Raw genomic sequence first — 121896 nt, 5'->3', positions numbered from 1 at the left:
CGCAATACCCTGCAGGTCTGGCGTGCTGCATAAATTGGCGTCACGAACAGGATACGATCATTCCTGCACCATTGCGGACTATAAACTGTGTGCCGTTATATACCTATAAAGTGACTAAGCCCTACTTGTTTATTGAAAAATTGCTGGGCCAAAGAACTGTAATAATTAGCGGTGTGAAAACTGTATATTGCATGGACTGTTTGCTGCTTATTTAGCCACCGCTTGCTGTCAGTGAATAGACAGCATTTTCTGCTCAAAGATGGCCGCTTAAACTGACTGGATTAATAGTGTGCCTCGTTGTGCCCGTTTGGCGTGAAAAAGACAAGGAGAAGGTACCGCCCAGCCTGCAAGGAGGAAAAACGCCACCCTGTCTGGAGAGAGGATACCGCCTACCTGGAATCCCGGAGTTCGGAGAGGCCGCGCCTACCTTCTGACGCTGTGTGTGGGACTCCCATCTGACATAGTCACGCATCTCGCGAGAGTTGGAGCAAGCACTGCCGGAGTGAGTACAAACTTTACCATTTACCCGCCCCTTCCTATTACTGTACCGGGGAGGCCCTGACCCGTGCCAGAAGACTGGAGAAGGTCCCCCACTAACAGTAAGAGACTTGACCTGAAAAAAAAAAAAAGTCTGTCATCTTAGCTCCAGTCCGCTCCGCAGTTCCTTAAAGGGACACACCCATTTAGCAACGCTATGTCCGCACCTGAGAAAGCAGGGCGGGCAGGTGGCCCCTGATGTGCCTACCGAAGCGCCCGAAGCTGATAATAGGGCGCCTGCTGCCGCGGCAGCATCAAGCCTGATGCCACTGACCATGCCGTATTATTTTGGGGCCCCCTGATTCCCACGATATTCCGGGGAAGCCCATAAATTAAAGGACTTTAGAGACCAGATCCTGTCCTTATTCCGGCTCTACCCAATTTCTGCTGAACAACAAATGGAGATCCTCCTAGCTCAGTTAGAAGGGGCCGCCCGCAGGGAAGTCATGTGATGGCCCCGTTCTGAAAAGAGTAGCCTGGAGCAGATTTTTGATCGCCTCGGCACCACATTTGAGGCCAGAACGGTGTCCGAAGTTAAAATGCGATTTTTCAGCAGGAAGCAACAGCCTGGGGAGTCGCTCCGCGATTTTGCTCTGTCCTTGCAAGAGACCCTGCGACTGTGGTCCAGGTGGACCCCAAGGAAGCCGAGGACCAGGACAGGACTCTTAGAGAGCAGTTAATTGCGGGTATAAGTACTGAACATTTAAAGGGCCAGCTGAGGATGCTCAACACCCCAATTGTGCATTTTTGGACTTTAAAGAGCTGGCCATCAGTATCCTAGGCCAGGACCCGGCCGCAGGGCCAGCAGCCTCCCCTGAACCGCCGGCTTGGCCGCCAAAGACTGTCAATGTGGGGCCGGCTGGAGTCAGTCAAGCCACTCAGTCTCCAGTAACAGATGTAGTGGCAGCACTGATGGAGCAAGTAAACTATCTCACTCTGAGCTTAGAGAAAGTATGCAAGAAAATAGAGGAGTGGGAGAGACCGGTGTTACTGGAAGATGAAGGCCCTTTTCCTCCAAGGCTCCCGCCTGCCTATAGAAATGTATACCCAAAGGAACCTGATGGACGACCAATTTACCGGTCTAGAAATCATAAGCAGCCTTTCTGTCACTATTGTAAAAAAAAAGGACATACTGAATCAATGTGCTGGCAGTTAAACGGGCAACCCCTGAGGCAGAGGACCGCCCCTCGGGAGGTAGAACAGTAGGTCCAAAGGATCCAAGCTGGATGCCTAAATACGTAGGATCTCATCCAAAAATGAACATATGTATCAACGGGATACCTTTTGAAGCCCTGCTGGATACTGGGTCTCAGGTCACCACCATCCAAGACCTGCCTTTGACAAATTCTGGGATTCAAGTCTCCTCACTCAGCCACCAGAGTCCTGGCTAGATATCATTGCCAGCAACGGTAAGCCAGTGAAAGTCCATGGGTACTGGGAACCTACTCTTCAGGTGGGAGAAGCCACCTTACCACAGCAAGGTGTGATTGTGGTACAAGCAGGAGATAAAGGAGGACACCCTGTGATCCTATGGACTAATGTCTTTAAAAATTGCTACTCCGAAGTGCTTGAAGCTTAGAACCAAACTATATCTTCGGCCTCGCCTGCTTCCAGAAGAGTCATTCAAAAGACTATCAGTGTGCTGTGTGCTCAGCAAAGGATCTCCAACGGAAAATGAGAAATCTGTACTGTCCGGATCGGGGATAACCGGCCGGTAATTCTGCCTCCAAATTCCCAGATCATCCTGTGGTGCCGTGCGGTGTTAGGGATCCAGGGCCAGGACTATCAAGCTCTAGTGGAACCTATCCAAATTGAGAATCATCCCTTCGTACGAACAGCCAAGAGTCTGGTGACCGTGTCTCAAGGTAAAGTGCCTGTCCGCTTGATTAATTTTGGTGATCACCCCGTTACTCTTTTTAAGCACTGCCCCGTTGCTCACCTTTTCCAGGTGTCTTTTCAGGATGTGATTCGTCTGCCTGCCACGGAGACGTTCCATACCGCACAGAGCACTGCCAGCGCCCCTACAACATCCTGGTGGGAAGAACTTCATGTGGGGAACGAATCCACCCCGAAGGAGCAAATAGAGGGAGTTCTGAATCTGGTGAAAGAACACCACAAGGCCTTCAGTAAGCACTCCACGGACTACGGAGAGGTCAGTGTAATCAAACACACCATACCCACGGGCTCTCATCCTCCTATCAAGGAGAGACACAGACCCATACCACCTACTACCTATCAGTCTGTGAAAGAGATGATACAAGAGATGAAAGACTCTAATATAATCCGGGACAGTCATAGTCCCTGGGCTGCGCCCCTAGTTCTTGTCCGAAAAAAAGATTGCAGCATAAGGTTCTGCGTAGATTACAGAAAAATCAATCAAATCACCCACAAAGACGCTTATCTGTTACCACGCATTGAGGAGTCATTGACTGCCTTGGGGTCATCAGCCTACTGCTCCACTCTGGACTTAACTAGCGGGTACTGGCAGGTACCTATGGCCCCAGAAGATTGTGAGAAGACCGCTTTCACTACACCTATGGGCCTGTTTGAATTTAATTACATGCCGTTCGGGCTGTGTAACGCTCCAGGGATGTTCCAGAGGCTGATGGAACGTTGTCTAGGCCATAGAAATTTTGAGACTGTACTACTATACCTGGATGACGTCATGATATATTCCAAGACGTATGAGGACCATTTAAAACACCTAGCTGAAGTATTTTAAGTCCTTACTTAATATGGCCTAAAAATCAAGCCGTCCAAGTGCCACCTGCTGAAACCAGCAGTAAAGTACCTAGGGCACGTTGTCAGTGCCGAAGGAGTCCAGCCTGATCCTGATAAACTTGCCGCTGTTCGTAATTGGCCTACTCCCACCACCGTGAAAGAGGTGAGAAATTTCCTCAGCTTTCCAGGATATTATAGACGCTTCATCCCGCATTTTGCACAAATTGCGGATCCAATCCAGGAACTCCTAAGGGGGCATGTTGAATAGGATGAAGAACGGGAGATTGCTTTCCAGCTCTTAAAGAAGAAGCTGACAGAACCCCCTGTCCTGGGTTACCCGGATTATCAGAAGCCGTTTCACCTCTACACGGATGCCAGTAAAAGAGGCCTGGGAGCTGTGTTGGCCCAAGTGCAAGACAACAAAGAGAGGGTGATTACCTATGCCCGCAGATCCCTGAGGGGAGCTGAGAAGAACGATCAGAACTATAGTCCCTTCAAGCTGGAGTTCCTTGCCTTAGTGTGGGCTGTGACTGAAAAATTTAAAGACTATCTCGCTGCCACACCGTTTGTTGCCTTCACCGACAATAACACCCTGGCGCATCTGAATACCGCCAAGTTAGGGGCCCTGGAGCAAAGATGGGCCTCCCGCCTTGCCAACTATGACTTCACTGTGAAATACCAGTCAGGCCGCTCCAATGACAATGCTGATGCCCTGTCTCGGCTCCCCACTACAGAAGCCCCAGATGAACCAAAGGATGCCTGGGAAGAAGTGGAAATGCCGGCGTTTTACAATAAATTCGCTCAACAGGATAATATCCGCACTGAAAACCACTCCGCTGCTGATCCTTCCTCATCAGATATTCCTGAGTCCAGGGGCGACCAAGAGAGGTGGATTAAGCTCCAGTCCGAAAGTAGAGTCCTCGGTGAACTGCTCGACTTCCTTAACAGTGGGAGAACTCCTGAGAGAGTCCGCAGGAAGAGTGCAGACCCAGAACTAATGAGACTGTGGAGACATCGCCACCAACTCTTCCTTCAAAAAGCCCTGTTGCTTAGAAGGAGCCTGGATCCAGTGTCCTGTGATAGGATATATCAGATCCTCATACCACGTTGAGATGCCAGCCTGGTGTTAAAGATGTACCACAACCAGTCCGGACACTTCGGCGTACAGAAGACTGAGGCCACCATTCGCAGGAGATTCTATTGGTGTTGCAATTTGGTTCTCGGGGGTTCATGCATTCTGTGTATGGTACGGGAGCCGTTGCAACATCGACTGACTATGTACTTTTTATAGCACTATTCTTAGTGCTTCTTATGAAATTTGTTATATAATTATTTATTCACTTATGTATTTGTCTATTAAATCCCAATTGGGACATTCAACTATTGTTGTATATATATTATGTCACTATGTTACCATGGGTACTGGCGGTTAGGACTCTATTGGATACACCGCGGTACTTTATGTCTTTTTGTTTGTGGATGTCTGGGTGTATGTAGGGGATTGTGGGCCTAATATGGATGTTTCCTTAGACATACAACCTATTCTTCCCTGTTTTGGAGACTATTCATATATATTATATGATTCGTAGTCCTCCCTCTATACAAGATCCACCCCACGCGATTTGCGGTCCACCTGTGTTCCATTGGGTCGCGGATCACGCATGCGCTGCACGGCGTCATCTCAATGTGCTCCGTTACGTCTGCATGTGCCGCGCATGCGCGGTATGCGGACGGGGACGCGCTGAGAGATGGCTCCGTGGATCATGGTGTTTTCGCGCCCGCTCCACCGGATCACAGGTGTTCGCAATCCAGGTAATTAACTTGGACTCTTATTTAGACTATATATACCCTGTTACTCTGTTACTTAGTACCTCCTGACGAAGCCGCTGAGGTGAAACGCGCGTCGAGGTCTTGTGCTTTGGGCTTACCTATTGCGTTCATCATGTCCTCAGGTACGTTCCACGTATAGTACCACGGTATATCTATACATGGTCCCATATCACATCCATATTAGGCCCAGGATACCATCCGTGGGGCATTATTATATCTTGATATCCAGTGACCGATTCTATTTGTGACATTTTATTATATATGTCTTAGTCTTGGATGTCTATGTATATATATATTTCGATGTGAGGTCCATGGACAATCAGTGATTTATTGATTCTGCTTTATAGCATATACCCCTTTCTGGGTTAATTTCACTATCTGCTATGCAGTATTGGTTGTCCATGCACCATAATTATTTTGACCTGTAGGCTATCCATGCTTATTCTTGTGTGGACACACATGGTCTCGCAATTGTGTATACTGCCCTATGTTTCTCTGTATACTGTTTACCATCCTGTCTTTTCCCCTATTTATTATATTTGAGAATAAAATGATATTTTGATATATTATCTCCACTTGCTTTTTTGTTTATAGAACTGTGAGTAACCCTCGCTTGCCCATAAACCGTGACCTCACAATCGCAATACCCTGCAGGTCTTGCGTGCTGCACTTGCACCCTGCCAACTATGCACCATCAAGGGCACCCCAGCTACAACCAGGCAGGAGCGGCAAAACCAGGGTGTGCTCCAAGGGAAAAAAGGGTGCTCCCTCCATTCACTTCCTGGTCCCAGGAAGCGTTGGAGTGAGGACAACCACTGTGAACCACTACACTACAGCACTCCCGCTCCAGGTCACTGCAATTTTATGGAATTTTCTGATCCAGGCAAATTTAGATTGGCCCGACCCGAAAATGGGCATAAGTGGGAATTCCTAGACGGGTTTGGGGTATGCTCCGAATTTACAAACAAAAATTTCTAACTATGTAACTGCAGTGGTGACGTGACTGTCTATTGCATGTGACTGCTGCAACCAATCGCTGACCTTAGTGGTCGTGTGCTGTATATCACTGGGGCCAGTAGATGCGACATACAGGATCATGAAATCATGGCTGCAGCATCCAGAAGGATCAGAATGGCGATGCTAGAGTGGAGGGGGTTTGGTTTATTATGTATAACTTTTTTTTTTTCCATTTCTTTTATCATTTTATTTTACGCGGGCAACTCCTGTAACTCTAAGTTTGCCTATGTACCATCTGATGAAGACGTGTGACTATGATGTACCAAATTGAAAACAACGACTACTATTGACTAGGTTTCTGAATCTAGAGAATTCTCTTGAAGCCTACATGCCATAAATTGGGGATTTGACAATAGGTAACCTAGAATAAATAACCCCTAATTAACTCCTACAGAAGGGGACAATTTTTGGACATTTTATTTCAGCCCTTATTCAGCCATGGGGCACAACTGCAATACCATAAACAGTTTTGAGACAAGAGTGGTGCTGTTTCTGGAATAAAAAAAATTGTTACTTCTTTCTAATCTTGGACAAGCCCTTTAAAGGAAACACAGAAGAGCAGATCTTATGTAATAACGTTTGGTGGGAAGAATTTATTGTAATGGAAAACACATGAAATTCAAATGTTCAGCTTCTCTTTAATCCAAACATTGCCAGTTTTTTTTATTATTAAAGGCAGAACTTTTACATTTTTCTCCTTGCTTCCTCCAGCAGACTAAACATTTCTCCTGTGTTTAAATCTCATGTGAATATGTGTGCACATCACAGCCAAGTAATCAATCATAGAGAAGTGAATGCTCAGGTCGGGAAGATCAGGGTGCACACCACTCTGGTTACAAGGCCAAGGATGGGTGCATATGTAGGTTTGACATTGACCTAATTTCCTGCTGGTGGAGGTGGTGGATCTAGGAGCATGGTGATGGGGCACAGCACACCTTGAAGTTGTAGACGTGGAAAGAAAGTCTCACATATTTCCATGTAGACAATTTTACTTGACTCCTTACATGACCTTTGTGATGTCCATTAGCCCTGATAAGATTTCACAAGAATCCACATGAGGAGCACTGTGATCAGGACAATCATGAAGTTGAGGAACAGCTCCTGAGTTGAACGCTCCATTCTCAAAACGTCTTGAGGCTTGGACTGTGGATTTTGGCAATTTTACCTTTCAGATGACCACACCTGTTGTCAACTCAGCTTGTCCTACAAATGTAAGAAGAGATATTTAACATTAAGTCCATACTAAGAAATAGTTACAAGCTAAATCATTATTACAACGTAATGAGAAGTAACATTAGATATTTGGCCACCATGCCAACTGTACTGATACTATAAGATAACTAATAAAGCTGAGTTTACACAAACTATTCATTTTATAAGTATGAGGTTGAAAGGAGAATGAATGTGGTGAACGTACGGTGTTCTACAAACATCTATGTCCCAACGCAAAATGTGCAACAACAACTCCAACTTTACACAAAATTCATATGATCCCAATGTAGCAGAGCAATGGTTGGGTGGGTCACATCCGGCATCTAATTCCAGATGCAACTGCAACCTCCACCATATACAGGTCCTTCTAAAAAAATTAGCATATTGTGATAAAGTTCATTATTTTCTGTAATGTACTGATGAACATTAGACTTTCATATATTTTAGATTCATTACACACCAACTGAAGTAGTTCAAGCCTTTTATTGTTTTAATATTGATGATTTTGGCATACAGCTCATGAAAACCCCAAATTCCTATCTCAGAAAATTAGCATATCATGAAAAGGTTCTCTAAACGAGCTATTAACCTAATCATCTGAATCAACTAATTAACTCTAAACACCTGCAAAAGATTCCTGAGGCTTTTAAAAACTCCCAGCCTGGTTCATTACTCAAAACCGCAATCACGGGACTGCCGACCTGACTGCTGTCCAGAAGGCCATCATTGACACCCTCAAGCAAGAGGGTAAGACACAGAAAGAAATTTCTGAACGAATAGGCTGTTCCCAGAGTGCTGTATCAAGGCACCTCAGTGGGAAGTCTGTTGGAAGGAAAAAGTGTGGCAGAAAACGCTGCACAACGAGAAGAGGTGACCGGACCCTGAGGAAGATTGTGGAGAAGGACCGATTCCAGACCTTGGGGGACCTGCGGAAGCAGTGGACTGAGTCTGGAGTAGAAACATCCAGAGCCCCCGTGTACAGGCGTGTGCAGGAAATGGGCTACAGGTGCCGCATTCCCCAGGTCAAGCCACTTTTGAACCAGAAACAGCGGCAGAAGCGCCTGACCTGGGCTACAGAGAAGCAGCACTGGACTGTTGCTCAGTGGTCCAAAGTACTTTTTTCGGATGAAAGCAAATTTTGGAGGAAGACTGGGGAGAGGGAAATGCCAAAATGCCTGAAGTCCAGTGTCAAGTACCCACAGTCAGTGATGGTCTGGGGTGCCATGTCAGCTGCTGGTGTTGGTCCACTGTGTTTTATCAAGGGCAGGATCAATGCAGCTAGCTATCAGGAGATTTTGGAGCACTTCATGCTTCCATCTGCTGAAAAGCTTTATTGAGATGAAGATTTCATTTTTCAGCACGACCTGGCACCTGCTCACAGTGCCAACACCACTGGTAAATGGTTTACTGACCATGGTATTACTGTGCTCAATTGGCCTGCCAACTCTCCTGACCTGAACCCCATAGAGAATCTGTGGGATATTGGGAAGAGAAAGTTGAGAGACGCAAGACCCAACACTCTGGATGAGCTTAAGGCCGCTATCGAAGCATCCTGGGCCTCCATAACACCTCAGCAGTGCCACAGGCTGATTGCCTCCATGCCACGCCGCATTGAAGCAATCATTTCTGCAAAAGGATTCCCGACCAAGTATTGAGTGCATAACTGAACATAATTATTTGAAGGTTGACTTTTTTTGTATTAAAAACACTTTTCTTTTATTGGTCGGATGAAATATGCTAATTTTTTTAGATAGGAAATTTGGGTTTTCATGAGCTGCAAGCCAAAATCATCAATATTAAAACAATAAAAGGCTTGAACTACTTCAGTTGTGTGTAATGAATCTAAAATATATGAAAGTCTAATGTTTATGAGTACATTACAGAAAATAATGAACTTTATCACAATATGCTAATTTTTTGAGAAGGACCTGTATACATTCACCTCTGCATGCACATCGTGATGTCACTGCACAGGAACAATTCTTACAGTGATGTCACACAATCTGGTTTAGGCCTCATGCACACGACCGTTGTGTGCATCCGTGGCCGTTGTGCCGTTTTCAGTTTTTTTTCGCGGACCCATTGACTTTCAATGGGTCTGTGGAAAAATCGGAAAATGCACCGTTTTGCAGCCAAGGCCGTGATGCGTGTATCCTGTCCGTCAAAAAAATATGACCTGTCCTATTTTTTTGACGGACAACGGTTCACGGACCCATTCAAGTCAACGGGTCCGTGAAAGAACACGGATGCACACAAGATTGGCATCCGTGTCCGTGATCCGTGGCCGTAGGTTACTTTCATACAGACGGATCCGAAGATCCGTCTGCATAAAAGCTTTTTCAGATCTAAGTTTTCACTTCGTGAAAACTCATATCCGACAGTATATTCTAACACAGAAGCGTTCCCATGGTGATGGGGACGCTTCTAGTTAGAATACACTACAAACTGTGTACAAGACTGCCCCCTGCTGCCTGGCAGCACCCGATCTCTTACAGGGGGCCGTGATCAGCACAATTAACCCCTTCAGGTGCGGCACCTGAAGGGGTTAATTGTACTATCATATCCCCCTGTAAGAGCTCAGGGCTGCCAGGCAGCAGGGGGCAGACCCCCCCTCCCCAGTTTGAATATCATTGGTGGCCAGTGCGGCCCCCCCCTCCCTCCCTCTATTGTAATAATAGCTTGGTGGCCAGTGTGCGCCCCCCATCGGGCCCCCCCTTCCTCCCTCTATTGTAATAAATCGTCGGTGGCCAGTGTGCGCCCCCCATCGGCCCCCCTCCCTCCCTCTATTGTAATAAATCGTTGGTGGCACAGTGTGCGCCCCCCTTCGGCCCCCCCTCCCTCCCTCTATTGTAATAAATAGTTGGTGGCACAGTGTGCGCCCCCCATCGGCCCCCCCTCCCTCTATAGCAGTAACAACATTGGTGGCCAGTGTGCGGCCTCCCATCTCCCCCCCCCCTCCCCCGATCATTGGTAGCAGCGGAGTTCCGATCGGAGTCCCAGTTTAATCGCTAGGGCTCCGATCGGTAACCATGGCAACCAGGACGCTACTGCAGTCCTGGTTGCCATGGTTACTCAGCAATAGTACAATAGTAGAAGATTCATAGTTACCTGCTTGCTGCTGCGATGTTCGTGTCCGGCCGGGAGCTCCACCTACTGGTAAGTGACAGGTCTGTGCGGCGCATTGCTAAAGAACTGTCACTTACCAGTAGGAGGAGCTCCCGGCCGGTCACAGACATCGCAGCAGCAAGCAGGTAAGTATGATTCTTCTACTATTGTACTATTGCTAAGTAACCATGGCAACCAGGGCTGCAGTAGCTTCCTGGTTGCCATGGTTACCAATAGAGGGAGGGCGGGGGGGGCGATGGGGGGCGCACACTGTGCCACCAACGATTTATTACAATAGAGGGAGGGAGGGGGGGCGATGGGGGGCGCAGACTGTGCCACCAACGATTTATTACAATAGAGGGAGGGGGGGGGGGGGCCGCACTGGCCACCAATGATATTCAAACTGCGGAGGGGGGGGGGTCTGCCCCCTGCTGCCTGGCAGCCCTGATCTCTTACAGGGGGATATGATAGTACAATTAACCCCTTCAGGTGCGGCACCTGAGGAGTTAATTGTGCTGATCACGGCCCCCTGTAAGAGATCGGGTGCTGCCAGGCAGCAGGGGGCAGTCATGTACACAGTTTTTCAGTATATTCTAACCTGAAGCGTCCCCATCACCATGGGAACGCCTCTGTGTTAGAATATACTGTCGGATCTGAGTTTCACGATGTAGCTCATATCCGACAGTATATTCTAACATAGAGGCGTTCCCATGGTGATGGGGACGCTTCAAGTTAAAATATACCATCGGATTGGAGAAAACTCCAATCCGATGGTATAAAAGAACTCCAGACTTTCCATTGAAAGTCATTGGGGACGGATCCGTTTGAAATGGCACCATATTGTGTCAACGTCAAACGGATCCGTCCCCATTGACTTGCATTGTAATTCAGGACGGATCTATTTGGCTCCGCACGGCCAGGCGGACACCAAAACGACTTTTTTTTCATGTCCGTGGATCCTCCAAAAATCAAGACCCACGGACGAAAAAACGGTCACGGATCACGGACCTACGGACCCCGTTTTTGCGGACCGTGAAAATAAACTGTCGTGTGCATGAGGCCTAATGCACACTGATATCACACCACCCAGATAATAAGCACAGGAAAATCAAAGTGCAGGTATAATAAAAACTGTCACAAAATATCATATATAATGTCACGGTCCAGGGATAAAAAACAGATTGATGTCAGTGGAGGGATAGTAAAAATTGTGATGTCACAGTCCTACACAGCCCTGCAAAGCAATGTGTGACAGTATCCTGCCTGCTGCTGGAGAGCACAGGATGAGCTGTGATGATCATTGGAGGAACTAGGTGGGTATTTACCGTTTTTCTTTGACTTCCTGTAAAGTGGCAAATGTGGGCATAGCTACTGTGAACGGGGCACATATCTGGGCATAACTACTGTGAACGGGGCACATGTAGGCATAACTTCTGTGAAGTGCGCACATGTGGGCTTAACTACTGTGAAGGGCACACTGTGGGCATTGTTACTGTGAGGGGCACAATGTGGGAACTACTACTGTAACAGGGCACAATGTGGTCACTACTACTGTGATGGAGCACAATGTGGGCATAACTACTGTGTGGTGGCATAAAGGGGGAATAATTACTTTGTGGGGGCATTAAGAGGACTGTTTGGGATTTGGCGTGTATAGTTATGTTTTGGGCGGAGTAGGAGGCGTAAGTATTCTGTCTAGTATACTGGTTAGTGTCCTGAACTATACTGAACTGTAAGGGCTCTTTCACACGAACGGATCCCGTGCGTGTCATCCGCAGCATGAAAGAGAGCCAAGACCCGCTCCGGACAGCAGAGACATGGAGCATTACATGATTGATAATGCTCTGTGCCTCTCTGTGACCTTTTTACTACAAAACCACAGTAAGATAAAGGTCACAGAGAGGCACGGAGCGTTATCAATCATGTTACTGCTCCGTGTCTCTGCTGTCCGGAGCGGGGCTTGGCACTCTTCCGCATCCGCTCGTGTGAAAGAGCCCTAGTACTCACTTTGGGCAGCAGAGGATATGCTAAGGTTGCTTTGTATTTGGGCTCATGCACACGACCGTATGTATTTTGCGGTCTGCAAATAATACGGGTGTCATCCGTGTGCATTACGTATTTTGCGGAACATAACACCAGTCAACCTAGGGGTTGAGAATTTTGGTAAAGTGGTATTACTGGGTTGTCTTGGACTCTGAAATGACTGATAGTCTGCTGGTAGTGCAGTTTTGACACTGCACAGTGCAGAAGACTAATTGCATCACTGCCCTGTGTGGGCAGAGGAAGTTCTGAGGGAGTAGCAGGAAGTGTCGGCTGAGAGTGGTGTGCAGGGGATCTCGGAGGATGGACTGGCCTTCGGTTGTGACTAGCTGCAGAGTGTGTGGGAGACTGGCAACGACTACCTCAGGAGCAGTGTGTCCTGTGGGTTCTGTTCTGGAGGAGACCGGGTACAAGAACAAGTGGCAAGGACTTGTATGTGGCGGCTGTGCCACGTTATATTGCACTACATGGCTGTAGGGGCACTCGGACAGTTCAGGCCTGAAGCATCATTATATTGCAGCGGTTAGACTACAGGCTGAAGGGACTCTCACACGGACACCTTTAGCAGAGAACCCTGCTAACTACTGGGAATTAGATAAACCTGTGGACTACAGGGTGCACCCTAGAGAGAATATCTTCAGACAGGACCGACCAAGCGCAGCTACAGTAGGCTGTTTATCGGACATTTGGTTAAGGGGCAAACTATCCCTCGTATGGTGATGGTTTGTGAAATATCCTGTTTGGTAATTCTGATGCGCCAAGGGAACTGACGGACTTCCAGCTATATTTCTTTTTGTTACCCTGGTGCATTGTTACCTTCAGATCAGCTGTATTTATCAGAGTTGTGTTAAGGTTGGTCCGTCAGACTCACCGACGCCAGGCTGCCACGAACATTTCCTTGCGCGGTGTTTCGCGATTTATTATTTCTCTGCTTCCATTATGTTTGTTATTGCTTATTTATTTTCACCGTATCTTTCAGTAAACTTGGTAACTGGGAAAGGATTGTTGGGTGTGTCTGCATGGCATTGTGCACCCTCCAAACTTGTGGGCCCCTGCCCGCTCATCTATCACTACTATGAAAAGATTTGTCGTGCTGCACATATTGTGCTTCTTTATGCTCTTCATTGTTGGGAGGTATGCACTACAAGGATAATAACCTCAGTGATGTCACAGTACACAGTTAATAAACACAGTGATGTCACAGTACAGGGATAATAAACACAGTGATGTCACAGTACACAGTTAATAAACACAGTGATGTCATAGTACAGGGATAATACACACAGTGATGTCACAGTACAGAGATAATAAATACAGTGATGTCATAGTACAGGTATAATACACACAGTGATGTCACAGTACAGAGATAATAAATACAGTGATGTCACAGTACAGAGATAATTAACACAGCGATGTCACAGTACAGGGATAATAAACACAGTGATGTCACAGTACTGGGATAAAAAACACAGTGATGTCACAGTACAGAGATAATAAACACAGTGATGTCACAGTACAGAGATAATTAACACAGTGATGTCACAGTACAGGGATAATAAACACAGTGATGTCACAGTACAGGGATAATAACCTCAGTGATGTCACAGTACACAGTTAATAAACACAGTGATGTCACAGTACAGGGATAATAAACACAGTGATGTCACAGTACACAGTTAATAAACACAGTAATGTCATAGTACAGGGATAATACACACAGTGATGTCACAGTACAGAGATAATAAATACAGTGATGTCATAGTACAGGTATAATACACACAGTGATGTCACAGTACAGAGATAATAAATACAGTGATGTCACAGTACAGAGATAATTAACACAGCGATGTCACAGTACAGGGATAATAAACACAGTGATGTCACAGTACTGGGATAAAAAACACAGTGATGTCACAGTACAGAGATAATAAACACAGTGATGTCACAGTACAGAGATAATTAACACAGTGATGTCACAGTACAGGGATAATAAACACAGTGATGTCACAGTACAGAGTTAATAAACACAGTGATGTCACAGTACAGAGATAATAAACACAGTGATGTCACAGTACTGGGATAATTACAATTCACACTATAGAACAGGGATAATACATTAAACACTGTAAAATAATTGTAGGTTTTATAGGGATAATAAAGAGCTATGCCCTTATCTACTAGATGAGAGGAAGAAATTAAATGTGTATGGACACTGTTCAACCTCGCACAAGCACAACCCTTCCATATTAAGGAGTACAGATGACATTGAGAGGACCCCCTTCTCTGACCCAGAGAAGAGAGCTGCTAACAAACAGCTTTTCAATGGCCACATATAAAACTACATTTCCCTTGCAATATCTGCTGATGGCAATTTCCGATGACATCATCAGCTTTTTGCTGGTAATGTGAGATTCTGTACCCGTCTTAGGACATCTTTAAATGTAATGTAGAACTAGAGAGCTCCTGCAAACACAGGAAGGTGGTGAAGGTATGTTCCCTGGGCCAAGTAGAGGAAATTACTTTGATGGAAGAACAGGTTTAATGCAGGGGTGGACTCGGAACAGAAAGTGGCCCTGGAAAAAAAAACTAAAACTGGCCCCATGTTGTAGGTGGGTCCAAACTCACAGAAGGTGGGACAACAGAAGTAGGAGGGGCCAGCAATATCACAGTGCAGCAGAAAATACTGCCGCCCGCTCAAACTGTATCATGTTCCTGATCATGGCAATACAGTTGAATTCAGGAGGGCACCCGCGGCCACTGGCATGATGCCCCTACATTTATTAATGCTGAGAGCCTCACATCTTTGTGCACCTAGCTGGCGGCTAAGAGGAAGGCTTGGGCAACTCTATGGGCAAAGGCCCACCGGGAAATTTTCCTGTAGGGTCTATGGCCAGTCCACCCCTGATCCAATGTATACTCTAGTCACAAATGATTGGCTCCTCCAAATGGGGTTGTCTTCTGCTGGACCCTTGGGTCCCATTATAGTATCAGAGAATGAAGTCACCAGGGGTTCTCCTCTAGAATCGTGGTGGGCGTTTCTGATCCTAACTCACAATAACTAATTACAGACCATTGATGTGAGGCTTAAACATAAGCGGGACTTGACATGTCTAATCAATAAAAAGTTGAATTGTGTTGACTACTTGTCTTATGTACCCGGATCATGAAAGCTTGATTAAAACATTCATAAAGATGGAAAGTGATGGGACGTTACAGCCCTTTACTCAGCACCAAGACAGAATTTCCTTTCTGACACGTTGTGGACAGTGTATCTTCTGATATGTAGCAGCTGCTCAACACATCATCATGACGACCATGAAAAAATTCCATAAGATCTGGTTACTTAGTATCAAGTCTACTCAGGAAAACCAGTATTAATGCTTAGGAGCTAAGGACTTTAGCTTTACATAACCTTTGGCAACTATGTAAAGATTGTTGTACGACCAAAGTATGGGGGTCTGTGGACATTAGCACAGATCAATTACTTAGAAAATCGTGGCTGTTCAAGGAAGCTGAGGAAGACATTACTAATGGTGCAAGATGTCTTAAAGATTGGAGATTAGCAGCAGGAAAAGTTGTTAAGCTGGCAATAAAATAACTGTCAGTCAGAAGCTGCCTTACTGACCACCCCAGCAGTATGGACATGTCATTTCTATCTATGGAGGGGGATAATTGGCTGCCAGATCCCACTGACTCGCCTGAGTGGTCATGCTAATTGTATGGGGGTTGAAAAGGGCTGCTAGACCCTGACCAGGCGATAAAAGCAATATTATGCCGTTTAATGGCTTACTTTAAGGGGTACTCTCATATCAGCCATTTAAAGCTGATATCGGTGTATCCGTATTATGGGGTGGCAAGGGTGGGTGAAGTTAAGGAAACCGCCGAGGCTGTACTATGTTGTTTACATGACTCCTATAGAAGTGAATGGGAGCTACAGAAGCAGCATAGCACAGTCCACTCTCCTGTTTCCATAACTTGCACCACCCTGGCCACTAAGATGGATATTCCCAACTCAGCCATTAAAGGGGTTGTCTCATGTGAGACATTGATGGCATATTGCTAGGATATGCCACCAATATCAGATAGGTGAAGGTCCCACCTCTGGAATCCGCATTTATCTCAAGAACGGGCCTCTGAAAGTGAAGGAGATCGCACAGTGCATGTGCGGTATGCTCTCCAATTATTTTTTATGGGAGTTCTGAAAATAGCTGAGCAAGTGAGCTTTCCATAGAAATGAATGGAGAGACCACCACGCAAGCGTGGCCACTGATCCATTCACTTCTATGAGACTGCCGGAGATTGCAGAGCCAGCGCTCACCTATTTTCAGCAACAATAGAGTGCAGCCACTCATGTGCGCTGACGTCGGGGGACCTGTTCAGGAGATAGGTGTGGGTCTCAGAGGTGGGACCCGCATCTATCTGACATTGGTGGCATATCCTAACGATGTGCCACCAATGTCTCAGATGAGACAACCCCTTTAGTGGCTATGTTGGGAATACCACTTTAATCTGGTAAAATAGAAACTTACGTACTGTAGGAACTCAGCAAACCATCCAAGCCATTCCTTACCATACTTGAGTGGCTTTGGGGGCAGAGAGCTGGGGGTCCCCCATTCTAGTGATTGGTGGGGGTCACTAATTTACCATTTATTACCTATATACAGTTGCAAGAAAAAGTATGTGAACCCTTTGGAATGATATGGATTTCTGCACAAATTGGTCATAAAATGTGATCTGATCTTCATCTAAGTCACAACAATAGACAATCACAGTCTGCTTAAACTAATAACACACAAAGAATTAAATGTTACCATGTTTTTATTGAACACACCATGTAAACATTCACAGTGCAGGTGGAAAAAGTATGTGAACCCTTGGATTTAATAACTGGTTGAACCTCCTTTGGCAGCAATAACTTCAACCAAACGTTTCCTGTAGTTGCAGGTCAGACGTGCACAACGGTCAGGAGTAATTCTTGACCATTCCTCTTTACAGAACTGTTTTGGTTCAGCAATATTCTTGGGATGTCTGGTGTAAATCGCTTTCTTGAGGTCATGCCACAGAATCTCAATCGGGTTGAGGTCAGGACTCAGACTGGGCCACCCCAGAAGATGTATTTTCTTCTGTTTAAGCCATTCTGTTGTTGATTTACTTCTATGCTTTGGGTCGTTGTCCTGTTGCAACACCCATCTTCTGTTAAGCTTCAGCTGGTGGACAGATGGCCTTAAGTTCTCCTGCAAAATGTCTTGATAAACTTGGGAATTCATTTTTCCTTTGATGACAGCAATCTGTCCAGGCCCTGACGCAGCAAAGCAGCCCCAAATCATGATGCCCCCACCACCATACTTCACAGTTGGGATGAGGTTTTGATGTTGGTGTTCTGTGCCTCTTTTTCTCCACACATAGTGTTGGTGCTCTTGTTCAAACTGTAAACGTGCAGTAATGTTTTTTTGGACAGCAGTGGCTTCCTCTGTGGTATCCTCCCATGAAATCCATTCTTGTTTAGTGTTTTACGTATTGTAGATTCGCTAACAGGGATGTTAGCATATGCCAGAGACTTTTGTAAGTCTTTAGCTGACACTCTAGGATTCTTCTTCACCTCATTGAGCAGTCTGCACTGTGCTCTTGCAGTCATCTTTACAGGACGGCCACTCCTAGGGAGAGTAGCAGCAGTGCCGAACTTTCTCCATTTATAGACAATTTGTCTTACCGTGGACTGATGAACAGCAAGGCTTTTAGAGATACTTTTATAACCCTTTCCAGCTTTATGCAAGTCAACAATTCTTAATCGTAGGTCTTCTGAGAGCTCTTTTGTGTGAGGCATCATTCACATCAGGCAATGCTTCTTGTGAAAAGCAAACCCAGAACTGGTGTGTTTTTAGGGCAGGGCAGCTGTAACCAACACCTCCAATCTCATCTCATTGATTGGACTCCAGTTGACTGACACCTCACTCCAATTTAGCTCTTGGAGATGTCATTAGTCTAGGAGTTCACATACTTTTTCCACCTGCACTGTGAATGTTTACATGGTGTGTTCAATAAAACATGGTAACATTTCATTATTTTTGTGTAATTAGTTTAAGCAGACTGTGATTGTCAATTGTTGTGACTTAGATGAAGATCAGATCACATTTTATGACCAATTTGTGCAGAAATCCATATCATTCCAAAGGGTTCACATACTTTTTCTTGCAACTATATATTACATTTATTTATTACCTACATATACTGTACTTCCATTGACCCTTCTTTGTTACCCCTCTCCCCAGACTTGTACCTTGCTAAGCTCTTGGACTGGATCTGTGTGCAGATGTATAAGTACATTGATTTGCGTTCTAGATGCACCCAACATCTTAGGACCAGGGCCGGCTCTATCATAAGGCAGCCCAAGCGGCTGCTTGAGGGAGCAGAGAATGGGGGGCCGCAAACAATTAACTTGCTAACTTACACTTGCCCCGCTGAGCCTGTGTGCCACGCCGCCCCCCGGCCCTCACTGTCTCAGTCACAGAGCGAGCGGCACGCAGCTGACAGGCTGAGGCAGCAGCCGCAGCAACACAAAACACACACACTGTGAGCTACGAGACCCTGGTGTATTTAAATATCATTTAGCATGTCTTTCAGAAAAGTTTCTCCTGGAACTCGTGACCTTTCACATCAGAGGCAAGGCACTTACCCACACATCTATAAGAGCTGTATAGCCAGTTACTTAAAAAAAAAATATATAAGACTTCTACTGTAGATAACTTTGATACCTAGTGTACATCCATACACATGACTGCTGCTCCTGCACACTGTGTATGGATGTAGCAGAGCTGGGTGTGTTGGGGCAGCTGTCATGTGTATGGATGTACACTAGGTATTAAAGTTATCTACAGTAGAAGTCTTATATGCAAGTCAACAATTCTTAATCGTAGGTCTTTTTTTTTATGTAACTGGCTCTAGTATACAGCTCTCATAGCTGTGTGGGTAAGTGCCTTGCCTCTGATACAGAAGGTCATGGGTTCGAAACCCAGCATAAACTTTTCTGAAAGACAGGCTAAATAAGAACACGAGCACCAAATCTTCAATACTACAGGCTGGTGGGAATACAGGCCGGAAGAGGCCTACATCGCATCGCTGACATGGAGGTAAGTATAAAAGTATTTAGTTTTTTTTTTAAATACTAGACTATTACTTTACTGCCACAGGGGAGGGGGGGGGGGGGCTATTGGTACCATGATACTGGCACATGGAGGGGGGGGGGGAGAGAGGCACTTGATACTGGCACATTAGGGGGCAGGGGGAGAGAATGTCAATATGATATTGGCACATGGGGGGGGCAAGAAATGGACATGAATCATGAGGGGCAGAAATGTGAAATGATGGGGGGAGGCAAGAAATGGACAAGAATCATGAGGGGCAGAAATGTGAAATGATGGGGGAGGCAAGAAATGGACATGAATCATGAGGGGCAGAAATGTGAAATGAGGGGGGGGGGGCGCCCAATTTGCTTGTGTTGACAAAAATCCTTGCACCGGCCCTGCTTAGGACTATTACTTCTTGTCAATGCCCTGTTCCAATTGCAGCTGGCTAGTCTTCTGTATACATGGGGTGGTCACACATGCACAAGGTTTCTGCCTTGGTATGATTTAAAAGGGATTTCCTGGACCAACATGCTGATAAGGCTCCATTCACACTTCCGCAATTGTGGTCCGCATCCATTCTGCAATTGTGTGGAACGGGTGCGGACCCATTCATTCTATATGGGGACGAAATGGATGCGGAGAGCACACTATGTGCTCTCCGCATCCGCATTTCCATTAAACGCCACCAATCTTCCGGTCCGCGGCTCCGGAAAAAAATAGAGCATGTCCTATTCTTGTCCACAATTGCGGACAAGAATAGGCATTTCTATGGGGGTGACGGACGGGTGTATTGCGGATCCGCAATGCACTATGGACGTGTAAATGGACCCTTAGAGATCTTGGGAACTGGACACTCAGCATCCCCCTCCCTGCAGCCACAGGTTGAGGAAGCAGACATTGTACAGTGTGATGATTGTAGTGGATGGCACTCCTTATATGTAGCTGTCGGTGCTCAGTGGAAAAGGTCAGTCAGAACATATATATAGAAACCACGGCACTCGATATTAGATATTCAAAGTTAATTCATTTATTTATTGTCCATCCCAAGTAGCATCTAATATCGAGTGCCGTGGTTTCTATATATGCGGACATTGTACAGAGCCGGAGCACCACAGCGCCCTACGCTTTCTAGTGGCCATTCTTAGGTACTGCAGCTCATACTATTATTTAATGCAAGAATTCCCAAACTGCGGCCCTCCAGCTGTTGCCAAACTACAACTCCCAGCATGCAAAGACAGCTTACAGCTTTTAGGGCATGCTGGGAGTTGTAGTTTTGCAACAGCTGGAGGGCCACAGGTTGAGCATCCCTGATTTAATGGAATGGGAGCTGAGCTGCAGTACTTCAGAACGTCCACTACACAGTATAAGGCATTGCCCTGTTCTGGCCCTGAACATGTTTTCCTTTTGGAAGCTGTAGTTGCTACTAACAGCTGATCGGTGGGGGTGCCAGGAGCCAGACCCCGCTCTTCTCATATTGATGACCTATCTTATGCATAGCAATGTAGAAAGGACCGGCAGTCGCTTGATTTATTTGTCACATACCAGTAGTGACGCATTTCAGCACAGGACGTGCCTTTATCAGACCATGTACATCTACATACAAATCACACATTTAAATAAACCACCAAAATACAAAGGAACTGATGTCAGTATGAAAACACCGCCCCCAGGTGAAAAAATACATGAAAAAAATTCACATAAAAAAAAGGCAAACCGACAACACATGTCGTAAAGATAAAGTCCATATGATGTATGTTAGAATTCACAATTGTACCATGTTTCAATTTCGCTAGTGTTAGAGACTTAGTTCATAGGAAACCATACACATTGTAATCGCGGTTGAGGCCTCTTGGCCGTGCACCACTACGCTATCACACCGCAGTGCCGACCGGTGATTATCATAGATTCTATCTTATGCATAGGTCATCAATTTGTTACTCCAAGGAAAACCCCTTTAAAGGGAACCTGTCACCGGGATTTTGTGTATAGAGCTGAGGACATGGGTTGCTAGATGGCCGCTAGCACATCCGCAATATCCAGTCCCTATAGCTCTGTGTGCACCAGACAACTCTGATCTCCTTTGAGAACAAAAGGATCAATCTGCAGCAATTTACAGTGGTAGCAATGTGCTGCAGAAAATGACCGCAAGGAATCTGCCTCTAACCCGACCTACGGTGGAACTTTTACATCTGCAGCATGTCGATTTATGATGCGCAGTTCACCCTTTGCAATGCAGAGGGCGAAATCTGCATCATATCTGCAGTCAAGAGACAGAAGAAGTATGGGAATCAGAGGAGGAAGATGAATGAACGGGAAACATCACAGCACTGCATGCATGTCAGCTACCGGAGGATAGAGAGACTGCGGGTGCGCAGTGTCAGCGTGCTGTATACAACAGTATACAAGTGCAGACGGAGCTCTAAATGTTTACATGCGAAGCATAACTGTTAATTGTCATTTAGTCTGCAGCCACAAGCTGTATATACTGATCCTCTGATTTATCTATCAAGCACACTGCTACCATATACTCTACCCCTGGGCTCGCACACAGTTCTCCAGCGGCAAAAATAAAACATTGCTTACAAAATGTAAACTAATTTAACAACCTAAATATACTTTATACTCTTGAGCCTGGTGCCTCCTCTTCTATGTTCGTTCTGACATTGCCTGTGTCAGTGACAAAAGGCTGATGCAGAGACGGAGAAGGGGGCTGGCATAGCTATTGACCAGGAGAAGGTCTGAAATAGGAGGAACAATAAAACATATTATTCCTTTTTTTTTTTGTACATTTTATAAGCAATAAGACATTTTTTGTGCCATTGGACAACCCCTTTAACCACTTCAGCCCCGCTAGGTGAAACCCCCTTCATGACCAGGCCACTTTTTACACTTCGGCACTACACTCCTTTCACCGTTTATCGCTCGGTCATGCAACTTACCACCCAAATGAATTTTACCTCCTTTTCTTCTCACTAATGGAGCTTTCATTTGGTGGTATTTTATTGCTGCTGACATTTTTACTTTTTTTGTTATTAATCAAAATATAACGATTTTTTTGCAAAAAAATGACATTTTTCACTTTCAGCTGTGAAATTTTGCAAAAAAAACGACATCCATATATAAATTTTTCGCAAAATTTATAGTTCTACATGTCTTTGATAAAAAAAAAATGTTTGGGCAAAAAAAAAATGGTTTGGGTAAAAGTTATAGCATTTACAAACTATGGTACAAAAATGTGAATTTCCGCTTTTTGAAACGGCTCTGATTTTCTGAGCACCTGTCATGTTTCCTGAGGTTCTACAACGCCCAGACAGTAGAAAACCCCCACAAATGACCCCATTTCGGAAAGTAGACACCCTAAGGTATTCGCTGATGGGCATAGTGAGTTCATAGAACTTTTTATTTTTTGTCACAAGTTAGCGGAAAATGATGATGATTTTTTATTTTTTATTTTTTCTTACAAAGTCTCATATTCCACTAACTTGCGACAAAAAATAAAAAATTCTAGGAACTCGCCATGCCCCTCACAGAATACCTTGGGGTGTCTTCTTTCCAAAATGGGGTCACTTGTGGCGTAGTTATACTGCCCTGGCAATTTAGGGGCCCAAATGTGTGAGAAGTTCTTTGCAATCAAAATCTGTAAAAAATGACCGGTGAAATACGAAAGGTGCACTTTGGAATATGCGCCCCTTTGCCCACCTTGGCATCAAAAAAGTGTCACACATCTGGTATCGCCGTACTCAGGAGAAGTTGGGGAATGTGTTTTGGGGTGTCATTTTACATATACCCATGCTGGGTGAGAGAAATATCTTGGCAAACGACAACTTTTCCCATTTATTTATACAAAGTTGGCATTTGACCAAGATATTTTTCTCACCCAGCATGGGTATATGTAAAATGACACCCCAAAACACATTCCCCAACTTCTCCTGAGTACGGCGATACCAGATGTGTCACACTTTTTTGCTGCCAAGGTGGGCAAAGGGGCACATATTCCAAAGTGCACCTTTCGTATTTTGCAGGCCATTTTTTACACATTTTGATTGCAAGGTACTTCTCACACATTTGGGCCCCTAAATTGCCAGGGCAGTATAACTACGCCACAAGTGACCCCATTTTGGAAAGAAGACACCCCAAGGTATTCCGTGAAGGGCACGGCGAGTTCCTAGAATTTTTTATTTTTTGTCACAAGTTAGCGGAAAATGATGATTTTTTTTTTTTTTCTCTTTTTTCCTTACAAAGTCTCATATTCCACTAACTTGCGACAAAAAATAAAAAATTCTAGGAACTCGCCATGCCCCTCACGGAATACCTTGGGGTGTCTTCTTTCCAAAATGGGGTCACTTGTGGCGTAGTTATACTGCCCTGGCAATTTAGGGGCCCAAATGTGTGAGAAGTTCTTTGCAATCAAAATCTGTAAAAAATGACCGGTGAAATACGAAAGGTGCACTTTGGAATATGCGCCCCTTTGCCCACCTTGGCATCAAAAAAGTGTCACACATCTGGTATCGCCGTACTCAGGAGAAGTTGGGGAATGTGTTTTGGGGTGTCATTTTACATATACCCATGCTGGGTGAGAGAAATATCTTGGCAAACGACAACTTCTCCCATTTATTTATACAAAGTTGGCATTTGACCAAGATATTTTTCTCACCCAGCATGGGTATATGTAAAATGACACCCCAAAACACATTCCCCAACTTCTCCTGAGTACGGCGATACCAGATGTGTCACACTTTTTTGCTGCCAAGGTGGGCAAAGGGGCACATATTCCAAAGTGCACCTTTCGTATTTTGCAGGCCATTTTTTACACATTTTGATTGCAAGGTACTTCTCACACATTTGGGCCCCTAAATTGCCAGGGCAGTATAACTACGCCACAAGTGACCCCATTTTGGAAAGAAGACACCCCAAGGTATTCCGTGAAGGGCACGGCGAGTTCCTAGAATTTTTTATTTTTTGTCACAAGTTAGCGGAAAATGATGATTTTTTTTTTTTCTCTTTTTTCCTTACAAAGTCTCATATTCCACTAACTTGCGACAAAAAATAAAAAATTCTAGGAACTCGCCATGCCCCTCACGGAATACCTTGGGGTGTCTTCTTTCCAAAATGGGGTCACTTGTGGCGTAGTTATACTGCCCTGGCAATTTAGGGGCCCAAATGTGTGAGAAGTACTTTGCAATCAAAATCTGTAAAAAATGACCGGTGAAAGGCCTCCTGCACACGAACGTTTTTTTACACGGTCCGCAAAAACGGGGTCCGTAGGTCCGTGATCCGTGACCGTTTTTCCGTCCGTGGGTCTTCCTTGATTTTTGGAGGATCCACGGACATGAAAAAAAAGTCATTTTGGTGTCGCCTGGCCGTGCGGAGCCAAACGGATCCGTCCTGAATTACAATGCAAGTCAATGGGGACGGATCCGTTTGATGTTGACACAATATGGTGCCATTTCAAACGGATCCGTCCCCATTGACTTTCAATGTAAAGTCTGGAGTTCTGTTATACCATCGGATTGGAGTTTTCTCCAATCCGATGGTATATTTTAACCTGAAGCGTCTCCATCACCATGGGAACGCCTCTGTGTTAGAATATACTGTCGGATATGAGCTACATCGTGAAACTCATTTCCGACAGTATATTCTAACACAGAGGCGTTCCCATGGTGATGGAGACGCTTCAGGTTAGAATCTACAAAAAAAACTGTGTACATGACTGTCCCCTGCTGCCTGGCAGGTGCTGCCAGGCAGCAGGGGGCAGACCCCCCCCCCCTGTTTTTAACTCATTGGTGGCCAGTGGGCCCCCCCTCCCCTATTGTTAACTCGTTGGTGGCCAGTGTGCGCACCCCCCTCCCTCCCTCTATTGTAATAATAGCATTGGGGCCAGTGTGCGCGCCCCCCCACCCCCCCCCCCCCCCTCCCTCCCTCTATTGTAATAATAGCATTGGGGCCAGTGTGCGCGCCCCCCCAACCCCCCCCCCCTCCCTCCCTCTATTGTAATAATAGCATTGGGGCCAGTGTGCCCCCCCCCCGATCATCGGTGGCAGCGGAGTAGAAGATTCATACTTACCTGGCTGCTGGCTGCTGCGATCTCTGTGTCCGGCCGGGAGCTCCTCCTACTGGTAAGTGACAGGTCTGTGGGTGCGCACACTGGCCCCAATGCTATTATTACAATAGAGGGAGGGAGGGGGGGGGTGCGCACACTGGCCACCAACGAGTTAACAACAGGGGAGGGGGGGGGCCGCACAATGATATTCAAACTGGGGAGGGGGGGGGGGTCTGCCCCCTGCTGCCTGGCAGCCCTGATCTCTTACAGGGGGATATGATAGTACAATTAACCCCTTCAGGTGCCGCACTATCATATCCCCCTGTAAGAGATCGGGTGCTGCCAGGCAGCTGGGGCAGTCTTGTACACAGTTTGTAGTGTATTCTAACTAGAAGCGTCCCATCACCATGGGAACGCTTCTGTGTTAGAATATACTGTCGGATCTGAGTTTTCACGAAGTGAAAACTCAGCTCTGAAAAAGCTTTTATGCAGACGGATCTTCGGATCCGTCTGTATGAAACTAACCTACGGCCACGGATCACGGACACGGATGCCAATCTTGTGTGCATCCGTGTTCTTTCACGGACCCATTGACTTGAATGGGCCCGTGAACCGTTGGCCGTGAAAAAAATAGGACAGGTCATATTTTTTTCACGGCCAGGAAACACGGCTCACGGATGCGGCTGCCAAACGGTGCATTTTCCGATTTTTCCACGGACCCATTGAAAGTCAATGGGTCCGTGAAAAAAAACGGAAAACGGCACAACGGCCACGGATGCACACAACGTTCGTGTGCAGGAGGCCAAATACGAAAGGTGCACTTTGGAATATGCGCCCCTTTGCCCACCTTGGCAGCAAAAAAGTGTCACACATCTGGTATCGCCGTACTCAGGAGAAGTTGGGGAATGTGTTTTGGGGTGTCATTTTACATATACCCATGCTGGGTGAGAGAAATATCTTGGCAAACGACAACTTTTCCCATTTTTTTTATACAAAGTTGGCATTTGACCAAGATATTTTTCTCACCCAGCATGGGTATATGTAAAATGACACCCCAAAACACATTCCCCAACTTCTCCTGAGTACGGCGATACCAGATGTGTCACACTTTTTTGCTGCCAAGGTGGGCAAAGGGGCACATATTCCAAAGTGCACCTTTCGGATTTTGCAGGGCATTTTTTACACATTTTGATTGCAAGGTACTTCTCACACATTTGGGCCCCTAAATTGCCAGGGCAGTATAACTACGCCACAAGTGACCCCATTTTGGAAAGAAGACACCCCAAGGTATTCCGTGAAGGGCACGGCGAGTTCCTAGAATTTTTTATTTTTTGTCACAAGTTAGCGGAAAATGATGATTTTTTTTTTTTTCTCTTTTTTCCTTACAAAGTCTCATATTCCACTAACCTGCGACAAAAAATAAAAAATTCTAGGAACTCGCCATGCCCCTCACGGAATACCTTGGGGTGTCTTCTTTCCAAAATGGGGTCACTTGTGGCGTAGTTATACTGCCCTGGCAATTTAGGGGCCCATATGTGTGAGAAGTACTTTGCAATCAAAATCTGTAAAAAATGACCGGTGAAATACGAAAGGTGCACTTTGGAATATGCGCCCCTTTGCCCACCTTGGCATCAAAAAAGTGTCACACATCTGGTATCGCCGTACTCAGGAGAAGTTGGGGAATGTGTTTTGGGGTGTCATTTTACATATACCCATGCTGGGTGAGAGAAATATCTTGGCAAACGACAACTTTTCCCATTTTTTTATACAAAGTTGGCATTTGACAAAGATATTTTTCTCACCCAGCATGGGTATATGTAAAATGACACCCCAAAACACATTCCCCAACTTCTTCTGAGTACGGCGATACCAGATGTGTCACACTTTTTTGCAGCCTAGATGCGCAAAGGGGCCCAAATTTCTTTTAGGAGGGCATTTTTAGACATTTGGATCCCAGACTTCTTCTCACGCTTTAGGGCCCCTAAAAAGCCAGGGCAGTATAAATACTCCACATGTGACCCCACTTTGGAAAGAAGACACCCCAAGGTATCCAATGAGGGGCCTGGCAAGTTCATAGAATTTTTTTTTTTTTCGCATAAGTTAGCGGAAATTGATTTTTTTTTGTTTTTTCTCACAAAGTCTCACTTTCCGCTAACTTAGGACAAAAATTTCAATCTTTCATGGACTCAATATGCCCCTCAGCAAATACCTTGGGGTGTCTTCTTTCCAAAATGGGGTCAGTTGTGGGGTGTTTGTACTGCCCTGGCATTTGAGGGTCTCCGCAATCATTACATGTATGGCCAGCATTAGGAGTTTCTGCTATTCTCCTTATATTGAGCATACAGGTAATGAGATTTTTTTTTTCCGTTCAGCCTCTGGGCTGAAAGAAAAAAATGAACGGCACAGATTTCTTCATTCGCATCGATCAATGTGGATGAAAAAATCTCTGCCAAAAAAAAATAATGGAGGGGAAAGGCGTCTGCCAGGACATAGGAGCTCCGCCCTACATCCATACCCACTTAGCTCGTATGCCCTGGCAAACCAGATTTCTCCATTCGCATCAATCGATGTGGATGAATAAATCATTGCCGGGATTTTTTTTTTTTTATATATATATATACACAAAGTGTTTGCCAAAGCATAGGAACGCCGCCTCCTCCTCAGCTCGTATGCCTCGGCAAACGTATCTGTCACTGCAGAGGAGAAAATCCCGTCTTGCAGCGCCGCATACACCGACTTGCGTGTAATCTGACAGCAGCGCAATGCTTCTGTCAGAATGCACATCGGTGCTGCAGCTGGTCGATCGGTTGGTCCACCTGGAAGGTAAAAAGACAAAAAAAAAAAAAAAAGAAAAAACCAGGCCACAACGCAATAATTTTATTAACTTTGGAACAGAACGTGTAACTTTAACTTTTGGAACTAAACATTAACCTGTTTGCTTACCTGTTTTTTTGTTTTTCTTTTGTTTTTTTGTTTTTTTACCTTTATAGAACAAACCTCTCCTTCCCCATGGGTCAATGTGCAAAGCGCAAATCGCCCAAAGATGTGGCGAAGTGCGTTATGCACTTTGTCCCATGTGAAAGGAGACGTTTGCAGCAGCAGTGAGTGAATGGGCCCTAATAGCCCTGTGTGCCTGTCCTGGTGAGATGATCCCTATGCTAATAGTGTACCTGTGAGTGGTACTTCCGGAAACACTCTCCAAAGCATAGGGCAGGGTGGTCCGGACAGTCAGGACAGAAATAGCGGGTGTCACGCCTTATTCCACTCCTGCTACAGACACGACATCTTTTTCGGGGTGACTGTTGGGTTGAGGTACCAGGAACGACATTGGGGAAATGTCGCTCGTGTAGACGGCTAACTACACTGGTGGTTGGGGCCACGGAACCTCCTGGATACAGGAGGTTCTCGATGATCTCTTCCTAAATTTGAGGAAGGATCCAGTTCTCCCAGCCTTACTGTAGAGAACAAAACTATTGTACAGAGCCAATTGAATTAAATATACAGACACCTTCTTATACCAGCGTCTGGTGCGTCGGGAAACTAAATACGGAGACAACATCTGGTCATTGAAGTCGACCCCTCCCATGTGGAGGTTATAGTCGTGGACTGAGAGGGGCTTTTCAATGACACGGGTTGCTCGCTCAATTAGTATTGTCGTGTCTGCGTGAATGGAGGAGAGCATGTAAACGTCACGCTTGTCTCTCCATTTCACCGCGAGCAGTTCTTCGTTACACAGTGCGGCCCTCTGCCCCCTTGCAAGACGGGTGCTAACGAGCCGTTGGGGGAAGCCCGCGCGACTAGTTCGCGCGGTACCACAGGCGCCAATCCGTTCTAGAAACAAATGCCTAAAGAGGGCCACACTTGTGTAAAAATTGTCCACATAAAGATGGTACCCCTTGCCGAATAAGGGTGACACCAAGTCCCAAACTGTCTTCCCACTGCTCCCCAGGTAGTCAGGGCAACCGACCGGCTCCAGGGTCTGATCTTTTCCCTCATAGACCCGAAATTTGTGGGTATAGCCTGTGGCCCTTTCACAGAGCTTATACAATTTGACCCCATACCGGGCGCGCTTGCTTGGGATGTATTGTTTGAAGCCAAGGCGCCCGGTAAAATGTATCAGGGACTCGTCTATGCAGATGTTTTGCTCTGGGGTATAAATATCTGCAAATTTCTGGTTGAAATGGTCTATGAGGGGCCGAATTTTGTGGAGCCGGTCAAAAGCAGGGTGGCCCCTGGGACGGGAGGCGGTGTTGTCACTAAAGTGCAGGAACCGCAGGATGGCCTCAAAACGTGCCCTGGACATGGCAGCAGAGAACATGGGCATGTGATGAATCGGGTTCGTGGACCAATATGACCGCAATTCATGTTTTTTTGTCAGGCCCATGTTGAGGAGGAGGCCCAGAAAAGTTTTAAGTTCGGAAACTTGGACTGGTTTCCACCGGAAAGGCTGGGCATAAAAGCTTCCCGGGTTAGCGGTGATAAATTGTGTGGCATACCTGTTTGTTTCGGCCACAACTATGTCTAAAAGCTCCGCAGTCAAGAACAGCTCAAAAAATCCCAGGGCCGAACCGATCTGAGCCGTCTCAACCCGAACTCCAGACTGGGCAGTGAAAGGGAAAACTACAGGTGCGGCTGAAGTTGGGGACTGCCAATCAGGGTTTGCCAGCACCTCTGGGATTCTAGGGGCTCTACGGGCACGTCTTTGCGGTGGCTGCGACGGGGTCACTACTGCACGTGCCACCGTACCAGCTTCAACTGCCCTTCTGGTGCTCGCTACTTCACCAGGTTGTACGGCAGTGCTGGTACTAGGTCCAGGGAGGGCTGGGCTGCTGGTGTATGCCTCACCACGTAATCCGACAGCACCAGCCCCACTCTGCTGCTCTTGAAGCGGATCCTGCGCAACCTGCGGTCTAGCGACACGGGGCCGGGTACGCCTGGTGGTATCAGGGACCTCAGCCTCCTCGTCCGAACTTTGGGTCAGAGAGCCACTGCTTTCTACAGGTTCGTATTCTGACCCGCTGGATTCATCAGATGAGGGCTCCCACTCCTCATCCGACTGGGTCAGAAGCCTGTAGGCCTCTTCAGAGGAATACCCCCTGTTAGACATGTGGGCAACTAAATTTAGGGGTATTCCCTGAGACTACCCAAGAAAAAAAAAGCAAGCCTGTCTTACAAAGGGGAGCCTAGCGAAGTACCGGAGGCCGCTGCGGTTGATAAAAAATATCAAAACTGATTTTTTTATCGCCGCAGTGCGTGTAAAGTGAATGTGCAGTGATCAAAAAAAAATTTTTTTTTTGTCACTGCGGTGGGGCGGGTGTGGGCGAACGCACGTGTGGGCGACCGATCAGGCCTGATCGGGCAAACACTGCGTTTTGGGTGGAGGGCGAACTAAAGTGACACTAATACTATTATAGATCTGACCGTGATCAGTTTTGATCACTTCCAGATACTATAAAAGTACAAATGCTGATTAGCGATACGCTAATCAGCGAATAACGGACTGCGGTGCGGTGGGCTGGGCGCTAACTGATCGCTAACTACCTAACCAAGGGACCTAAACTATACCTAAAACCTAACGGTCAATAACAGTGAAAAAAAAAAGTGACAGTTTGCACTGATCACTTTTTTCTTTTCACTTGTGATTGACAGGGGTGATCAAAGGGGTGATCAAAGGGTTAATTGGGGTTCAGGGGGGTGATCAGGGGCTATAGTGTAGTGTTTGGTGTACTCACTGTGAAGCCTGCTCCTCTGCTGGATCCAACCGACGAAAAGAACCAGCAGAGGAGCAGGCAGCCATATAACAGATCATATTTACAAATATGATCTGCTATCTGGCACTTTGATTGGATTTTTTAAAAATCAGCAACCTGCCAGCCACGATCATTGGCTGGCAGGTTGCTGACGAAATACCTCTCGATGAAATGCCGGCGCGAACTGCGCACGCGCGGGCGCATACTCGCGTCATCTCGCGTCTCGCGAGATGACGCGTATATGCGTGACTGTGCGCAGCGCTGCCACCTCCGGAACGCACATGTGCGTTAGGCGGTCCGGAGGTGGTTAAAATGGTGCTGCTGATCCGGCATATAAAACTGCAATGAAATCTACATTTGTTACATGTGCACTGCACTGGTCTGCAGGGGGAGGCGTGCAGGGCTGGAGAGGAGGAGAAGAGTGGTGGCGCTGGCAATGAGGGGGGTCGCAATCCTCATAGTGGCTAACAGTGATGGTCAGATCGCAGTGTTCGCCAGCGAACACATGCGGGCTGCCATCTTTAGTAAGGTAGACTCACCGGTCCGGCGATGCACATGTAAGCCCTTACCTGTGCCTGCGCCGCGAGCCGGTCTGAAATCTAATGCGGTCACCGGGAGCAGGCAGTTCCGAGAACAGCCCGATGAAGGCCCCCGGCGGCTGTTCTCGGAACTGCCTGCTCCCGGTGACCACATTTGATTTCAGACCGGCTCGCGGCACAGGCACAGGTAAGGGCTTACATGTGCATCGCCGGACCGGTGAGTCTAACCTTACTAAAGATGGCAGCCCGCATGTGTTCGCTGGCGAACACTGCGAACTGGCCATCACTACTGGCTAAGTCTTGCTCCAGCACCTCCTGGGCCGTGTGTGCAGTGAATGGAGATGGGCACAACCCTTTTGTTTTCACAGGGCACTGTGACTTTGAGGTCTTCTGCCTGGTGGTGGCTGGGGTGCCCATAATGGGTAGCAGGGTACAAAGCAGGGGAGAGAACCCAATTCGGGCAGAGAGACCAATGATCAGGCTGTCTTCATTATAGTAAAACAAAGTCCCTTTTACTAAAGAGATGATGGGGGTCACAGTGCAAATACAAGTAGTAGACTCTGTTAAGTATTTCACAAAAGGCTTTGTATAGGGGATAGGTAATATGGTGGTCCCCTGTAAATCTTCCTCTAAATATACCATGCAATCTTCCCAAATGACCAAAGGCATGCAAACTTTCAATATTTCTCTGCAAAGCCCAATTTTCAGTCCATTTTAGAAGTGTGGCAGGTGCCAGAAACAATATAACCCAAAACACTTGCAGTAAAGTCCAAAGCCATGCGCGTGCGTTACCTTAATTCATTATGTCCAAGCACTGTCCCTTATGGTCCTCAACCATCTACAAATATTCAATGCTTCTTTTCCTCAGAGGTTAGTTCCCAGCAAAGTAACATTCTGGAAGTTTTCTCTCACAGGAATAGTGTTTTCCTGGAGCAGGATTCTGCCTTGGCCTACTTGTCAGCAGCATACACAAGACATGTCGTCTCTCTTGCTAGTCCACCAAAAGACTCACTAATCAGGGGAAATTTGACCAGCTTTCTACCTGGCAACTATCAGAGCTTTAGTAATGAACCATAATATAACCCTTTAGCAGTTTACCAGTGGGTCACTGCACATGCTATGTATAGAAACGCAAAGTAATGATTAAAATTGACTGTCAAAATCCAAGGCATTTCCTCAACAGATAGGGCATGCCACACGGTGGCACTGGAGCAGAGGGTGTATCAACAGGTAAGAAATGCTTATTTTGTTATTTTACACCCCCAACTTTTGTAAACCCCTTCGCTACCAGCGATGTATATGTAAGGCACTCGAGCGAAGTGCAAAAATGGCGCTCGCTCTCATAGCTGGTCAATAAAGCTTTTAGAAGCCATGATCAAATGAGATCATTGCATCTAAAGGTGAAACGCTTTTTACCGTCATACTCTGCGGCCAATGAGGATGCCAGTAATTAGTTTCAATACACTGGGTCTCTCTGAAGAGAACTACAATTCTTATTTTGGCCAGCAGGTGGCAGGCTAACATGAGAAATTAGCAATTGTGTACAAATCATGGGTCCCATGAGGGTTAAAATCATAAAAAAAAGTAAATAAAACAACAACTGTAAGCGTCAAAATGGCCAATTTGCCTTTTTCCATCGCTTCACTTACCCCTAAAAAATGTGATCAAAAAGTCACACACACTCTAAAATAGTATCAATAAAAACTACCGATTGTCCCGCAATAGATATAACTATAAAAAAAAGTTATGGGGTCAGTATATGATGATGTAAAAAAAAAAGTTTTTTTTCCAAAGTTTAAATTTATTGTTACACTATTTATACATAAAAAAATTCACAGCATTCTACCTTATAGATGTGTTCCCTTATATGTCCCCTGTGCGACCCTTCATCCATTCTAGTGTTATGGCTCCATACATGCTCCAAGTTCTACAGTACCGCACTACGGCTTCTGTAGTAGTCCATGGGTCCCTTTGTACCTCCATATGTCTCTGGATTTCATACACCTACCACCAGGGCCAGTTTTAGACCAAGTGTTGGACTTCCTGTTCATACGAAAGACGATGTCTCGGTTTCAGAGTCAGAGTGTCAGTCACATGACACAGCTGAGGTCCATAAGGGAGTAGATAACTCACAAATACAGTCACTGGTAAAAAAAATTAAAAAAAAGCCTACGATTTACATCAAATACCTTTCTAACGGGCCTAAAGTAGGCCGCATCCGCAAGAGTCACTGTACAATTTAATTTAATAGAGAATGGTGTAATTGGCAAATTTCTAAATGACTTCATTTAAAAAATCTGCCTGCATCCACCAAAAAAAAAAATCATGGCCACTAGGGGTTTCACTTCCACATAACTAGCAGTCCACTGCCTGTTGTTATGTTATTTCCATCTCTAGTATAAGACAGAGAAGACGGATCACAGGAAATGAAGCATGTCAGAGCTAGCTGAGATCTTGAGCCTGATGGAAGCACTGCCTACACACTGCTTATAAAGAGCAGAGAAGCTCCTGTGTGTCTGTGAGTCTGAACTCACCTCTCTTTATCTGCTTTCTAACCTCCCCAGAAGAAAAACAGTGAGGTCAATACATACAGTGCTCCACAGAAGGGAGACACCCCTATGCTTGTGAGAGACATGCATCTTGCCGTGCAAGTTAAACACAGAATAATATGGCTGAGGAAGACATAAGAGAAGCCCTAAAAAGAACAGTTCCTTCACAGTTATGATTTTGCAACGAAGCATAGCCATTATGCCAACTTTTATTTGAAAATTCAGGAACACTTTAAGGGGTTAAAGTGAATGATGCTAAAATGTAATACCATACGCAAGCAGTCGGCAGGTGTGGCATTCTTTCTGGATAGAAAAAAATCAGACCCTTTTATTAAATCGTTGACCACCTCTTTAAAAACCACATGGGGAAAAAAAACACATCTCAAGTTTCAGTAAGAACAGCTCTGATAAGGTGCTGAGCGGGTACATAAGGTTCTCAAGTACAAGAAAAAAGAAGAAAAGCACCATAGGTCGTGCAAGAAAGCAAAAGGAGTCACCAGGTTGTATAATGTGAGAACAAACTGGGGAAGATGTACTAATCCTATAAATGGCGTAACTTTAACCTTATGTCTACACCTACACCAGATTTATCACGTGGCTTAGGCTGGATGATAAATGTGGTGCAGGGATAGACACTATATCTCTGACTGTATACCAACTATTGTCCTGGAGATACTCTCCACTAAAACCACCCAGAATTCACTCCTACATACACAACATACAATCTTCCTCTGCTCAAACACTATTCCACACAGATCAGATGGCAGGCAGGTTCACAGAATACTATACTCAACTTTACAATATTAGGAACACAAAGTCTGCAAAGGAAGAGGAGGACAGGATCAAACTGATGGAGAGTTGGCTTAAGTCTCTCAACATGTTTATTTACAAATGCCTATCCAGGCAATAGAACCTGTCTTGACCCAGGTATAAATTAATACTTCACTTTTATTTGAATACAAGTAAAACCTAAATGCTAAGTGTGTGCGAGGTGCACTCTTTAATTGAACTTAAACAGAACCAAAAAATTAAGGGGTGTTAAAAACACAGTACACCACTTCACTGGTAGGTGTATTGCTTTGACAATTAGGCGGGGTGAAGAGATGTGCACTATCTCTCACCCTTACCACTGTAAGGGCAGAACACTACCGTACCACCGTTCGCGGTGACTCTGCCAGCTGAGAATGGTTGTGATAACAACCATATATAGTGGTGGGAGAAATGGAAATATCAACCCACTATGTGAATGGCGCATTAAAGCGTCTCAGCTGATCTCAGACTGGGATTAGTGGCAACTAACACCGCAACACGGACTCGGTGCACAGTAGACAAAACCACAACTAACTTGATTGCTAAACCAAACCAAGCAACGCCGGCCAGCCTGACCGCTAGTTGCTAGTGGTGCACAGCGATTAAAAACTAACACTGTTAAGTGTGAACTATACCGTATGGAGCAATTAGCACATTGGGAATCAAACACACCACACCTGTTTGAACGTACATGGTGTGCTTGGAGATTATATAGGAAACCCCTCCAGAATCAAAAGAACTAGACGACTACTCAACATCGTAATAACAAACACTTTCTCAAGTAAAGTACATCTTTATCTCACTTAGTAATGTTATTTCTGTTTATTGTTCATAAAAATGCACTAATGTAGAACATCCCAATAAAAGGAAAAGACAGGTACACCTCTGCTTATAACACAATGATATGGGAACTGTGTAAGATTCAGTTAAATCTTGTTGTACAGTATAATGACTAAGATGTATTCTACACATAAGTATCTGTATGTACCTCTGTTACTCATGTATCACCTGTGTCATTGTCGTAGTATCAACAATAAAATGTTTTAAAAACTAAAACCGCCCAGAACAGCGCTACACACCGCCTATTTGTTCTGGTGACATCACTGGGCTCCCTGTTAGGCGTAGGCCCGAAACGTCACTGGCTCACAACAAACAGACCTTGCCCTGCGTGATGCTCCGATGCTCCACTCGTATATGGTAAAGGAGTGGAGGGGAGCTTATATCAGTCCTGAACTCGGACATCTCCTTGAAGTCAGAATTTTATGGCACAATTGTGGTGCAAAATAGCACATTTTAGCCCACACTCTGTTTCTAGCAAGTCCGAAAAAATTGGGGAAGACCAAGTTGTGCCAACTTAGAATAATTCTAGTCACATTAGTAAATCTGGGCCACTGTCCTCAGGGTGTGTAAGGAAAGGATGCCTGCTTCAGAAGGGGGAGCCAATGTGTTGTATATGGAAGCTCATTAGTATACTGACCGACTAAGGCCAAAAGAGCACTCTTTTGGTTTCCTATAGATAAGTTTGACATACATACTGGGGGCTTTCCTGGAGCTTGCGCCAAACATGCACTGGAAACGGTTTGAAAATAGGCTAATCTATGTATATTATCCATTGCTGAAGAAGACAGCTGAAGAGCTAGGAGCAGAGACACCAGATACAGGCAGAGAAGAAATCCTTGTCCTCTTAGGCAACACGCCTATATAAATAGTGAATAGCAATGCTTGTGGCAATCCTTGACAGATGAAAAGGTCACCAGTAATTATATACCATATTATTTGGCCTAATCACATGTAACCAGAGCCTTACAAAGCCTAAGAAGGCATCTTTGGCTTTGGGGTACTGAAACACTCAAGAGCAGATAGGCATTGTTCAGCTGTGATTGAGAGTACATGATGGACATTCCAGGACTTCTAGGTCCAGGAGGAAATATTGAATGTCAATTGTCCTGCAATCTTTAGTTTTTCCGCACCTTTTTTTTACCTTGACTTGCATGTTTTATATTCTAATCTGCATGATTTATCGATAACTTCTTCCTTCTGCCTAATCAGAAGACCTAAAACTAGTTTGTGTAAAAATTTGACAGGTAGCAGTGCCAGTGTAAGCCCAGTGCGCAAAGTCTTTTGGTGTCAGTGATCATCAAAGTCAATTGTATCTGTGTCCTCCACATCCTCCGGAACCCCAGGCATCTACCGATTCAACATTCCCATGAGGAGCTGATGCAGAGGATAGGAGTTATAGTGCCCCTGATAAGATGTTGTAAAAATGTAGTTTAAAGAATCAGGCCAGAAGTAAACGTACAACAGTCTCTCTTTACTTAGTGCAAAATATAAGTTGTGGTACATACAAAGTGCAGATTCTGGCACCAGCTGAGGTATGGTGGCAGGTCGGATGGCAATAGGTTGGCGTTAGCACTTGTGGATAAAGGCTTAATGTTTGTCTGCCTAGTGATGGTTTAGGTAGGTGGTGGTGTCTAAACTGTTGTCCCCCACCTTGCAGCAGTATCTGTAAAGCTGTATTTCGCTGATCACCCTACTGTCGCATTGATGCTTTCTTGAAGCGGTGCTCTTGAATTTTGCTGATCTTTCTGGAGTGTTGGTCTCACAGGAGAATTATATCTGGTTCCTGAGTTTCCCTATAGCTTGTTGGCCACAGGGGAGAATAAGATACGGTTCCTAAAAGATATGGTTCCTGTGCTTTTTCATTCCCCTACTTTCTGAACAGGAACTCTCTGTTCTCTCTTCCTAACTAGACTGGAGCTCCCCCTCCTGGCAGGAAGTAGGACCAGCCCTCTGCTACCAAGAGGAGAGGAACAGGGTGGTTGGCTCTGTTCAGGGGCGGACTGGCCATAGACCTTACAGGAAAGTTTTCCTGGTGGGCTGATGCACATGGAGCCACTTGAGCCCTCTATATGGCCGTCAGCCAGGTAGATAACAATCTGATGATCTCAGTATTAGGAGAACTATATATATATGCAACTGTCAGGTGGCCACAGGTGCCCTCCTGAACTGAAATGTATTGCCATCTTCAGGAAGATCATATAATTCAATACTGCGGCGGATGTGGCAGTATTTTGTGATGCACTGTGGTATTTAGTTAATCTGGGGTGTTATTTTGTGCTGCACTAAGGTATTGCTGGCCGCACCTAGTGTTGGCCCTGCCTACTTGTGTTGGCACCGCCTTCTGTCAGTTTGGATTTGCATAAAACATGGGGCCACTGTTAGTTTTTTCCAGTCCCAGTCCACCCCTGGATCTGTTCCTGCCAACCACTGCCACCCATACCTTCCTCTGGCTGGAATAAATGGCTAATACATTAAGATAAATAACAATACATGCCAAACATAATAATTGCAAATACCCTCTCTGGGGTCTTGCACTGACACCCCTGCATTGTATAGGACATATGATTTCCCATGATAACTTGAGCACACTGGGTATTTGCCCAGTTTCCCACCCGTAACAGCCCTCAGCATGTTGCAACGGCAGGGTTACATTACTCAAATGTTCATTTTATCACTGAACACAGGCATTAAACGTTTATTGGATTAAAACAACGAGTTTTGGGATCTTTCCAGCACATATTCACATTTTTTACCTGCTGGACAAGGTAGAAGATGGCCGAGAAGTCCTACAACATCCCTCTTCTATATATATATTGTACACTGTATGTCAATAGTGCATGTATAAAGGTAAAATAATACTGTAATGTGTGATACCATATATAGTGTAGAAAGCAATCCGGCCTCAGATTAGTATTGAGCAGCTATGCCCATAATTAGGGATGTGAAATACATTTTATGTAATTACTCAGCCACATACGGAATTTGCCAAGAATCACTGCAGCCACATTAAACAGGTTATTACTTATAATAGTTGAGTGATAACATCTAGAAGGACTTTCCTAAATTAGTTAAAGGGGCTATCCAATAATATAAACTGCCCCCCCATGTGCCTGGCCCCTCACAGGGAATATACTTACCCCGCGCCGCTCCTGGTTCCCGCACCGCTGCTGCTTCTCCCTGTACACGGATGAAAACATCCGGTGTTGAGGGGAGCAGCCAATGGCAGACTGGGACGGGGACGAGACTCCCTAGTGTCACCCATGATGCTAGGGAGGCTCGCCCCCCCTCCCCGCATGCCATTGGCTGCCCCCCCCCCCAAACCAGATATTTTTATCCGTCTACAGGAAGAAGCAGCAGTGGCAGAGCGGGGACCAGGAGGGGCGCAGGGAGCATGGTAAATATATTCCCTGTGCAGTGCCCGGCATATGTGGGAGGCAGTTTATAGTATTGGATAGCCCTTTTAAGGCATAATGGCCATCTTTCTTACATTTATCACTGGACCATTCAGTGTGTAATACCCCAGTGTGGTATTACCATCGTTTGTGCCTCTCTACTATCTCCTATGGTCGACCCTGTGTCATCATGTGCATTGATTTCCAGGTCTTGTATCATATGCATATTCTTTACCTTGTAATGCAACTGTCAACGTGTAATGTGCCTGTTTCACCAGCAGATGGCAATCTTGGCAGAGCTAGTGTGCCTAGGATGGAACCTTCTATCTATTCTAGCCCTCTCTAGAGAGGGAGGAGTTGAGTTAGTGAAGGTCAGTTTAGAGTACCCCCTGCAAGGGGAAGGCTGTGTTCCAGCCAGCAGAGCACGGTCTGCTCTGCTGGGCCCGGAGGCCTAAGCTGAATGCCTCCAGAGTCAAGAGTAAAGATTCCCTGGATAAAGACAAAGAGAAAGATAGAGACCAAGATAAAGACAGAGTCAGACTACAGAAAGCTACAGATGTAGCAGGTGTAACACACACACTCTTAACTCAAATTTCTTAACTCATCACGTTATCTTGAAACAAAAGCTATTGAAAAGCAATTGCTTAACGCATTTAGTTGCATTTAGTTTAGATAACATAAAGCATGTGTGTTAACCCTGCTACATCACTAAGTACAGCAGAGAGGAAAATGTTCTATTTAATCCTATCAGCACAGCAAAATGAGACAAAGTGACAGATGTAGCAGAGCCAAATGTGTTTGCCTGCCAAAACCTGGTGACCAAGATAAAGTTGGAAAATTGTTCTCTGATGCAAGTTTATTCAAGTAAAGCTGTTTCCAACATCGATACAAGTCTGGACTCCATTTCTTTCATAATCCCTTGATCAACTATTCACCTTAGTTTGCACTGCTTCGGACGACTACGCCTGGGGTTCCAGGATATCCAGGTAGGAGCACCGTGACACGTGCACAGACACACCTAAAGGGACACTATAGGCTACCCTTACATCACCACTCTGGCATTCCTACACCTGGGTACCACCAATACTTAGGGGGACCAAGTCCCTCATTGTTGAAATGCAACTGGCGTCACAGCAAACTTTTAAACACCGATAACATCTTAAAGGGACCCCCTGGCTGACGCAAGTGCCTTCTTGTTCCTGCAAACGCTCGTTCCCGATAATATGGCCATCTAAGTGTGCTGCCAATCACCCGATAAACGAGCAAAATGCTCGTTCATCGGGTGATCCTGTCGTTCGTGCAGACACACCAATAATCGTTTCTGGGCAGCAGATCTGGGTCTCTAAACAGAGATCTGCTGCCCAGAAACAATGATTCTGTATGGAAATTAGCAATTGCAATAGAGATGTCTCGTCCTCATACAGTGAAGGAGATGGCTGCATGTAAATACCGCTCTCTCCTTCACTGAGTGAGCAGCGACTGTCTGGAAGGAATGCTTCTTTGCCAACAATCGACCGCTCCATTGGCCCAACTAAACCCTCCTTATGGTTCATGTGGCTGCCATTAAGAAATTATTTAAATGAAACCTGACATCTTTATAATGCAACCCCCCATCCCCGCCCGCCTGCAGTACCTTAAAACTGAAATCTTCTTGTCTCCAATGCTGTATTTTGTTCTGTCACCCCCTCACAGTATGATGCCCCCTTAGTGCCTCCCCTCACAGTATGATGCCCCCTTAGTGACTCCTCACAGTATGATGCCCTTATAGTAGCTCATCCCACAATATGATGCCCCTTTAGTGACTCCCCTCACAGTATTAAACCCCTTTTGTGCCTCCTCTCACAATATGATGAACCACCCAGTGTCTCCTCTCACCAAATGATGCCCCCTTAGTTCCTCTCCTCACAGTATGATGCCTTGCTTAATGTCCTCATGCAGTATGATCCTGACCCCCATAGAATGATGCTTTACATTGCCTCCACTTGAATACTCACCTTCCCCCTCATCGGTTCCCTGCTTCTTCCCCGATGAAGTCATCATGCCTGCATGATCTGGAGCAGATCTTTACTCTGTGCTGTGTTGCTTGTGGCTCAGTGCAGCAGGCATGATGACATCATCGCATCACGCCTGCCATTGCTAAATCACCGGCAGCAAGAAAGCCAGCGAGCTGACGGCAGGGAGGGGAGGCACCAGTGTATTCAACTATATATGTGTCCCGAGGACACCGATACAGTTGCGAGGAGGAGGGGTCCAGACAGCTTGTTATCACGGTCCGGACTTGAACTGCGGTACGCCAGTTGAGTACCGCTGATATAGTAATTAAAATCTCTTTCTAAATAGCCCATGGATCCAGAGATCTTCCCATTCATTGCTCTGCTAGATTTATATCAAGCTGGCAGCTCAGGGGAGTGTCTATTCTGCTGCAGCTCAGGGGAGTGTCTATTCTGCTGCAGCTCAGGGGTGTGTCTTTTCTGCTGTAGCTAAGGGGTGGGGGGCGTGTCTCAGCTCTCCCTATCACAGCTCAGGAGACAACTGAAGGATGAAACAGAGCATGTGCGGCCATCTCTGAGCAGGTCAAAGAAATAAGAAGAAAAAAAACAGCAGGTGGCACTATACAGATACATTTTACTGAATAGCTCAGTAGCTTTGTTACATTTTTAATTACATGCAACTACAAAAAAAACATTAGATCCATACCCTGCTGAAGGCCCTCACTCAGCGTGATGACGTCATCACACTGAACGCAGGTCCTTTTCAATCAAGAGAGGAGAGGCTGCTGCACGTGCAAGTGGGTGAGGTAAGTATTTTTTTAACCCCTTAAAGGCCATATTCTTCTAGTGTACCTATGTTTAACGTCTGTTAGAAGGGTGCACCCCTGTCTAAGCGGCTGTTAAAAATTGTCCCATTGATTTCAAAGGGGTTCGTCTAGCCGTGAAAACGGCCAAAAATAGGACATGGCCTATTTTTTGATGGGTGCTATTCACTGGCTGTTAAAAAAATGGCCATGTGACAAGCTCCATAGACTTTCATTGGTGCTATGTGCATGTAGCCTAATCAGAATGTTATATTATATCCCAGCAATAAGGTGGCCAGACTTCCACCTTCCCGACTCTGTCCTGGACGGACGCCTTGGAGTCCTCCTTTTCTATGGAGTTGCGCGCTCAGACAACTGCATTGCCCACTGGGATGAAGAGTGGTGGCATGTTAGGGAGCAAAGTTGGGGTTCAGAATGGTGGCCTGGTGGGGACAGAGTTTAGGCCTGTTGGGGAAGAGTGTTACTGGGGATAGAGTGATGATGGCATACCTAGGCCATGGCCAATAGCAAACTCTTGAAGGCAGAAAGGAAATAAGTTAAATATTGCAAATAAGCGCCACGTTTTGTGAGTAAAGCAACAATTTATGTTATAGATTTCTAGTTTCATTTGGCTGGTTTCCATTCTGTGTTGTAGAATTGGCCCCTCCGTCCAGGTTAAGATAAGGGTTGAGCGCGAATATTCGAAAAGCGAATTTTAGAATATAGTGCTATACAGGCAGTGCAGAATTATTAGGCAAATGAGTATTTTGACCACATCATCCTCTTTATGCATGTTGTCTTACTCCAAGCTGTATAGGCTCGAAAGCCTACTACCAATTAAGCATATTAGGTGATGTGCATCTCTGTAATGAGAAGGGGTGTGGTCTAATGACATGGAACACCCTATATCAGGTGTGCATAATTATTAGGCAACTTCCTTTCCTTTGGCAAAATGGGTCAAAAGAAGGACTTGACAGGCTCAGAAAAGTCAAAAATAGTGAGATATCTTGCAGAGGGATGCAGCACTCCTAAAATTGCAAAGCTTCTGAAGCGTGATCATCGAACAATCAAGCGTTTCATTCAAAATAGTCAACAGGGTCGCAAGAAGCGTGTGGAAAAACCAAGGCGCAAAATAACTGCCCATGAACTGAGAAAAGTCAAGCGTGCAGCTGCCAAGATGCCACTTGCCACCAGTTTGGCCATATTTCAGAGCTGCAACATCACTGGAGTGCCCAAAAGCACAAGGTGTGCAATACTCAGAGACATGGCCAAGGTAAGAAAGGCTGAAAGACGACCACCACTGAACAAGACACACAAGCTGAAACGTCAAGACTGGGCCAAGAAATATCTCAAGACTGATTTTTCTAAGGTTTTATGGACTGATGAAATGAGAGTGAGTCTTGATGGGCCAGATGGATGGGCCCGTGGCTGGATTGGTAAAGGGCAGAGAGCTCCAGTCCGACTCAGACGCCAGCAAGGTGGAGGTGGAGTACTGGTTTGGGCTGGTATCATCAAAGATGAGCTTGTGGGGCCTTTTCGGGTTGAGGATGGAGTCAAGCTCAACTCCCAGTCCTACTGCCAGTTTCTGGAAGACACCTTCTTCAAGCAGTGGTACAGGAAGAAGTCTGCATCCTTCAAGAAAAACATGATTTTCATGCAGGACAATGCTCCATCACACGCGTCCAAGTACTCCACAGCGTGGCTGGCAAGAAAGGGTATAAAAGAAGAAAATCTAATGACATGGCCTCCTTGTTCAACTGATCTGAACCCCATTGAGAACCTGTGGTCCATCATCAAATGTGAGATTTACAAGGAGGGAAAACAGTACACCTCTCTGAACAGTGTCTGGGAGGCTGTGGTTGCTGCTGCACGCAATGTTGATGGTGAACAGATCAAAACACTGACAGAATCCATGGATGGCAGGCTTTTGAGTGTCCTTGCAAAGAAAGGTGGCTATATTGGTCACTGATTTGTTTTTGTTTTGTTTTTGAATGTCAGAAATGTATATTTGTGAATGTTGAGATGTTATATTGGTTTCACTGGTAAAAATAAATAATTGAAATGGGTATATATTTGTTTTTTGTTAAGTTGCCTAATAATTATGCACAGTAATAGTCACCTGCACACACAGATATCCCCCTAAAATAGCTAAAACTAAAAACAAACTAAAACTACTTCCAAAAATATTCAGCTTTGATATTAATGAGTTTTTTGGGTTCATTGAGAACATGGTTGTTGTTCAATAATAAAATTAATCCTCAAAAATACAACTTGCCTAATAATTCTGCACTCCCTGTATATTGGAGCACTGTATCTGCATATAAAGCTATCCTAATGTTCTGCTGTGCCAACCATTTTCTTCAGTCTCAGGAAACTTATAGTAGCTTGAAAAATGTAGCATAAGTGACCCACGCTGGTATTTCGCATGCATTGCATGAATAATACATTCCCGATTTTCGCAAACAAGAATATAATCTTGAATTCTTGAATATATGATGAATATTCTACAAAGTATTCGCGAAATATCGCAAATTTGAATATTGCCCCTGCCGCTCATCACTAGTTAAGATATCTGCCTTTTGTGAGTTTGATGTCCTCCTTTTTGGGCTTATGACAGTGGCCACCCTACCTAGCGATGTGCCATAACCTTCTACATATTACGGGAATACCCTTTATGTCCTGATGTACAAGAAATGCAGCCCCAAAGAATTACCGGTATGAGGACAACTTCAGCTCTGCTACACCTGTCTATATTTTTGTGTGTGTATACGTATTCCTAGAACAAATCATTGGGACCACTGCTATAACCACAGGAATCCTTGCTACATCACAATCTCACAATGAACAATGCAAGTTCATATTGGCAGGCGCTCCCTACACAGACCTAAAACAACATTGACATGCTAATTGGCATCATACAAGACAAGCTCAGATGTTTGCCTGTGGTAGGTGAAGTCAATTGTCAAGTCATGTGCAGTGACCCAGCGGATCACTGCAAAAGGGTTAAAATCAACTCGGATCACTGCTTTGTGATTTGATGATTTATTGTCTAAGCACAAAACTCTTTTTACTTGCATATTGTGAATCCCACATGATTATGTATGGAAATCCAGCACAATATGATAAGTAGCTATGCGGATGTGCATGGTTGCATTTATGGGAAAAAAAAATATCACAGAAAATAAATGCACTAACACAATATAACATTACGTATGGACTAAACCCTCAATCTGATATATTTTGATCAAAACACATCTGTGCCCGCCTACCAGCGCCAAGGTGGTCTCAGTCAGGCAGTTCCTACTCTACACCTACCTATGCTGTTGGGCATCTACATTCAGGAGAGCAGACCCTGCACACATACACTACTCACAAAAAGTTTGGGATATTTGACTTGTGGGTGAAATTTCAGGATGAACCTAAAATGCACTCCAATCTTTACAGGTGAACTTAATGTGACCTTCTGTAAACTTTTGAATGCACATGTCCAACTGTTCAAGGAGCTTAACGGCAAAATTCACAACAGGTGTTTGATCCATGAATTGCCCAATAAATTTCCTGGTTCAGTCCCCCTCATCATGCTGTTCACATTTTGATATCATGAGGCCAAGACCACACCTAACATTTGATCAATAGTACCTCACCATTGCGAGGCTTCAAGAAGGATGTTCTCAGATGGAAGTGGCCACTGAGCTTAGAGTGTCACAGAGTGTCATCAGCAGGTTGTATCAGAGACACAGAGAGACTGGAAGAATAAGTGGACTTTCTTTTGCCACATCCCAGCGCTGTTCAGTGATGAAAGTCGATTCACGCTGAGCAGAAATTATGGCTGCCAACTATATTGGAGACGTCAAGGAGATCGCTATGCATCAGCCGCTGTTGTCACCAGACGAGCCTTTGGTGGTGGTGGTGTTACAGTGTGGGCAGGTGTGTCTAGTCCATACAGAACAGCCCTACACTTTGTGAATGGTACAGTGACAAGTCCATACTACTTGAATAATATCATAAATGCAGTCATTGTGCCTCTGCATGAACACAGGCCTAATTTCATCTTCATGGACAATGTGCCAGCTCATCATTAGGGAACGGCTGCTGGAGACTGGGGTACCTACAAATGGAGTGGCATGCACTTTCTCCAGACCTGAATCTCATTGAAAATCTATAGGATCATCTGAGTTGCCATATACAGGCTTGTAACTCTGTACCCCAGAACCTCAATGACCTGAGGGCTGCCCTTCAGGAAGAGTGGGATGCCATGCCTCAGCAGACAATAAGTCGACTTGTGAACAGCATGAGACGTTGTCAAGCTGTAATTGATGCTCAAGGCCACATGACAAATTTTTAAGACACTGACATTTTTTGTGGGGGCATACCCACCACTGTTGTTGGCTTTTGTTTCAATAAATTGCTTGAGATTGGGAAATTATGCTTCTACTTAAATGCCCTACTTTCATGAAATAATATCACTGGAGCGTGAACTTTTTTAATTTTCCATAAATTTTGCCTAAAAGCCAAATATCCCTTTTTGTGAGTAGTGTAGTGTGCTGCTTCTTGTTACGTTTGGGTGCATCAAGCAATTAATGAGAGAAAGAGCCCACACAGCTATATGTACCACCTAATCAAGGTCACCTGTGGGATAGGTGGGGCAAAAGTGCACAAAAATGCTACTCCCAAGATGTGCTTCTATTTTATATTGGGATTAGCATTTTTGTGCACTTTTGCCCTGCCTATCCCACAGGTGACCTTGATTAGGTGGTACATATAGCTGTGTGGGCTCTTTCTCTCATTAATTGCTTGATGCACACAGAGGTAACTAGGAGCAGCACACTATATTTTCAGGGCCTGCTCTACTGAATGTAGATGCATTGGCATAGATAGGGTTAGAGTAGGACTTGCCTGAGACCACCTTGTCGCCAGTAGGCGGGCACAGATCTCTTTTGAGAGACTCAGATTTTATCATATCAGAATAAGGGCTTAGTCTATATATAATGTTTTGCAACTATTGTGCATTTATTTTCTGTGATATGATTATGTATAGGCAACATAGAGTTAAGAGCCAGCTTTCTAGTGCAGTTGCCTAGATGATGGGATTTTGCTGCCTTAGTGAGTTTCTCGTCATCAGAACGAGAGGCAACACGTGTGTGAGTTCCTGGAAACTAGGCCTAGTCCAAGGAACCTTCATCCTTGAGAATGAAAGCTCCCAGGAAAAGCAACTGAACTTAGACAATACCCCCGAGAGAAGGTAGAGAAACATAGAAGGTAAAGAACCAAGGTTGAGACTGATACAGACAGTAAGGTACCGCTCATTTATGGCAAAAATACTTTACTGCATGTGGAGAGGGTACTGTATATTGCTTTGGTGCCGGACACAATTTAAGATGGATTGGCCATCCAGATCTAAAATCTGCACCCCACTGCCTGGATATTGCTGAAAGAGTTAATGAGAACAGAATTTCACGCCTTTGGATATTTGGAAAGACTGCAAAACTATTAAGCAAGAGATACTCAGGGAGGATTACCACCATCATTACTGCTGCTTATACACAACTATTTGGAGAAGACTACTTTGTAATATACTTCAGAACTGTGCCTAATGCTGCTATATGTACTACAACTCCCATCATCTACACAGTAAAGAGAGACTTTATTTATTGTAACCAAGCAAGCCTGGTCATTGACTTCACCATCATCTGCCGGCCTACACCTGTTCTTGCACCCTGATAATCAGCCACCATCAAGATTACCGGTGCAGCCGCATGATCTATTGGGAAATCGCACATGAACAAAAAAAGAAAATAAGGCCATGTGAATGGGCAGGAAGGGGGCATGTTAAGCTTGACTTCAAGCCTCAAGGCCTCTGCCCCCTTGACTTCAAGCTCCTCATTTGCATACAGCATGCAATTTTGCCCCTCGGACAAATTAGCTTAGCACTGAGAACAGTTTAGGGGGCATTTAAGTGGTGACAGGTTCCCTATAAACATTGTGGTTGTGTCATGTTTTTTTCAGTGACTTTATGTATTGTGACATATCAAAGGTTTTGATCGGTGGACGTCTGAGTGCTGAATCCCCAATAATCGCTAGAATAAGAAGAGAGAAATGCTTACATTCTGTAGCATGTTGTTTCTCTCCGTCCGTCTCGAGGACAGACAGTGCTTCTCTAACCTCGTTCGAGCAATCGGTGGGGGTTTCAGCACTCAGACCCCCACCGATCAAAACCTTTGATATGTCTCTATGACATATCAAAAGTTTTTTTCAAAGTGCAGAGACACTGTAAAGATATGGCACAGGCTTAAAGGGGTTATGCAGGCCATACGTATTGGTGGCCAATCGGCAGGACAGGTCATCAATATCAGATCGGGGGGGATCTGACACCCGGCAACCCCCTGATCAACTGTTTGAAGAGAAGGTGGTGCTCTATTTCAGCGCTGCTTCCTGTTCATTACACTACACGTCATCTCCTCTGTAGCGGCGGCGTAGTGTAAATACAAGTACCCCCTCATTCAAGTGAATGGAGCGAGTACTTGTCATTATACTGCAACGCCAAAACTTCTGAGACAATAGTCATCAATTCGTATGGCCTGCACAACCCCTTTAATTCAATGCACCTGGTGTTGCTTTCTTCTACTTTTCTAATACAGTCCAACGTACTATTGCTAGCAAGTAAAACTTCACGTTTGAGTTTCATTGCAGCTGCGCCAAAAATACAAAATATGACGGCCTTCCATTATCTAAAGCTGCAACTTTGCACAGTTGTAACACAGTTGAGACACAGCACAACATCTGACCCCAGCTATAGACCACAGCGTCCAGAATGCCACGATTTTCAGTAATACGGTGTATTTCTAAACTCACTGCTTGTCTCATATGAACACTATAAAAAAATATATATATATACCGTAGTGCAAACCTGATTGTAAAACCTGCAGTCTGGGTAGAGCCATATAATGTTCATTCTAGTCTAAGACTTGAAGTAATACCAAATACATGATTCATTTTATGGAAACTCCGAGCTCCTAAATATACAATGTGCTACTTGGCTCTAGTGACCATGTCCAGTTCCCATGAGAAACCTAATCTGTGTGAAGCTCTGACCATAATAATCCAACTGTAAATGTGAGAATTGCATTTTATAAATAAAAATACATTACATTATGAAGTTTGCCAAATAAGGGTACGGCCACACAGCCAGTTTAGTTTTTATGTAGTTTTGGACGCCCAAACCAGGAGTGAATATCAAAAAAGGGAAGAGGTCCTATCTGTTCTTTACACTTCTTCTCCTTTTATGACCCACTCCTGATTTTGGCGTCCAAAACTGCATCAGGAAACCTGACCGTTTGGCAGTACCCTTAGCCCTGAATATAAATTCCCTGGCCAAGGCAGAGTGGTTTGTTGGCGACCGATCATTTGTCTGGTGACTGTTGGCATGTAACCCCTGGGGACAGTCCACTTTAACAAAACGGACTTTTAGAATTCAGTAAAAGGAAATCTGTCACCTGGATCATTGCTATTCTTGTAAATATATTGGCTAATAGCACACAGTACCTCATTTCCAGATGTACCTTTCTTTCTGTGACTTTTTTTCTATCTTCAGAAAAGCACTTTGTTCGGTATGCAAATCAGCTAGTAAGGTGCTCAGAAGGGCGTTATTTTCTCTTGAAGGAGCCCAGGCATGCCTCCTGCTAGTGCCCTCCCTCATGCAGAACCCAAGCACGCCTCCTCCTCACTCAGATATGATGCCCCTGCTGCACCGCCCCTCCGCTACTATGTCACAATCAAACCATAACCCTGCCCACCATCTCCTTGCATCATCTCTAACATATCTTGCGCATATGCAGTGGCGAACACTGCCTGCTCCTGCATTCCTCGTCCCAATCTGAGGGCATCTGCCTCAACTACAGAAGCAGGCATGCGATGATAAAGGAAATGGTCGGCGGGGTTATGGTGTGATTGTGACTGAGCGGCGGGGTGGGCGGACACAGTGCAGCAGGGGCGTAATATCTGAGTGAGGTGGAGGCGAGCTTGGGTTTTACATGAGGGTGGGCTTGGGCACTAGATGGAGGCATGCCTGGGCTCCTTCAGAAGAAAATAACACCCTTCTGGGCACCTTATTCGCTGATTTGCATACTGAACAAAGCGGCTTTTCTGAAGATAAAAAAAAAGAATCACAGAAAGAAAGTGTCACGCGTCGGTGTGGGAGGGAAACACCACACCGAGCATAGGAGGGAAGGGGAGTACAGGGAATCAGGCCTGAGAACTAGGGAAGGAAAATGGACACCTCCTAGTGAAAACCCTAACCAAAATCCCGACTGACTACCAGTATGAACAGACCCCAGAGGTAGGTGAGTTCATACGCAGGAATACCTAGAGTCCTATCTAGCCCTATAGGACCCTGTTACTAATGGCAGGGACGATACTACCTGTTCCTCCAAAAGGAAGGACGAACAGGAGTCTCCTTCAGGCCTAATACAAACAATAGAGAAATGCAACACACAGAACCCAAACAAAATACAAAAGGGAAAGGAAAGACTTAACTTCAAAGGAACAATGGAAGCGCCAGGAACTCAGCCAAGATCCAACCACAATCTATCCAAAGGTCCAAACAGAAGCTATAAACCGGACAGTATTGTGGGAGAAGTAACTATAAATAGAGACGGTTAAATGAACCTAATAGCCACACCTGGGGAAAGAAGGTGGCAAACACCAGAAACAACACAGATGTCATTTGATCCAAACGGAAAACATGTCAGATCAAACCACATGTTGCCAGTCTCACCGATCTCCTGCCAGCTGTCGCGGGAACGTCCGTGACAGAAAGGTGCATCTGGAAATGAGGTACTGTGTACTATTAGGCAATAGTTTTACATGAATAGCGATGATCCAGGTGACAGATTTCCTTTACATTACTAGCAAAATGTTTTATTACATATTATCAGCCTGTGAATATTTTATGTCATTTTTTAACATGTATTCTACTTCCTGCCCCGGCTCTTTAAATTACTTATTCATTTGGGACTTTTAGCGCCAAACAGCCTGGCTTGACTTTCTCAATCAGACCATTCTCTCCAGCTAGAGAGGGAAAGGGGCATCACACATTACACTGAACACTTTTTTTTTGAGGATAGGATGCAGACTTATTTATTTCAATGGATCCACAAAAAATGTGGACAGCACACCGTGTGCTATCCGCATCCGTATGTCAGTTCTGTAGCCCCGCTGAAAATATAGAACATGTCCTATTCTTGTCTGTTTTGTGAATAAGGATAGGCATTGTTACAATGGATCCGCAGAAAAAAATGCATGCCATACGGACGACATCCATTTTTTTTTGCGGATCCGCAATTTGCAGACCACAAAACACATACGATCGTGTGAATGTAGCCTTAAATACTGCTCTATCACCATACTGAGGATGGTGATACAGTTGAATGCAGGACGGCTACTGTGGATGCTGGCCAGGGGCATTAGTACCTCAGATTATTATATACCTGGGGGGCTTGAGGAGGGCTCAAGTGGACTCCGGGCATCGGTCCACCAGGAAATTTCCCTGTAGAGTCTATAGCCAGTCCAAACCCCTGGGTATGGCCACCTCAGATTGGTTTGGTGAGCAGCTTGAGTCCCTGAGCCACAGAGACCACCATTATCTGTCCGATTCCTCTCTCTACCTATTGTCTGGTAGGGTTGATCATGCTGACTAAAATGATATATTTATTTTGCTTGTAGCCAGAACAGTTGCGCTCCTCCACTATCTGCCACAAACAAAAGACATATATCGTTTTACTCAGCATGATCTACCCTACCAGGAAATATGCCTAGAGGTTCTTTAATTATACAACTGCGAAAGCAAGAAAAGAGGATTACTGCATTTACAAGTGTGATTGTGTGGATGAGTGTTTATTGAGTTCGCAAGGACTACAGAGTAAAAATAGCGCAAACATACAGCTTCCTATTTCTGTGTTTTCACGAACACGGTGAGATCTGTGATTACTGCTGCTGTGAAGCTCCTGGGAGTAGTTGTTCAGCATTACTACCCCACATTTGTTACTTCTCCCCATATTCTCAAGTCATAATGATGTCCAAGCAGAACAGAGCCACAGATATCATATTAGGGATCTCCATTATGTCCTAATATAACTGTATCAGAATCTTGCTTAGGGTACTTTCACACTAGTTTTTGTTTTCCGTTATTGAGTTCCGTTACAGGAGCTCAATACCGGAAAAAAACGGATCAGTTTTATCCTAATGCATTCTGAATGGAGAGCAATCTGTTCAGGATGCATCAGTTCAGTTCCTCTTACGTATTTTGGACGGAGAAAATACCGCAGCATGCTGCAGTTTTATCTCCGGCCAAAAATAATGATCACTTGCCGGAATGCCGGATCCAGCATTAGCGTACATTGAAGTGTATTAGTGCCGGATCCGGCATTAAGTGTTACGGCAAAATTGATTTGGCTTTTCTGTCTGCGCATGCGTAGACCTTTAAAAATGCAAAAAAAAAAATGAATAACGGATCCATTTTTCTGGATGACACCGGAGAGACGGATCCGGTATTTCAATGCATTTGTCAGACGGATCCGCATCTGGATCCATCTGACAAATGCCATCAGTTTGCGTCCATATTACCGGATCCGGCAGGCAGTTCCGGCGACGGAACTGCCTGCCGGAATCCTCTGCCGCAAGTGTGAAAGTACCCTTTCCTTACATCAAGAGCTCGAGCATTTTAACAGTTGTCCCATAGAAAATCATTTTAATAGTTGCTAAAAGAAGTCTTATTGAAATCAACCTATTTGGAAAATTCTTGTCCGATTATAGTAAAAACTGCACTACCTATGAGAGCCTTCGTAATTGGCTTTTCGGCAGCAGCTGTATTTTCTATTATAAAGCCACATTTTCCAACGTAAGACAACAAAGGTGTATTTCACAGAGCTTCATGATGAGGACTAATCTTTTGCAGAGATGCCCACTGAAAGAATTTTCACCAACTCATCCGTCTAGTTCTACACGATGGAACAGATTTCAGTGATTTTTTTTTCCACCAGAGACTCATTTGTTATGAGGGGAAATTGTCAAGTCAAAAATTTACGGCGCCGTAGATTGTGCCATACTTGCAAACCTTCCACATGCTTTGATAAATATCGAGCAAAACTGCCAAGAGATGTTACCAAAGTATAATTTGGATAATTTTCTACAACTTTTTAAAAAAGGTTAGAATTCTTAAATGTGGAATATACCTTCTCGCCTTGGTAACCATCCTCACTTTCAAAAGTTGTGACAGAGGAAGAAAATGAGCAGATTTGGGTGTTCATGTATACGTGTACATACAAGTATGATACCTCTTTCAGACAACCACTCAAAATTGACGTAATGCATGGTCTTCCAGGGCAGCCAGTGGCCTTCTCAAATAAGTTGATATAGGTAGAAGATAAGGGAATTGAGAATCTACCACAGAAATATTTGGCGTAGATTCAGTCTTTTCAAAGTGTATGTGAAGCCATCGATGCAAAATGGTAGATATTGGTCTATACATTAAAGGCTATGAACACCCTTGAATGCATTTTTAATTGTTGCCGGGTAGTTATTGCATTGTACAATGCGAGCTGCTCTTTCTCCTTCACCGTCAAATCTGTCAGAGGAGCTGCTCTGACAGCTTGTGCTGTATGCTTTACCTCTGTTCTCCTGAGAGATCATAAACACTCAGTAAAGCTGAATTCTTATCAATTTGATAAGGGTTCAACTCAAATGAGTGTTCATGAGCTCTCAGATAAGGGCTGCAGAAGAACCGTCAGAGAGCTCCCTTGGACTTCACCGTAAGGGGACAGAGCAGCCTGCAATGTATGTGAAACTGTGAGGCTGCAGAGGACAAACAGTTGAAGATCCATTATAAAAATCTACAGGAAACATAATTTTAGTCCAAAATAGTACAATGCACAATTAGGGCTCATGCACACGACAGTATTTTGCGTTCAGTATACTCGCCGTTTTTTGAGTTAAGTGTCTCCGTGTGAATTCCTTTTCAGTATTTCCATATTTCCATACCGTGAAAAGATAGAACATGTCCTATTCTTGTCCGCAAATCACGGTGCTTGGCTCCATTCAAGTCAATGGGTCCGAAAAAAAATAAGGAACACATACGGAAATGCATCCGTATGTCTTCCGTCTCCGTTCCGTTTTTGCTGAACCATCTATTGAAAATGTTATGCCCAGCCCAATTTGTTCTATGTAATTACTGTATACTGTACATGGCATATGGAAAAACGGAACGGAAACAAAAAATTGAACAACGGATCCGTAAAAAACGGACCGCAAAACACTGAAAAAGCCATACGGTCGTGTGCATGAGCCCTAATAAAAATGCATTCAAGGTCCATAACCTATACGCTTTGTTGAATATTTCTATGCTATGTGCACTCCCCAATATGCCACCTCACCAAGATTAAATTTGCACAACCGCAACCAACAGCCCAACTGGCAACGCCATAAATCTGCACAAACAACATACAGTCCATGTGCCCCAGTACCTTGATTCCTACAGTACATCAATGTGATCCATCCCTTGAGACGAAATCTCACTCATAGCTTGTTCTTGTACATCATTTCCACATTCTTCCTGGACCAATCTTATTATACAAGTTCAAAAAAGTTTAACCTTTTTACTGAGTTTGCTATTTCATCGATAGTAACTAAAACCCATAATAAAGTTTACAGCATCTTTGGAACCTTAAAACTCGCAGAGGAAAAAGAAGACTTGTGTATTACCTGCAGCCCAGCTCCTGGAGATCTATGCTTAGTGTTCCTCCCAGGGATTCTGCTCTCTGTCCTCTGGAATTCGAATCCCTGTGTTAGGACTGAAATAGTAGGAGGGAGGAGTCCCCAGATAATTGGAGCTGACGTCACAATGCTAATATGACTAGGAGAAGGTGTATGGGCACACTGCTGTACTGGAGACCATTATCATTATGTGGAGCTGAACTTGTCTTCAAATACTATTTTTAAGTTTTAGCTATGCAGCTGTCATTCCTACACTCATCGCTATATTTCATCAGGCCATTTGTTTTGTTAATAAAGTTGTATTACCGATGTGCAATACATCAGGGGGTTGTTCAATGACAACCATTTTTTTCTACTTTTAAGCCCAAACAATCAGACATATGATAAAATTAAAGGGGCTTTCCAAAGTTTTTTTTTTTTTGTAAATAAAAAAGGCATTGAAGCATAGAAAATATAATTTTTACTGGGTCAAATCCCCTCCGTTCCAGATAAGTTATCTAACCTCATACAATTCCTTTAAGGTACTGTAGGTTTTTTCGATTTGTATCAGCATCCTTTAGAATAATGATTTCTGGAGGTCGCTGTAATTTTGTAATGTATTTATTTTACCTTTATTGCTCCTATGTCCTGTTCTGGGCTGTGGTCACATGACCATGTCCATGCAGGTCTTTCTTGTTTCCTGTGATGTTATGTCCATGGGTGGCGCAGTGATAGGGGAGTGTCTATGTAACTGACTGGTGGGAGGAGCTATAGACTAGTTGGGTGTTGTTAGGGGCAGTGATAAGGCCCAAGGCAGCTGCCTCTTGAGCCCCACTGGCCAGTGGCATAGCGTGGGGGGGACTGTTGCCCCAGCGCAAAATTCCAGGGGACCACCAATTAGGCAAAGTGAGGCGATGGCCCCAGGCGGTGCGGCCCTGGTGACAAGTGGGGGGCGGCGGCAGGGCAGGGCACAGGGAGTTGAGCGCTTCCACTGTGGAAGCGCTCATCTCCATAGTCATCTGTATCGCCGTCCTCAGGACAGCAATACAGATAGATGTGCTGCGGCAGGGCAGGGAGGGAGAGGTGTCTCCTTTCCCCATTCCTCTGATAGGCTGTAGGCCTAGTGCCTGCAGCCTATCAGAGGCTGGTGCAAGCGGCACGATGACGTCATCACGCCGCCTGAGCCGTACAGCACGGGACACAGGCCAGAAGAGGCCTGCATCACATCGCTGCCAGCACATGATTGGGGGGCATCTATGTTGGCACTTGTTACTGGCACATGATTGGGGGGCATCTATGGGGGCTCCTGTTACTGGCACATGATTAGGGGGCATCTGTGAGGACACTTGTTACTGGCACATGATTAATGGGCATCTATGGGGGCACTTGTTACTGGCACATGATTGGAGGGCATCTATAGGAGCACATCTTACTGGCTCATTATTGGGGGCACTGTGGGGGCATCTATGGGGGCACTTCTTACAGGCACATTATTGGTGGCACTTTTTACCGGCACATTATTGTGTGGCACTATGGGGGCATCTACTGAGGCCACAAAGAAGGGGTATTTTATATGGGGGAAGGGGGGAGAGGAACACTATGGGGGCATCTACTGAGGCCACAAAGAAGGGGTATTCTTTATGAGGGAAGGGGGGAGAGGAACACTATGGGGGCTTCTACTGAGGCCACAAAGAAGGGGTATTTTATATGGGGGGCTCTGTATAGGGGCATTTTTTTACTTGAGCACATTATGGTGGGTACTATGGGGAAGGGGAGAGAGGAGTACTATGGGCTCATTTATGGGGCACTAAGAAGGGGTATTTTATACTTGCAAATTATGGGGGACACTGAGTGCATCTACTCGGGCACTATATTTGTGGTATTCTATACTGGTACATTATGGGGGGAACTAGGAAGAAGGGGGGAGAGGAGCACTATGGGAGGATTTACTGGGGGCACTATATAGGGGTATTTTATACTGGCACATTATGGGGGCACTAAGGGGACATTAACTCAACTGGGGGCATTGAAAGGGTGTATTTTTTGCACTGGCACAATATAAGGAGAATTATTACTACTGGGGGCATTATGATAGGCTTTATTACTACTGGGGGTCTATGGGGAACATGATTACTAGTATGGGCACTATGGGAGCATTATTACTTCTGGGGCACAGTGGGGACATGTTGGGGGCACTGTAGGAGCACTATTACTACCATGTGTGCTCTAGCAGAGAATTATTCCTATTGGTGGTACTTTTAGGAGCACTATTACTGTAGGGGCACCTTGGCACAGTATCAGCTTGCCACAATTATTTTTGGGGGACATTATATTTACACTATTAGTGTCAGGGGCACTATTTGCTGGGCGCAGTAATTTTAGGGGACTGTGTGCCAATAATTATTGAAGGACACTATCTGCATGGTACTACTATTGGGGGTTTATCTGTTTCTGCAGTATAGTATTGGGGAACACAGCGGCAAAGATTGGGGGTGGTAGGATGATTTTTCCAGAAGATGGGAGGATGATGGAAAAGTAGTAAACTAAGATTTTGTTTGTCAAACTACAGAGAGGAGAAATGGCTGAGAAATGGCTGAAGGTCTGAAAGGAGAAGATGAGGAAAGAGAACATCTACATCAAAGAGACGTCACTGGATGTAAGAGGTATGTGGCGCTGTATTACCCTGTATGTAGGGGGGTGGAGGGGTTAGTAGTACAGTACTATCTGCACATTGTAAAAAAAATTATAATAATAATAATCTGCAAAATACTATATATTTGTGTCAGAAGCTGTGCTTTTTTAATTTTTAGAATAATGATGCAGCCATTTTATTTGATACTTTTATGCTGATTCTTTTTTTCTCTATATTAAGGGACATTATAGTCACCAGAACCACAACAGCTAAACGTAGTAGTTCTGGTGTCTATACCATGTCTCTGCAAGCTTTTTAATGTAAACACTGCCTTTTCAGAAAAAAGGCAGTATTTACATTACTGCCAAGGAACACCTCTAGTGGCCACTCATCATTATTAAAGTTTACTACTCTACGAGGTGTGTGGATTATTATTTTTGTGTGTGTGTGTTGGTGTGTTGTGGTGGAGGGCATGATTGCATGCTAGGGTGTGGGAAGGCGGGATCCAGGGGGCCCAAGTAAATTTTTGCCCAGGGTCCAATCAATATTAAAGACGGCCCTGAGTGTCTATGTAACTAGCTGGGTGGGAGAAGCTATAACCTATCTGGGTGTTGTTAGGGGTGGTGATTTGGCAGTGTCTATGTAACTAGCTGGGTGGGAGGAGCTATAAACTAGGTGGGCATTGTTAGGGTCAGTGATAGGGGAGTGTCTATGTAACTGGCTGGTGGGAGGAGCTATAAACTAGGTGGGCATTGTTAGGGGCAGTGATAGGGGAGTGTCTATGCAACTAGCTGGGTGGGAGGGGCTATAAACTAGCCTTTGCCTTGGTTGCGTTGGTTGAGTTGGGCACTGATGTTGGGTAATGTCTTTCTCACACTTGATATTGTAATGTATCCCAAAGATCAGTGGCATGACCATAGAGGGTGCATATATAAAAATTGCACTTGGGTGCTGGTGCCTCTCTGCCACAAAAACACCACTTTTATTAACGACACATGATAGGTAGGGGGCCAGGGGGTGAATCAACAGATCCAGAACATTCCCCCCCCCCCAGACATATCGATTCATTTACACAACTTTTTATATTATAGATACCTACGCCAATTCTAGCCCTACTGCCATAAACAGGCTGTGACTGCCCTTCACCTCAGCCAGCCTCTCAATTATCCAGTACCACCTGCTCCTCTACCATTTTGCATTTGGTGCAGTATGACCAGGCAGACTGCCCAACACCGACAAGACAGTAAAAATTCAGGAGCGGGTATGAGCCACCAGCCACAGCATAAGCTGCATGCAGCTGAAATGCTTGGGAAGGGCTAGGCCCTCTCCATCCATAAGGACTTTGGATGTTATGGAATAAGGCAACCTGAGGAACATACATTTTTGGAGCAAACAAAAACTTAACTACACATATTTAGGCTACTTTCACACTCACATTTTGGCTTTCCGTTTCTGAGATCCGTTATGGGCTCTAACAAGCGGTCCAAAGTGGATCAGTTTTGCCCTAATGAATTCTGAATGGAATGCATCAGTTTGCCTCCGTTCACTCACCATTCCGCCTGACGAAATGCACACTCTCTTATACGCACAGTTCTTCAATTATATACAGTCCATGTATGCAATCTTCTAGATCCAAGGGAGACCTCCCTGATCCAGAGCCGATGTTTAGGTCTCAAGTCTTAAGAGTTTTATCTCAGGGTCTCTTGTCTCCTTGCAGCTTGTCCCAGTTACCTGCATCTTTCTTACCCCTGCTGCAGTGTTCACAGGAGATGATGCACAAACCAAGTCATTGGCACTAACCATTTACCCAGCTGCCTCTTCTACAGAACCAGCTCTCAACTATCACTTCAGTGGGCATAGAGACTCTTTCTACTACCATACATTGTTGTCAGCTTGTCAGTAGTGATGAGCGGGAGGTGCCATATTCGATTTCGCTAATTTTCGAATGAATATTCGTGTTATATTCGTCAAAATCGAATATTCGTAATTATTCCAATTATCGCGAATAATATGCAATTTAAATAATCGCGTATTGCAATTTTTTCTTTTGATAGTATAAGGCAACGTTCCTATGCTAATTGACTATGGCTAGGCTAATATGTGTATTTTACGAAATTTCGTAATATTGCTCTAACTTCGTCTTTTAGAATATTACAAATATTCTAAAAGACGAAGTTAGAGCAATATTACGAAATTTCGTAAAATACACATATAGATTGTAATTTAGCTAATATAGTGCTATAATCCATATTTTTTTCTCTAATTTTTTTAGCCTCTTCTGAACTTAAGTTTTGTAAAATATGTACACTATTAAAAAAATTACTGTAGCAGTTATTAGCTAAATTACAATCTATATGTGTATTTTCCGAAATTTCGTAATATTGCTCTAACTTCGTCTTTTAGAATATTCGTAATATTGCTCTAACTTCGTCTTTCAGAATATTCGTAATATTGCTCTAACTTCGTCTTTTAAAATATTACGAATATTCTAAAAGACGAAGTTAGAGCAATATTAAGAATATACGTAAAAAGTTGAAATCGCAATTAGATTATTATAACTTGAATTAATCGGTAATTCTTGCCTAATATGGAATATCGCAGTGCTAAGTTGAAATCGCAATCCGATTAATTCAAGTTATAATAATCGAATTGCGATTTCAACTTTACGTATATTCTTAATATTGCTCTAACTTCGTCTTTTAGAATATTCGTAATATTCTATAAGACGAAGTTAGAGCAATATTACGAATATTCTAAAAGACGAAGTTAGAGCAATATTACGAAATTTCGTAAAATACCCATATAGATTGTAATTTAGCTAATATGGAATATAGCAGTGTTAAGTTGAAATCGCAATTCGATTATTATAACTTGAATTAATCGAATTGCGATTTCAACGTAATTCTCAAATCCGACAGTACATTCTAGTATATGGAGACGTTCCCATGGTGATGGGGACGCTTCATGAGCACGGAAGTCGGCAGAAGTGGCAACTGGCACTGACTGGAGCAGCCAGGAAGCCAGGAATCCAAAGGACAGGTAATATATAGAACGATATTCTAAATATTTGCGAAATCTCGAAATTGCGATATTCGAGAAAAAAAATTGCAATTCGAATATTCGCGCTCAACACTACTTGTCAGTCACTTGTCTTGGTTTAGTGGGCGAACATGTGTATTGGGCCTATTTCGGTGGCACACCTGCAGGGAGAGACTTCCGCTCCTCTCCATGGACATTCTCCAGACTCACACATTGTGAGTCATCAGATTCAAATGTTCATCTTTGGGTCACCGTGGCCATGAGGACCCCTGCTCCACAGCCAGGGACTTAAATTCAGGTCTAGTCTATGGCATATGTAATTTGAATACCCACAGCTGGAGGAAGACTGCCTCTTGAACTTAAGCGTGTTCCCTGGTGGCAGAGGCAGACTCCTCTTAGTTTACCTCATGCAGTGGTGGCTGCAGCAGGTCTTGCTTAGCTCCCACCCCCAGCAGGGGACGAGAGCCCACCACAAGGCACACACTGCAATAAACAAGGTTATTGGAGTCCCACCTACTATTCCACAGGAGTGAGTGATGCTCTAGCTTCCTGCACCTTTCTTTTCTTCTTTGCCTCTGCAACAGTCCAACGTCAAGGCACCTGAATTTTCCTGTTAAAGCATGGGCGTCGCTTTTGTCTCCAAGGGGGGCTTCTCCCACGTCGTACGTGATTGCAGAGCCCACATCTACTCTTCTTATCATTATTCATGCTCAAATGAGTGTATCAGGGACATAAGACAGTTTTGTGTACGCAGCTCATCCCTGGCCGGTCCACGATGATTTTGAAGATGTCTGGGAGAGCAAACAGCCCTTACTGACTGCAATGTTTAGTGAAACTGATACAGCTGCCATTAACCTTTGTGGTAGCTGGCGGGCCAGTCATATATATAGTTTGGCTAGATAACAATTTTAAATTCATATTTATTACTATATTTTACCATCTGCTTCTGAGCACAGGGAACAGCACATGGGCGACACTGGACTCCAGGAGCAGACAGCCAGCCGCAGAATACCAGCGCCACCTCTCTCGCCTGAATACGTATACCAAGCTCAGTGCCATACATCATACACAACATTGTCCCTTATTATACACAGTGCTATACTTTATTATTAGAAAGTGTCCTTCCTTGTTATTACAATGTGCTCCCTAGTATTATATACAGGGTCCCTTGTTATATTCAGAGTCCTCCCTTATCATTACATACAGTGTTCTTCCTTATCATTACATACAGTGTTCTTCCTTATCATTACATACAGTGTCCTCCCTTATCATTACATGCAGTGTCCTCCCTTATCATTACATGCAGTGTCCTCCCTTATCATTACATACAGTGTTCTTCCTTATCATTACATGCAGTGTCCTCCCTTATCATTACATACAGTGTCCTCCCTTATCATTACATACAGTGTCCTCCCTTATCATTACATACAGTGTCCTCCCTTATCATTACATACAGTGTCCTTCCTTATAATTGTGATGAGCGGCAGGGGCAATATTTGATTTCGCGATATTTCACGAATATATGGGTGAATATTCGTCATATATTTGTGAATTCGCAAATTCGCTTTCTTCAATCACTATTATTTTTTTTCATTGCGTAAATCGCAAATGTAAAATTCGCTTAATGCGCATGTGCAAAAAGAGGCATGGTCTAGCAACCGTTTTCAAACTACCCAAAATTTTAGGCGATTGGAAAAGATGGTCGGAAGCAATTTTCAGTGAGGAAGAACTCCTACACTTTCCACCAGTGTATTTGATTACATTTCACGTGCATGTCAGACCATTCGCTTTATATGCAGATAGAGTGTTATAACATATTTGTGATTGCGAAAATCGCCACTTATGATGCGAATGTTTTTTCGCAATACATACAACTTCACTTTTTATTAGGTCTAAGTAGATATTACTGATTAGTGCACTAAGTATTGTAACATCACAGCACTATGTCTGTTGCCTGTACAGTACGTATGGACAGCATAGAAATATCTCTCACATGCACATTGCACATCCATTTTCCTGCCACACACTATATGCCCCCCCCCCCCCCCATTCCCCCACAGTCTATAGATTACAGTTTGTGTCCTGTTGGTCAGGACTCAGGAGAAGCTTTCTTTGTCTTACCGCCAGTATTTGCTGGAATATTTGGAGTTACCCAGGGTGCACCACGGGGAGGCGAACCATCTGTACCGTACCGTCACTACACTAGACAGGTACACCTCTGCTCAGCTGGCCAATATCCGATTGCTCAGACCCCACACACATACAATTGCAATACAATCCGATCTTATGACGGTAACATTAAATCTAATATTTCTCCTTCGAAGACAAAATACTTTTTGATGTTTTGCTAAGGACATTATTTTCAATACTTGTATTAAAAGAAATTGGGATTATATGCTTGCATCTTTATCCTGCAGCGCATGTTGGAGCGGGCACTGTCACAGAAGCCAACTACCTAAAACATAGCTTTTATTATCAATATAATAAAATCAAGAGGTCCCTCACTTGGGGACTGATAAACGTGCAGCACAGACAAACAAAAAACCGTAAGTAGCCGACAAAGGTCAGGTGTAGATGTTGCAGTACTAGCAATGGGTACTGGGCAAACACATATGGGTCCCTGGTATATCCCTAGGATATCCCTGGTCTATTCTCTGCCCAGAGATGCCCCCAGATGGTAGAGGCACTCTGTCCCTGTGCCTAAAACTACCTGTCCTTGAAGTGCCCTTACAACAAAGATTGGCCCATATGGATGCCTGGGTCGTTCAATGCGCTAGATAAAATACTGTTGGTTATATAATTCTGGTCTCGACGCGTTTCCCCTTTAATAACAGGTTTATCAGGAGACAAAGAGGATAATACAGTAAGCCACGATCAATACTTAGTGACCACACACCAACGGTTTAACAGAAATAAACTGAATCAAAACAAAGAAAATAACTGGAGCACCCCCGCGGCAGTATATGGCTGCCAAGGATTTCACAACAATGGTGCACTACAATAGATTACAACAGGTCCAGAGTGAAAAGATAACTTAAATTAAATCGATACTCATCTGTTGCTGTATTAGTCCTGAGCAGCGATCTGCGGCTTGGGGTGCTCCAGGGGGCACTGAAAATACGGCTCCAATTTGTGTACTAATCCCTAGAATATTTAAACCCCCAGGTAGGGCAGTCCCTAGTAACTTGCCACCAATCGCGGTGGTTTCAGGGGGCATCATACAATATTCGCATACTACTGTTCCATTTACCCCCCCGTGGTATGAAATATAGGCCAGCGCTCTCACCAGTCCGCCTGTGGCTTCCGCTCAACCAGATGGAACGCACGCCAGGAGTTGAAGATGGCCGTGCGTTCCACCATGAAACGGCCAATCCAGGCCGTCCACGTCATCACAGGGGTACGGCGACTGGATCGCATGTGTGTTTGCGTTCCAGCGCGGCATCCCGTGGGGCGGAGGCTCCACTGGTTTGGGGCCTCCGTTCCGATCCCCACATCGACAGGAGCAGGTGGAGGAATGGAAAGGTGTTCCAAGGAGCCATAGTATTCATTATGGGGAATAGCGGGGGGAAGAGACATAATAATAAAACTAATAGTAATAGATTCCCCAGAGTTATTTTGTACTTTCGCAGATAATAGAAGAAACGACTCATTTTCCCCAAACTAAATAGAATGATAAATTGACAGATCACATCACAGGTCACTACATCCATATATGAATGGGCAGGTCACTTCTCCATATGCACATCTTACTTGGTGAACATGGGGCTATATACTCTTTTTACCCTGCAATTGGGTGGTGGGGAAACCTAAATAACTATGCATGCAGATACAAAATAGACATCAAGTTTTATAATTATTAATCTCCTTCCCCCAGGGGTGTCAGTTTGGAAACCCGTGGGTTAGAGCTAGGGAATTATTGCCCTACAACCTGGGGCTAGGGAAATCGGTGGTGCTATATGTAATAGATATATATGATACCAACGAATGACCTTAATCATTGGAAAGGTCTTAACGATAATAAAATTGACACTTCGCGTGTCGATATCCAGTTCCGTCACTTAGGAAGGAAGTTTAAGAGTGGTTCTGACAGGATTGCCGAGTGTTTCATAGAAAACTTGAGAACGTCAGCTGTTCATTTAGACCCCCCGGGGACTGCGAGCGGAGCCGGAAAATCCACTCCGTCTCTTTCTGGAGGATCCTCCGGTCCCAGTCGCCCCTCCTGGGGGAGGGTCTAATCAATTCCAAGGCAGAGAATTTGATTAGTTGGGAGTCCCCATTGTGGACTTCCCACATATGTTTAGCTATGGGCGTGTCTTTCTTGTTTTTAATATCGTTCATGTGCTCCAGGATTCGTCTATGGAATTCCCTGAACGTTTTGCCCACATAATCCTTGGGACAAGTACACTGGGCCAGGTACACGACCCCCTTGCTACGGCAGTTTATAAAATCGCGTATGTCATAGGTTCTGCCCTTGAGTGAACAAATATTCTGTTTAGAATGTTTGATGTTTTTACAGGCTAGGCAGGACCCACACCGAAAAATGCCCACCGGTTTACGGTCGAGCCAGGTTCCCTTCGGGACGTGTCCTGAGTAGTGACTGTGGACTAATCGGTATACTTGGACGAGAGGATAGAATATCTGACACGTCCGGGTCCATCAGGAGGATAGGCCAATATTTGTTGATAATCTCCCTAACTTCCTGGTTTCTAGTATCGAACGTAGAGATAATTCTAATTACCTCTTCCTTTTTCTCCTTTGACTCTCTGGGTACCAGGAGAGAACTTCGTTCACACACGGATGCATTATGAAAGGCCTCCCTGAGGACATGCTGCGGGTAACCCCTCGTTACAAACCTCTTCTGTAATTTCCTTGATTCATGGTGGAACCCTTCTTGGTCCGAACAGTTTCTCCTCATACGTAAGTACTATCCACGGGGTATGCCCCTCTTCAAACTGGTTGGATGGTGGCTATCCCAGTGCAGTAGGCTGTTAGTGGCAGTGGTCTTCCTGAAGGTGGAGGTGACAAGACCGCCTCCATTTTTTGTGACTCTAACATCCAGAAACGTTAGTGAATCAGGATGAAATTCCGAGGTGAAGGAAAGTCCCAGTTCGTTGGTGTTAAGAGCCCCAACGAACAGAGTAAATTCCTCGGGACTCCCATTCCAAATGAAAAACGTCATCGATGTATCGGGTCCAGAAGACGATCTTGTCACCCCACCAGGTATGTACATCAGGAAAGACCACTTGATCCTCCCACCAGCCCAGGAGGAGATTTGCATAAGTCGGAGCACAGGGGCTCCCCATTGCGGTCCCCCTGAGCTGGTGAAAGAATTGCCCGTCAAAGAGAAAGAAATTATGGTATGAACTCAAGGAGGGTCACCACAAAAGTGTTGTGTAGTTTATGACAAACAGCTCTGGTTTTCAAAAACTCTGATGTTGCCATAAGGCCTTTCTCGTGGGGGATTGAGCTATAGAGTGCTTCCACATCTATACTTCCAAGAGAGCACGACGGTTCGATATTAAGAGCTTCAATTTTATGCAAGAAGTCCATCGTGTCTCTTGTGTGAGAGGGTAAAGAGGACACAAAATTCTTGAGTATATTGTCTATGTAGATCCCGCTATTCTGTATTAATGAACCCACCCCAGACACAATGGGATGGCCCTTTAAAGGGGATACACCCTTGTGGACCTTAGGTAGCCCGTAGAACGTAGCTGTCTGGGGTGTGCTAGGTAGCAAGAATCGATACTCCACGTCGCTGATTACTTTCATTAATAATCCATCATTTAGTATAGATGTGAGCTCCCCAAGAAATATCTCCGTGGGATCAAAGGGTAAAATGCGATAACATTCTTTGTCATTTAACAATTGTCATCACTTTGTATTGGAGGTGTCCCATAATTACGAGGTTTCCTCCCTTATCTGCCGGTTTGATAACAATCGAGGCATCCCGCTCAAGGGTGCGGAGGGCCTCCATCTCCTTGCCGGACAGATTATGGAAGTAGGATTTGTTCGGGGGCAGCTTATCCAAATCCTCTGTTACCATTTGCAAAAATATCTCAATATGGTCGTAGTTCATAGGGGGAGGTGCCTTTTTACTTTTTGGGCAGAGGTCCGTGAAGGGGCCCTGGCCCAGTGTACGGGAGCCCTCTTCATGCAAGTCACATAGTGTCCTAAAATCGACGAACTCACTCTCCTGCAAGCCCAACTGCTCACAGGTGTTCCGGTTACTGTTTTTCATGAATTTATGCCATTTTAACTTCCTGGCAAACGTCGGTGAAAGTGAGCTTGCAGGTGAGTGAGTTCGACAGACCCGGCAAATCCTTGTCAGAAAATATATCCTTCGCTTCCTTGATCAGGTCCTCCGTAAACAATGTACCCGACAAGAAACTGGCCATGAAAGCAATTTTTATCGACCGTCAAAATACTTAAATGGTAGTTGTATATGAAAAGACTGTCACAGAAGTCAACTACCTAAAACATAGCTTTTATTATCAATATAATAAAATCAAGAGGTCCCTCACTTGGGGACTGATAAACGTACCTCACAGACAAACAAAAAAACGTAAGTAGCCGACAAGGGTCAGGTGTAGATGTTGCAGTACTAGCAATGGGTACTGGGCAAACACATATGGGTCCCTGGTATATCCCTAGGATATCCTAAAAAATGAATGGCGACAGAATGGAAACATCCAGAGAAAGGTCCGGTCTTAACCAAAAGGTTTAAACTTATGTTTCCCCTACAGGACGGGGACTCCCTGGATTGGGTCCCACCACCTAAGGTGGATATGGCAATAGCCAAGCTTTCCAGGAGAACCTTGGTGCCTTCCGATGACGGGAGTAATCTGAAGGATCCCCTTGACAGACGCGCAGAATGTTCGCTTAGGCGCAATTATTCTGCGGCATCCGCCTCTGTGGCCGTAGCCTGTACCGAAGTGTCTGACTTCATTCGCGCCCGCACGCTCAAGATCCAGTCAGATATAGATTCGGGAGTCGCCAGAGATGATATTCTGGACCAGTTTAAGACTCTACTGTTGGGCATAGATTTCATGGCGGATGCGTCTCAGCAGCAACTAAAGCTTGCTGCTAAATCAATGGCTTTGTCTGCTGCTAGCAGACATCCTCTATGGCTGAAGCCCTGGGTAGCGGACAATATCTCCAAATTCAATCTGTGCACTCTTCCTTATGAGCCTGGCAGGTTGTTTGGCTCCGAACTTGACCGCTTGATGGAAAATCTAGCGGACAAGAAGGGAAAATCACTCCCTCAGCAATCCTTTCGAGGACGTGGAAGAGGCAGAGGTGGAAGATTCCAGGGAAGAGAGAGGAACCAGAGACGTTCCGAAGGTTACAAGAGGGCTAGAGGTCGCGGTCGCGGGAACCACAGGGCTGAGCAATGACTCTCAGCAGCCCACCACCTCCCCATCCCCACCCCCCACACTTCCGCACGAATCTCCCTGTTTGAATCCTCCAGTAGGAGGTCGTTTATTTTTGTTCAAAATTTTTTGGAAGCAAACAATTCCAGATCCTTGGGTGCTGCAGGTCATCACGGCCGGATACAGGATCGATTTCATTTCCCAACCTCAGGAGAGGTTTGCCCTTACAGGACGTCTAACACCCAGCAGACAGCTGGTCCTGGAGGACTCTGTACTCCAGTACATAGTCAAGGGGGCCTTAGAGGAGGTTCCCCCTCGCGAGTTCGGTCAGGGAGTGTATTCTCCCATTTTTCTTGTTCCAAAGCCGTCAGGAGATTGGCGCATGATTATCGATCTGCGTTACCTAAATCGGTTTATCAGAAAGAAGCATTTCCGGATGGAAACCATTCGCTCAGTCCTAAACATCCTGAACCCGGCAGACGTGATGGTAACGATAGATCTGAAGGATGCTTACCTTCATGTTCCTATCTATCCGGCCCACAGGAAATATCTCAGAGTTGCTGTCTTTATAAAAGAGGTAGTGAAGCACTACCAGTTTGCTGTGTTGCCCTTCGGCATCTCCTCTGCGCCACACACCTTTACAAAGGTTGTGGCTCCTGTGGTCGCCCACTTAAGACTCCTAGGCTTAGAATCGTCCCTTATTTAGACGACTGGCTTTTAAAAGCCGTGTCCGCAGACATCTTACAAGTCCAGCTTCAATAAGCTCTCCACACTCTGCAGAACCTGGGATGGCTCGTAAATTGGGACAAATCAGAGTTTGTTCCCTCTACCACAAGGCGGTTCTTGGGGTTTGTGATAGATTCACAACTAATGACCCTATATCTGTCTCCACAGAGGAGAGACAAAGTAATAAAAGCTGCAGAGTTCCTCCTATCCCCCAGATGGGTGTTTATTCGGGTTCTCATGAGGATGTTAGGCCACATGTCAGCGTCTGCAGAGGCAGTGCCTTGGGCCTTGTGGCATCTTCGCCCACTGCAAGAGGAGGTCTTAGCGGTTTGGAGTCGCAAACCCAGAGACCTAGATCGGAATCACTCCCTGTCTGAAGAAGTCCGTTCCTCCCTCAGGTGGTGGAAGAACCTAGTGGATGGAATGCCTTTATCCCAACCTACTTGGGTGATCTTGACCACGGACGCCTCCCTTCTAGGCTGGGGAGCCCATCTGGGACACAATACAGTTCAGAATACCTGGAATCCTCAGGAGAGACTCCTCTCGTCCAATCTGAGGGAGTTGAGGGCGGTCAGGTTAGCCCTCAATCACTTCTCTCCTCTCATCCAAAATCAAGCTGTGAGAGTACGGACCTGACAACACAACTGTGGTTGCTTATCTAAACAGACAGGGAGGAACGAGATCCCGGACCCTCCTGAGGGAGGTGGGATTAATTCTATCTTGGGCAGAGAGCAATCTATCTCATCTAGTGGCAGTTCACATCAGAGGGGATCTCAACATAGTAGCAGATCGTCTAAGTCGGGGCCTTCCGGTACCGGAGAGTGGTCCCTGAACGACAACATCTTCTCCAGGATAGTCCAGCGCTGGGGGACTCCTGAGATCGATTTGATGGCAACTCGTTTGAACGCCAAAGTAAGCAGGTTCTGCTCCTTGTACAAGGAGGACAATCCGGTAGCGATAGATGCTCTGTCCATAACATGGAGGTTCAGGCTGGCCTATGTATTTCCTCCAATTTCCATGATACCAAGGGTATTGATGAAGATCAAGCAAGACCAGACCTCAGTGATAGCCATCATTCCATTCTGGCCGAAGAGGTCTTGGTTCACCCAGGTCATGCAGATGAGTCAGGGCAATTATTGGAGACTTCCCCTAATACAGAACCTAGTGTTCCAGAACACAGGTCCCTGTCTAGATCTGAGGAGGCTCAGTCTGACAGCCTGGAGACTGACCGGTCCCTTCTAGAAGCTAGAGGGCTTTCGGTGGAGGTCCTGAGAACAATCTCTCACTCCAGGGCGGATTCTACGAACCAGAAATATTCCCGCATATTCAAGATATTTATGCGATGGTGCACGGATAGAGAGGTAGTTTCCTCAGATCCCTCTCTCTCTGATATCCTTCAATTCCTGCAGGATGGTCTAGACAAGGGTCTAAGCCCATCTACACTGAGAGCTCATGTTGCTGCCCTGTCAGCATGCCTTGGTAAACCAATTTCTCAGGACCCCCTAATCAAGAGGTTCCTTAAAGGTGCTCAGAGACCTAGGCCCAGCATCCAGAGACCAATCCCTGAGTGGGAGCTGCCAGTGGTCATAAGGGGGTTGTGCTCTCCCCCCTTCGAGCCTTTGGAACAGGTAGACTTAAAATACCTTTCCCTCAAAGTTACCTTTCTCTTGGCCATAACCTCAGCCAAGAGGGTTGGGGAGCTCCAGGCTCTGGGGGCAGCGGAACCATATTTAAGTTTTCTGCAGGACAAGGTCCTGTTAAGATTTCTGCCTACCTTTCTACCAAAGGTTCCTTAGTTTGGAAATATCAATCAGACGATAACTCTACCTGTGTTTTCTCCTACTTCTAACACTCCTGAGGAGGAGAGATTACTTACCTTTGATATCCCAAGGGTCCTCAGAATATATTTAAACAGAACTGAAGAGTTCAGGAGATCGGAAAATCTGCTGATTGCGTATTCGGGGAACAACAGAGGGCTCAAGGTTTCCAAGCCCACCTTGAGCAGATGGATTAAAGAGGCTATTAAGCTGGCTTTTATGTCCCAAGACTTACCACCGCCATCCTTCTTATCTGCCCATTCTACAAGGGCAGTTTCTATGTCATGTGCAGAAAGGAAACTAATCCCTTTAGAGCAAATTTGTGCTGCTGCCTCGTGGAGTACGCAAAACACCTTTATTTCCCATTACCGCCTAGACAGTAGGCGTTCAGAGGGAACAGCCGTTGGTCGGTCTGTATTAAATGCTGCTCTTCCATAGGTCAGCTCTCTAACTCCTGTGGCATAGTTCAACTACTTAGTAGGAAGTCCTTTAGCCCTCCCAAAATTTGTGTGAGGTTTCTTGCTACTTCCCCACTTGCGCTGCTGGTTAGGACGAAAGGGAAGCGTCAATTTTGACGTAAATTTGTTTTCCCTTAGTCCTAACAGCAGCACACAAATATTCCCTCCCTCTATGCTGTTATGATTACTTGTTAAAAAAGGACGGTCCATATAAGGGGGGGGGGGGGGGATTAATTAACTAATTAATTATTAATGATGCAGAATTTTATTCCACAAAAATTCCGCCTGTCCTGACCAGCTTCACAGGGGCAAATACCCCACTTGTGCTGCTGTTAGGACTAAGCGAAAACAAATTTATGTCAAAATTGATGCGTCTTTGCATTGTGTGTCTGTGTGCGCCACACTAAGCATGGACAACAGAAAGAGGAGAAGAGAACTGTCTGAGGACTTGAGAACCAAAATTGTGGAAAAATATCAATAATCTCAAGGTTACAAGTCCATCTCCAGAGATCTACATTTGCCTTTGTCCACAGTGCGCAACATTATCAAGAAGTTTGCAACCCATGGCACTGTAGCTAATCTCCCTGGGCGTGGACAGAAGATAAAAATTGATGAAAGGTGTCAACGCAGGATAGTCCAAATGGTGTATAAGCAGCCCCAAACAAGTTCCAAAGATATTCAAGCTGTCCTGCAGGCTCAGGGAGCATCAGTGTCAGCGCGAACTATCCGTCGACATTTAAATGAAATGAAACGCTATGGCAGGAGACCCAGGAGGACCCCACTGTTGACACAGAGACATAAAGCAAGACTACATTTTGCAAAATCGAACTTGAGTAAGCCAAAATCTTTCTGGGAAAACGTCTTGTGGACAGATGAGACCAAGATAGAGCTTTTTGGTAAAGCACATCATTCTACTGTTTACTGAAAACGGAATGAGGCCTACAAAGAAAAGAACACAGTACCTACAGTAAAATATGGTGGAGGTTCATTGATGTTTTGGGGTTGCTTTGCTGCATCTGGCACTAGGTGCCTTGAATGTGTGCAAGGCTTTAATGAAATCTAAGGATTACCAACGTATTTTGGGTCGCACTGTAGAGCCCAGTGTCAGAAAGCTGGGTTTGCGTTCGAGATCTTGGGTCTTCCAGCAGGACAATGACCCCAAACATACATCAAAAAGCACCCATAAATGGATGGCAAGAAAGCGCTAGAGAGTTCTGAAGTGGCCAGCAATGAGTCCAGATCTAAATCCCATTGAACACCTGTGGAGAGATCTTAAAATTGCTGTTGGGAAAAGGCACCCTTCCAATAAGAGAGACCTGGAGCAGTTTGCTAAGGAAGAGTGGTCCAAAATTCCAGGTGAGAGGTGTCAGAAGCTTATTGATGGTTATAGGAAGCGACTGATTTCAGTTATTTTTTCCAAAGGGTGTGCAATCAAATTATAAGTTAAGGGTGCCAATAATTTTGTCCAGCCCATTTTTGGAGTTTGGTGTGACATTATGTCCAATTAGCTTTTTTTCCTCCCTTTTTTGTTTTTTTCCCCAATACAAACAAAGGGAATAAACATGTGTATAGCAAAACATGTGATACTGCAATACTTTTCTGTGAGAAATTCTTAATTTTCTTGAAAAATTTCAGGGGTGCCAACATTTACGGCCATGACTGTATATACAGTTATGAAAATAAGTATTTCATCCCTTTACAAATGATTACTTAGTACCTAGTGTGACAGGTATCAAATCAGCCGGTTACATCAGACATCTCAACCTCGCCATGAGTATATATATATATATATATTCATACACACAGCGAGGTACAAATGTATGATGTAGCCAGCGGATTTCGTGCATTTTACACACAGAAATATATATGTGTGTGTGTATATACATAAACTACAATTGTAACACCCCAGAGTTGTGTTACTACACTCCTCTACCTCGCTACTATCTTCTAAGAGCCTTTACATTGTCATCTGATATGATTTTGCTCATGTCTTCACAACTGTGCATTTAAAACTATGTTAAATGTAAATTTCTTTCTAATTTTCCAGGTTGCCCAGCAGGTGGGAGCAACAGAAGTATTGTAATGCATTGCAAAGGGTATCAGACCCCCAAAAGTTTAAGTCTCAGTGGGGGACAAAAAATAAACAGAACATTTTAAAAAATTTAGTTTAAAAAAAAAATAATAATGTAAATTTCCAAAAATTAAAGCTAAATATTTAGTAGACATATTATACAGCGCTGCTCTATAAAAATATCACATGACCTAACCCCTCAGTTAAACACCGTAAAAAAATAAAATAAAAACTGTTTAAAAAAAGTCTTACATCATAAAAAGCGTAAGCGTAATACCAAGTGATCAAATTTTTGGTAAATTTTTTGACAGAATTTTTCCACTATCATAAAAAACAATATGTGACGAGAAAACAATCTCAAAATTGCCTGGATAAGTATAAGCGTTTTAAAGTTACTACCACATAAAGTGACACATGTCAGATTTGCTAAAAATGTCCTGGGCAGAAAGGTGAAAAATGGCCCGGTCTTTTAAGGGGTATATTTGCATTTGTTATGAGTTCTGAGTTGTTTGTCTAAATTTTGAACATTGTGTGATTACAGGAGTTCAAGTTCACTCTGTACGGCGCAGGCCTTCTACAGAGGATATGGAGGTGGTTGTGGTCTCGGCAGAGGAGGAGGAGGAGGAGGGAGAGCATGCTGGAGCCTCCAAGCATGCAGATGCTCCACCACCAACTAATGTGGGCGAAATGGTGGAGGTGGAGGCCAAAGAGGCTGGTCCCTCTCAGCAGCCGCATTCCCCCCCCCCCCAGCTCCTGTGATGAAGAGGAGGAGGCTGTCACCAGCCCCCGCCAGCAGGGTAAATATGTGCACACAGCAATATAATTCTGTATCCATAATATGTAGAGAAACAAAGGGCCAACAATGAGGGGACAATACACACTACAGTAATAGAAAACAACAACACTGCACACTAACTCTGTAATCTATATAAAAACCATTAACTAACCAACTAAATAACATTATGCTCTACTGAACTAGCACTAACTAACCAACTAAATACCATTATACTATAGTGAACTATCACTAACTAACCAACTATATAATCATCATAAATATCATTAACTAACGAATTGTAATGTAAATCGTCAGTGCTTTAACAAATACTCCACACAATGCACTAATTGCCTCTTAATCTTAATTGAAAGTAACATCGTAACATAGTACATAAGGCCGAAAAAGACATTTGTCCATCCAGTTCGGCCTGTTATCCTGCAAGTTGATCCAGAGGAAGGCAAAAAAAAAAACTGTGAGGTAGAAGCCAATTTTCCCCACTTTAGGGGAATAAAAATTCCTTCCCGACTCCAATCAGGCAATCAGAATAACTCCCTGGATCACCAACCCCTCTCTAGTAGCTATAGCCTGTAATATTATTACACTCCAGAAATACGTCCAGGGCCCTCTTGAATTCCTTTATTGTACTCACCATCACCACCTCCTCAGGCAGAGAGTTCCATAGTCTCACTGCTCTTACCGTAAAGAATCCTCTTCTATGTTTGTGTACAAACCTTCTTTCCTCCAGACGCAGAGGATGTCCCCTCATCACAGTCACAGTCCTGGGGATAAATAGATGATGGGATAGATCTCTGTACTGACCCCTGATATATTTATACATAGTAATTAGATCTCCCCTCAGTCGTCTTTTTTCTAAAGTGAATAACCCTAATTTTGATAATCTTTCAGGGTACTGTAGTTGCCTCACTCCAGTTATTACTTTAGTTGCCCTCCTCTGGACCCTGACAACCTGCTCTAGAAAAATACCACATGATCTAACCTGTCAGATGAATGTTGTAAATAACAAAAAACGGTTCCAAAACAGCAATTTCTTGTTACCTTGCCTCACAAAAAGTGTAATATAGAGCAACCAAAAATCATATGTACCCTAAACTAGTACCAACAAAACTTCCATCCTATCCCGTAGTTTCTAAAATGGGGTCACTTTTTTGGAGTTTCTACTCTAGGGGTGCATCAGGGGGGCTTCAAATGGGACATGGTGTAAAAAAAACAGTCCAGCAAAATCTGCCTTCAAAAAAAAGTATTGCATTCCTTTCCTTCTTCGCCCTGCCGTGTGCTCGTACAGCAGTTTACGACCACATATGGGGTGTTTCTGTAAACCACAGAATCAGGGCCATAAATATTGAGTTTTGTTTGGCTGTTAACCTTTGCTTTGTAACTGGGGAAAAAAATATTAAAATGGAAAATCTGCCCAAAAAGTGAAATTTTGAAATTGTATCTCTAGTTTTCATTCATTCTTGTGGAACACCTAAAGGGTTAACAACGTTTGTAAAATCATTTTTGAATACCTTGAGGGGTGTTGTTTCTTATATGGGGTCACTTTTATGGAGTTTCTACTCTAGGGGAGCATCAGGGGGGCTTCAAATGAGACATGGTGTAAAAAAAAACAGTCCAGCAAAATCTGCCTTCCAAAAACCATATGGCATTCCTTTCCTTCTGCATCCTGCCGTGCGCCCGTACAGCAGTTTACGACCACATATGGGGTGTTTATGTAAACTACAGAATCAGGGCCATAAATATTGAGTTTTGTTTGGCTGTTAATCCTTGCTTTGTAACTGGAAAAAATATATAAAAATGGAAAATCTGCCAAAAAAGTGAAATTTTAAAATTGTATCTCTATTTTCCATTCATTCTTGTGGAACACCTAAAGGGTTAACGATGTTTGTAAAATCAGTTTTGAATACCTTGAGGGGTATAGTTTCTAGAATGGGGTCATTTTTGGGTGGTTTCTATTATGTAAGCCTCACAAAGTGACTTCAGACCTGAACTGGTCCTTAAAAATTTCAAGATTTACTTCTAAACTTCTAAGCCTTGTAACGTCCCCCAAAAATAAAATGTCATTCCGAAAACGATCCTAACATGAAGTAGACATATGGGAAATGTAAAGTAATAACTTTTTTTGTAGGTGTTACTATGTATTAGGCCTCATGCACACGGCCGTTGTTTTGGTCCGCATCCGAACCGCAGTTTTTGTGGCTTGGATGCGGACCCATTCACTTCAATGGGGCCGCAAAAGATGCAGACAGCACTCCGTGTGCTGTCCGCATCCGTTGCTCCGTTCCGTGGTCCGCAATGAAAATATAACCTGTCCTATTCTTGTCCGTTTTGCGGACAAGAATAGGCAGTTATATTAATGGCTGTCTGTGCCGTTCCGCAAATTGCGGAATGCACACGGACGCCATCCATGTTTTGCAGATCCGCAATTTGCGGACAGCAAAACACACAACGGTTGTGTGCATGTAGCCTTATAGAAGTAGAGAAATTGAAACTTGGAAATTTGCTAATTTTTCCAAATTTTGGGAAAATTTGGTATTAAAAGTGATTTTTTTTTTACTCCATTTTACCAGTGTCATGAAGTACAATATGTGACGAAAAAACTATCTCAGAATGGCCTGGATAAGTTAAAGCGTTTTAAAGTTATCACCACTTAAAGTGACACTGGTCAGATTTGCAAAAAATGGCCTGGCCCTTAAGGTGAAATATGGCCAGGTCCTTAAGAGGTTAATTCATCAAAATTCCAGATTAATAAAATATGTCAAAAAGCTATTTTGTCATTAAAATATCTGGCGTACCGATAAAAAACATAATGGAGGGGGCCAAGAACTAACCAGCATGGATCCAATATAGCGTCCTGTTTGGTTAACTGCACATGTTGGCGCATTGCTTCCGCATTACATAAAAAAAAATGTGATGCAATAATGTGATTGCATCGAAGGTGGAACACACACAGGCCGCGAGTGTCCATAGACAGGTCGTTCACATGATAACAGATCACGTGTTTGCACCAGAAACAAAATGCAAGCTGAGCCACAAACGCATCCTGTCTATGCGGTCACATGATAGCAAACCTTGGAAATGATAAGAATAACTCCCAAAATGGTGACATGGCTTCAAGAATATTATATATACCCCAGTTTATATTGTAAAGTAAAAAGCTGTGATTACCGGTATATAAAAATCGCATGTGCACATTATCATTACATAGTTGTCAAGAAGTAACATCAAATAAAAATGTATATATACATGTGGCAATAACGATCCATTCCCAAAACAGGATTACCACACGGATGAGTGTAACGCCAGTCACACCCAACCATGTGGAGAGGTCAACATGGAAGTCAGGCATCCTGTTCAGGACGACAGACAACACTATGTTTGAACCTAAATCCTGATTAAAACAAACAAGAAAATAATAAAATAATAAAATTTAATTAGGGTCCTCAATCAGTCCTGTACAATGTTAACTGCTCAAGACGTTTTGACAAAGGAAACCCACATGCGGTCCCCACCAAGATTTAGTAAGAACCATACCAGGGCCGCCCAAAACCCAAGTAAAGCAAAATTACAACAGATAAAATAAAATAAATGGTAGTGCTGTAGCATAGGGCATACACATAGCTGGGCCTAACTCAGCAATATCAGGACAGATAGCAGCAGATGGTAAAAGATAACACTGTAGTATACGTCATACACAAGGCTGACACATAACTCATCAAGATCAGGACAGACAGCAGCAGCAGATAAAGGTAGCTGTGGAGTATTAGGCCTACACATTACTTAACATGATCAGGACAGACAGCAGCAGCAGGCACATGTTAATGGTCGAGTCTTAGGCCTACACATAGCTCGGCCTAAATCAGCAGGAACAGACAGCAGCAGGTTCTTTGTTTGCAGTGTTCCCAGGAATGGGCCCCCACCAGACCTGGGCAACAACAAAAATAAAGTTAGACACCTCTTACTGCAGCAGGTTTGTCATGTAGAGCAGGAATATGCTCCCATGCATACAAAAAGCAATATTTTCCTTTGACAAAATTGTTTATCGACTGTATTTTAAGTTACCTCCACACATTGCCCTCACTGGTCTGCTCTTAGTTTCCATATCGGGCACATCGAGTCTATCGGGCACCGACTCTCCCCCCTGACCAGACCCAGACTCCTGGACGTCGGCAAACTCAACAAATTTTTCCTTTTCCTCGTCCTGGGCCTGGTCCCCCTATCAGACGCCACATCAGAGGGAATGCCATGTAGCTTCACGATGTTGTCAACAAACACTTGTGCGAGAGTTTTAGCATTAGGAAGCCCTAGGGTGGAGCATTGTTGCCTCTTCTTGCTCCACCAAGGCACTCGAGCAGGCGAGCTAGTGTCCTGTCCAGCAGGAACACTATGGGGAGCACGTCATTGAGACTAACATGCTCCCCGCTGACCATCTTGGTTCCCTGCTCGAATGGGGCCAACACGCCACGTGGAGTATCTGCCCCCACTCCGCATTGGTGATGTAGGGGAGTGGGTGTGATGGCCCGGAAGTGCCTTGGTCCAGAAGGTATTCTTTCACCACCCTTCGCTGCTCCTACAACCTCTCCCGCATGTGGAGTGTGGAGTTCCACCATGTCACACTGTCCACAATCAGCCTGTGAGGTGGCAGGCTGTTGTCCTACTTCAGTTTGGACAGGGACACGGTGGCGATTGGGGAGCATTGGAAGTGGCTGTCAATCCTACGTGCATGATGTTGCTAAACCTTGGGTATGTGCGTAGGAACTTCTGTACCACAAGGTTGAGGACATGTGCCATGCGGGGCACGTGTGTTATACTGCCAGCATAGAGGGCGGCGAGGATGTTGCTGCCGTTGTCACAGACAACCATACCTGCCTGGAGCCTTCGGGGTGTCAGCCACTTGTGGACCTGAGTCTTGAGGGCGGCCAGAACATCAGGTCCAGTGTGTCTCTGTTCCCCTAAGCTCACAAGCTGGAGCACGGCCTGGCACCGAACATGCCCCACACTTGCGTAGCTACGGGGACGCTTGCTGGGGTGCTCAGCAGCGGTGGAGACAGTGGCTTGAGGGAGAGCTGCAGTTCTCCCCTAGACACCCCGGGGCGGCACCACAAACTGAGATGCCGCCACATCTGATGATCCCTCCCCGGCGCCTCGGAGGGACACCCAATGGGCTGTAAAACTGATGTATCATCCCTGCCCATGTCTGCTGGTCCAGGCATTCATTTTCAGATGCACCCTGTCGCTGACAGTGTGATCCGGCGACAGGGATACATTCTGCACAATGTGCTGTTGTAGGGCAGGGACGCTGGTCCTGGCAAGCAATTCACGAACACCGACCATGGGGCAGCCACAGCGGATCGCTGACCCATTCACTTTAATGTTCTATCTTTTTGCGGAACTGAAGTACGGGAATAAACCCCACGGAAGCACTCCGTAGTGCTTCCGTAGGGTTCCGTTCCATGCTTCCGTTCCGCACCATTCCGCATCTGAGGATTTGCGGACCCATTGAAGTGAATGGGTCCGTATCCATGATGCGGAATGCCCACGGAACGGCGCCCGCGTATTGCGGATCCGCAAATGTGGTCTGCAATACGGTGACGGGCAGCACACGTTCGTGTGCAGGAGGCCTTACACTCTTCGGAACCTCCCTCTTCTCGAAAGCTGGCAAGTACTGTATGGTTACGTTCCATATCCCCATGAAAGCATGTGGTGGTTTGGAAATAAAAGCTATACCTGCAATGTAACGATTAAATCGCTTGTGCCGCATTGATTTGAACACCAAGCCAGCCTGATACATTACATCACACCCATCGCTTGTCACAGTCTCAGGGACCTGTTACAGATTTTTCTTCTGCACCCAAGAGCAAGCATTTCTACAAGACTGAGGTCAGGACAAGGTCTTTCACACCAGTCTTGGTAAACTTCTTTTTACAGATCCTAATTTGTACAAGAGGGGAATGTCCTGATTTACTTTCATCAGACCGTTCTTATTCCTAAAGGAAAATGTACAGTTGCCCCTGTGCAGTCATGCATGAAATCTGCTCCTGGCATCCATGAAACCCAAATTTATTTCACAGACTGCTAACTGGTAAAATGTGAATCACTCCAGATTACGAGATGATGTGCTTTACGCCTCTGCAGATAAATAGCCAGTGCAGACTTCTGTGGAGCTTCTGTGTGCGCCGGCCTCTACATAATTTCGGTGCAGCCACCACCAATTCTAAATGTAACCAGGTGTAGAAAATGATGAATGAGACGGACCTGCCGATTTTGCTGAAACATGGCGTGGCGTATATCTGTTTGGAAATAACCCCCTTAGTACCTGATTATTTTACTTTTGATTTAATTTTACTCTTCATTAGTGATGAGCGGCAGGGGCAATATTCGAATTCACGATATTCACAAATATTTGGGTAAATATTTGTCATAAATTCACGAATTTAAGAATTCTCCATTATTTTCTTGATTGCAAAAATCGGCAATGTAATATGCGCGTATTGCGTGCGCAATACAGGCGTGGGTCACTTTTGCTAAATTTTTCAAGCTGCTAGAAGTTTCCTGAGACTGAAGAAAATGGTTGGCACGGCAGAACATTACAATAGCTTTATATGCATATTGAGAGCTCCAATATATTTGCGATTGCGCAAATCGGCAATTAATGATACACATATTTTGGCGCAATACGTGCAATTTCACATTTTAGCAGGTCTGACCACATATTAGTGATTGGTGCAAGTATTGTTGTGAACTTGTGACATCACAGCACTATGTCTGTAGCATGCATGTATGGACAGCAGAACCAATCACACTACCTAACACCCTGCACTGCAACAGCTACACTATATCAGGATATAACCTACACTGACTATCTCACACTAACTTGGTCACACTTGCAGGTAGGAAGTCTCCTTCTCCTCCCATGCGTTCTCTGTGGGCTATCACTGTCACTGCTGCCCTTGGTGGTGGGGGGAATGATATCCCTCATTCTCTTGAATGGCCCACATCTGTCTCCGATGGAAGCGGCGTTGACTGATCTCTCTCCCTTTACTTGCCTTTGATTTTATATGGAGGCATACTGAATTCTGTTTTCCGTTGGAGTCAATATGAATCCAACATAAAATAAGACGATGTACAAGAGGCATTATTGTGGAAAAGGAGGATAGTTAGAGAGGTGAAAAAGAATCCAAGGATCACCACCAAGGCCATCCTGGTGAATCTGGGCTCTGCTGGTGGCAATGTCTCAAGGCAGACAATCCAACGGACACTACACACTGCTGGGTTCCACTTCTCCAGATAAGGCACATAAAAGCTCGCTTGGCCTTTGCAAAAGCTCATCTGGACAAAGAAGAAGACTTCTGGTCTTCTGTGTTATGGTCAGATGAAACAAAAATTGAATTGTTTGGTCACAATGATGTTTCCTTCATTTGGCGTAAAAAAGGAGAAGCCTTCAACCCAAAGAACACCATCCCCACTGTCAAACAAGGTGGTGGGAACCTAATGTTTTGGGGGTGTTTTTCAGCCAATGGACCAGGGAACCTAATCACAGTAAACGGCACCATGAAAAAAAGAGCAATACATGAGGATTTTTAACGACAACATCAGGCAGTCTGCAGAGAAACTTGGCCTTAGGCACCAGTGGACATTTCAGCATGAGAATGACCCAAAAAACACAGCAAAAGTGGTGAAGAAATGGTTAGCAGACAACAACATTAACATTTTGGAGTGGCCCAGCCAGAGTCCAGACTTGAATCCAATTAAGAATCTGTGGAGGGAGCTAAAGATCAGGGTGATGGCAAGAAGACCCTCCAACCTGAAAGATTTGGACCTCATTGCTAAAGATGAATGGGCAAAAATACCTGTGGAGACATGCAAAAAGCTGGTCTGCAATCATAGGAAGTGTTTGATTGCTGTAATAGCCAATAGAGGCTTTTCTATTGATTATTGAGAAGGGTATGAATAATTTTGGACTGGACACTTTTTGTTGAAATGTAAATAAAAGCTGATAAATGTTTTTTTTTTCCACAATAATGCCTCTTCTACATCGTCTTATTATCTTTTGGGAGACCCCTATGTCATTTCCCATCAAAAAATGACTTGCTGGTTGAATAAAAGTAACTTTAAGTCAAAATTTGCCTGGGGTATGAATAATTATGGGCAGCACTGCAGTGGAACCTATCAGCTACACTATATCAGGAAATAACCTACACTGACTATCTCCCACTAACTATCTGTATTATATATATGAGCTAACTATCTAATGTAATGACACAGTAGAGCACAGCAATGTCACTGCTCTTTTTCTCAGAACTCCATAAAACTACAGAAAATGGCTGCTGGGGAGGTTCTTATATAGTAAGGGGTAGGCAATTTTCCTATTGGTTGCCAGGGATGTTGCTAAGCTCAGACAAAGAAGCCCATTGGCCCACAAGCAAGAAGCAGGGAGGGATCATGGGTTGAGATGAAAAAAAAATCTAGAATATTCTCGAATATATAGCACTATATTCTAAATCTTCTCAAATTCTCAAAGTGGCGATATTTGCAATTAAAATTTGCGATTCGAATGTTCGCGCCCAACACTACAATTTAGTGCAAAGTACAGGTGATCTTGTCTGAATTTCTGTGTACTGAACCCTGTCTGGCTTCTGATTCTGCTCCTTGCTTCCTGCCCCCGACCTTGGAATTGTGACCTGGATTATGCACAAACTCTATCTGTCCTTACCTTGGCATCGCTATTTGCAATACGCCAGTACTGAGCCTGTCCTGACTGTTAGGGCCCATTAAGATGGTCGTAGTGTCTTGCGGACCGCACATGGCCGAAGCCATAGTAGAAAATGCCTATTCTTGTCCGCGATTGTGGACAAGAATAGGACGTGCTCTATCTTTTCAGCAGAGCTGCGGAACGAAACCACGAATGCGGACAGTACACGTAGTGCTGTCTGCATCTTTTGCGGCCCCATTGAAATGAATGGGTCCGCTCCCGTTCCGCAAAATTGCGGAACAGATGCAGACTCATTTACAAGGCCGTCTGAATGAGCCCTTTGACTGTATTCAGACTATGCTTTTGCCTGTGTCCTTGGTGCTTCGCACCACTCTCTCTGACTCCTGCGGGTCAACAGACAACTACAATAAACTATAAATAACTGAATAGGGAGGTCAGACCTGATATAACTCTGCGCTCTAGATTACCAAAAGTGAAGGCATAAATCGGGAAGTGGGTAATCCTAAAATATAACGTTTAATAGTATTGCAGATAAAAAACGAGAGAGTCCTAAATATAGTGTGCAAAGTCAAACCTTGAGATAGAGGGTGATGGGCCCCCACATTACACAAACATGATTATCCCAAATGAAAACACATATACATATTGAATATATAGTGCACGGCGGCACTAGTAACCAGTAGGTCCTACCAGTACCATGGGACAGGAATCAGATCGTTCACCACCAGCTATGTTCCAGAAGGTACTTCTCCACGGATGATGTATGATGAAAAAGTGATGACTGGCAGTGATACACTGTGTAGGGTCCCTGTACAGGCCCTGTGGCTGGCTAGCAGAATAGCCCTAATACTAGATATAGGTAGCAGCCTCACCACAGGGCACTCGTCCTGACAAGGACGACCCCGTCCGGAACCTGTCCCTGAAAATCTAAAATACTATATGTCCCTAAAAATCTACGAAACACTCCCTACACGCATGTTTCACTGCCAGGACAATAAAGCAGTTCATCAGGGGAGATAGGAAAGAAGTACTGGGGATCAATCTTTCAAATAAACTATTGATCCCTAGACACCAGCTGGACGTGATAAGTCGGCCAGTAACAGAGGTATACCCAGATAGTGGAATCCTCAAGGGGCAGTCTCTAGATAGAGAGATAGTGAATCATGCAGATAACAGATAGGTAAATCTGCACATGGGACACCCCTGATGAACTGCTTTACCTTCTGGAACATAGCTGGTGGTGAACGATCTGATTCCTGTCCCATGGTACCGGTAGGGCCTACTAGTTACTAGTGCCGCCGTGCACTATATATTCAATATGTACAGTTGCAAGAAAAAGTATGTGAACCCTTTGGAATGATATTGATTTCTGCACAAATTGGTCATAAAATGTGATCTGATCTTCATCTAAGTCACAACAATAGACAATCACAGTCTGCTTAAACTAATAACACACAAAGAATTAAATGTTACCATGTTTTTATTGAACACACCATGTTAATATTCACAGTGTAGGTGGAAAAAGTATGTGAACCCCATAGACTAATGACATCCTCCAAGAGCTAATTGGAATGAGGTGTCAGCCAACCGAAGTCTAATCAATGAGATAAGATTGGAGGTGTTGGTTACAGCTATCCTGCCCTATAAAAAACACACACCGGTTCTGGGTTTGCTTTTCACAAGAAGCATTGCCTGATGTGAATGATGCTTTGCACAAAAGAGCCCTCAGAAGACCTACGATTAAGAATTGTTGACTTGCATAAAGCTGAAAAGGGTTATAAAAGTATCTCCAAAAGCCTTGCTGTTTATCAGTCCACGGTAAGACAAATTGGCTATAAATGGAGAAAGTTCAGCACTGCTGCTACTCTCCCTAGGAGTGGCTGTCCTGTAAAGATGACTGCAAGAGCACAGCGCAGACTGCTCAATGAGGTGAAGAAGAATCCTAGAGTGTCAGCTAAAGACTTACAAAAGTCTCTGGCATATGCCAACATCCCTGATAGCGAATCTACGACACGTAAAACACTAAACAAGAATGGATTTCATGGGAGGATACCACAGAGGAAGCCACTGATGTCCCAAAAAAACATTGCTGCACGTTTACAGTTTGCACAAGAGCACTGGGATGTTCCACAGCAGTACTGGCAAAATATTCTGTGGACAGATGAAACCAAAGTTGAGTTGTTTGGAAGAAACACACAACACTATGTGTGGAGAAAAAGAGGCACAGCACACCACCATCAAAACCTTATCCCAACTGTGAGGTATGGTGGTGGGGGCATCATGGTTTGGGGCTGCTTTGCTGCGTCAGGGCCTGGACGGATTGCTATCATCAATGGAAAAATGAATTCCCAAGTTTATCAAGACATTTTGCAGGAGAACTTAAGGCCATCTGTCCACCAGCTGAAGCTCAACAGAAGATGGGTGTTGCAATAGGACAACACCCAAAAGCATAGAAGTAAATCAACAACAGAATGGCTTAAAGAGCAGAAAATACACCTTCAGGAGTGGCCCAGTCAGAGTCCTGACCTCAACCCGATTGAGATGCTGTGGCATGACCTCAAGAAAACGATTCACACCAGACATCCCAAGAATATTGCTGGACTGAAACAGTTCTGTAAAGTGGAATGGTCAAGAATTACTCCTGACCGTTGTGCACGTCTGATCTGCAACTACAGGAAACGTTTGGTTGAAGTTATTGCTGCCAAAGGAGGTTCAACCAGTTATTAAATCCAAGGGTTCTCATACTTTTTCCACCTGCACTGTGAATGTTTACATGGTGTGTTCAATAAAAACATGGTAACATTCAATTATATGTGTGTTATTAGTTTAAGCAGACTGTGATTGTCTATTGTTGTGACTTAGATGAAGATCAGATCACATTTTATGACTAATTTGTGCAGAAATCCATATCATTCCAAAGGGTTCACATACTTTTTCTTGCAACTGTATATGTGTTTTCATTTGGGATAATCATGTTTGTGTAATGTGGGGGCCCATCACCCTCTATCCCAAGGTTTGTCTTTGCACACTATATTTAGTACTCTCTCGTTTTTTATCTGCAATACTACAAACCGGATTCCAAAAAAGTTGGGACACTAAACAAATTGTGAATAAAAACTAAATGCAATGATGGGGAGATGGCAAATGTCAATATTTTATTTGTAATAGAACGTAGATGACAGATCAAACGTTTAATCTGAGTAAATGTATCATTTTAAAGGAAAAATACGTTGATTCAAATTTTCACGGTGTCAACAAATCCCCAAAAAGTTGGGACAAGTATCAATAAGAGGCTGGAAAAAGTAAATTTGAGCATAACGAAGAGCTGGAAGACCAATTAACGCTAATTAGGTCAATTGGCAACATGATTGGGTATAAAAAGAGCTTCTCCGAGTGGCAGTGTCTCTCAGAAGCCAAGATGGGTAGAGGATCACCAATTCCCACAATGTTGCGCAGAAAGATAGTGGAGCAATATCAGAAAGGTGTTACCCAGCGAAAAATTGCAAAGACTTTGCATCTATCATCATCAACTGTGCATAACATCATCCGAAGATTCAGAGAATCTGGAACAATCTCTGTGCGTAAGGGTCAAGGCCGTAAAACCATACTGGATGCCCGTGATCTCCGGGCCCTTAAACGACACTGCACCACAAACAGGAATGCTACTGTAAAGGAAATCACAGAATGGGCTCAGGAATACTTCCAGAAACCATTGTCAGTGAACACAATCCGCCGTTGCCAGCTGAAACTCTACAGTGCAAAGAAGAAGCCATTTCTAAGCAAGATCCACAAGCTCAGGCGTTTTCACTGGGCCAGGGATCATTTAAAATGGAGTGTGGCAAAATGGAAGACTGTTCTGTGGTCAGACGAGTCACGATTCGAAGTTCTTTTTGGAAATCTGGGACGCCATGTCATCCGGACCAAAGAGGACAAGGACAACCCAAGTTGTTATCAACGCTCAGTTCAGAAGCCTGCATCTCTGATGGTATGGGGTTGCATGAGTGCGTGTGGCATGGGCAGCTTGCATGTCTGGAAAGGCACCATCAATGCAGAAAAATATATTCAGGTTCTAGAACAACATATGCTCCCATCCAGACGTCATCTCTTTAGGGACGACCCTGCATTTTTCAACAAGATAATGCCAGACCACATTCTGCATCAATCACAACATCATGGCTGCGTAGGAGAAGGATCCGGGTACTGAAATGGCCAGTCTGCAGTCCAGATCTTTCACCTATAGAGAACATTTGGCGCATCATAAAGAGGAAGGTGCAACAAAGAAGGCCCAAGACGATTGAACAGTTAGAGGCCTGTATTAGACAAGAATGGGAGAGCATTCCTATTTCTAAACCTGAGAAACTGGTCTCCTCGGTCCCCAGACGTCTGTTGAGTGTTGTAAGAAGGGGAGATGCCACACAGTGGTGAAAATGGCCTTGTCCCAACTTTTTGGGCATTTGTTGACACCATGAAATTCTGATTCAACATATTTTTCCCTTAAAATGGTACATTTTCTCAGTTTAAACTTTTGTTCCGTGATTTATGTTCTATTCTGAATAAAATATTAGAAGTTGGCACCTCCACATCATTGCATTCAGTTTTTATTCACGATTTGTATAGTGTCCCAACTTTTTTGGAATCCGGTTTGTATTAAACGTTATATTTTAGGATTACCCACTTCCCGATTTATGTCAACAGACAACTACACCAAAACTCCTCCAGGAGGTAGCAGCTTGGTTGGTTCCTTGCGGCGAAGGATGAATACCAGGGAACCACCAGACCACCAGGACAATGCCCTTAGGTTTTGGCCAAAGCCAAATTGGTTAGTTGGGACAGTGGGTCCATTGTTTGTAACAAAAGTATCATTTTAACCAGTATGCCTTGCTTAATGGGGTTGACGATGCTGACAAAGGCTCTATAAGGATGCAGCTATTCTTTAGGACACATTAGTAAAACTGGTGTAAAGAAAACCTGGCTTAGTTGCTCATACCAACCAATCAGATTCCACCTGTTATTTTTCAGGACTCCTTTGAAAAATTAAAGATGGAATCTGATAAGTTGTTATCGGCAACTACGTTTTCCGTTACACCAGTTTTAATAAATCTCCCTCAGTGTTCTTTTTTGTTGCATTCTGCTTACCATCAGTGTAGCTGTGGGTATGAGAGGTTATGTTTCATACAGTCATTTTGGGTTGCAAATAAAGTTTTGGAAAAAAATGTTTTATTTTGGCAGCAAATGGAGTAAAAAGAGCAATTCTGCAGTTTTGGGAGTTTTATTTGGGTTTTGTTTTTACAGTGGTCACCATGTGATATCAATTTTATTCTGGGGTCAATACAACTATGATGATACCAAATTTATATTGTTTTTAATTTTTTCTTTTTTACTTTCACACAATAGAAATAATTTGTGCTTTTTTATTGGCAAATTCTCAGAGCCATATAGTTTTTTACATTTTGACATCTGTGTGAGGGCTTGTTTTTTGGCGGGATGAATGAAGCTTTTGTTGTTAAATTTGGGGTACATACAACTTTTTGATCACATATCTTTTTCAGGAGGCGGGATGAACAAAAAACAACAACTTAGATTTTTTTAGCAGTTGCCATGTTGGATAAATAACTTGGCAATTGTATAGTTCAGGTGGTAACAAATGTGGCTATACCAATTATACGGTTTTGTTTTTTTTGTTTGTTTTTTTCATTTTACATCTTTTACAATAATCAAAGGAAAAACAGTAATTATGATTGGCTTTTTTTTGTAACTTTATTTACTTTTATTAACTTTTTAGTCCCAGTAGGGAACTTGAACATACAATCCTCTGAAGGTCCCCAGCTGACAAGGAAACCCATCAGCATCCCCCGTCTCAACACGGCCGACAGGGTGACAGCTATTGACTTGGCTATTGACTTGACAGCTATTGACTTGGCATATAAGGGTTGAATGTCTGGGGTCAGAGTTATCCCAGCCATTTAAATCAACTTTTCATCCTCTGCCATAAGACCCTTGATATGATTTTTAGGCCTCATATTCCCTAAATATTCTTAGTATAAGAATTAGGACATCCTGGAAGTTACCAGTAACAGCTTCCGAATCTTGAAGTTGTTGTCATGGATTAAAGAAAAGGGTCTCCTGGTGTTGCATCTCATTCTCTTTCAAATGAATGTGGCTGAACTTTTATATTAAAGGAGTTGTTCCATCTAGGATATTCCATCGATGTCAGATAGGTCCTTGTTCCATCTCTGGGACATGCTCCTCTCTCCACAACAGGGCCCCTCATAGTGAAGTAGAGCACACCACACTTGTGCAATTTGCTCATCATTCATTGCTATGGAAGTTCTGAAAACAGCCAAGCAAACGCACTCAACTATTTTTGGAAGTCCTATAGCAGTGAGTGGACAGCAGGCCATGCAACCATGGCCACCTCTCCATGTGTCGTTATGGGACTACCATAACTTGACTATTTTCTCAACTCCCATATCAGAGAAAAAAGGGTGACTGTACATGTGTGACTGCCCTCTCCGCACCTCGGGGGCCCCGTTCTGGAGATAAGAGAGGTGGAACCTGCATCTATTTGACACTGATGGCATATCGATCAATGTCCCAGATGGAAATACCCATTTGAGTACAGCCCATAGATGAGTATGGCCCTGTTTCTGGGAGAGAAAAAATTGAGTTTTTTTCTAATTGTAGACACGCACTTTAATACTTTTTTTTTTTTTAAAAGCACATACCGGTAAATCGCTAGAATATTTTTGGGGTCTAAAAATAATTAGCCTTTATACATCTAGCCATTGGCACCTTTGTAAATGCTCAACATCCTTTCCGTGCATTTAGGGCAAATAGTGAAACATATTTCATACAGAAAAGGTCACCAATTACTCACCACAGATTCCCTTCCGCTGCCAATGTCATGTCTGGAAGCTGGTTTCGAGTTACCTACCAGCTGTCCGTGTTAACTAAGGATTTTGGTCATGTTAATTAACAAAGGCAAACTCACAAAGACGCACAAAGTGCCGAGTTTACAAGGGAATGTCGAGTGTATTTATGCTGAAGTGATAATTCCCCCTGTGTACTTATTTTTATCTAAGTGTCACACACTAAGTGCTCTTCAGACATCTTAAAGCAAGTCAGTGAACCTGTGCCAAGTGCCCAAGAACAAGCAAAAATTCCATGGAAGGGCTTTGGCGTTCCATTATCTTAGGGTGAACTTTGACACTACTTATGTCTAATGATGTCTAATGAAGATATCTGTAGGCTTCTTCTATTTATGGCAGAATGATGACTGTATACATTAAGGGTTATTTGACATGTATAGATAATCTGCCAGATTATCAGAAACGAAGACCCTTCCAAAACTGGTTATTGCCTCAGTGGAGATGAGAGCTGCATTTACATGGATCAATCACCTCCACTGCATAGGAACAAGCGATTGATATAGTGTTGGCTAGATCGGGTGATTGCTGACACCTTTCACACCGACAGATCATCGGGAACGAGCATTTATACAAACGCTCATCCCCCAATAGTTTGCCTGATAATTAGTCTGTGTAAAGGGACTTTAAAGCAGGGATAGGTAACCTTAAAAGGGTTTTCAGAGATTTCTTAACTGGAAAGGTCACCAGTATCTAATCGGTGGGGTCCGACACCTGGGACTCCCGCCGCTCAGCTGTTTGAGAAAGCACCAGCGCTCGCAGTAGCGCCACAGCCTTCTCTCAGCTCACCAAGCACAGTGCCGTACATTGTATAGCGGCTGTGCTTGGTATTGTAGCTCAGCCCCATTAACTTCAATAGGGGTGAGCCATGTGACTGATGAATGTGACGTCACATGGCCTAGGCAAAGCTGCAAGAAGACTCCGGCGCTACTGAGAGTGCCAATGCCTTCTTAGGGTACTTTCACACTAGCGTTTTTCTTTTCCGGTATTGAGTTCCGTCCTAGGGGCTCAATACCGGAAAAAAAACAGATCAGTTTTATCCTAATGCATTCTGAATGGAGAGCAATCTGTTGAGTATGCATCAGAATGTCTTCAGTTCAGTCACTGTACAGTTTTTGGACGGAGAAAATATCGCAGCATTCTGCAGTATTTTCTCCGTCCAAAATTCCGGAACACTTGCCGGCATTATTTTACATTGAAATGCATTAATGCCGGATGCGGCCCTAAGTGTTCCAGAAAAAACGGAGAGACGGATCCAGTATTGCAATACATTTGTGAGACGGATCCGCATCCGGATCCGTCTACAAATGGTATTCGTTTGCATACAGATTGCCGGAATCCAGCGACGCTAGTGTGAAAGTACCCTTAAACCGCTGTTCGGCAGTGGTCCTCGGTGTCGGACCCCCACCGGTCCGATACTGATGACCTATCCAGAGGATAGATCGTCAGTTAAAAAGATCTTGAAAACCTTTAACTGCTTACTGAGTGCCCAGTGACTATATACGTCCAGGTGGTCATTTCTAAATGTTCCTGCACAGATTGAAGACGTTCCTGCCTTCCCATCACTGTATTCACAGCGCTCAGTCAGCTGTGCATTCAGATCAGGAAGTGGCAATGCAGCTTGATGTTCGGATTCGGCAAAAAAAATTCAATTTGGGTATGAATCAATAGTACTTTTAATGGCTGGGAAATCAGAGAGGTTCTTCTTATCGAGAGTACCTAGTAGGTGTTAGGAGTCTTATAGGACAGGAAATGCTCCTTAGGAAAAAGAGATATGCAAATGAGCTTTCGTTCTAAAAGGAAAAGCCAATGCTTGACCCTTTAAACAGGCCTTGAAGCATAACTTCGATCTCATCTGCAGACAGCTGTTTTGAGGTGATTGTCCATCATAAGTACAGAATAGAGATGACAGGCTTAGGCGAGAGGCCTTGGTCAGGATCAGAAAACAGATCCTTAGGATGTTTAAATAATTTGAAACTTTTTTAAAAATTTTGGTGAGACATGTACTGGATTTTTCCATAGAAGCAAATGGCATATCTGTGAAAAGTAAATAAAATTATTGATATGTGTACATATATCACAAGAAAACTAAATGTGGAGCATCCTAACTATTTCACATCACTCATCGTATGTCACACAGCTACTGTATCTAATATCAAGACTCAAATAATTATCTCAACTCGAAAAATTACCAAAAATTGTAATCAACACACAACTCCTGGTCTTAGTTTTAACTTTTGTTTTATTCAGATAAAGACGTTTTGTGTCCCAGTATCAGTTGATTTATTTTCATCTTGGCTCATGGGGAAGAGAACATTATGTTGTACCGTAGATATTAGTGGTGGTACCAGCACTGTATAGCTGATCTTAACAATCATTCTACATATTCATGATAAGAGGTTGACAGTAGTTTATTTTGTGTTTCTATAAAGCAACATGTTCTAAGTGAAGACATTTCCTTGGTTCCTATGAATTATTGCAGCTAATTACAGAAGATAAGCATGGATGAGCATAGATGTTATGTACAAAGTGCCATAGACTTATTCATTGAGCCCCTTCAGTGTTGAGAAGACATCTCCATCACTAAAGGGGCTGAAAATATTCACGAGGAGCATCATATAGTCCTTTTATTCTAGGTAAGACTTGACCAGAAGCCACATCAACAGCACGGTGATCAACACGATCATGAAGTTGAGGAAGAGCTCTTGTGTGGATCGTTCCATTGTCACGTGCAGAAGGGTAAGTCGTGTACCACAAAGAAGTCAGGAAACACCACCAAGATATTCACCGTAGTTCAGCCTAATGTGGAAAAAGTAGAGAGTAAAGAACTTCATAGATGACTCTTTAACCATAGTGATAATGACATAACCTACAAAAACAGCTCTTCGTCGTCTAACGCAGCTGATGGAGGTGTACTGATTATAGGTACAACTTTGCTTAGGACTTATTGGCACCACATTGGAAAGTTTGTTCAGCAGGTCTGGAGAGCATCTTGGCATACAGGTAATGCACAAAGAGAAAAAGACCTTGACCAGACCAGATCTTGAAGCCACCATCATTAATCCGCAAAACACTTGGATAACCACCTGCCATAAAGGAGCATCATTATTCAAGTATTTTTTTGGATTGGTAGCAGTGCCTACAAGATGTTTTTTTTTAAATCCTTTTGGCAATTTTCTTGATTAATAGCAAATTGCTAATATTGCAGGGCCATTGACCAACTAGCTCACTGGAGGAAATTCTTCTGAAGGCCTAACCTCCACCTATATTCCACACAGATTTCAGCATATTCTCCACACCATAATCTGTGTAAAAAAAAAACATCAAATCTGCATCCTATTATTTCCAATGTGATTGTAGATTTTTTCCACGCAGACTTGACATCTGGGCCCAAAATCAATGTAGAAAGGCTGGCTAGCCACACACGGATTAGATTTGTTGAATGGGGCTAATTGGTGAATGGATGTCAGCATGACAAACTGCAACCCCGTGGAGAAATCTGAGAATCAGCCTCAGATTCCATGGCCAAAACACAAAAATTTTTGTACCATTATACACACAGGACATATCATCAATAAGATCTAACAGGGTATATGTGGAAAAATCCCATAAAAAATAGACCCTAGTGGTGAGTGATTAGCTTCAAAGTCACTTCCAAATGCAGTCTTCTGCTAGACCTTTGGAGCCCTGCTGAAATAAAGGCCTTTTACAGTGTCAGAATCATGAAAAACATAACTGTTTCCTTGTTTTTTCTCTTCAAGGTAATTATCATGAAAAACACTAATGCTTCTTTGTGAAATAATTATTTTTTCAGTTAATATTTTATGGTATCACATGGTCATTAGTCTGTGTACAGTATTTTTCCATTTGAAGATATCAGTAGACCACAACCTTCCAAGAATCTGATGGCTCTGACGCCAAGTGTCTCAGATGCAAGAGGCTACAAAATCCATGTGGTTCTGTGACTGTGCATTACTTTCAGGGTCTGACAGATCAGGTACTCCTGACATAGTCCTCACTTATTACATATCATAGTTATGAACACCCTGGAACCATAGCAGAAACATGCCAGGAGAGGTGAGGACAACAATAGAAGCTGAGTAATTATAACAGATCCAGTCTCAAATTGGGGTTCCTTGGATCCGGCAGAGGTAATATTGTGAAGGCCGAACTCCCACCCATACGGAACATGTGCACATTAATTTTTAAAAAGGGTTCTCAGCTAAGATTTTATGGTATCACGTAGTCATTAGTATGTGTATTTCTCCTTCTGAAGATATCAGTAGACCATAACCTTCCAAGAATCTGATTGCTCTGATGCCAAGTGTTCCTGATGTAAGAGGATATCAATTACAAGGTACTGTGTCACTGAGTATGACTTTCAGGCTCTAACAGGCCAAGAACTCCCTTAAAACATATCATACGGACCACCCTGGCACCATAACATAAAAACACGCCAGCAATGGTGAGTACAACAGAAGGTTTAATGAAACGGGGTAAATGAGATTGAAAAAGTTGGAAAAAGTGTGCTTTTATCCCGAAACCGCACCCCTAATGTCCTCGGTTCTTTCTGTTATTGCAGAACAGCCACATTTAGATGAATTGGCCACAGCTGAAATATACTAGTATGCATGGATAAGAGGGGTGGTGTTTCTAGAAACAAGAGGGGCTTTTTGGCCTAGGAGCTGACAACCCCAATGGTCCTAACCAGTCCCTATAAAAAAAAAACGAAAACCTGTCCATGGTCCTACCATGTCCACTTCCCCTTTCTGGACGCCTCAGGTACCTGCAGGACCAGGAAGTGGCTTGTTCCTGTAACTGCCACGGCCAGTCAAAGGCCTTAGTAGTCACATCTGCCTTTATGACACGTCACTGCTGTTATTTTAACTTTTTTTATGGGCCACAGGTTACGACCATTGCATAGTTGCCAACTGTTCCAAACTTGCAGGGACCATCCCTGATTTTCTGAGAATTCAGGCTATCTTGGGCCCAAATAGGCAGGGCTAATGACAACCCTGCCAGAGTTGAGGCGTTCCAGGGGCGAGGTTTTGGATGCCCTTATTTTACCAACTTAAATGTTGGTGAGTATGCCATTGGTGTTGTCGGCTCTTAGGGGGTTGGAACCACACTGGTCTGAATTTTTACTATATACTCTCTATGGACTATGTTTACATTTTGTACCATCTGATTTTAATTTTGGTTAATATTTAGGGTTTGCTTTTTACCTCCTATTGATGTGCTCTACCTTCTCATTATTACTTGTCTATTTGGGATTGCACTAAGCACTTTATATACAATAAATGAGTCGGGTTGATAGGATAAGGCGCTATATCATGATGTCCTAAGCCCATATGAGATATGAAGTTTTTATTACATGTTCAGTGTATCTTCTTATTTTTCTGTATATGTATGCCGCTGCTGTGATTAATTTTAAGATCATGTATTTAATAAAGTTATTTGATTACTTTGCGTTGGTTATCTGGTGTGTTGGTATATTATTGGTGTATACTATAGGCTCTTAGGCTAGGCAACCTCTTTAGTGTCGTACACCCCCCTTTGAACATCATGAAAATTATTTTGCTTCACATCTAAGTTTAGATTGATATGTAGCCCCCTGAATGCTGGAGGATTCATGTTAAATAACTCTCGACCTGGACCATAGACTGTACCCAGAGATGTACGTAGAGGGAGATTTATCAAAACTGGTGTACAGGAAAACTGGCTTAGGCTACTTTCACACTGGCGGTAGCCTTTTCCAGCAGGCTGTTCCGGCGGGGGAACAGCCTGCCAAATCCGAACTACTACAAATCCACCGTGCAGGTGGAAGTCCGCTCCGGCCCCCTTCACTATAATGTGGGCGGGCTGGAGGTCCGGGCGCAGCACGGCAAACATGCCAAGAGGCAGCCACAATAAAACTACAGAACGCTGCGGTTTTTGTTCGGCCGCCTCTCGGCATGTTTGCCGTGCTGTGGCCGGACATCCAGCCTGCCCCCATTATAGTGAATAGGGCCGGAGCGGACTTTCGCCAGTACGGTGGACTTGCGGTAGCATGGATCCGGCAGGCTGTTCCGGCGGGAGTGTGAAAGTAGCCTTAGTTGCCCATAGCAACCAATCAGATTTCACCTTTCATTTTTCAGAGCTCCTTTACAAAATTGTATTTACTGGTCATCTCCAGAGCTCAGAGTTGGCTTCGTCAGTGGAGATTCCGATGAAGGACTGTAGTGCCCTAGAGCAGGGGTACTTTGAAGTCTAGACATTTGAGGACTTTTGCCCCTGTTTCCCCTATGCTAAGTGATTGATTTTTTTCACTTTAAAGGGTTAACTTGCACTAACTTATACTGTTTAATACTGTGTAACTGCATTTTATATGTTTGCTGTGATATATATCCTGTTCATTTGCACAGCACGGTGGAAAGGGTTAATGAATACTGAGAGACTTTTGGGACTTTCTAGCTAATAATTAGAAGCTAGCAATTTTCCACAGCTACCATAAGGGTTAAAGAAGAGTATGTTTTGAAGGGAAACAGCCAGACTTGATTACCACCAAAACCAAACTTTTGAATGTCTGCTTTAGCTCAGTTGTGTATGTCTGAAGACTTGTTTATGTCTGGAAAACTGCTTATTCATTCCCATAACCATGAATATGCATCTCTATATAAGTTTATGATAGATAGAAATTGTAACAGTGTTTATGCTTAGGCTGTGCTTTTCCAATCCTCCCTTACCACTAGAAGGTTCTAGTTCAGACAGAAACTGTATATAAGGAGAACAGTCAGAGTCCCTAGTGTTCTGCAGATAGGGAACAGTGCTTAGAAAAAGAGACTCTGCCAGACTGCTGGAGTGACCAGAAAAAGAACCTGAGAAGGGAATACTCTGCCACAGATCCTGGGTCACCAGCCCTATGGCCAGCCTTTGGCCAGGGAGCCAGCTTTGTGGGAGAGAAAGGAACAGCTAGCTCAGGCCTTTCCTCAGCATGAAACCTTTTTCTGCCAGGGAGGAGACCGGAGAAGCCAGTTTTGCCTGTATTGACCTGTACTGCGTTCCTCCAGTAAAGAAGCACACTGGTTTACTGCAAACGCTGACTCTCTGGAGTTATTTCCCATTGGGGTGCACCATGCCTTACCACCCATTCCGGAGAGCAGCAACATTTGTTGACACCCCAGGTATAGCGTTGGGGCCGCCCCAAACCTAGCAACTTGAGGCCCCCCTCTAGTAGGTATGCAAGCCTTAAAGGATCTGTCTCAGGTGAAGTTTCGTCTTCCCACACATTTCTTCTCTGGCGGCCCTGAATGGGCGACCATGTAATTCTGTAATTGGCTACGTTGAGTCTGCCAGAATGGGGAACCCTGGCTATCCACTGATAGAGGTGGGTGCCCATAGTGGGTGACACCTCTATGACATCCAAAAGCCCTAATAAGGCATATTGTCATGGAGACAACTCCTTTAATATAGCATTTAAAGGGCTCCTCCCATAGCCCATTAAAAGGGCATCTGTCAGCAGTACCGATGAAACCGGCTGACCATTTGCATGTGTGCTTGTCAGCTGAAGACATCTGTGTTGGTCCCATGTTCATATGTGGGTACGCATTGCTGGCCCTGTCAATCAAAGTGGAGAGGGTGCGGCAGTTGCAGAAAGAGCAAAGCCTTTAGGTGTAATGGCAATGACATTACTGCTAGAGGTTCATTTGCGGGGGACATCGCAGTTCATGAGAAAAACAACCATTTGAATGGAGCGGCAAACACTCTTGCGTGTCCTCCTCTCCATTCAACTCTATGGGACTGTCGGGGATAGCCGAGCACTTGTACTTGGGTATCTCCAGCAGCCCCATAAAGATCAATGGAGCAGCATTGCACATGCATGAAATGGTTGAGAACAAGCCTCCGGTGTCGTGATTGGTGGGGGCCCCAGCAGCCGAAACCTTGCCAATCAGACACTTATCCTCTATGGTTAGGGGATAAGTTGTCTTAATGGGGCAGCTTCTTTCACAATATGTTGTCTAAATAATATATCCGGTTAAAAAAAAAAGTATATTCATGTGTTGTATGTATGTATGTATTGTATGTATGTAGAGTATATAGTGTTTGTAAAGATGTTTTCGTACTTTGGGATTAGTACATAAGCTACAAGTATACCAAATTTAAATGTACAGAATGTGATTTATTTCTTTGAATATCATTATCATTATTGTAATAATGAAAATATTGCTACAGAATAATCAATTAAAGAAGCACTGCCAAAAAAATATATATTCTCTGACCTACGTATTAAAAATGTACATGATGTAAACTGTACTGAAGGTAATCTTCTCATCAGTGACTGTATTTGTGAGTTATAACCTCCCTTCTGATCCTCAGCTGTGTCATGTGACCAACATCCTACTGACACATGACAGGAAGTCAGTTACTTCTCTATTCATTCCTATGAGACTGACATTGAGGCTCCCATAGGAACACATAGAAAAACTGACTTCCTGTCCACACATAAGACCCTATGTTATTTGGAAAGTCAGAGTGTTGGTCACATGACACAGTTGTGGATTAGAAGGGAGGTTATAACTGCTTCTTTAAGATCTGTCATTTACAGAAACATTATATATATATATATACATAATGCACTCAATTACAGAGTTGCAGATTATCAGATTATCACCCCTGTCCTCACCAGCAGCGGCAGCTACATATCTAGGACGGATCTCATGTGGAAATGAATACTGCAACGCCGTTGATGACTGATTAACCATTTACAAGCTCAGAATGCAGAATTTCATTGCAACCTTAGTTTTAATGGTCGTTGCGATTGTTGTCGGCGCTGATACACCTAATCCTGGCTTTTAATCTCTGATCACTAATATGTGACGTGCTGTACAATGAATGGTGGTGCTGCAGCTGATTTCTGGCCGTCACCTGCTTGTTACACTTGTTATCTGATACAAATCCCCGGTATCTCGAGCACTAGCTGGCGACTTGTAAGACAGTAATTCCTGATCAGCCTCCGACACAGAGGAGTCATGAAGGGGGGGGTGAGTCTGCGACGCTTTGTATGGAAACCGAGGAAATATATTACAGTGTTCAGATACTATCGGTTATAGTAAATTATTATATTCTGCATCTATTTTTAGGATTTTATGCCTATTTTATTCCTACTTAGAAGTTTATAAATGACTTACTAACTGGGTGTTAACAGTTGGGGGGTGCATCCCTTTATAGTAGCTGTGCAGGGACCCCCCAACTGGTATTAGCCCGTTTTCAGCTTCTACTAGGAATAATAGAGGAACGAGACCACTTTGAGTTCTAAGAATAGATGTACAGTAGAACCAGTTGCCCAGTTTGATCAAAGTGAATCAATGTTTTAACACATTTTCTTTTTATGTCCCTGACACAGAGCTCCAAATCCCCTGCACAGTTAAAATCCAGATGGTCATCACGTTAATGGCTGCATGGCTTAGAGGGTAACCTGTTGTGTCACCTGCAAAACTTGACAACTGCATGTGGACGTGTTGTTTTTTTTTTTTAGCTGCATGTGGTGACTGCTAACTAAAGGAAACGATAAAGCCCAAAATTAACATCCAAATGTCGAAGAGCTGAGTTTGTCAATGCAGCAGAGCTAAGTTTGTCATTCTGCATAACTCATCATGCTACTGGTCTATCATGTTACTGTATTGTCTAATGTTACTACTGTGTGTACAGATACAGCTTCAAAGAGATTCATCCTAAACTCAGCTCTGCTACATCTGTGTATGTAAAGAATTCCAACTGCCACAGCTCTGGAGAAGTGCTGAGTTTGTCATTAATTATGGCTCACAATTAGTGCTGTTACCTAGGATGTTTAAGGAGACAGCGAAATTCAGCTCTGCTACATCAGTGCATTAAAGACGTTTTCTGCCACAATCACAGATATCACAGTGTTACCAGTGGTTTTACCTTCGACTACAGGTCAACATACTTTATTTACTCAAGGGATCCTACCAAAGATATAGGGGGGTCATTTATTAAGACCGGCATTTCAGACGCCGGTCTTAATAACGCCTATAGCTGGAGGCGGATCTGCCAAAGTTATGAAGAGGCGCTGGCCTTCTAAGCTAAAACAGGCGTAGAAAATGATAAATGAGGCGGGCCTGCTGTCTGGTAGTGTTCCGCCTAAGGCTGCCTGTACACGATGCGGAGTACGCACTGTTTTTGCATCTTGATTTCCGTGCGGAAAATCCGAAGTGTAATACAGTACCAGCAAAGTGTATGAGATCAGACAAATGTCATGTGAACTTTTCATTTTTCTTTGGTGCAGAAATTGACCTGCCGCGCGGATTATGAAATCTATACCGTGTCAATTGCTGTTGCGTTTTTCTTGTGCTGAGAGTGAGATCTGCTTAAAATCTGCATCAAATCTGCACCAAAAAACAAATAAAAAGCAATAGTGCGGATTTATGTGCTTTTTTGTGCTGTTTTTGGTGCAGATTTTATGTGGATTTTCTGTACATAAAACTGCACTGTGAACAGCCGGCCTAAGGCCTCTTGCACACGAACGCTTTTTTTTCCCCATTTCCATTCTGTATACGGAGCCATTCATTTCAATGGGTCCGCAAAAAAAAAAAATTATTCCGTTTCCGTATTTCCGTTACGTTCAAAGATAGAACATAACGGACAAGGATAGTACTGTTCTATCAGGGGCCAGCTGTTCCGTTCCGCAAAAAAACTGAATGCACACGGAAGTCATCTCAGTTTTTTGGCGGACTGCAAAATACTGAAAAAGCCATACGGTCGTGTGCCAGAGGCCTAAGGCTAATTTGACATTCACAGTGAAAAAAACTTCTGCTAAAAATGACAAAACGGTCCCCTTTGATTGCATGGGGGCTGTTGGTCCTTGAAAATGGACATCAAAAATTGGCCTTGTGAATAACCTCATAGACGACCATTGTCCTTAAAACGGCCATTTAAAAACGCCACACAGCCGTCGTGTGAATTTAGCCTGATGATATCTGCATTGATGAGAAACTTCCAGAACTTGTACCTAACACATAAAAGTCTAAATGAATGAATAAATATATATATACATATACACACACTAAGCCATGTAAACCAACTACGGCAATTACTGTATCCACAGGAGATGCCAAGAATGCTTTATCCCATCTTAAATCTAGGAATACTGGACAGCTGAGCAGAACATGGCAGGTGCCATTGTCTAGAGCATGCCAACCTTTTAAATGCCAGTCTTAAATTAGACTGTAAGGTATAATAGAGAGCGCACGTTAAGCCCATGGAAAGACAGTCTCTCTAATAAACTATTATAACGGGAAAGCTGCTTAGAAGATGATTACCTGGACTAATGGGAACGTTTGCTTCCTCCTGGGGCAGTGGATGCTCTCAATCCCTTCTTGGCTATGTCCCCTCTCTCGGCGATGTGATTTGCAACTGTCTGTGTTGGAACTAAAGTAGCAGGAGGGTGGAGAGCATCAGATGAACTGGCAGAACTTCTGATGAGGTCATGTTTTCTGGATATATATGGCATGGGCTGCATATACATTGGCAGGCTGACTGTATGCTATAGGACAAAATCACAGAATTCAAAGATTTTCTGGATTCATTTATTCGCCATTTTGGTTCAACACATTGGTAGCTGTTTATAGACCGGGCGGCGTCCTCAAGGCCTACCATCTCCCTGGAGATGCGCGGTAATAACTCGTTAAGAGCTTGTCAAGCACCTTATAAACATGTAGCTATTTCCATCCCACCCACAAATGTCACTTTTGATATAGTAGATCCTCTATTCTTTAGAGACACAATTAGGACACTGCCCTTGAGACGGCCAATAATGATATCCACCCCCTCATTCCACTTTGCACATTTGGCCTGTCACTTCAGAGCAGGATAACATGACCTCCATATATTGTGTACGGAATATACTAGAAGTGATCACGGCTCTTTTGTTTCACTTAACGTAAATTGTATCATTGTGTAAGGGCAGAAGTTCACAGCTTTTTCAGAAAATATCCACCATTTGCAGAGAAAATTAAGTTTGATGCAAGATGCAAAGAACTCGTCAAGTGTCCAGTGGGCGCTACCAAACATGGCAAGGGCTCAGCCACCCTTGCCTAAATCCTCCCTCTGGACCATGATGTTACACAGTCCAGCATCACGCACATGCGCAGTAAAAACCCTGCACAGCTCAAGTGCAGTACCTTCTCTTCTATGGGCACCAATAACTGTACTGCACATGTGCCAAGAGTGTGTGCAGCACACCCAGAAAATGCGTTGGCATGAGCTGGACTAGCGCTGGGAGGATCAAAGTTTACTAGTCTCCTGGCGACTTCTTCCTCCTCCTTCTCTGCCTTCGCCTTGTGCTTCCACTGAGCCCCCGCTGTCAGGTGTGAATGCCACCAGCAGCGTGTCTACCAGCGTGTGCTTGTACTCGTGCATCTTCCGATCACGCTCCAGTGATGGAATTAAGGATAGCACATTGTCCTTGTAGCGGGGATCCAGCAGGGTGGCCACCCAGTAATCAGCACTGGTTAGAATGTGGGTAACTCGGCGGTCGTTGCGCAGGCACTGCAGCATGTAATCGCTCATGTGTGCCAGGCTGCCCAGAGGCAACGGCAAGCTGTCCTCTGTGGGAGGTGTATCGTCTGTGTCCTCTGTATCCCCCCAGCCACGCACCATTGATGCCCATAAGCTGCTTTGGGTGCCACCCTGCTGTTAACATGGTTCCTCATCCTCCTTCTCCTCCTGCAGAACTGCGCCCTGGCTGGACAGTTGTATACCTGGCCTCTGTTGGTGCAGGAACCCACCCTCCGAGCCACTTGTGAATGACTGGCCTCATAACCATGGAAATGATCCCTCTTCCTCCTGTGCCACATCCTCTTCTATCATCGCCCAAAGTATTTTTTCAAGGAGATAAAGAAGTGGGATAGTAAGGCTGAGGACTGCGTCATCAGCAATGGCCATGTTGGTGGAGTACTCGAAACAGCGCAACACGGCACACTCGTCCCGCATTGAGGCCCACTAGTTGGTGGTGAAGTGGTGCTGTTCCGCAGAGCGACTCACCCATGCGTGCTACAGCTGAAACTCCACTATCGCCTGCTGCTGCTCGCAGAGTCTCTACAGCATGTGCAAGGTGGATTCGCATATGAGGCGGTGAGCGCCAAAGTTACGCTGCAGCACTGACAGGCGAGCAGCAGCAGGGTGAGAACACTGAAAGCGCGCACAGACAGCCTGCACTTTCTGCAGCAGCTCTGACATATCGGGGTAATTTTTAAGAAACTCTGCACCACCAAATTCAGCACATGCGCCAGGCAAGGGATGTGCGTCAAACCGGCTAGCCCCAGAGCTGCTACGAGATTTCGTCCATTATCGCACACCACCAGGCTGAGCTTGAGGCTTAGCGGCACCAACCACTCATCGGTCTGTAGTTCCATGCCCGTCCACAGCTCCTGCGCAGTGTGGGTTTTTCCCCCAAACAGATACGTTTTAAAACTGCCTGCTGTCGTTTACCCCTGGCTGTGCTAAAGTTGGTGGTGAAGGTGTTACGCTGACCGGATGAGGAGGCGGTAGAGAAGGAAGCGGTGTAGGAGGATGAGGCAACAGGAGGCAATGAGAAACGTTCTGCAATCCTCAGTGGCGGTAGGACATGCGCCAAACTGCTATCCGCCTCAGGCCCAGCCGCCACTGCATTTACGCAGTGTGCAGTTAGGGAGATATAACGTTCCTGACCGTGCTAACTGGTCCACGTATCGGTAGTTATGTGAACCTTGCCACAGATGGCGTTGCGCAGTGCACACCTGATTTTGTCCGCCACTTGGTTGTGCAGGGCAGGGATGGCTCACCTGTAAAAGTAGTGGTGGCTGGGCACGACGTACTGTGGGACAGCCACCGCCATAAGGTTTTTAAAAGTCTCTGTCTCCACCAGATGGAATTACAGCATTTCAAAGGCCAGGAATCTTGAAATGCTGGCATTCAGGGCCAGGGATCGCGGGTGGGTAGGGGGGTACTGCCTCTTTCTCTCCAGTGTTTGGGGGGATTGACAGTGTGGAGATGCTTGGTGACAGTGACAGAAGTGGTGGCGTTGCTGCCACATCCTCTGTTTGTAGGGTGGCAGGTGCCACTGTCACTCCAGAGGGGGAGGAAGAGGCCGAGACAGCAGCAGAAGAGGAAGCAAGAGGAGCCTCAGATCTTTTGTGGTTTTTCAGGCGTGTACTCTACTGCAGCTCGTGCTTTGCATTTAGATGCCTGGTCATGCAGGTTGTGCTCAGGTTTAGAACATTTATGCCTCGCTTCAGGCTCTGATGGCACAGCGTGCAAACCACTCACGTCTTGTCATCAGCACATTGTCTGAAGAACTGCCACGCCAGGGAACTCTTTGGAGCTCGCTTTGGTGTGCTCAGTTCCTGGGCGGGGTGGGCTTTAGCAGGCATTTGCACCCTGCTCCCTGTTTTGCTGTGCGGCTGGTGCTGTGTGTCCACCAGCTCTTCCTCCGATCTGCACGCGTCACTCGCATGACCTTTATTCAATGTGGGGTCTAAAACCTCATCATCTTCCACATCATCTTCCACCCACTCCTGACCCCTGCCCTCATTGCCGGTCTGCACACAGCAGAAAGCCGCAGCAGTTGGCACCTGTGTTTCGTCATCATCAGAGATGAGCTGCGGTGGTCCTCCCATGTCCACATCCTGAAACATAAGTGGTTGGGCATCAGTGCATTCAATCTCTTTCACTTCTGGGGCAGGGCTAGATGGATGGCCCACGGAAACCCCCCCAGCAGAGTCATCAAAAAGCAGAAGAGACTGCTGCATGACTTGGGGCTCAGACTGCTTGGCTGATTTGCAAGGGGGTGAGGTGAAAGACAGATGCCCATGGGCTGCAAGTGCCAACTCTGCGGTTTCAGCAGGGGACCGGGTGGGAGACAATGTGAAGGAACTGGAGGCACTGTTAGCCACCCAATCTACTACCGCCTCTACTTGTTCTGGCCGCACCATTCCTACACCGGTATTCGGGCCTACAAAATGACGCTGAACGTCCTGTTGCCTACGTGCACCTGAGGAAGGTGTTTCATTTGGGCGTGTAGCTGGCAGAGATCAACCACGTCCTCTCCCTGCAACATGAGCTCGACCAGCACCAGCAGCACCACGACCAGGGCCACGTCCCTTATTTGATGCTCTCCTCATTCTTTGAGGTCACCCACTGAACTAACAGACAGATTAACTATATTAATTTTCCTGTCACATATGCCGTGCACGTGTATCTCACCCCAAAAATGGGTATATGTTACCGGTCGAACTAACAGTCAGATGAACTATATTGATTTCCCTGTCACATATAAAGAGCACAGGCTCGGACTGGCCCACCGGGGAGCTGGGGAAATCCTCGGTGGGCCCCTGGGTTTTACAGTTAATGATTAGTGCAGCAGGCAGCTCTAGCGCCGTTGCCTGCCACTTCAATAAGCACTCACACTTGTAACATTAGCAAGTGGCAAGATGACTAAATGATGATCACCTTGCCACTTCACTTGCCAGGCTAGGCTGCCGCTGCCCAGTGCCTCCGATCCCCTGTAGCGCTTGTTGTGCTGCCTAGTGCAGTTGGGTCCACTTTCCACCATGGTGGGCCCCGCCTCCTCATACGCACCGTGCCTGCGCTGTGCTCTGCGTACACTGAATCACTACGCAGCAAATGCTGCACAGCCAGTAAGGTTCCCCGCCGCCCGCCCAAAATCTGAAGTCTGCAGAGCGCGGCGGCGGGTTTATAGTGTGGCCAGCAGGCAGCCCGGTGATTAGGGAAGCCAAAGCTGCCTCCTGCCTGTGAGCAAGACAGACAAAGGCAGTGGACATCACCTTCAGGCTCTCTGTCTCAGGCTAGTTCACACTCTATAGGTAATAACTGTTAAAATACTGTAAAGAAAAGTATTTTGCACATTTTATTGCCTTGCCCCTTGGAAAGTACAACTCCTAGCATGCCTTGTCAGATGCAAACCTACAGGACCTGCTGGGAGTTGTAGTTTTCCTTTCTGCAACTTGCTGTAATTTTACAGTATGTTGCAATTATGATGCGGGCACAGGTCTTGCATTCTCACCCGCTGCCCGAACCATTAATTGCCAATACCAAACCAGAAACTACTGTATACAAGCAAATAAGGGTGGGTTTGCACTTGCGTTCTGGCTTCCGTTCTAGGTTCCGTTTATAACAGAATGCCCATACGGAATGAAAAACTGAAACCTTTAGAGGCATTCAGTTTTGATCCGTCAAAATAGAAATTTATGGGCAGCATAACGGATCCGTCTGGTTTTCGCTATGCAGGACGGAAAACAAAGTAGTGTCGACAGGATCCGTTATGCTTGCCCATAGACTTCCACTATGACGGAACAAAACAGAATGCCTCTTAAAGGCTTCCGTTTTGCATTCCGTCTGTGACTTCCGTTATAAACAGAACCTAGAGCGGAATGCCAGAACGCAAGTGCGAACCCGCCCTTAAAAGGTTTCTGTCACCACAATTATCCCTATTAAACTGGCTGACATTATCCATGTGCAAATGTGAGCGGAATCTAACTCTGCTATTCTTTTATTTATGTATGCCCCTGTTACTACGCAACTTTAACTTGTATTATATGCAAATTAGCCTCTAGGAGCAGAGCAGCGTTGCTCCTGCTCTTAGAGGTTCTGTTCTCCCACCTCATTCCACACCCTGGCAGTGGGACAGGGCCAGACCAGCGTTTGTCTCCTCCTGCCAGCCCTGTGTGCTGGGGAAATCTTGCGCCCCTTCACTATGCCTGCGCCAAATACTGAATGGCACAGCGCGGTCGCAAGACTTCCCCAGCACACAGGGCCGGTAGGAGGAGACAAATGCAGGCCTGACCCTCTCAATCAACACATAAAAGTACTGGTCTAGGGAATAAAAGGAACAGGTCAGTTTTATCTTATAGGGCACACGGTAAAAACAGAACCCATAAAACTATATAAATGTGGTATCTCTGCAATCGTACTGACCCAGAGAATGAAGGCAACATGTTGGTTTAATTTCATGGGGAATGTCGTAAAAACAAAACTCCTAAAACTATATAAATGCGGTATCACTGTAATTGTACTGAACCGGAGAATGTAGAGAACAGGTCACTTTTATCTCATATGAAAAGCTGTAAAAATTAAGCCCATAAAACTGTATAAATATGGTATCACTGTAATTGTACTGACCTGGAGAATGAAGGGAAGAGGTCACTTTTACTGCATAGGGAACGCGATAAAACTGGTGGAATCGCATTTTTTCCAGTTCCACTACATTTGGAATTTGTTTCCACTGCATAGTATGGAAAGCTCTCATATGGCTATGTGAACTTAAAAATAACAAAGAAAAAAAATGAAAACTAAAAAAAATATGAAAATCACTCAAAAATTGCTAAATAAAGTGCCCTTCAGATATTTGGTACCAGCTCATGTTATGTTATGGCATTTTATTTATGCAGCAAATTAAATGTCGCAAAATATACAATGTAAAAACTCAACACCCCCCAGATAGAGTTAATAAAACTTAATCAGTGAGTTACGTATACCCCAAAATGGTGCCATTAAAAACTACAACATGTCCTGCTAAAAACAAGCACTCATATGGCTTAATCAACAGAAATAAAAAAAAACTATAGCTCTTTGAATGTGATGATCAAAAAAATATTTAAAGTCAGTCTTGCTAGAGCCAGTGTTGGTGTACATCAGGGATGCCCAACCAGTGGCCCTCCAGCTGTTGCAAAACTACAACTCCCAGCATGCCCGGACAGCCTACAGCTATCAGCCAACAGGAGGGCATGATGGGAGTTGTCGTTTTACAACAGCTGGAAGGCCGCAGGATGAGCATCCCTGGTGTACATTTATGCCACATTTATCAAATGACTCATGTTTTATAAATTTATCTTATCTTTAAACCTATCATTTGTGTCTAGAAAAAGTGACTCCACCCTCCTCCTGGAGTGAGATTGCGACTTTATTTGGAACTTTTTAAAAAAGTCTCAAAGATAAATCTGGAGTGAAAGTTATTAACATGCCTAACCACACCCAATTTTCCACCCACATTACAAAACTGGAGTGAGTGGTGGAAAAATGCAAAAAGTAACAAAAAGAGCAGAAGTTTAGATGTATAATTACAAGTTTTTACTGAAAATCTGCTCAGCTCCTCCTGTTCTATAACATGCTGCCTACAGATTGCACTGGAAAAGGTCTTGAGGTATTAGTGGGTGACAAAATTAACTTTAGCAATAAGTGCCAGGAAGCTGCTGCCAAGGCACATTAATGGTATTAAATGTGGCCTAACTGTACAAGAGAACATAGTATAACACTATCAAGACTACACATGAAGTACAGTAAATGCATTTAGGTGGCTGTACATTATAAGGAGGACAAAAATAAATAGGCAGGAAATAAAAATTACTAAGGGAATAAAGGGATTACAGTACCAAAAGTAAGACTGTTTGGCTTTGGGGGTGACTTAAAGAGATCCTGTCAGGTTGAACACTATGTGTGAGCTGCAGGCAGCATGTTATAGAGCAGGAGGAGCTGAGCAGATTGATGTATAGTTTTATAGGAAAACATTCAGTAAAACTTGTAATTTATTCATTTATATTCCTGCTCATTCTGGGCTTTGAAGTCCAGGAGGCGGTCCTATCAGTGATTGACAGCTCTCTCTGTATACACAGTCATAGAGGGAAGGCTGTCAATCACTGATAGGACCGCCTCCTGGACGTCACAGCCCAGAATGAGCAGGAATATAAATTAATAAATTACAAGTTTTACTGAATGTTTTCCTATAAAACTATATACCAATCTGCTCAGCTCCTCCTGCTCTATAACCTGCTGCCTACAGATTAACATGCATTTTCATGCTGAAAGGTTCCCTTTAAAGGAGTTTTCAGTGATTACTGTAATTTTTAACAGATATTTTCACGTAGTTGCTTACCTCATGTACGTCTTCCTTATGCTTTTTTTCCAGTTTGGACTCTGCTGACCGGTTCTCACCATGTAAATCAATCCTACTTTGTTTCCATCCTGTATGTAGCACTTCTTGTTGCTGTATCCAACCAAACCCATGATGCACTTCTCCTTCCTCTGCCACAGCTCCTTCACTGCCTCTAACAACACCCAGCTAGTTTATAGCTCCTCCCTCCCAGCTATTTATAGACACTCCCCTATCACGGCTCCGCCCACCGACATAACATCACAGGAAATAAGAAAGAGCTCCATGGACATGTTCATGTGACCACAACCCAGAACGGGTGATAGGAGCAATAAAGGTAAAAGAAATACATTACAGAACAATTACAACCTTCATATATCATTATTTTATAGAATGTTAATGCAAATTGGAAAACCCCTTTAATTACTATGTACAAGAAAAAAAAACAGCACAGAGCCTTTTGAGGAAATCATAAAATTACTTCTGTATTCCATTGCTGGAGATGGGTTGTTGACCCACGGATTTATTCTAAGTTAGGAAGGACTTTTTTAAAAAAATATATATTATGTGCTATGTAACCTGGGCCTAAAACCTACAACTTAGCTGTTGTGATATCACATCTTATTATATTACATAGGACATACTCTATATGGTCAAAAGTATGTAGCCACCCCTCCAAATAATTGCACTCATGTGTTTCTGCCACACTTATTTGAAGCAAGTTCCGAAAATCAAGCATACAACTATGAATCGCTATAGACCAACACTGGAGATAGTATGGGTTTCACCGAAGAGCTACAGTATTTAATGTCGCTTTCATCATTTTTGTAATGGGCTAGATCTGCCCCGTTTAATTGTACTATCAATTGTGGATAGATAAATAAATAGATAGATATATGATTACAAGGCAATTAGATAACCAAAGGCAAGGGTGTACCAAGAAATACAGTTGCAAGAAAAAGTATGTGAACCCTTTGGAATGATATGGATTTCGGCACAAATTGGTCATAAAATGTGATCTGATCTTCATCTAAGTCACAATAATAGACAATCACAGTCTGCTTAAACTAATAACACACAAAGAATTGAATGTTACCATGTTTTTATTGAACACACCATGTAAACATTCACAGTGCAGGTGGAAAAAGTATGTGAACCCCTAGACTAATGGAATCTCCAAGAGCTAATTGGAGTGAGGTGTCAGCCAACTGGAGTCCAATCAATGAGATGAGATTGGAGGTGTTGATTACAGCTGCCCTGCCCTAGAAAAAACACACACCAGTTTTAGGTTTGTTTTTCACAAGAAGCATTGCCTGATGTGAATGATGCCTCGCACAAAAGAGCTCTCAGAAGACCTACGATTAAGAATTGTTGACTTGCATAAAGCTGGAAAGGGTTATAAAAGTATCTCCAAAAGCCTTGCTGTTCATCAGATCACAGTAAGACAAATTGTCTATAATTGGAGAAAGTTCAGCACTGCTGCTTCTCTCCCTAGGAGTGGCTGTCCTGTAAAGATGACTGAAAGAGCACAGCACAGACTGCTCAATGAGGTGAAGAAGAATCCTAGAGTGTCAGCTAAAGACTTACAAAAGTCTCTGGCATATGCTAACATCCCTGTTAGCGAATCTACAATACGTAAAACACTAAACAAGAATGGATTTCATGGGAGGATACCACAGAGGCTTCTGCTGTCCAAAAAAAACATTGCTGCACGTTTACAGTTTGTACAAGAGCACCTGGATGTTCCACAGCAGCGTTAGCAAAATATTCTGTGGACAGATGAAACCAAAGTTGAGTAGTTTGTAAGAAACACACAACACTATGTGTGGAGAAAAAGAGGCACTGTACACCAACATCAAAACCTCATCCCAACTGTGAAGTATGGTGGTCGGGGCATCATGGTTTGGGGCTGCTTTGCTGGTCAGGGCCTGGACAGAGTCTTATCATCGAAGGAAAAATTAATTCCCAAGTTTATAAAGGCATTTTGCAGGAGAACTTAAGGCCATCTGTCCACCAGCTGAAGCTCAAGAGAAGATGGGTGTTGCAACAGGACAACGACCCAAAGCATAGAAGTAAATCAACAACAGAATGGTGTAAACAGACGAAAATACGCCTTCTGGAGTGGCCCAGTCAGAGTCCTGACCTCAACCCGATTGAGATGCTGTGGCATGACCTCAAGTTAGCGATTCACACCAGACATCCCAAGAATATTGCTGAACTGAAACAGTCTGTAAAGAGGAATAGTCAAGAATTACTCCTGACCGTTGTGCACGTCTGATCTGCAACTACAGGAAACGTTTGGTTGAAGTTATTGCTACCAAAGGAGGTTCAACCAGTTATTAAATCCAAGGGTTCACATACTTTTTCCACCTACACTGTGAATGTTTACATGGTGTGTTCAATAAAAACATGGTAACATTCAATTATTTGTGTGTTATTAGTTTAAGCAGACTGTGATTGTCTATTGTTGTGACTTAGATGAGGATCAGATCACATTTTATGACCAATTTGTGCAGAAATCCATATCATTCCAAAGGGTTCACATACTTTTTCTTGCAACTGTACACTTGACATCCATATATACATGTTCAAGGTTACAGGGCTTTTCCTGGAAAATCCCTTTAAAGCTAAAAATAACTAACAAATCTTCAGGTCGCTCTTGGTTTCCTGTATGCCAGTTGCTCACTGACTTCCAGTGAGAAATAAATATGTGACAAACTCATTTGGCAGATGAGTAAGGCAGATCTCAGAGTAGCAGAGAACACCACCTTAGCAACTTTGACATGGAAATACTTGCACTAAATTTCAGTCTGCAGTCTTCATTCATTCATTTTCTGACCCATATATAGTTTGCAAATTGCTCCTGGTTGCAGACTTTTTCATGTAGACCTTCTCAGTGATACATGCTGGATTCGTGTGTGCAGAATGCTGCCAGAAAATGCAGCAGGGCTCAAAGAGATTTATGTTAGATTCAGCCGCATCTCCAGCTAGGTGAAGGACTTACACATGCTCTGCAAAAGAAAACTGGTAGAAAAGTTTGAATGACGACTGTTTAAAAAGTTGCTTCATTCTGCATTTAGAAAGCAAATCAACAATACAAAATAATAAACGCAAAGGACCTTTAATATACTGTAAGAGGTGCAAACAATGTAGTAGTTTTTTACGAGATGTAGTAATGTGGTAAACATTTCTCTTTGGTATTCACCTGAAAGGGTCCCAAAGCTGAGGTGAAAGAAACTCAGTGTCTTGTGTACAAAAATAAGGAACTTAGTTAAATGCTGAGGCAGAAAAAGGGTGATGATAACATTTTTCACCTCCATCTGTGACAAGCTGTTTTCTTTCCTCGCAGACTGAAAACAGACCAGTTATACAACAAATTAGTTTACAAGCACCTGTTGCTGTCATCAGTTCTTAATATAGACCCATCACCTTCTCCAGTGTCTCTCCATGTAACCCCAGAGATAGCATTCAGAAAGTTTAAATGTTTGTTACATTTTTAAGAGCATAATATGTAACTTGCTATGAAACACTGAACGTCGTAATGCAGCCACGTGCATGAGGTCATACAAAGTATTTCCACCTGTATACATTTCATACATGTAAGGCCAGGTTCACATAACAGCTTAGTTGTCTGTTTTTCTGATCTGCCGTGCAGGGCACATGTGTTATTTCCCCTAAATACAGCATGGCCCCAATGTTCCTGCCATTGTTGATGACCTCCTTGCCCAGTTGGAGTTGGCAGGGAGACAGCCAGCAGGATGTTTTCTGCTTGATGTACTTCAGCAACTGATGGGTTGTGTGGTTACTCTCGCCCAGGCTGATCAGATCAAACACAACACATTTCATTTTACACATATGATAGGCAGAAAAGCACCTACTGTGGGAACCAGACCAACACAAATGTGTCAATAGGACCTGCGCTTGTTGCTGTATTGCTGCTGCTTCAAGAAAAATGGATCCACTTTTCTTGCCCAAGCTGGTGCTCACTTATATTTTTCCACAGGATCTGGCTCTATTGGTGCTTCACATACTGCAAAAGAGCCATGGTGCTTATGTTTGAGTTTGAATGCTGACGGCTTATTATAATCCTTCAGATCTTTCACACGGCAATGCTTTTGTCTTTTGGCAATGGAGAAAAACTGCCAGACAGGAGGTACTCACACAGAGATAACATCAGCCGCGCTTGGCTACCCGAAACCTGGCATTTGTGTTGGAAAGCAGCCGGATCACCGCCAGATCCCATTATAGCCAATAGGGATCTGGCGGTGATCTATTGAATCCAGCAATACCGGATCCGGTGAACGCCGGCAGGCTGCTCTCTGCTGGAACAGCCTGCCAGAAATGTTCATTGGAGATACAGTAAGCAGCCTTACTGTCCATCACGACGAAGGGGAAAGGTCAGTGATAAAATCAATAGCAATGTGCTGCCATGGGGCATCAGGTGCTGACAGAGGAAGCAAGAGATCTGCAGGTTTTTGTTTAGGGGTCTTATTCTGGGCAAAGGTTGTACAGGAAGTTACATAGTCCTTGATTTCCCCGGTGATTGTAGGCCACCAATAATTGGACAACCAGATTATTAAATGGGATGGAAGGTCTCTCATCAGGAGAGGCTTAAAAATGGGGCTTGTTCGGCATGTGATGTGGAGCAAAACGTATCTGGCATCTTTGACTTGCATTGTGTGTCAAGCCGGATCCGTTTTCTCGGACACAATAGAAAACGGTTCTGGCACCCATTGACTTACAATGGTGTTAATGCCGGATCCGTCTTGACTATTTTAAAGATAATACAACTGGATCCGTTCATAACGGATGCAGCCGGTTGTATTATCAGTAACGGAAGCGTTTTTGCAGATTCCATCCAGATCCGGCAAAAATGCAAGTGTGAAAGTAGCCATAGAGGTGATCTCATTTACATGTATAAATACATGTGTGGCCAGGACAAAGAACTGGGACAAGGTGTATTTATTACAAGGACTTTACAATGGATTTAGACATCAATACAGTAAAGAATTATTTACAGTTCAATAGACAAACTATGGAATGTCCTATCCCAAGAGGTAGTAATGGCAGATATTATGCCCGCATAAAAAATAAAAAAAAAGGCTAAATGCTTATCTAGTAGCAAAAAACATTGAGGGTTAAAATTTATCTAACAAATAATGTCATATAGTGCCTTGAAAAAGTATTCCAACCCTTTGAACTTTTCAAATTTTTTTACGTTACACCCACAAATTAAATGTTTTTTATTGGGATTTCATGTGATGACAACACAAAGTAGCAAGTATATGTGAAGTGAAAAGAAAATGATACATGATTTTCAAAATTTTTAATAAATAAAAATCTGAAAAGTCTGGCAGGCATTTGTATTCAGCCCCTTTGTCATGCCTCCAGCATCATTGTTCTTCATAGTTTATTCTGTGTGCATACATACACACTCCATCTAGTGGTTGACTTGTTGGTATTTTGTCCTTCTGCTGTGCTCATCCCTCCACTGTAGGACAAAAGCATTCAGAGAAGAAAAAGCTTCATTTTACTGACTGAGCTGTGACCCAATAACATCTACAGACTTCTCATACAGTCTAGTTATTGGAGAATAACTACACATACCACAGGGTAACGTGTATTGAGGACAGAACACACCTGTACTCTGAGATCCCTAAATAAAATCCATTGTCACCAATTGTCTTCAGAAGTCACCTAATTAGTAAAAAGAGTCCACCTGAGTGTAATTTATTCTCATGTATAACTACAGCTGTTCTGCAAAGGACTCAGAGGTTTGTTAGTGAACATTAGTGAACATTAAACAATATCATGAAAACCAAGGAACACACCAGACAGGTCAGGGATAAAGTTGTAGAGAAGTGTAAAGTAGGGTCGGGTCATAAAAAATATCCCAAGCTATGAACATCTCACAGAGCACTGTTCAATCCAAAAATAGAAGGGGTATGGCACAACTGCAAACCTACTAAGACACAGCCGTCCACCTAAACTGACTGTCAGAAGAGCACTAAACAGAGAAGCAGCCAAGAGGCCCATAGTCACTCTGGAGGAGCTGCAGAGATCCACAGATAAGGTGGGAGAATCTGTCCTTTATGGAAGAGTGGCAAGAAGAAAGCTATTTTTGAAAGCAAGCCATAAGAAGTCCTGTTTGCAGTTTGCCACAAGCCTTGTAAGGGACACAGCAAACATGGAAGAAGGTGCTCTGGTCTGATGAAACCAAAGTTGAACTTTTTGGCCTATGGCAGAAAACTACCACTGCACATGACACTGAACACACCATTGCCACCGTGAAAAGTGATGGTGGTAGCATCATGCTGTGGGTATGCTTTCTTCAGCAGGAACAGGGAACCTGGCTAGAGTTGATGGGAAGATGGATGGAGCTAAATACAGGGCAATCCTGGAGGAACACCTGGTAGAGGCTGGAGACTGAGATGGAAGTTCACTTTCCAGGAGGATAATGACCCTAAACATACAGCCAGAGCTACAATGTAATGGTTTAGATCAAAGCATATTCATGTGCTAGAATGGCCCAGTCAAAGTCCAGACCTAAATCCCATTAAGACGTGGAAATTGCTGTTCACAGACACTCTCCATCCAATCTGACTGAGCTTGAGTTATTTTGCAAAGAGCAATGGGAAAACAAAAATGTCAGCCTAAAGATGTGCAAAGCTGGTAGATACATACCCCAAAGACTTGCAGCTGTAATTGCATCGAAAGGTGGTCCTACAAAGTATTGACTCGGGGGGGCTAAATACAAATGCACGCTACACTTTCCAGATTTTTATTTATTCAAAATTTAGAAAACCATGTATCATTTTTTTTTCCACTTCACACATACTTGCTACTTTATATTGGCCTAACACATAAAATCCCAATAAAATACATTTAAGTTTGTGGGGGCAACAAAAGTTCAAGTGGTATGAATACTTTTTCAAGGCACTGTATAATTGATCTGAGAAAGGTTGAACCTGTCTAACTATGTAGGTATTCCAAATTACACTTTCACTGGCTAAACTCTAGCATGTTCTGTCCTGTATGAGGAAAGGCTTATGCTGAGAACAATGTGACTGCAAAAGCCATTCTGTGATATTGCACGCTCTTTTGATTTAGACAGTGTCGAATTGTTAACCTTAGAAACCTTCCTATGGTCAGTCAACACTCACAATTACAACATGATATCTCCGACTGACATATAAAAACGGATGTCTTCAAACTATCATAGAGAGTTATGTTCCATTACGTGATAGGGCATGAGATATACAAGTATGTATCTGGTATGTCCTTGTGGCATTCTTATAAACTGTACCAAATCAAAGAGATTGCATTTTATTGTTGATATTGTGCCAGTAATGACATTGATCATCAGACAGTGAGAAGAAACTGTAAAGAGATGCATGTACTATCCAACTAAGGTGGTCATATTTAAGCTAATAGTAGCGCTGTCATTGCAAATTCCACAAGTGTGAAGGTCAATGAAGACATCTTTAAAGTAGACCTCCACCTAGCATTGAACTATATGGAGTTTCAGATTGTCAGCACAGTTTATTGCGATCTGTTGCCAGGGTGTTAGTTTGGCATCTCCACTGGGCGAAGTAGTACATCTCTCATGGCACTAACTAAGATGGCTGGTGTGGATTTAATGGAAGGCAGACAAAGACAGTTCAAATTCAACTACTACATTTTCTTCTCAAAGTGCAGGCATTGTAAAGGGAACCTGTCACCGGGATTTTGGGTATAGAGCTGAGGACATGGGTTGCTAGATGTTCAGCAAGGCTATCTACAGTCTCTGCATTTGCACTTCCACCCTGATCCAGGAGTATGCCGCAGACCTTTACTAGACCCATGGTGTCCTCCAATTAGGCATGTACATAAAAGCATTCAGTATGATATTTGGTGGATCACTCACCGATGGTTTGCACACACACTTCAGACGGTTTGTCTTTACTGCCTGCTGCTCCGCCTATACACAATTGATCCACAGTTCTCTTAGGAGTTGGGCTGCTTTGCTCATATGTGCCACTTCTTTTCTGCCATTTATCAATAGAACCCCCACTAAGAACAGAGGAGATGATTCATAAGGTGTACATTAAGTGCACTCAGGAGAGCCAACCTTTCTCTCCATTCATACTCCACAGCAGCGGTACAGCACTTATCTCTTGTCACTGAATGCTTTTTGGTCAATAGGTCGCCTTTTTTAGCACCATAGCAGGGGTGACTGTAATCCCCATACGAGAATCTTCTTCCACTTATGCAGACACTCTCCTCTGCTATTTCTTTGCAACAGCTGCAGTTCTCTGTTGCAGCGGCCTTTAGATTTCACTCTTCTGCTGCAGCAGGCCTCACTGACCCGCACCCCTAGCAGAGATTTGCGCACTTTACTGGACATGTACCAGAACACCTCAGTCAATATTAAGTTATGATCCATCTTCCAATGGGCCCAGGCTCTGTCAAACTAATGGACCCCATACAACTCCATTAGCTGACGTAGGAAATAATCTGTTACCACTGGTATCTATTTCTAGGATGATTCACAGATAACCTAGTAAACCATATTGATGATAAGTCCTGTATGCTCAATTGCAACAACAAACTTGACGCTCACATGTTCTGTACCAATGAAGTGGAAACTCTCAGAAACTATTCTCCTGGCAGAAACTTGGTACTCCAGAATGACAATGATTTCTTGTTGTGAATTATCTTTAATACTTTACTTGAAAAAGTTATTTGGGTGGTTATCACTAAAGAGACTTCAGTTTTAAACAAGTCATACCTCCGTACCCACTGATGATTGTGTAGTCTATAGTTTCTTCACATTTTGTTATTTTGTTTGGGTGGGTTCATTAAATGACTTTTGATTAAATATTTCTTGGGTTTGGAATCTTCATTGAAAGGTTAAAACATATTTTATGAGGATAACACCTGGATGTAAATATTGATGTAAGTGTTGGATAATACATTAGATGTTTGTTATGTTGATACTCATAATTCTTGGCTTTGGATCAATGTTCTAACCTTACACTACAGCTGTGCCAGAATTTCCTGCCCATCCCTTACATATCCACTGTAAGGGCTTTGGTCTATATTTAGTATTGCTGACTGTCTAAAAATTCATCTTGGGATTCAGATCATGAAGCACGTAGCCTTTGAAAATAACTGGTAATCACAAGGGTATGTAAACTTACTTGTCTCTACAGGAAAGGCACCTACTAAATGCAGCATATCTACCTGCCAACCTAATGTCTTCAGATTTTCAATCTATTCCCACAAGCTTTCCCTGCATTTACCTCATAAAATGACTTAAAATAAACAATTCATTTTCAGACATAATGGCATCATAATCTTCTATAAAAGCTTGCTGGTGTTTTTGTTGGCCGTAGTTTCCCAACTTGTTTCTTCCTCCCCCTTAACCCTACCCTCACAGTGTCCCGTCTCTCATGAATCACCAGCAGTCCTGATGAAAAAATCCCTAAAGATACGCCCTACTAGGGTATATCGATGTCATAGATGGGAGTCCTCCTACTGCATTGGCAGACCCGGTACATCCATACATTGTATGGATAGTGATTAATTGGAATAGCAGGCATCAGGGGAAATGTTGTTAGCTCCAGCTTTCCCTAGTGCTTGCTGGGAGTGAGAGAAGATGGACATTTCATTGCAGACTGGCATCAACATGTTAAGGGGGTACTGTCCATTTCTTCCAAACATCAATAAGAAGGGGTAGTATCCAGTGATGGAGTGTACTGTGTTGTTATACACCCATACAATCTCAGCACCATAATCAGGCCATCTCTCCTTTTTCTGGTTGTCACAGGACGCCGGCTTCGCGCTCCTCCTCTTCAGTGCCGCCGGTGCCCTGTGGTGAGATCGAAGCAAGGACGTGCGCTGCGTCCTCGTCTCCAGAGCAACAGTGGGCGGGGAGGACCCGGCCGCGCATGCCTCCTTGGTAACGGTGAGGAGTCTGCCCAGCATGGCGCTCAGCTGTATGCAGGGGAACGAGTCATGTGATGCTGGCCACGTCACATGACTTCTCCCCACTATTTAACAGGCATCCTGCTGGCCACAGGTTGCCTGTGATTAAGGTCCTACACATGGTATATCCTCCTCAGTGATATTTCCTGGTTTAGGTATTTTAATCTCAACTCGTTTATCGTCCTCGCCTGCTCCCTTTGTCTAGTTGCTTCTCCTGGTATTGACTTCTGGCTAGTGTCTTGACTTGGCTTCCACTTGCTCCCTGGTACCGCTTTGACCTCCTGGTTTAGACTTTGCTAGTTTGACTGCCTTGTGTTTGTCTATCCCGCACTTACTCAGGTTAGGGACCGCCGCCCAGTTGCGCTCTGTTGCCTAGGACAGGTAAGTGCAAGTAGGCAGGGACAAAGGTGTGGGTGGAGTCAGTTGTGCACCCTTCCCCACCCCCTATTTGTGACAGAATCACAGGACCACCTTACCTTATTTTACTATGGATCCGCTGCAAAATCTCACGGATCATGTCCAGAACCTGGCTCATATTGTTCAAGAGTTAGGGGGGCGGTTACAAGCGCAAGAAGCTGACCAGAACCTCTCTGTTTCCCCTTCGTCTGCACTACAGGCGGAACCCCATGTTAAGCTTCCAGATCGATTCTCGGGGGATCGCAAATGTTTTTTTTAACCTTTAAGGAGAGTTGTAAACTGTATTTCCGTCTGTGGCCCCATTCTTCTGGTTCTACTTATTACAAGGCCACCCCCAGGATTAGGCATTTTAGTTTTTTTCAGTTTTTTCCACAGGTTATGTCCAAACCCGAGACCTGTCCCGGGGGGGGTCAAGTCCAAGCCCTTTACTGACGAACCTATGCAGCTTGGTATGACCAGAAGAGACCAATGCCGCCGCCGTGGTACATGTTTCTACTGTGCCCGTTGAAATGGTTTTAGGAATGCCCTGGCTCCAATTGCATAACCCTGTTATTAATTGGACCAGAGGGGAGGTTGAAAAATGGGGTCCTAAATGTAACTGTTGTTTACCTATTGTGCAGGCGGGAGTCTCTGCAGAATCTATGACATTATCTTCATAGGTCGAGGAATATGCTGATGTGTTCTCCTGATCCGATCCAGAGAGTCTGCCCCCCCCATGGATCATATGACTGTGCTATTGATTTAGTGGTGGGGTCCAGGGGGGAATTAGTGGTGGGGGGGAATTTAGTGGTGGGGGGAATTTAGTGGTGGGGGGAATTTAGTGGTGGGGGGAATTTATAATTTATCTGGTCCAGAGCGCAATTCTATGAGAGAATATATTAAGGAAAGCCTAATTAAAGAACACAATATAACCTCTGTGTCTCCTATGGGGGTGGGGTTCTTTTTTGTCAAAAAGAAGGATGGAGGCCTCAGACCCTGTATTGACTATCGAGAATTGAACAAAATCACCATTAAAAATCTATATTCTCCTCCATTGATCCCCAATCTGTTCAATCAGGTTCTGGGGGCATCGTGGTTTTACAAACTCGATCTGAGAGGGGCATATAATTAAATTCGAATTAAAGAAGGGGATTAATGGAAAACTGCTTTTAATGCTCCTGAGGGACATTTTGAATATTTAGTCATGCCTTTTGGGCTTAGTAATGCTCCTGCAGTTTTTCAAAATTTCATGGATGATATTTTCTGAGAATTTATTGGTAGATTTATGATTGTATATCTTGATGATATTTTGATTTTTTTCTTCGAATTGGGATTCTCATGTTATGCACATCAGACAATTGCTTAATATTCTAAAAAGAAATCAATTGTCTGCCAAGCTAGAGAAATGTATTTTTGGGGTGCAAGAAATTTTGTATCTAGGCTATATCCTCACTCCACACTCGTTTAAAATGGAAAATTTTAATCTTTTAGGAACACCCCAGTCTTGATTCAGCTAGATCAGGAAAAACCTTTTGTAGTGAAGGTGGATGCTTCTGAAGATGGGGTGGGGGCAGTTCTTTCTCAGGGACCCTCTAACCTCACGAACCTAAGACCCTGTGCATTTTTTTCACGAAAATTCTCTTCTACTGAGAGGAATTACGATATTGGTAATCGTGAATTGCTAGCCATTAAATGGGCATTTGAGGAGTGGAGACATTTTTTGGAGGGGGCCAAACATTGCATCACTGTTCTTACTGACCATAAAAATGTATTATTTCTCAAATCCGCAAAACATCTGAATCCTTGCCAAGCCAGATGGGCATTATTCTTCACGCGTTTTAACTTTTCTATTACTTTCAGACCAGGAAGTAAGAATGTGAATGTCTCGAAGCTTTTGTGCGTTTCAACCTCCTGACACTCCTCCTGAACCCATCTTACTGGCTAACATCATTGTGGCATCATTATCCGTGGATCTTGCTTCTGATATTGAGGCAGCACAACACCTAGCCCCGGCGCAGACACCCACAGATACGTTTTTTGTTCCTGGGCATTTCCTTCTCCGGCTGCTGGGTGAGTGTCATAATTCTGTTTTATGTGGTCATCCCGGTATTGAGGCCACCAGGGAACTCGTGTCCAGGTCTTATTGGTGGCCTACGTTATCGAGGGATGTCAGTTCATATGTCTCTGCTTGCAAGGTATGTGCCAGGTCTGCTCCTAGAACACATCCTGCTGGTGAGTTACGACCACTACCCATTCCTAGTAAACCTTGGTCACATATTTCTATGGATTTCATTACTGACCTGCCACCCTCTGGGAGTAAGTCAGTGGTTTGGGTAGTGGTCGATAGGTTTAGTAAAATGGTACACTTCGTTCCTTTGGCCAAACTCCCGAATGCCAAGACTCTGGCTTCTGTTTTTATTGAGCAAGTGGTAGGATTGCATGGAGTTCCTGAGAACATTGTATCTGACAGTTTGTTTCTAAGTTTTGGGGAGCCTTTTGATAGAGATGTGAGATATCATTGTCCTTTTCGTCAGCTTTTCATCCCGAGACTAATGGACAAACTGAACGGTTGAATCAGGCTATTGAACAATTTTTAGGATCTTACATCTCTGATAATCAGCAGTTGTGGGTGAAATATCTTCCTTTGGCGGAGTGTCTCCGTTTTTCAGTAATTTTGGTTTCCATCGTTGATTTAATTCTTGTTTATCTGTTTCCTCACCTAACCCTGAAGCTGATAGTGTAACTTCAGAACTGTGTACAGTCTGGGTTCAACTGAACGTGGAAAAAGCTCAGGAGGTTCAGAAAATTAAAAAAGAAAAGGTTTGGTTGTCCACCAAAAATTTGTCGTTAAAGGTGTCTTCCAGGAAGTTTGCACCGCAATTTGTTGGACCATATGAAATTCTCGACATCATTAATCCTGTATCATTTAGGTTGAAGCTGCCAGACTCGTTTCGTATTCACAACTTATTTCACAAAATATTGCTTAAGAAATATATTTTACCTATAGTTCCGTCACACGCAGTCCC

General features: G+C 44.1%; 2 protein-coding genes across 2 annotated transcripts; both read right to left on the bottom strand.

Moving 5' to 3' along the window:
- Positions 1-6670: 6670 nt before the first annotated feature.
- LOC122932411 (sarcolipin) lies at positions 6671-55189 on the bottom strand. Its single transcript, XM_044286791.1, has 2 exons — positions 55054-55189; positions 6671-7308 (listed from the first exon to the last, which is right to left on the bottom strand). The coding sequence occupies exon 2, from the start codon at positions 7222-7224 to the stop codon at positions 7129-7131; it is 96 nt and encodes a 31-aa protein (XP_044142726.1). The 5' UTR covers positions 7225-7308; positions 55054-55189; the 3' UTR covers positions 6671-7128.
- A 36621-nt stretch (positions 55190-91810) lies between these two features.
- On the bottom strand, positions 91811-101055 carry SLN (sarcolipin). The gene is made up of 2 exons (XM_044288098.1): positions 100902-101055; positions 91811-92385 (listed from the first exon to the last, which is right to left on the bottom strand). The coding sequence occupies exon 2, from the start codon at positions 92307-92309 to the stop codon at positions 92214-92216; it is 96 nt and encodes a 31-aa protein (XP_044144033.1). The 5' UTR covers positions 92310-92385; positions 100902-101055; the 3' UTR covers positions 91811-92213.
- Between the last annotated feature and the right edge of the window lie 20841 nt (positions 101056-121896).

The sequence above is a fragment of the Bufo gargarizans genome, chromosome 3, assembly GCF_014858855.1.
Source record: "Bufo gargarizans isolate SCDJY-AF-19 chromosome 3, ASM1485885v1, whole genome shotgun sequence".
NCBI lineage: Eukaryota > Metazoa > Chordata > Amphibia > Anura > Bufonidae > Bufo > Bufo gargarizans.
This window is presented reverse-complemented; position numbering and strand designations above follow the sequence as displayed.

Coding starts and splice junctions, on each gene's coding strand:
- SLN (XM_044288098.1), bottom strand. CDS start 92,309: ATGGAACGATCCACACAAGAGCTCTTCCTCAACTTCATGATCGTGTTG.
- LOC122932411 (XM_044286791.1), bottom strand. CDS start 7,224: ATGGAGCGTTCAACTCAGGAGCTGTTCCTCAACTTCATGATTGTCCTG.